The following is a 139,838-nucleotide window of genomic DNA, read 5'->3' as shown; positions in this document are numbered from 1 at the left end:
ACGCCATGTGACCCACAATCGTCCAATCAAATGACAGGAATTTATTTAGGTGTTATATAAAGTACCATATGTCACAACCACTATTATTAAAAGTTACTAGGTAATATCAGGGAGTCAACTCCCTGGTAATATCTCCTTAATTAGAACATTCTATGCTCGATAATTTATTACAGCACCTGCTAGATTACCAGCATACTCAAAATTGTCGAGTTAAGCACCATCAATGTCTTATTCTTTTATTCTTATTCTTTTATTGCCAAATATAAAATACATGAAGAACACGACATACAAAAAACCAACCAACTGAGTGAGCTGGCATGGGACACAAAAGCGAACCTAATCACTGTGACTTATAGCCTGGGTTCCCCACTCACCCAGTTTCACAAGCAATGAATACCATCTTAAAATATAATATACCAAAATTCCAAAGCTAAGTTTAAATCATAAAATAAAAAATATATATAAAAAAGTATATTAAATTATATACATACGCTTAATTATTATCAGGGAACAAATTTATTTTAAGTTTAGCAAGGAATGTAGGGAAATAATCCAATCAGAGAATCTTTCACTTCATCATGGACGTCTTCCCACAGTCGCAGGAATGTGGCACGCCAGGACGGACATAACATGTCAAGTTGTCCTCGCTCGTGTTATGTTAACATCGCTCGTGTTGAGTTTACACATCGCTCATGTTAAGTTGTTTACACATCGCTCGTGTTATGTTGACATCGCTAGTGTTGAGTTTACACATCGCTCGTATTATGTTGACATCGCTCGTGTTCGGTTTACAACGTTGTGTTGAGTTTCCACATCGCTCGTGTTATGTTGACATCGCTCGTGTTGGTTGTTTTACACATCGCGTGTGTTGAGTTTCAACACATTGCACATGTTCAGTTTGTTGAGTTTTTTAATTACACATCGCGCGAGTTGAGTTTCATCGAGCATGTCGAGTTTTTACACATCATACATTTGTTCCTTTCTTACAATAATTTCATACATTTTCACGTATATACATATTACTTCATATTACTTCATATTTGTTATTTCTAGGCTTATTTTGTTACAAATAAATAGGCCTATTCGATTCATTCACACTAATTCTGAAATCTATAGATTATAAATGTCTATATTTAATGTTTCCCTACTCTGTACTCTGTAATTTATAATAAAACATTTGACCTTCAGTCACACACTCACAATGTAATTGTGCTTTCATCTTTTTATTGTGATTTACATTTAAAGATGTATCGTCCCCCAAAACAGAAAACATGAAAATTAATAATCATAACTTCGAATAGACCATTTTGTTTAAAATAATAATCGCTTCCACAGAAAAAGCACCGATAAAATAATGTGTTTACTTAGGCCAAAATGGTTAAATTCAACGAAAAAAAACAGTGGCTGGCAGACTATTTTCTTTTTATTAAATAGGCCTAATGTTTTTGAACACATTTACGGCCGATATCTTGTTGGTTCCCCTCCTGTTGGAATCATCACTTTTCAGTCTGGAGTATGCCCTCTAGCCTTCTGCTTTACCTCACGGGTAAAAACTCGACATAACATGTGCGATGTGTAAAAACTCAACACGTGCGATGTGTAAAAAAACTCGACACGCGCGATATGTAAACCCAAAACGAGGGATGTCAACATAACACAAGCGACGTGCAAACTCAACACGAGTGTTGTAAACACAATACGAGCGATTTCAAATTAACATAGTTATTTCCGTCCTGGCGTCTTATAGTTTACACATACACCTCGAACCACTGTTATGATAACGTACAGGGAACATGCCGTAGACGCTCTTGCTCTTCCTGATTCCGAAAATACGACCTGAAACTGTCGAAGGTAGCAGAATTCATATTGCAGGAAAATTACCGCTAATCGTTTCAACCGACGAACGTTGCGTAAATTAATTTATTTTTCTAATGGCATCGATGACATTATCTTATCATGGAATGCATCAAAGCAGTTTGGATTCCTCTCACCAGCTTACCCTAAGCCAATATGTCACCAAAACGTTGCATCAGTTGCTAATACTAGTCTGATTGCTGTGTCACGACCAGTCGCTGCGCCACGTTTCAATCTGACTAACTTGTCCTAGGAATTTCCAGAAGTGTTTGATGGTGTAATTCGCTCGATGCATGGTGAAGAATTCACAATCAAGATAGCAGATAATGCTAAACAATTCTGTGTTAGCACCCCACGAAAGATACCATATGCATACCCTGGAAGCAGCTTATCTAGCTAGTACTAACCACACCTTGCACAATGACGATCTTGTATTAAGCATAGGCCTATAGTATTGAATTATAACGCACATCACTATTCGTATTGCATTCGTTTTTAGTCGCGTCGGTCGCGTGCAACGCGACTCTACAGCTCACTATGTCGGTCGGTTGGTCGGTCGGTCCGTTGGCAAAACACTAACTTGTATATGGCCTTGTCTTGATATCAGTTTTATCTTTCAAAGTATATTCCATATGGCAAGGACTCGATGTGATTATGTTTTTCACGGTGCGCAATCAAAAATTACGCAGTCTACGCACGATTTAACGGAATCACGTTTGTAATCATATCTTCACAAGCATTAATCACAATTAACTAAAATTTGGTAATCATAAATTTCAGGTCATATTTCATCATAATTATGGCAATACAAGTATGTGCGTAGCGCATATAACGCATGCGTACGCGCGCTTAAAATTTAAAATTTTCAAAATTGTAAAATTTATTTTCGATGAAATTAGAGTACGTTTCAAAATTTTAAGCGTTTACAAAATTGCAATGAGTGCGCAGATTTTTGCACTGCGTGTTAAATGTTAATATGCACTATTTTGCCCGATTTCTGTTTTACAACCTTTCTTTAATAATATAATTATTTGATTCACTTTTCCACTCGAAATTACGTTATTTGAGCACATCAAAAGTGACAGGCAACGCTCGGGTAAATTAAAAAAATTATAAATGTTTTTAAAAATGTTCAACATTTTTAAACATGTTCAGCAATTTCGATCGGTTGGTTAGTCGGTCGGTTAAACCAACTTGAGCACGCGGCTGCAGCCATCTCTATGGCCTTGTTATATTGTATTTTTATGGAGACAATATAAATGAAATGAAATAAAACATTTCATAAAATTGCAACTCTAACGTCATCAACAAAGTTTCCTGCACATCTACAGGTTAAGGTCAATGAGCATTGTTTAGGTATGTAAGTATGTGGTGGTGGGATTGCAGATGTATAAACTATCTATAAACTCAAAACTGATCTCCGGTGTGATGAGTAGGTATTATGTTTGCTCATATTGATTGTTATTATTACTAATCACCAGGATGGCAAAGAACATAAATTATGATAGATGATCCGTTGTCTTCATTGGCAATAATATTAGATCGATGTCTTTTGATTTTTCTAAAAAATGCTATAAGTAGGCCTATGTCAATTTTTTCAATAGAAAGCGAAAGGGTTACTGGCTTCATACTTTGTAGATCCAGATAATGATATAAATAATCATAAGGTTAAGGCATCGTATTGAGTACAGCATTGCCGATGTTGTAATCCCTTGTAGTTCATTGAATTTATAAAAGTCTGCTAATTTCCAGTATAGTATCTATAGTACTGAATATATGTCCTCATCTTTATTGTTTATCTGTAGTAAACCACTAATATTAAACAATGTTTCAGATTTCATTTTAAATTTAGCTTTTATTTACTTCTTTTCACATACAATTTACTTAAGGACAATTTACTTATTTACGACAAATTGTACCTTCTTCCAGAAAATTGTTTTAAAAAAGTTTAATAATTTTGAAAGCAGAAAAATAAGCCTAAATAAGAAAAAAACATGCAAACATTACAACTTGAAAGACAAATGTCCAGGAACAATAAAAGAGTGACCGTTAGGGATTATACAAAATTATACACATGACTTTGGGTATGACACACTTTATTTAAAAAAACAGAGGGAGGATTAGTGTAAATCGGAGCTTGTAATGAAGTTTAACCACATTGCACAAACATCTTAATCGGATTTTTTTCTCCATTAATCTAATGTTCTCCTGTTTAAGATTATTTAATATGATATTTATTAGAGTAATGCAAGAAGATCAACATACATTTGTGACCTGCTCTGGCATAGTGAAACATAACTCGCTGATCTTTATTCAGTGTATTGACCTATAGAAGTACTATGTACGTTAAAAATCACTATCTTGGTGAAAATAGGGTTTTCCCCTTTTTGGAATCTACAACTATTTAAGAATCAAGATCAAGTTTCATTTTGTGTGAATTAAGTTTATAAAAGGGCTAAATAAGTGATTTTATTGAGTACCTTTTTTGTCTTGATTTCATTTTGTTGCAAAAAATGAAATAAAGTGCATGAAACACTGTTAGAAAACTGTGCAGTTTATGAAAATATTTGTATAGCTACCTTTAGAAACATGGTAGAGTCTGAAAATTTAAATATTCATAAGCCATATTCAGTGGGTATTTCAAGTGGTTTTCAATATTTTTGGCTTCTTCAGCGGGAATTAGAGGAGGTAAAAAGCTTCTCTAACGTGATTTTTACACAACAGAAATCCGTTGTCAAGGATACGCCACGTAATGGCTAGCGCGTAGTAGAAATACAGTACTGTAATTGGCTTATCCTTATAATGACCTTTGACCTGTTTACTTTTTACGCGGAGAAGAGAGTGTAAACAATTCAGATTTAAGATAATCGATGGATCTAGTCTAGGGCCTAGGCCTAGGCCAAATACAATGACTAAAAAATAAAAAACATAATGAGAGTAGCAAAAGACCTATGATATTAAATTATTACAGCCAGTGTAGTGACTAGCCTAGGCCTACTAAGTAGCCTTTTGGACTCCAGGCTGGGTCCTTCTAGGCCTACTTGTCCTAGCCTAGGCCCTAGACTAGGGCCTAGTAGGGTAGGCCTAGCAGGTCTAGACTAGACTAGCTAGGGCCTAGGCCTAGGTAGGCTAGCTAGGTAGGTTGCAGGGCAAATAGGCCTAGCTAGGATAGGTAGGCTAGGCCTAAGTGGCACTTTTATTTGCCTACATATCACATAGGCCTACCATATTTATTGTTTTTACATAATAAGTATTGTATTAATTCATGTTATTGTAGGCTATTATTATGCACTTACACCAACATGATTTCATGAACATTACACAATTTTAAGTAAATGCTTAAAACAAACTTAATACATTAGTATGTGCTTAAAACATATCCATTATTTAATTGATTAAAGCAATCGCATAATGTTATTTAAGTTGTATTTGTTATCTAATCAGCAGGCACTACAAAACTAAAATTTAAATTATTTAAGTAACTTTTAAGAACGTACTTAAATCCAGTAGTTCAAGAAATGGTATTTAATGTTATATAACTTAATTTATTGTATACATTTAATTAATTCTTAAAGAATAATACAGTTTTTTTAGTGTAAAAACATTAATTTACCCCCCTTTTTTACCATTTTAAGCAAGTGCTTAAAAGAAACACAAGTATGTACTTAACATAAAAAGTGGATATATTTTTTTGTATGCATTGTCAAAGTAATCAATATCCTACCAAAAAACATTTCATTGTATCATATTTTGTGAATGTGTGATACTTAGAAAGTATACACTATTAGATTAACAAATATTAATTTGTGTTGTTGTTTTATAAAATAACATTGACATTCAATCATGATTTTCTCAAAACTGTTATTTGTATATTTCTTTATACATGCTTCGACTTAACGTACAATATCTCGGGATCCTCTTCATGTTACATATTAAGTTTGGTATCATTGTAAAGGATATAACATTTCCTACCAGATAGAATACAAATCTGAAAAATTTTAATTTTCGACTTATGTTTCACTTTGCCAGAGCAGGTCACATTTAGTTAATTAGGTCAAGTAAGGTCGTTTTCCCACAGCCATAACGAACATTATTGGTTATTTAATCAGATACCGTAGTTAATAAAATAAAAATGTGCGCATGAAAAATAGTTACCGTAACACAATTGCTTCAATTTCCAAATGCAAACATTTGTCCTTCAGGTCAGAAGTTATAAATAATCTTATTTAATTTAACTTATAAAGGATTTAAATCAAAAACACGGTCTAAAATTAAGAATAGATCGGGATATTATATATTTCCCAATGATAAACAGCAAAAGAGCTTTCGAGTAAACATTAACTTCGAATATCATAAAAAGTTTTACAGGAATGAAATGATTTGATAAAGGCTAATTACGGCATTGGAAATGACAATTAATGTTAATCTACAAATAATGTAAAGTTAATCATTTTTTCAAAAAGAGGATTTAGGTATGACCATCATAAAGTGTTACATTAGCCACATGTGTTTTTAGGATTACCCACGTTACAATATTCCCATCTTTTACTGCTATCGGTTGTATAACACCATGCAGTGTTTACATTATCGGGGCTTCGACAGTAGTTGTGATTACCTAATCCAAATGTTGGGTAATTTTCTGGTGTCCTTGTGTGTTTGTGTGGAGACTGCGAGGTCCATTGCTGGCACTTTTTTCCACTCTTTGTGACACTTACAAAGCCTCGATAGTCTTTTGCATGTCCATTCGTATAGCACTCTGGCGATGAGTAAAAAAGAAAGTCATATAGACTCTGATGATTTACCAATGACAATGATCAAAGTTAATTGTGTATACATTTAGATAAACATCATTCGCATATCGGTTAAAAAAAAAATAAGTTAGCAATTTTAATTTTGTATCAGTAGAATTTTTTTTAATGAATTTACCATAATTGAAGAATAGTGTTTACGAATAATAATTTTTACTTTATTTATTACTAAATCAGTGGTGAATGTATTAGAATAAGAAACAGTGTCTTTGCTTAGGCTAATGGTTTGCCAAATATCCGTGTTTTGATTCGATGCTTAGAATCTCAGTCATCAAAATACAGATTATGTTCTGTTCTTCAGATGATCTTTGCAAATAAGCGATTATTTAAATTACTAATATTTACCACAATGATCTCCCGGATTTTCAACATTACAGTATTCCCATGCTGCATTTTGAACATTTGTATAACACCAGGCTCTACTTTTTAGATTTAGTGGGCTCCTACAGAAGTTGTGATCACCTAAACTGGATGCCCTGTATGTAGTTACTGAGGACCAACGCTGGCACTTCTTTCTACTGACTGTTACACTTACTGAGCCCCGATAGTCATATGCATTACGCTTCTTATAACATTCTGTATGACGAAAAGAGTAAACCTTTCAATTAGGAAAGAATTATTACCTCCGCTAGGGAGGTTATGTAGTCGATACCGTGTGTCTGTTTGTTAGCAGCATTACTAACAAATGTATTGCAAGATTTTTACCAAATTGAAAATACAGGTAGATATGTGGTCAAGGACCAGTCCATTACATTTTGGAGGCAAACAGATCCTCAGATTACATAGGTAAACTTTTCTGAATTCTGGATTCAGGATGGATTCAAGTGTAGTTGACATATTATTTAAAAAATATATATATTTATATATAAATCCAAAGGCAAATTACTGAAAAATGACAATGCTGTGGATATCAGTGGCTGGATCTCAATGGAGATACAAAAAAAAGCGAAAAGTTAAATCAAAACGATAAGTAAAAAAGCCAGAAAGTTATCAGAGCTTTCGGGCAACACTATCCCTTCATCAGTGCAAGTGAAGGGATTTTGATAACGTCAAAGTAAAAAAACTGGCAAGTACATATATAAAATATTTACCACAATATGATCCAGCTTTACCAACGTTGCAGTATTCCCACCTTTTTTTGGAATCGGTTGTATAACACCAAGCAGTTTTTGAGTTATCTGGGTTTCGGCAGAATGAGTGATCACCTAATCCGGAAGTTGGGTAATTGTATGGTGTTCTTGTGTGTGATTGTGGATACTGCGAGGTCCATCGTTGACATGTTTTCCCACTTACTGTCTGACTTACGACGCCCCGATAGTCCACTGCATTTGCTTGATTAAAACATTCTGATGAGTAATTGAGGCATCATTTTTTAAGTTTTAAATGATAATCAAGCTTCGAATTGAGGGAAAGTTTAGAACTGATGTATTTGAATGCAATATTGCACTCTACAAAATAAAAACTCTCAACGTCTGACAGGAGAGCCTTCATTGATGTCTAATTACAGTACTAAGCATTTTTAATATTTTGTCATCGCATCATACAGTCACACATTCATTTTTAAAGAAAATTCGCATTGGGACTATGTTGATTGTACACAGAATGATACACAGTCTAATAATATATTTAAAAATCAAAGATGAATGGAACACAATGTCAATGTATTAGTAGCAGTAATGCATGTAAGCCTATTTAAGTAGGCATACTAAATACCATACCATCTCCCGTTCTTCTTTTCCCGTCGCCATCTAAGTAAAAAAAAAATTGTTATAAAATTATTAGTCAAAAAATAATACTTGTTTTATTGTAGGGTGCTTTTTTTAAAACAATATTTCGTGAGCATCAACCATCCATATACATCTTATCATTAAAAGCTCTCTCTTTCCAAAATGAATAAATAAATAAATACGAACACAAATACATTAGTTAAATAGTGAACTGACTGACTTTACCACAATTATAAGAATAAACATTGGTAACACACATAAAATGACATAACATGACATATTTACCACATTGTTCTCAAGGATAACCAGCATTGCAGTATTCCCACCTTTTTAGCGGATTGGTTGTGTAACACCAGGCAGTTTTTTCGTCATCTGGGTTTCGACAGTAGTTGTGATTACCTAATCCAAATGTTGGGTAATTTGCTGGTGTCCTTGTGTGTTTGTGTGGATACTGTGAGGTCCATCGTTGGCATTCACTTCCACTGACTGGTACACTTACATAACCTCGATAGTCCTCTGCATTTCCTTTCCTATAGCATTCTGATGATGAAACAAGAAACATTTTAATGAACGCAGAGTTGCATTTTTGTCGGGCAGCTAATACAAATTGATATACGTTAAGTTACAAAATAATAATGATTTGATTGCGGAGTGTTATTTTTTATTTTGTGAGGGTCAACATCCATATATAAATATGACCAAGTGTGTATTATTCTAGAATTAATTAATAAGTACTGATGACGTACCGCTCCTTCCTACTATTCCTGTTCCTTCACCTAAAAAAACAAAGAGATAATTGAATAAAAGATATAGGTACATATAGCAGGTATATGAAAAACAAAAACAAGCTTAAATTTGCCAAAATGTTTAAGCATTTCTAGTAAACACACTTTTTAAATAAATCGTTAAAAAAAATAAAAGTTTTTTTTATTGTTTCTTTTGCCTATCTAGATATTGAAGTATTCCTTCAAATAACAAACTAATATATTTTGGCATATTTAAGGGTGTCTAGAAAACTCAGATCTGGAAAACTCAGATGTCAGATATATCTGAGTTTTCTAGAATTGACAATGATCAAAAAGGATATATTAAAGGGCGTTTTGCGGGTGAAAATATCAGATTAATTAATGACATTCTATTTTATACCAAAGATGAAGATATTGATAGTGCAATGTTATCACTTGACTTTAGTAAAGCTTTTGATTCTGTGAATAGGGAATTCATGTCCAAAGTATTAAAGAAGTTTAATTTTGGAGATTCTTTTCGTAAATGGGTATCAACAATTTATAATAATACCGAATGTGTAATTGTAAATAATGGATGGATTTCTGAAAGTTTTCAAATGAATAGTGGTATAAGACAGGGTTGTCCTTTGTCAGCGTTATTGTTTATTTTAACTGTAGAAATCATGGCCTGTAATATATAAGAAATGATGTGAATTTTGTAGGCATATCTGTTCCTGACCCGGTGCAAAATGAAGAAATACGCATCGCCCAATTAGCGGACGACACAGTTATCTTTACTGGGAATGAGGATAGTATTGAGATAGGTTTAAATATTGTTACCAACTTTTGTAAAGTATCAGGTATGAGCCTTAACAAAAGAAAAACAAATGCCATGTGGATTGGTAGAAATATGAATAAAATCGAAAAACCATGTAACTTAAATTGGGTTAAAAAACCAATTAAAATTTTAGGAATATATGTAGGTTATAAAAAGGATGAATGTCAAGAACTAAACTGGGCTAATAAATTGTTAAGTTTAGAAAGACTACTCAACACGTGGAAAGGTAGAAACCTTACATATTTTAGAAAAGTTACAATTTTAAAGAGTCTTGGTTTATCTAAACTAATAACGCCTCTATAATTGATGTACCAAATTATGTTGTTTTACAGGTGAATAAACTGACATACGATTTCCTATGGAATGGAAAAGGGGAAAAAATTAAAAGAAAGACATTAATTGGCAAGCTAAAAGATGGAGGTATTAATATGCCGGATTTTGCATTACAGGTCAAAGCGCTCAAGGTTGCATAGGCGAGAAAATTAATATGTAGAAAGCATGTGAGATGGAAGCTATTACCAACATATTATATAAATAAGTTTGGAAATGAAAGATTGTTCTTTAGTATGTCAATATTAACCTGGTAAATTGCATTACTTTGAAAAACATTCCTCCTTTTTATTTAAAAGTGATACAATGTTGTACTGAATTTAACGAAAACTGCTGCCATGAAATCAATACTTATGAAGAAGTTGTTAATCAAAGTTTGTGGGGAAACAAATATATTGTGTACAAAAAAGGTCTTTGTTTTATAAAAATTGGTTTGATTCAGGATTTAAAAAAATATTTGATATAATTAATTTTAACCGTTTGAAAACATCTAATGAAATCCTTGAAACACTACGCAGGGAGTTGTTAACAACTCCCTGCACTACGTAATAAAATAAACTGGCTCATGGAATATGCTTCCTTAGTTGATGCTATTCCAAAAGATTGGATTAATATAATTAAAAATTACAACAAGAACGTGCCTACAAATATAAAAGATGAGTGCATCATAACTAATGACGCCTATATGCTAGAAACAAAACTTATATATTCGTGCTTTATTAAAGAAAAATTTATTTATCCGCATGTAATGGGCAAATGGAATATGGCCTTTAACACTCAGAAAATAAATTGGAGTGACGTTTGGATAAAAAAAGTGAAAAATGAAAAAAACAAAAAATATGCACAACTAAATTACAAGCTGTTGAACAAAATTGTTCCGACTAATCAAAGGCTTCATAAGTGGAATGTGAAAATGAATAATGTATGTGACTTATGTGGGGTAATTGAAGACGAAAAACACATGTTTTTTGAATGCATACGAATTAAAACTTTATGGACAAATAATATAGATAACATTTTTAAAAATATTGACAATGGCAGAAGCTCTTTTAGAGAACTTCTTTTAGGGTCTGATTGTGAATACAAAAATGACTTATATTCAATTGCTGTCTTCTCAATATATAGCATTAAGATTTTAACTGAATTAAACAAACCAGTGTGTAAAAACTCTTGGATTGTATTTAAGTCTATTGTTAAGGATCTGAACAAACTAACGCTCATATAATGTTAAAAGAGTTACCGGTACCTAATAAACTTTTATGAAAATTATATATATCTTGATTGATGTATTTTTTTTTTTTTTTTTTTTTTTAACGTTATTTTATATCTTTGTATATAATCTCTATAAGATGTATATAAATCGTATGAATTAACAGGGTATGAAACAATACGGTATGTATATGTATACATTTAATGTATTTGTGGGTGTCTGTGTACAATGTGAATAAATATAAGAAACCATGAAAACAGGATAATATTGGAAACAATATGTGAAAAACTAAAATTTACAAAAATTACTGATATTTTTTTTTTTGAGCAGAAAAATATAAAGAAAAATGTAGAATATTAACGGAAAACAATATAATTAAAGAAAGAACATATGACAGATATTACAGATATTACTGATTTATTTGTAATGTATTTAATTATGATATGAAAGAATAAAGGTGGTGGTTCACGCCACAAAAGAGAAAGAAAAAAAGAGTTTTCTAGATCTTGAAAACTTAGATATCTTACTGTTCTAGATCTAGAAAACTCAGATATCAAGATCTGAGTTTTCTAGTTCCAGAATAGAACTCGTACGTACCACTGTTTGTGAAGAATGCCACGGCATCAGCACATGCTCAATTCCGACCTATATATGGAGGATGATAATCTGACAATGAAAGTGAATGGATTAATAGATTTTAAGAATGTATAATAATTATATTGCTGTTACAGTAAAAATGAACTGTTTTATTAGACACCGTAGTCCTATGCATTACAATGCATAAGACTATATTGTCTGTTATTATAACCGTGGTGATATCTTGATACTTAAATGTGTGTTTTTGCGCCTATTTTCTAATTAATGCACTTAAATTATTATGTATATTGCAGTTTGAATGTTTAATACTAAATAAATATAAAAATCATTGTAAAAACTGCTATCAAGTGATAATTAGATCTACTATTATGTTTTTTCGTCATTTTTGCCATTGGCGGCCCTTTTGTCTAAAAAAAACCCTTTTCACCTATCTGGATTTTTATAGACTTATAGAAATGCATTGTGGTGAATTTTTTTCAACCTTTTACTAATTCTGAGCATATCTTTCTGGTACTACTTGGTTATTAAAGTAGGCATATTTAATGGCATACGAAAACATGAATATAGTATTGATAGAAACTGAATATCGAATTTATTTTACTCTTACGCCAATCAAGAAATAAACAATAGTAAGCAAACGACAATTTCTATTTTGATCTATTTTATTTAATCATATAATACTACAGAAATATTTAAATAATACGTATCTATACATCAACATATCTACAAAACCAAATGCATGTCAAGTGTACCCTCACCTGCATATATAATTTGTTTACATTTTTTATATTCAGGTTATATGTCAACTTATTTCCTCGATTTTAATACTTTATTATACCACTTGAGAGATAAGATCCAGCTGAGTTAAGTACCATAAATGTCACTACCACTGATATTAAATCTAAAAACTCAACTTCACTCCTTTATTTGAACACACTATGTTCGCATTATTTATTACAGAAGCTGATAGATTACAATCATGCATGTCAAGTACACGCAGAAAAGGACACATACTCAATAACGAACCCAGTAAAGTACCAGCAATGCCACTAAGATCATTACCACTGATATTAAGGCGATGTAATTTCAACCTAACCCGTTTATTTGAACACTCTATGCTCAAATCATTTATCACAGCACCTGATAGATTACAATTATGCATGTCCAGTCTATACATATAGGGACTAAACAATAAAGGAACCATTAAAGTACCATCAATGTCACTAAGTTCATTTCCACTTATATAGAGGTTATTTAATCTCAAATTAACTCCTTTATTACAACACTCTATGCTCATATCATTTATTACAACACCTGATATATTGCAATCATGGATGTCAAGTGTACGCAGCTCAGGAATCACACTCAATAAAGAAAACAGTAAATTACCATCAATGTCACTGAGATTATTACCACTGATATTGAGGTCATCTAATCTCAACTTAAATCCTCTATTAGAACACTCTGTGCTCACATCATTAATTACACCACCTGTTATATTGCAATCATGTATGTCAAGTGTACGCAGACAAAAGCTGATACTCAATAAAGAACACAGTAAAGTACCATCAATGTCGCTAAGATTATTACCACTGATATTGAGATTACATAAATTAAACATAATTCCTCTCTTAAAGTGCTCAATGCTGACATCATTTATTACAGTACCCGAGAGATTACACTCATGCATGTCAAGTACACCTATAAAAGTAATACCCAATAAGGAACTCAGTAAAGTGCCATCAATGTCATTAAGATTATTACCACTGATTTTTAGTCTACTTAATCTAAACGAACACTTTATTCCCAAAACATTTATCACAGCACCAGATAAATTACAATCACGCATGTCAAGTGTACTGATAAAACAACTCATATTACTTAATAATGAACCCAGTAAAGTGCCCAGTAAAGTACCATCAATATCATTAAGATTATTACCACTGATATTGAGGCTATCTAATCTCAACTTAACTCCTTTATCAGAACACGCTATGCTCACATCATTCATTACAACACCTGATAGACTGCAATCATGTATGTCAAGTGTACCCAAATACGGACTCATACTCAATAAAGAACCCAGTAAGGTACCATCAATGTCACTAAAATTATTACCACTGATATTGAGGTTTTTAAATTTTAATTTAACTGCTTTATTCGAACACTCCATGATCACTTCATTTAATATAGCACCTGTTATATTACAATTATGCATGTCAAGTGTACTCATATAAGAAATCATACTCAATAAAGAACCCAGTAAAGTACCATTAATGTCACCCAGATTATTGCCACTGATATTGATGTTATTTTTCTGAACTCACCTCCTCTGATCATAGCATTCATTACATCACCTGATAAATTACAATCATTCATTTCAAAGTCATTAATGTAAGTCTTACTTGGATCATACCAAGTTGAAGAACCTACAATGTGTGCAAAAACCTTTTCTTTACAATCAGACGGTATTGTTTTGAAAAAACTGCACAAATAACTGCTAGATATGTTATGAAATTCTCTCAAAAGCTGTATAAAATGACCATTAATGCTGTCGTCTCGTTTTACATACTGAATAAACATTCTTAATGAATTTGAAATATCTTCCAAATAATGTTGTATTTCTGAAGTTGTTTTGGACATGTGAATAATCAGTGCTTTTTCAACAGTATCCCTATGGCCTTGTTTAACAAATCCCAAGTATCTACCCATAGATCGATATGCTGATAACTCATTAGCAATCCAATGCTTTAAGAATTTAGCAGCATCAGATTCAAGAAACCCAATTGCAAACTCTCTTGTCATTTTGAAATACTCATTTTCTCGTATTTCTTTCCATTCATTTTCATCCAATGGTGCAAGTAATGAGTTCATACCTTCACTTTCACATAGTTTGTATAGATAAAATCCTACCAATGACTCAACTATTAACTTGTGTGGAGGCATGTATATCTTGTCATGGCTAGATTTTGAAATTGGTGCATCTTCAAAAACAAATCCCATTTTCAGGGCCATATCAATCATATTTTGATCACCTGTCATATTTGTTCTGCTTATTGAAAGCTGATTTATCTTTAAGCTATGATACATGCACTTTCCTAACATAATCATGGCATTTACATACTCCACTGGAGCGTCCTCAAATTTTGACAAAAAATTGTGCTGCTGTTGTTGCTTATTATTGAACTGATTTAAAATACTTCGAAATATTTCTTTGAAAAGGTCAGATTTATTATGAGTAAGATTCTGTTTGTCTTCCCATATAATACAAACCGATAGAAGTAACATTGGATTTTTGCACATGGAATTAATTTCTTGATGTTTACTAGTACACACTCTATCAATTTCGAGTTCTTTTTTAAGTGATTTTCCCAAAGCGGGTTTTCCAAAATTCTCAAAATGTTTAGAGATATATTTGTCAATGCTGTGATTGCCAAAACCTTGAACTCTTACATGTACATCGCAAGCATTTATGAATTCATCTATGTTTTCTGTACGCGATGTAAGTATTGCCACACTATTCTTCAGTTGTTCTTTTTTAAAAAGCTGAATAAAACTTTCATTCTTAAATCTTAATTCATCTAAGCCATCTAACAACAACACAATTTTATCATCATGTGTTACAATAAATTTTTTGACTAATTTGGAATCTTCTCCAAGGTCTGTTTTTAAATCAAAATCTTCCATATCGAGTTGCTTTACAATGAGATCCAAGATTCCTTGTCTTTTCTCTAAATCTCTTACATTTAAAAGGAAGACAATTTTACCTTCAAATACATCAAATGATTTATCTGTACCTGCATTAAATGCTATGTGCCTTAATAATGTTGTTTTACCTATACCACCTTCACCATCTATAATGACTTTGCAAGCTGGTGTGGCTTTGATAATAGCCAACACATCTTTTAATGTCATTGACTCACTCTCTTTTTTATTTTCATTTTGTTTGAGTAGGTCCAACTTTGTAAATAGTTCAGAAATGTTGACCTGGTATCTCGGATTCAGTGTTGCTGGTGCAAAATCCTTTGTATTTTTAAGGAATATTTCTTGTCTATCAAGCAGATAAACTTCTATTTTTTCTATAACATAAAGGAACATTATTTAAAAATACTAAAACAAGTATGACACTTTACAAATTCACTAATTGAAACTACAGTAATTGTCTTGACTTTGTCTTACATTGAATCGATTTTTCTAGTGATCCAAGATTTAGACCAGTAAACTGTTGTCATTTTAGGTTACCGCCTAGACGTTTTCTAAATTGTCTGCCCTGTATTTGCGGACAGGAGTAAGAGTGGTAATGATAAGCTGGAAAAAGTGCAAAAAAGAAGTCATAAATAGTATACATACTATGTTTATCACCATGGAGCGTTGTTGCTGGTCTATATGGCATATCTGCAGAGAAAAAGTCAAGTTATATTATATAGTGCATTTTGTAGAACTCCAATACTGGGTTACTCATTTGAGTGTACCGAAAAATGATTTTAAAATAATGTTATAATTTTGAACTTTCACTTGCCATGTGTTCTTATAATATTATTGAAAAACGGTACTTTTAGTATGTCCACAGAGTACAACATATTTCCAGTACCATACTACTAGAATATTATGTGATACAACCTAAAACATGTGAATGTTATGTTCAGTTTAAGGTTTGTAGGTACAGTGAATGTGATACATGTGACGCTGTGTCACGAGATACGCCAAATACTGAGAATAGTGTATAATTGCTATTGTTACTAAAAATGTAAAATAAACATTCAAGTTACTTTGTTTATCTTGATATTGTGGCAAATTTAGAATGGGAAGATTTTCTTATACAATTGTGTTTGTTAGTATTAATAGGAATTACATTATTATCTTACAAAGTCCAAAGTCTACCATAGTAATTTCCCCAAAATTTGTAATATCACAGTATCAGGAATTGCAATTTATTCAAATACAATTTAATTGTATTATTGCATTAACCAAACAAACACAATGTAAATGTTAGGAAATTACAAATAATTTTAAATATAATAATACTTAAAACGGTAGTCCATTCTTACCATGTACGATTTGTCTAAGAATATCGTCAAATACATCTTTTTTGTCCGGTTCATTTGATAAACGTTGGTTCTTCTCCAATGCAAAGACCACATCCCAAATGTTGGTGTGATTATATCTTGCCAGATCATAGTAAGCAATAACCCTCTTTAACGCATCTGGATCAACATTTCGCAACCTCTTAACCGTGAATTTTCGACGTGGTGATATTCTTTTTTCTTCTGTATTTTCAGCTTTATTATCTCTAATATACTGGAGTACAAGCTCTTCTGCTACTTTCAATTCAGATAATTGAGCAATCTCTAATAAAATGTTAACATTACTATGTGTAACTTTCCCGGTGACATGTAGTTCATTGAAAAAATCATTTCCAATGGCATTTGGTTTTGTAAGGTCTCCTATATGTAAAAGATCAAATAGTATGAACTTCAACCACAGCAACCGGTCACCGTCAAAGTATCTACCAAGATCAGACTTCAATTTGGTAAACTCTGGATTAACTTCAGACGCTGCCATTTAAGCGCCTTTTGTTTCTGATGGAAAAGAGAATTAATCATTCAAATTTGTCAGTATCATGGTACAGCTGGATTAGTGTCATTGTTTTAACATGGACCTATATATTATTTATAAAAGTTGGTAATACGTAAATAATCTAAACATTTTATAGCTCGAGTTTAATGTCACGTCATTCTTATTGATAAATATCCAGACATAATTAAACTTAATTATATTTATAGACATCATCTGTATGAGCTTATTAGTCTCTGTTGGTCTCTTGGTAAAGTTCCACAGGATTTCAAGAATGCGTCCATTTTCACTCTGTACAAGAATAAAGGTGATCGTGGTTGCTGTGATAATTATCGCGGCATTTCTCTGCTCAATATCTATATGGAAAAGTATTTGTAAAAGTAGTTCTACAACGTCTGCTGCCTTTAGCGGAAAGGGTATATCTAGAGTCTCAGTGTGGTTTTCGCTCTTGAAGATCTACCATTGATATGATTTTCTCTATTAGACAACTGCAGAAAAAATATGTTGTGCTAAAACAGCAACTCTACCTGTCATTTATCGATCTCTAAGGCTTTTGACCTTAGACTGTCTATTTGAAATCCTAAGGAAAATTGGATGTCCACCTACTCTATTAAATATTATCCGATCTTTCCATCAAGGAATGCAAGCTACTGTAAAGTACAATGGAGCAGTGTCTGACCCATTTGATGTCGAGAATGGGACAAAACAAGGAGATGTTCTTGCCCCTCTTCTTTTTGGGATTTACTTTGCAGTCGTCTTCCAAAGAGCTTTTGAACCTTTGAATCTTATGGAAGGAGTTTATTGCATTGTAGATCTACTGGCAAGCTGTACAATCCGGCCAGACTTAAAGCTAAGACAACAATATTTAAGGTTCTTCTTCGTGATGTTCTTTATGCAGATGATGCCTGTTTCGGCAACCATTCTCCTAATGGTCTACAACTTCTACTTGATATATGTTCATGTGCCTGTGAACACTTTGGTCTCACCATAAGTGTAAAGAAAACTAAGATTTTACCGTTTAAAACAACTGGTCAAAACAATTTTACTGTCAACATTTTTTTACTTGAAAATGTTAGTAAATTTTCTTACCTTGGTTCAGTTATAACTTATAACAACTCTCTTGATTGTGAACTAAACAAATCGGAAGAGCTTCTAGTACTCTCAGTCAGTTGTCTGTACGTGTTTGGGAAAACATAAATATTTGAGTGGCTGTGAAGATCAAAGTGTTTATGGCATGTGTCATTAGTGTCCTCTTGTATGGAGCTGAATCGTGGACAACCTATGCTAGACAAGAAAAGAAACTACATGTATTTCACCTCCGCTGTCTACTGACTATCTTAAATATCAGATGACAAGACAGGGTAACAAACAACAGTATCCTTGATAGATGTGGCATTCCTTCGATGTTTACATTAATTCGACAGCGAAGACTACGATGGCTTGGTCATGTCAGAAGAATGGATGATACAAGAACTCCAAAGGTTATGTTGTACGGTGAGCTAGCAAATTGTAAAAGATCCAAAGGACGTCCAAAGGACGTCCACTTTTGTGTTTCAAAGATGCATGTAAAAGAGACTTAAAGGCAATGGACATCAATGTTAACACCTGGAAAAAATCATGGAAAGACTGTATTAGGCAGGACTTGTACACAGCGAAGAAAGATATCGTATGGAAAATGAAGAGAGGTATCTAAAAAGAAAATCTAGATCAGCTACTGGAACTCACACAGACTCACTGGATAACGGATGAAATTCTCTCCAATGTTGTCTCCATAGTAAATTTTGACTGATATAGTAACTTTACACCGGTATCTAAATGCAGTGATGCAATATTTGTAATTATTATTACAGCTGACAACGGGCGTAACTTCGCTATAAACGTATTCAAAAACTTCAAAACTAAATACAAAGTAATATTAAATGGAACAATTTTTCCAAATTGATGTTTAAAGCTTCTTTTGATTCAATTATTGTTATTAGTAACTTTTTTAGTACTTATTTAGGGAACCTGCATTGGTATTCAAATTCCTTATTATCCTTGCAGATAACAGCAGACATTTGTATAGGTCCAAGCGTATTCAAAAACTTCAAAACTAAATACAAGCATGATGAATTCTGCGACAATTGTTTGATTTCCCAAATTTTGATGTGCAAAGCTTCCTTTAATTCAATTTGTACGGACGACCGAGATAATGTGTATTTTTCAAAGTTTAGAATTGTGAAAAAAACATTTGAAATGATTTTTTCTGAGATTATCCTGCAGTTTTTAAATGTTGAAAATGTAAGAAGACTTGTAAAGGACTAGATATTGATGTACTTGATAAATGTCGACACGTTTCTCCAATATACATTGAATTACATCTTGCACAACATATTTGTAAAAGATGCAGGACAGGGTCAACAACAACTTACTAATTAACTTACTTAAATATAAACAATATTAAAAGTAATTTAATAATTAAGAGAAATTTTCGTAAATGGTGTTTGATTTAAGTAATTTAGTTAGTAAAAAAGACCCTGTACTGCGTCTTTTATAAATATTTTTGTGCCGGACATTTATCAACTAGTATAATTGGAAAACTTTGGACATTCGAGTATGCCAATGGTCACAAAGCACAACTCAATTACATTTTGTTAAATCGAAAATGGATAAACAGCTGCATAAATTGTGAAGCTTACAGCAGCTTTTCAACCGTATCGTCTGATCATCGTATCGTCTCTTGCAACATCAGTCTGAGAGCAAACAAAAAGAAGTCAAAAGCAAATCCCCCTTTTCTATGGAGCGCACTAACATGCAATAAGACTGTCCGAGATAAATACCAAATCAATCTGAGAAACCGTTTTGAAGCACTACAGCATGAGTCGGAAGAAACGAGTACTAATGCATGTTACAACAACTTTGTGAAAGCTCATCAAGAAGCAGCTCAAAATAACATTCCACTAAAGTCACGTGTGCGAAGGAGGGTACCATGGGACTCACCTGCTATTGAAACACAACGAATCAAAGTCAAAGAATCGGCGATCAAAAAACGGGCTACACCGACAGTCAGCAATATTACAAATTACAACAACAAAATTGAATTATGCCGCCTATACGATGCCGAAATGAAAGATTTTGCCAAAAGAAAAATTGACTTAATAAACCATTGCTATGAAAATATGCAATAATTTATTGCATGGCAGAAATAACTGGCAGAAAAAGAACTTGTCAAGCAAAACTTAAAGCTACGAGCCAACAGGATAGGCTAAATAAATGGAAAGGACACTTTCAGAATCTTCTTAGAAAAGCAACAAATGTTTCAATTAAAACAGTACGGTAGTCCAACCCATTCATGAAGGAGAAAACACTAACATTAAAACGGGTCCTTTCGACGAAAATGAACTTAACAAATCCTTGTCAAAAAAAAAATAAAAAATGGAAAATCCCCAGGAATTGATGGAATTCCAACTGAAGCATGGAAAACAAAATGTTTTAACGATGTTCTACTACAGTTCTGTAATAATGTTTATCAATATAGATCCGATTGAGGCGTGGACAAGAGGTTGCATTCTCCCTTTCCCTAAAAAGGGAGATCTCGGAAAAGCAAAAAACTATAGAGGTATCACATTAACATCGATTGCAGCAAACATATACAATCTGGTGCTGTTGAACAGAATTCAACACTGGACTGAACAAATCCTCCGCAAAAACCAAAACGGCTTCCGTCAAAGACGATCAGCATCTGCACAAATTCTAACAGTCAGGAGAATCCTAGAAGGAGTTTGAGACAAAAACATATCAGCCGTGATGCTCTTTGTGGATTTTTCCAAAGCATTTGATTCTGTATTTGAGGCAAAATGAAATTAATCCTTTTAGCATACGGTATTCCACCTAAAATAGTAAATGCCATCATGATATAGTACAACAACGCAAAATCTATGGTCCGGTCACCAGATGGGGACACTGAATTCTTTGAAATTGTAGCTGGCGTGCTGCAAGTCGATACTATCGCTCCATTACTTTTCTTCATCTGCCTGGACTATGTACTTCAAACATCTATAGACCAACTAAATGACCACGGTTTGTTGTTAAAGTCTCGACTCAGCCAGAGACATCCTGCTTCCAACATAACTAATCCAGATTATCCTTACGACTTGGCCATATTCTCAGGCACCGTTGAAGGAGCAACAGTCCTGCTCCATGCATTAGAAGAAGCAGCACTGGAAGTGGGACTAAACATCAATGCAAAGAAAACCGAGTACAGGGCCATTAACTGCCAAGGCCAGATTATCAGCAGCGCCATCGCCTCCACTGAAAATGATGTTAATATCCATAGGCCTATATTGGCAAAGCTTGGTCTGCTTTGAGACGTTTAAATATCATCTGGAAATCCAATCTGAGCAAAACCATAAAGAAGAGCTTCTTCCGAGCCACGGTGGAGTTGTTATTACTGTACGGATCAACAACACGGACACTCACCAAGAAACTCGAAAATACGCTAAGTGGCACTTATACCCGGATGTTAAGGGCTGCATTGAATGTATCTTGGAAAGACCATCTAACAAACCAAGCTAGTACAAATCAGTGAAGTAATCAGAGAATGAAGAGTCAGGTTTGCTGCTGCTTCATAGAGAAGCAAAGATGAGCTGTTATCAGACTTACTTCTCTGGACTCCAGAGGCACTAGAGGCATTGGAAGACCACACACAAACTACATTGACCAGCTCGTCGCAGATACAGGACACACTCAAGAAGAACTTCCACAAGCAATGTTGAATAAAATAAAATGTAGACGTATTACTAATGGAGTCCGAACAAGTTCAACGCGATGACAAATATAGACAAATATACTATTATTTTGTAAACAAAAACTGTATTTTAATTAAGCTACACATGTAAAAAATGTTCTTTTATCATGGGTTTCAGATTAAAAATGTTTTATACACCTAATACATAGCCACGGGCCATAATCTTATTCTTTCGGTTACATTTTTTTTCTAATATTGTAATTATTAGATACTGGAGGGTGAGCTCGCTTCGCTCGCTCCCCCTCTAGGAAGTGTAGACGATGGTTCTCGGAATGATAATGACTCGGGTAAAAAGGTTTTAGAAGGACGTTCTCCTTGTACGTTTTCTGGCGGTTACCATTATTGAAAATGCTTGGTATTCGTAAAACTAAACCTACTCTGTTTCACAGTGTCTTAGATTATTAATAACATTTTAACAATGTGTTAGGTATGCAAATAGAAGGGATCACTTGAATAAAAAATCCAATGGAAAGGCCTAAATTAAAAGGCTAAAATATAAATAAGTAATAAGTACAGTTTTAACTCAGTAATTTAGAAATGGAATTATTCAAACATAAACATTAAATCGTTACAAACAAGTTACAATCGTTACAAATTTTAAAAGACAGAACATTAAAATGACTATACTCCTGTGAAACCGTATATTTACAATAAAAATTATCAATAGCGAACATTATTTATCATCGAATTGGTGGCTGGATGACGTTTTCGGTTGTCGGATTTTCTCGACGTTGGTATGATTAGGGTTTTAACATTAAAAGTGAATCTTGTATACGTACCTAAGTCAGACAAACATAACTTAACTCGTATGTGTATAGTAATAATTAGAAGCCATGATTAGTGTAGATTATTTAGACAATTAGGCCTATCTTTAACTAAACTACAGTTTCTTCTGTAAACTCACAGATAATACACATTAATATGTTAAGCCTATATTGTATGAAAGCACATCACACATCAATAATTTCATTTTATTCGTTTCTTTCATGGTAGATTATATCGAACGATTATTATAATTGTTTGATATCAATCCGCGAATGAAGCTTAATAATATACAATACAATAGGAGTGGCTGATTTATTGATCCGAGAAAAAAAAGCGGGTAGTAATGAAAATAGAGCCAAATCAATTTTTTTAAAAGCTAACGATTTATAGTAGATATTAAAAACATTATTATTGCAATGCAACAGTTAAAAAGATCTTAGTAATAATATGCCCAAATGAACTATTTCAGTAGGCCTACGTTGTATTGTAGTTTATTACCAGGGAGATGTAAAATAAATTTATTTTTACCTCTCCCTGGCCTTATTATTGCCTTTACTTTACGAAATTAGTTCAACCCGAACGTAAAAGTCAGCACATAATCTGAGGTATATTTATAGTTACATTATACGACAGTAGGCCTATTTGACGATATGTCAATTAAAAATGATCATACTTGGTATTCTTCATACAGAAATCGTCATCAGACAAAACTAACAATCTCCGTACCTTTGTGTAGAGTAGTAGGTCTACAACTGGCATTTCACATTGCTATGTATTAAACACAATGTGATACACAGTATGATAGGTTTATTGTATGAAAGCACATCGCATATCAATAATTGTATTGTATTCGCCTCATGGTAGTGAACACGAACACAATCATCCTCCATGTTCAAATCAAGTAAGAACGTGTTTAATATTAATCCGCGAATGAGGCCTACAGAGGTTCTGTATGCTAATAATCAAAACTAAATGTTCATATTTCGCCTAACATTGTACACGGAGGCTATTGTTTTGGCCTTCATAAGTGATAATTCACTCATAAGCATTTAGAAAACAAATTTTCATAAATTAGAATTTAGTAGATCAGTGTCATGAATGTACTAGGCCTAATTTATACTGAAATTTATTCAACATAATATAACAAACTATAGGCTAATTGGAAATTAGCGGTAAAGTAGCAATGAACGTTTTCTCCTGCAACATATTCGGCCTAAACTTATCGTATTTAGAGTTATTCAAAGTAATATTGATTCTGGAAAGCCTGATCCTGTCGCTATTAGTGAATACTAGCAATTTTAAACACACCATATATACTGGGTGATGTGTGTAAGAATGTTCCAGTAAAAATTATGTTAGCCATCACTCCCAACCCATAATCCCTCAGTGGCAGTTTTCATCCCCACTATCTTCTGAACCCCAACTACCACATCCAATCTCCCAACTCCCTCTCCCACCAAATCCTCGGACTTTTTTTAATGTAGTTTAAAACCTTCCCGGTACAATTGCGATCATTTTGATACCCCATATGTATGGAAACAGAAATTTGTATAATGAACAAACATCGAAAGTTGGCCATTTTGACCACATTTTGGCTCCTAGATGGCGGATGATGTTCAAATAGTAGTAGAACACAGTAACAGTAAAGAACGTGTATATGTTCACACAGGAATGGATGTCTGTAATGAGACAATCCAAGAGAACAATACATAGCTGGATATGGTTAAAGTACTTGCTAAATGTGTAAATGAATAGGTGTCATATTGTTTACTGACTAAAATATGTATAGGCCTATCTATATCTTTATTTTCCCAAACGCCTTCCTGAGGATAATTCAAATACTGTAAAACTTTTGTAGTATAATTTTACAATTCGATAGCCTACAACCCCGAGCCCAATCAAAAATGCTATTCAAATGATATCACAAACCACTCTCCCCCCCCCCCCCCTCCTCCTCCCACAAAAACCCCAGGACTCGGGGGAAATTTTGAAATGTAGTTTAAAACCTTCCGGGTACAATTGCGATCATTTTGATACTCCATAATGTGTGGTTACGTGCAGAAACAGAAATTTGTATAACGAACAAACATCAAAAGTGGGGGAAAGTGTGCCATTTTGACCACATTTGGTCCCTAACTTGGATCCTAGATGGCGGATGATGTTGAAATGTAGTACCTTCCCGGTACAATTCCGGTCATTTTGATACCCCATATGTAAGGTTACGTGCAGTAACAAAAATGTGTATAACGAACAAACAAACAGACGTACAAACTCTCTCACTTATAATAATATAGCTTTTTCAGGGTAACACTTTTCTTCCGTGAAACGAACGAGTGGTATGTTTTAACACTACCGTCATTCGCTATATTCAGGGGACACTTTGTTGATTCACATGTGTCCCTTTAATATTCATCCTGTGCTTGGCGTACAGTGATATGCTGTCTTGCCATCTTTGTAGATGTCATCGTGATTAAGGCTCCTTTGTTCTTCTCATTTGCCAGGAATACTTCTCTATCACATGACACAGTCAGGTCCAGTGTGACACTGAAGTCCAGAGAAACCTTCTGGTGACACACTGATTGTTAGATCTGCAATGGATTTGGTCGTAGGTGTTAATTCCCCAGTTGTTGTTGTCGCCCAGGACACTGATATTTTGATTTTGCTGTGTTATCGTAGACCTATCGACTGTACTAACTTGTATCTTCAATCTTCAAGTTGGAATATGGAGGCATCTGAACACCTCGGTTCTTGAACCAAAAGGAAGAGGATGGGAATTAGAATTCAACAGAAAACTTAAACCTAAGATGCTCTCTTGTGGTATTGCGCCAGACAACCTTCTCAAAGGAATCTGCTGCAGTTGCAAGAAAGGCGAAAGGCAAATGCCAAACCATGAGAGATGCAGCTGCATGAAAGCTGGCATGTTATGTGTATCTGCATGTGGTGTGTGCAGTGGACATTGCGAGAATGGAAAGGAGAACACAGATGCAGAAGAACTAATTGACAACGATGAAGAGGAAGCACTATAATTATTAATTTATTTTGTTTTGGTGATAGTTACTGTAAGTTATTATCAGTATTATCTTGACCTTGTATTTGGTGGTCAAGACTTGGTTTAGGGTCATTGTCAAATTTAATTTGACCCATTTATTCTGTGCGTTTTGACAGCATGTACGCCTTAATAAGTCAAAGTTAATGTTTTGGGGATTTTTGTTAATTTAAAAAAAAAACAATCACTAATAATAGCATGTTCATGATAAAATAAATACTTTTGACCTTTGACCTCATTTTTTAAGTTGTTTGTTTTTGTTCCAAGTTTTCTTCCTTTTTTTCTGCATATTTTAACATCAATATATCATTATATGTTGCTGAAATATCAATTATATGCCATTTTATGTAGAAAATTTGACTTTTTGACCTTTGACCTAATTTTTAGTGGTCAAGATTTGATCCAAAGACATGACTTCTATTTTAAGTGTTATTCCTTTTTTTAATTCTGCACATTTTGACACCAATTTTACTTAGATACCATCGAAATATGATTCATACAAGAATTATAGCTATTTGGCAACGGTCAATGAACTTTGACCTCCGATAAAAAATTTTCCCCAGCCCCTATCTTCCCTTCTTTTTTTTTGGTAGTTGTAACTTATACTTTATGCGTGCCTGCACCGGTAGCCAATGGAGCTCCTTTAAAATAGGTGTAATGTGGTCATATTTACAGGTTTTCGTAATTATTCGCGCTGCCGTATTCTGGACTTTTTGTAATTTATCAATAGTTGTAGTCGGCAGACCATAAAGTAAGGCGTTACAATAGTCCATACGAGAGATCACCAGCGACTGTATCAATGATTTCGTGGCATCATATGTTAGATGACGTCGGATATGAGAGATGTTACGTAAGTGCATATAACACTGCCTCGAGATCGATTGTACGTACATGTGAATCCATAGTAAGATGTTTGTCGAATATTACTCCGAGGTCTCTCACAGTCGACGTTGGTTTTAGAACTATGTTTCAGACATTCACGTCCAAATTTATACTGGTCTTATTGTACCGCGACGAAAAGAGTATCACTTCCGTTTTTCCTTCATTTAATTTCAGTATGTTTTGGGTCATCCATACCTTGACATCTGAAACACATTTTTCCATCGAAATTAGAGCAGATTGTATTTCTGACTTGTCATTTGGGCGAAAAGAAACGTACATTTGCGTATCGTCCGCATACAACTGGTAGCCGAGTCCATGTCGCCGAACGATGTCTCCAATGGGCTTTGTGTACATCGAATAAAACTTATACACTTAAACATATTCAGCGTGCCAATTCTCAAGCTTCAATTCACAAAGCTAGTTTTATTCAACAACAAAATGCTCCATCTCCTGTTGGAAATGGGTGGAAGATGGCCGATAATAAACTCGTAATTGACTGGATGGAGAAGCAACCTGCTCTACACAGCATTCTCGAATTGTCATCCTGGTCATGTAAAAAGTCAAAATGCAATGAAGGGGTTGCAAATGAAAAATGCTGTGTATCCTTAGGATTCTCTTGTACAGAATTATGCTCGTGCAAAAACTGTAACAATCTTCTTCATACACAGATGTTTTTGAAATTGATGGAGATGATAGCGATGATGAGGAAGAGGGAGATGAATTTGAGCAGGAAGAACTTTTTAGTGTAGTTTAAGTGTAATTTATGGTTTACAAATGTTCATTTTACTTGGTCTACATGATTTTAATGTAATAGGCCTATAATATGTGAATTTAGGTTAAACTATTTGTAACTTAACTATTTTGTAACGTAACGGATGAACCATGAGAAAGTATAAATAAAGAACCCATGAGATGATAAGTAATATTAAGACACAGGAGTATTATAAGAAACTTTCTACTTTGATGTTTACAATACATTAATATGCCTATAAAATGTAAATTTATATTAAACTATTTTGTAACTTAACTATTTTGTAACGTAACGGATGAACCATGAGAAAGTATAAAATAAAGAACCCATGAGATGATAAGTGATATTAAGACACAGGAGTATTAATAAGAAACTTTCTACTTTGATGCTTACAATACATTAATATGCCTATAAAATGTAAATTTATATTAAACTATTTTGTAACTTAACTATTTTGTAACGTAACGGATGAACCATGAGAAAGTATAAAATAAAGAACCCATGAGATGATAAGCAATATTAAGAAACAGGAGTATTATAAGAAACTTTGCTGTAATAATTTCATTTATTTGTTACTAATTCTATGTTATACATCTACAATGAAAACAATAATGCAACATTTGATTTATTACTAATTGATTATAATTCTATGTTATGCATCCAATGAAAACAAAAAGTTGCAATTATATAGGAGAGATAATATTAATAAATATTTTGTGACAGCATAGTCATGAATTATAAAGATTGAAAATGCATCTTCTTTTCAGTGTGCTTAAATAAATATTAATTAAGGTTTACTAACAGATACATTTCTTACAAGGACTACAATATTAATCTCAAAATTATGATAATAATATTGCATGTTAAATGTGAAAGAAAGATACAGTATAAGTTATTCCAATGGAACGATTGTATTTTATCCAGTACTACTATCACTAACAGAAAATATACCAAATAGAGGGCGCTATTTCTATGTATTTGTTTATGTTGAGAAATTCGATTTTTTTTACACATAAAATTACTCTTATTGCGTAACTTTTGGAAGCGGGATCGGCTGAATTTGTGTTAACCTAATTATTAACTATAAAATGTGTGAATATCTTCCTCCCCCCCGTTAGGAGATCACGAAATTCGTTTTCTAGGCCTCTTTTTGGCTCATGCCCCATAGCCTAGATGTAACATAGACCTGTCCTATTGAAGGTTGAAATTTAATTTTAGTAGCACAGTTGGCCCACAATATTTCAGGATAAATCCATAACATTAGACGACTTAATAAACAAACAAACATGATTTTAATGTCAAGTTATTTCAGCCTACTAGAAGCCCCTCTAGCGCCATCTGGTGTTGAAAGAAGTTTTCGCTTGCCTCGTTTTGGTCTGGATGACATACTGGTATTGGGTACAACATTTTCACCTTCAATTTCACTGTTTTCGTCAAGACCTTGAAATTTCGGAACTGCAATTAGAGACATTAGAGCAATAAATTAAAAAACATAGACTTACTGTCAGACCTGCTTAAGTCTCCTGATAATCACACTCTAGTTTTGGTAAATCTATAGAGAAATTAAGTTAGATACCTTTTGACAACATGGACTGAAAGACCTCGTCACTGTCATCATCACTAGACAGATCCAACCCTTTTGGTCGCCTTCCTTTCATCTTGCGCGTACTACGTCGTTGATTACAATTGGCCGGATCAGCAGTAGCTTCTTTTAGCGGCATATCACCCTCATCTTCAGAATCATCATCTTTTCTTCTCCTTCCTCTACGTGTGCTCTTTTTAACTGTTATCAAATTACAGGTGATGTTATATTTTGTACATAAGTTTTTGTGTATGCCCATATATAGAAATTAGATATTCAGAAATGATCATGCTTGCAATTAGTGGTTTTAAGCAATGTCCACACTATCAAAATAGTTTGACAAAAAACAAGTGTGATGTGCCCAAATATGGTAGTGATATTCCCAAATAATGGTAGTGTTATGACATCATCATGCCCATATATGGGCACATCACATTTTTTTGTCACATAAAGTTTGATAGTGTAGACAGAGTTTTATTCCCTGCGAGGGAACTAGAAGGGTCACCCTCTATAAACATTGTTGAAATAAATAAATAAATAGCATATAGTATTAGTTATGTAACCTCCTTAATTGTCATTTAAAGAAATAATTGATCATTTACCTATGGATTTAGCTGTTCTTCTCAGGTTAGCTGGGCCTGTTGTTTTCTGGCCCTTGCATGTGCCTTTTCTTGCCTTTGAGGATGCTTTGCTTGCTTTAGCTTCAACCTCATCATCCTCCATACCTTTCTCATGACATTTAGTGATCCTTTCTTCAAAATCTTCTAGGAAAACCTACAGAGAATATTTGTAATTAATAACAACTACAACAGGGCTACAGTAGTACTTTCAGGTATACAGAGATTGTGCGAGTACTGCGTTGAAATTAGGACGGTGGAAGGTCTTTAACATAACTCTTTAGTTGGATATGAAAATAAATATCCCAACTGTCTAGCACAATTGCATCCTGGTAAATACATAGCAGTTACCAGAGTCCTACTAAACATCAACTGATGCTGCCCGAGAGGACTTACTAAACCCAATAGCAATTTTTTCACCATACTTTTCTCTTAAATTACCACAAAAAAAAAACACATCATTTTTAGGCAATGGTCAGTGAAGCCAGCCTAGCCCTTGCACCCAAGGACTAGGCAGTATTGGGTTTAGTAGGACTGGTTACTACCACATGATTTCTAAAAGCACTGACAATGAAAGATCTCTTGAGATACTTACTTTTGTCTTTTCTGTGTGCGACTTAAATGTAAAAATGTAAATGGGGGAATAACCTGCTACTGGCCTGAATTGCGGACAACACATACCACAACTTTTTACTTCCCGAAAAAAACTTTCGTGTCGAGTGCTGCCACCCAATGACAGGGCCTGAATGGACCAGTACCCTGGGGTAACCCACTAGTCTTCCGAAAGATGTACTGGGTGCACACCTGCCAGAAGTGTACACTTTATGCACTTACTTTGAGTTCAGGTTTTGTTAACTTCTTAGCTTTTGTCAAGATATTCTGAAAGCAGTTGAAGACCTCGGCATCAGACAGCTTATCAGAGAAACAAGCAAAGTTCTCCACCAGTCGTTTGATGCTCTTCTCGCTATAATTCAGCATGGAAAGGCAATAAGAAAGGTCTCGCACTTGTTCTGGTGTTCTAAAAATAGAAAATACACATGCATCCAACAGTGAGCACAACCTTGCTAATTATAGGATCGATAAACTATTTAAAAGTCTCATTTGAGGCTTATATGGAGTGGAGTTGAAAGAGCAATGAGTTACAACACTGGCACTAGATCAGGATTGAACCCTGGACCTTGAGATTGGAAGGCAAGCACCTTCACAGCTTCACTCAAATAACACTGATTTGTGTTTTTTCTTCAGTTTTGAATGCCAATAACGAAAGATTGTGTATATATGGGCAATTCCATGGTCACTCGCATTACACATTACAGTCATTTTTGTTAGTCTAAGCTTTGTACTTTCTATACTAATTGGATTTTTAAGTCAATGTTTTATATGAACATACTTTAGGTGCAAGTCTTTAATAAAATACTATAAAAAAAATTGTATGTCTTTTACTTCGACAATGGCGCCATTGCGAAATTCTGTCACACGCATTACACAAAAAGGACACAACAAAAATTTGATTAAATTTGATAAGAACGTGTCCTTAAACTAAAAATATATGAATCAAAAGATCTTATATTTTTAATTGCTATACTTTTAAAGTATAAAATAGGATAATAAAAAAATTCAACATTACATAGATTTTAAAAATATTTGACATTTTAACAAAAAAGTCCCGTCACTCGCATTACTGTCACTCGCATTACCGTAAGAAATGAACTTAGTATTTACTAAACAAAGCAGATTTTAGAACGAAGAAAAGTAGACAATAATTAAATAATGCAACATTAAACCACTCAAAGGATGTTATATCAATATTCAAGTAAAAACTTTTATTTCAACTCATTTGGATGAAGTTCTAAAGGACATCATCTATTTTTAACACTAATAGAACATCTTGTTTTTTCATAAACACAGTAACACTTATACGGTCACTAAAAATGAATTAGAAAATTCAAACAGCCATTTTACAAATTATGGAACTCAAAGTGACCACGGTTGTTGACAACAACTGGTGCTTGAACCTTCTTTTTAAGATTTTCTTGTACATAATATATTGTATCTCTTGGAGTGGGCCATCTCCAGTATTTCCCGACTTGTTCCATAACGGACACTTGAAAATCATTTTGTTCCCCAATAGCAATAACTTCCCCAGGGTACAGCTTTCCGTCGTAATCAACTTGGTACCACTCACCAACATGCACTGTTAAATTATACTCCTTAACATGCCTACTTATGACAAAAGCAGACACATTACTTGAAGTTACATCAAAACAATGCATTTTGGCAATTCCATGAATGGCACAGGCATGATAAAAAATGCTACATGTATTAAGAGAAGTATTTCTCTTATCAATTTCTTGTTGCGAAAAATGTTTCACAGAAACATTTTTCATACCAGCAGCAGCAGAAACAAATGATTTGGCATCCGATACAATTGTCTTTCTTGTTCGAACCTGACCCCAGACAAATCGTTTAACTGATCCACCTATTCCATCTACAGGGCCTTTTCCGTGTGATGTTGCAAAATAATTCCACCGTAGGGTTACCTTGTGTTTCGCTTGCAGTGGTTGAATTGCAGCAACAATAAACCGGTTCTTGAACTGTGATGCTGGTCCATCAGACCAAAGTGAAACAAATGTTACTGTTTCTGGTAGTTGCTCTAGCACTTCATCAATGTACGAAACTACGGTTTCTTTAGAATGGACCAGATTATCAGACACTAAAACACGTGAATGGACTTCCTCCCCAAACCATTGGGCTATTGTGAATAGGCTCACCTGTCTCTGGTTCCAGTGAGCACTCTGGATTTCGTCTTGGGAGACACACGTATAGTTCTCAGAAAAATCTATTTGGATTACAGCCTCAAGTGGGGAAGCTTTCATTCTATCATCTTTGCTTGTAGCTGCTTGCTGGCGCTTGACATAGCAATGCTCAATAAATTGTGGAATAAGACTGCAAAAATACTCTGTCAGCTCTTTAACTGTACCTTGCTCAATGACTTTTAGTATTCTTTTATCAGTATTAGACATTCTCCAAACATACCATGAACTTTCATTCTCACAAGCATCTTCATCAAGAATTAACTGATATTTCTGCTTGAATCCTTCAGCATCTTTGCAAGATGAGCACTCATTTAACCAGCATTTTTCGGTTACTGTCTCACACAACAAAGAAGCAGGAAAATCATGGGTATAGGATGGAAATGTTCGACACACCTTGTGCAGTGCATCAACTGCAAAGATGAAATTTTCGTGGTACCTGCAAAGGCATACATTGTGAGGCAGTTTATTTGTGAGATAAACATGCTTGGGTCGTATTTCTGCAAACTTGGATTTTCCAACTTTTATTTCCGGAAACTCGTTACAAAAGAGGGAAAATGTTTCCATTATAGAGCTTGTCAAATGACGGACTTGCATCTTGTTTTTTTTGCCATCGACTCCTTGAACTAAACAGTAATCTTTCATTCCTGGTGCCTGACGGCTGACATCATCCCGCTCATAAAATGTTGTTATTATTTTAATAGTTTCTTCAGGTGTTTCATTTGACCTCCGTCTTTTAGAACTGGTTGGTGTCTCATCGTGTAGCTCGTCGTTAAAAAGTATATGTCGCACACGCTTTCTTCTGCGAGGACTGGATGGCAAACCAGCATCAAGCATTCTTTTTGCCCTGGTAGTGGCTTTAGCAAAAGCCATAGCACTTCTAAAAGGTGATTGCCCGTCTGATGCCAAAGCAGCCTTCTTTGCTCTGAACTTAGCCACACGTTTTCTATTAGCAACTTTAAGAGCATCAATCTTCTGCTTCTTCAAAGCTGGTGGCAAAGCTAGAATTTTCTCTTTTCTTTTACTTTTACTTCTTTTCGAAATTTCATTTTGTTTGTTTCTGTATGAGGTGTATTTTCCCTCGGCTTTCAGTTTTTCTAGGTACTTTCTCTGTCGTTCGGCCATTTCTAAAAGCAGGATGCAAATGTGAATGATATTTTAAAATTATTTTTAAATAATAAGCAATTATATATTTTGTTTTTAAAACTAAAATGCTTTAGACCTGGTGGTGTAAAATATGCCTAGTAAATAATAATATATAAATAATAATATATAAATAAATTATTATAGCCTAGGCCTAGGCCTATGCGGTGTTTTCAAATTATAGAATTTGAAATAATTAACACTAACAATATAAGAAAAAAAAACTTAAAAATTGTTATTAAATATAAATGTATACTTATTCTTACCTTCTTATCTTCACAAAAGATTGTACCAAATTTGTTAAATCTCACCAGATTTAGTGTTTTTTATTTAATGAGCTCTTATAATGATTTGATTTTTCAAATGATTTAACTGCAAAAAGGTCGTTGCTAGGGATTGTGCCCTCAACAAACCTAATGCTATAATTATTATACTGTAGTGCCTCCAAATAAGGGCCAAATCACACATTGTATTATGAAATTAATGTATATACTAATTCTGGGACTAATTCATAACTAATGATAGATTAATTACTATTTTACTTTACAAAAAAAAGAGTTTTAGTAATGTCACTCGCATTACATTGTCCATTTTTGAACGTCACTCGCATTACATGTCACTCGCATTTCACTTTTCAATGTCTCAACAATTTTGTATTTACGGGAATTTTTTATTTTTTTTGGTCAAATTTTAATTGTTCAAAGTAGTATAGCTAAATTATAAAATTTCATTAAAAAAAATTATCATCATGATGGTATAAAAAAAAAAATATCATTTTTTTTGTCACTCGCATTACATACCCGAATATATAACAGAATATACACAGCACTCCTATATGGGATATTCAAGATTTGTAGTTATATCATATTTTCCATACATCTTAAGTGTACTATTACTTAGACATGTTACTTTATAAATATTGCTTTGGTGGGGAAATAATAATCAGTTAACGTAATTACCTATTTTTCACACCTAAAAAAAAAAATATATTCAACATTGAATAAACGTAATTTTTTGGCTACAAAAAGTCATAAATGAATTGAAAAAGTTAAAAACCTAGTTCCCACATATTCAACGAGTAACATAAACACAAATTTTGAGCTGACTAATTAATTTGAATTTTTTTGGTCATGTCCATGTTTGCATGGAATTGCCCATATAGTACTTGCAATTAAAACACAGATATTTATTTAAATAATAAACAAATAATGAAAATTCAAAAAAGACAACAAACCTTGTTGCCCTGAATCGATGACACAGCTTTTCAACTAACGATTCAGATTGTCGTTCCTTCTCAATAAAGTTAAAAAGGTATTTCATGATTGTACGAAATTCTTCTTCAGGCAAACCACAGTCTGGATCAGAGAGTCTACTAATCATGTCAGGCATCACATTATAAACAGCATTTCCCTGTAATAAAAAAATATATGCAGATAGTGTTGTTGCAGTTTCTACGAATACTACTACTGTACTACTAAAAAAAAAAACTTCTAAAAATGCAAAGCAATGTGCCTTTTGCATACAGTGGTAAAAGAGTTCCAAAAATGAAACATTAGCCAAATCATAGAGGGCGTTGTAATTTTTCCATAAATACAGTACATCCAAACATAAAGGAACGTTCACATTATGACAGGTGATTTCCAAGCATACAGTAGTATAAGCCTATGTACATTGTGGGTTTTGTTGTATCTACATTTTTCGTCTTAGTGTGTTTTCTTTTTCTGTGATAATCCCAGAGGCAATTGTTTCTTGTAGCCGAAAGTGTGTATCGTAATACGGCTACATACAAACGACGACATAAAAAAGCCCATAACCTTTAACATAACTCTAGGTAACAATTTTAAACCAATATATTTTTTAATTGGCAAATTACTTTGATGCAGTTAGATTTGTGATTCAATTTTTCAACAAAACTTCTGTACTTACCTTTTTGGAAAGTTCGAAAAAGAAAAGCTTAGAAAGTGCAGCAATGCGTGGCTCTGAGTCTACCATACATGTAGCCATCTCGCTAATCTGACCTTTAACCTTCACCATGTCATTAAGAACGAGATGTGTCAAAACCATCAATGTGTTTTTCCTGACATGAACAGAGTCGTCACGTAGCCTGGCATACAAATTTGCTGTCCACGGTTCAATGAGGTTTGGGAAGCGGAAAGTGAGATCACCGATGGCTATGATTGTGTTTGCACGGATGACTGCCTCGGGCGACTGGGAACGAAACATAATACAGTACAAATAAGATGGCTTACCACTGATAGAGTAAGATAATAAGATAGGATATGAAAAATAAGAAGCGAAGTAACATCATTGGGATCGTAGGTAAATGCCCAGGGGTATACTTTAAACTACTGAGCAGTTGGAAACAAAACTGCTTAATTGATATATTTAACAAAAACACTTTCTTTCTTTTTACACTTGTGTTAAACAGCGCATAGAGGCTACAGGTATTTGTATTTTGCGCTATACAAATTTAAAACTATTAACCCACTTGGTAGTCCTTTTGACCGCTAGAGGAGGGTGCTTGGTCACCCTGCAACAGCAAAGAATGGATGATCGGAGGAACTTCGTGGAGCCACAGCCAATCATGATTAATTTAAGTAGTAGGTATAATATTAGCTATTGTTAACAGCATGTTACATTTTAGTGAGTGAGTGGTCGAGCGGTTAAGACCGTGGAAACGTTACATAGTCATAACTTCATGGATAATCATAATCATAGCATTCGGATAAGGACTATAAACCATAGGTCCAGCGTACACATCTAGGTCATGTGCAATTTAAAAAACCTAAAATAAATAAATAAAATAGTCCACACACACAGCCACTGTGCAATTAGGACTGGACCATCCTTCACTAATGTATGTTTTAGTGAGAAGTTAAATAAATAAAGTACATTGCAGGCCTCCAATGCAAAGAAGAATGTTTACCTTTTCCAAAACAGTAAACAGCAATTGAAGATGAGCATCACAGAACTCAGAGCTAACAAGCATAAACTTAGCGAGAGCAAGGCAGGCTGAAGTACGCAATGAAGAATCCTTGTATTTTGTAGGATTACTGCACACTGCTACCAATAGGGGGCGTACACCAGAAAGCAGATTTGGACCTGGAAGAAAGTAAATGTTGGGAAGATTAGGAAGTCATAAATATAATTATATATAAATTTCCTAACTTATACCCAACTTACAAGTATAGTACAACACAAACATGTAAAAAACTCATTAGAAATAAGGCGCATACATGAAGATACTGCCATTTTACATTTACATATTCTTTAAAGTAATTATAATTTTGTATCTTTACAGTGAAAAATTCCTGATCTTTTCCCATTACAACGCTTTCACACTGCAACCCCTGCACACATTGCAAGATAAAAATTAGTTACGTTTTGTACGTGTGAATCAAGTATAAGATCTATCAATCAGTCAGAAAAGTTATTAAAAAAAAATATTAATTTATATTAATTTAAATGGGTTCGTCAGTTGATAAATTCAGGTTGTCAACCAAACTGTCAAATTCATTAATCACTTAATATTTCATATACAACATTTTAGTAGTTAGCTATGCACAAAATTAGTCCATAAAAAGAGTAATATTTTGTTTGAAACTTAAGATATTTGTTACTATACATTTTGTATACAATACTTTACCTGTTACAGTTTCTGTTTCACAGATATTTCTTATGTATTCAGCCTCTGCATCTTCTGCTGTAGCTCCTGTTAACCCAAGTTCATCTTCAATCGCACCATTGTCATTGCTTTCACTGGCATTCTGCAAAAATAAATGTATATATTTAAACATATTACAACCTTTGGTGTACAATATTGACGGATTTTATTAACAGTTACAATTCAGATGAAATAGTCTAAAGGATGTGTTAATGAATATGAAATGATGAAAAATGTCCTATTAGTTGATTGACTATTACAATAGAATTCGTATTAAGGGGATACCTTTGAGAACCCATAAATAATGAATAGGGGATGTCGTATTAAAACATAAGAAAAAGTGTCCACTTAATAAAGTTTCCCCCTGATTAGGGGTGACCCAAAGGAGGGGTGTTGTATTAATAATACACATTCTTATATACAGTACTTATTGTACAATGCTTCAAAGCGCTTCACATTATTACTCCGGTCATTTTTTGGATCAATATGTATGGAAACATACTTCCATAATGCAGCTAGTAATCAGCGCAAAGCTGTGTCTTGATCTAACCTGGTAATCATTTGTACACCTGGGTGAAGAGCGGCAAACGTAATAAAGTTTCTTGCCTAGGGATACAAGCAATGCGGTGAGCATTGGATTTGAACACAATGCGCCACACGCCCTCAACAAATATTTCATTGTAGTGGAGTTGAAATTGTAATTAATACTACAGGCACCTTGGATTTATTTTTGCCGTCATTGCCATTCTTCTTTTCTTGGACATAGTGTCTTCGTTTCAGCTCCGACGTAACCATCACGTCCAAATGGACAAGCTGCTGCAGCGCCACCTGCCCACAAAATCCAAGAAAACGTGAAAGGACAGCTGCCGGGCAAGATATAGTTGTTTGATCATCTTTAAAAAAAGACAATATTTTTAAAAGTGAATATAGGTGAACATAGTTTTTTGTACATTTTTTTGTTTTTCAAATGTGCAATTCTAGCGATCTCACAACAGTAAACATCGGAAAAAATTCACCTATAGATTATTTTTTTGATTGATTTTAAAAATGACCGTGTGAATAAAGAACAAATCTTTAATAACAGGTTAAATTAAACGTGCAAAAATAATATAATTATAAATAATCGGCACTATGTAGCAGAAACAAGCACTAAAGGTGGGTGAAATTCCACAAAAGATAAGCAATAATGGGGTCATCATCATTTAGTATATTTCTTCCAAAACATTAAAGATGTATTGTCCCTTTGACTAATTCCAAAAAAATAAAAAATAAAAGATTTCAAAAAAAGGTGGGTCATTTTAAAGTATCATAATAGTAATTAACTATCACCAAATATTTGTCGAAAAAAAAAATCATTTAACTGAAATACAGACGTTTTTTTGTTAAAAAAATAACTTTGACTTCCAGTCAAAGTTTTTGATCAAAACATATCCCATAATGAAACGTGCTTGTTTGGCTACTATGTATGCATAATCATAAAACTTCCTCACGATCTGTGTGAAAATACCTTCTCAACTGTGACGAGTTGTAAACAATCCTAATTAGCATATGCATAATGCATACTCATGGTTTGAAATCTTTGTTTACTTTCGCTCGCGACGATTTTCCAGACGAAATGTAATCAAGCTAATTTACCTGTTAATTACGTATACTTGTTGTTTTTGGCTCGAATTTTCGACTTAAAGTGAATAACTTTAATATTACTTTGATATGGCCACTTTAAATTTAGAATATTTTGACCTTCATTTTTTTGTGTTTCAAGGGACAATACAGCTTTAAAAATAAGGTCCTACCTTGTTCAGCAGCAGAATCGGATTCTGTAATCTTCAGTATGTTTGCAGCTAGTTTCTTTAGAATTTCTCCACAAACAACGTCAGGATGTTCAGATAAACGATATATTGTGGTTACGGCCTGATCTGCAAACGGCTGCCAGTAAGAGTCTGTCAAGTTGTCAATTCCTAAGAAAGAAATGGTAATAGTTGGTCGCAGTGATCTGCTTGCAGTCGAGTTGTGTTATGAAAGGGCACAGCAACTCACATAAAATTGGCACTGGTTCAAGGCACTCCTTGGTCATAGTTCTGGTGGTATAACATGTCGCTACCTGAAGTACAGTGTACAGATTTAGTTTGTGTGCCCATAAAACACTTAGTGCATCTTTTGGAAAGTCAAAGGGGTTAGTTATCTTGGTGTTATGGTTCATTTAAGTCCATGTTTATTTACTGCGTCGATCTAAACAAGCCTACAAGTTCAATAATTTTGAAAACCTTGGCAAATGTCACAATGTTCTAAAAGATTGCACAATGTTTGTAAGTTCAAGGGTCCTAAAATCACATGTTTGATGTCACGTTTAGACGTTTATTATAGGTTTTGATATAAAATTCAGACATTCTTTAATCTTTATTATAATGAGTGTTTGTTCATTTCAAATCTTTTCTATTACACACAACTATATAGGGTATTAAAATGACTGAAATGGTCCTGAGAAGCCTTTGAGAACCACCTTAGGCCAGTTATTTTGCTAATACAATAATAAGGCAAGTCATAATAATTTAGTCCTTACCTTGAAATAAAATATCTGATAGTCTTGTGAAGATTGCGTGAGATGAAGGGAATCTAAATGGTTGCTCAGAGGTCATGACCTTTGGCTATATATGAAAATTAAAAATATATCAGCTATATTCAAACACTTATATATCTTGTGTAGTAAACCCAATTTCAACAAGTATTTCCTTCTTACCTTTCCAGAACAACCAAGTTTCAGAAGAGCTGTACATGTGTACCGTGCAAGTGTGAAGTCCGTCTCTGCTCTGGGACCAAGACCCGTGCCAACCAGTACATCGACATTGCTACGTGCAATGTCAACATCAGCTCTTAAAATAGACAGAAAAAAGTATTAAATGGTCACTTGAATATAATAATATACAAATAATGAATGATGCTATAGTGCAGTTATTTTATCATGTGATTCACAATTATCCAATCAAATGACAAGAATTGATCAGATTTTTGTCAAGTAATGAAATCTGGTTGGCCACCACATGAAACAGAGAGGAAATTGCTTAATCAAACTTTATGTCACAAAAAAACGTGATGTAACATAAAGTTTGATAGTGTAGACAGAGCTTAATTCCAGTCACCTACAGTAATTAGCAATTGTTGTATGCTTTAAACAAATAAATTGGATTACCCTGCAGCCATGCCTAGTATAATGATAGCACCGCTGCTCTCCTCCTCTGTGGTGCCTGGTAGCTTCATCGTAAACCTCTCCCACAGTAGCTGCACAACCTGCTTAGATATATCATCACTCTTCACAAACTGTACAACAAGTTCCTCCAATGATGTCAGCTCACCGATGGTGGCACCGACAGTAAGTGCTGTCAGATTGTTGACAATGGCCATGCTGCGAGATCTGAAAGCAATTAAACACAAAAAGTTTTACAAATTGACTTTATGTAAATTGATACAAAAACAGACAAGGCAAAGATGATTTAAATATAATTATTAAATATAAAATATGACGATCTCTTCTGGAGAATTGGGGTGGGTAGTAAAAATTTCAGACGAGGCGAGCTCTGCCTCATGCTGCTGTAAATGCAAATGTGTTTTAATTCCACCTTATTCTTATGCTGTAATAATAATAATTCATATAGTGCATATATCCACTGCAAGTGCTTCAGGTGCTAGCAACCAAATACAGTAGCTGAGTTAGTATCTGATTTCTTTTATTTATCCATTAATATCATATGCCTATTCCATAGGCCTCATGATGTATCTTGTCCAGTGTATCATGGGCTAATTCTGTATTACAGTATCTTGTGTTCACAGGTGATACCTGTATCATTGAAGGTTAAGGTAATGGTAAGGTTAGGGTCTATTCACATAATTATAATGCTGCATCATAGAATATGCCTATGACCAAAATACTTGATAAGCAATGCCTTGAAGAGAAGATGTGAAAAGGAGTACTGAGACCAAGTCATTCATAACAAGCAACTACTATAGTTATGTCTAGGCCCAAATACTCACCTTGCATTTGCTCCTTTTGGGCTGAGATACAGCCTCTTATAAGCTGCTACCACTGCATCTTTTACACCTTGATCTTTAGTCCAAACCAAAGCCATCATTCTACGAACACCTTGCATTGCATTTGATATGCCAAACTCAAACGCTGTAACAAAGAATGCAATGGCTTCCATCACATCCGTGTTAGCCTTGGAGCCTAGCTGTTGGCTAATGATGGGAACAGCATCTTGAAGTTGACTTGCAAATGCGACGCAATCCTAAAAATCAAATAAGTAAATGAATCACATGGTTAAGGGACTCAAGGTGTGAAATGTTTATATCTGTCAGATTTTTTATATCAGGTCATTAATAAGGTGTGTTAACATATTGATTTAATATGTAAATTTTCTCATAACACACATCATCATCATGGTGGTGAACGTGGTTCTTTACACGTACACCTGGATAATGTACTATTCTTATCACCTAGCAAGAATTTACACACACCTATGCTGGGTCCTAAACACCATACAAAACACAGGTGTTGATGCCCTGGTTTGTGTTAAACTCCGGAATTTGTGATGTGAAAAGGCTAATGTAACCCAGAAATAAAAAAACAGTATGAACTATAATCGAAATTCTCTTATCAAAAACTAATACTGACTTGTTGAAAGCTAGCAAACGTTTTGATTGCCAATTTTTATCTTATCATTTTGGTACACAATTGTTTCAAGGATGGTACATGCTTATTTGCTCATTACGAAGAATGGACATATGAATGATATGAAGCTTTGAGGAAAAAATAAATTCTCTTTGTTCATCGTATACAAATTAAATATATTAATATCCTAATTTATATCATAAATATTGTTCTGATTTTGCACCGGAGTGTCAACACCTGTTTTTTATATGTTTCTAAACTCCAGAGTTTTGTTAGATAATGTGAAAGGGGTATAAGATAGAAGGAATAAATTAATTTACTGTTCTACTTACCTTAAAATATTGAACAACGATTTGTTGTTTAGTAAGTTCATTGACATTTGAGTTTTGACTGGACTCACTCTCTGTCTGTGGTTCAGTTACTGCAACAGCACTCTCGGACGTTGTTGCTGCTAGCTTACCTGCAAATTAAAAAAAAATATATTATACAATATATTATTTATCAGTCAAGACAATTAAGCTCTGTCTACACTATCAAACTTTATGTGACAAAAAAATGTGATGTGCCCATATATGAACATGATGATGTCATATCACTACCATATTTAAGCATATCACTACCCTATTTAGGCACATCACACTTTTTTATCACATAAAGTTTTATAGTGTAGACAGAGCCTTAAAGACTACAGTATAATAGCTAAAGGTAATTAAAATCACAGGCCTACAAAGCTAATGGTTTTTTTAAAATTAAATTTAAACATTTATTTTGTAATTGTCGACATTTCTCTCGAAAGCACTCATTTTGTTTTGCATGCCAATTTTCAAAATTTAAGCACTACAGAATACAATTTGTAACTAGATTTAATTCGTCACTATGACGAATTATAGGTTATATGCATTGATTTAAATAAAGATAATTTATTTTTAAAAGATATATTGATTGATTGATTGATTGATTGATTTTCTCAGAATCTTTAATTATTTTAATTTAATAATCTATATACTAAAAAATAAAATTGAACAATACGGATAATACAAAAAAAATCTTATTTCGTTTCCCAAGGTGAGACTCGATCTCGGTACCTTGAGTGTCATAGACACGAGCACAGACCACCGAGCCATACACAACTCACTAAAAGTTGTAGAAAGATTCCTCCGTTTATTTACTGTGCAGTAACGACTTTGGTGCAGATAGATTATTACATACCGCAATGAATTATAATTTTTTACTATGATGACATCTTTAAAAATGTAAAATAATGATGCACTGTCAAACTATATACTTTTAACTTTAAGATATAAACTTTGGAAGGAAGAAAGTTAATGTTAAGTTTGTTATTTTGGCCTAAGAAAATGTCATAATTTGTTTGATTGTCGAAATAATTTTTTTTTAATTTAATATGCAATTAATGATGACTTAATCAACTTTTGTTCTCTTAATTTTATAATAAATAATACATATGATACATACACTTCAAGAAAATGAAATAAAAAATAGGTGTTCCCAAGCACTCTGACAATCTATAATAATTTTAAAATTTAGCATATTTTCACCATTGTGTTTACTTTACATGTGCGTAGCCTGTCACTTTTGACGTGCTTGTAAAACACAATTTCACGTTGAAAAGTGAATAAAATTTGATGATATTAAAGAAAGATTGGAGAACAGAAATCGGAAAAAAATAGTGCACATTAACGTTTAACGCGCAGTGCACGTGCAAAAATCTGCGCACTCATGACAATTTTTTAAACGCTTAAAATTGCCTGAAACGTACTCTAATTTCATCGAAAATCAATTTTGACAATTTTGAAAATTTTAAGCGCGCGTACGCATTCGTTATATGCACTGTTGTATTGCCATATGATGAAATATGACCTGAAATTTAAGAGTACCAAATTTTGTTTAAAAGTGATTCATGATTATGAAGATATGATTACAAACGTGATTTCGTTAAATCGCACGTTTAAGAAATAAATAAATAAAGATTCTGACAGAATCAAGAGGTTATATGCAAGATAATGCATATAACCTAATAAATACTTACCAAGAAAAATTAATTTTAGTAGATTGCATCTTTTTTCTGCATCAGTATCCATATTGTGTGTTTCCAATGCAATATCACTACAAAAAACGTCAATAGGAAAAACTGTAAACATAACACCTATTCAAACTAACATGTTGGAGCGCAATACCGCCTAATGTAATCGAAAAGTATTAAAAATATATAGATTTTAATTAAGAAAATTCATCTACAAAAATGTATTTCAATAAAATAAATCTTGCATATTTCAAAATCAAACATATAAACAGTAGCAGACACTCTGGACTCTCATTTTGCTGTCGCCTAGTACGCCCTCTAGCCTTGGGCGATCAAATCAAAATGGTCAAAACTTACTCCTCATTGTCTGTAGGCTGAGGTATGGAGAACATCGCATGTTCTGGCCAGGTATCCATAGCAACATCCAACAAGTTCAACGCACTTTCGAACTCACTTGATTCCAGTAGTTTTTGAATTTCACTTACAATGCTAAACAGTATGAATAAAATTATATATTGTAATGTATATTTATTTGCAAATGACAAAGAATACAAAAGGTAATGCAATTTTATATTTGGTAGAAATGTACCAAAGAAATTTGATAAGCTTGTTAGCTGTACGGAGATCGAAACAGTAGTCAGGCGTAATAGTGTGCTGAGGCAGCAATCTTTCCTACAAATGCGGCGGAGCAAAGCAGAAACGATAGGGTGTAGATTACAATTAGCCTAGTTTGGTGATAATAATAAACGTATAAGGCGCTTTATGAATGTTGTGACACTTAGTGGGGTTCCAAAGGTGTACTAACTGCATTTTACCTTTACAAATTTAAGGCTGAGAGAAGTCACAGGTACAAAATATTTTGGAGAAGTAGGTGACACAAAATTTATAATTTTATTTATTTAGGTATAAAAAACTTTACATTATAAGTAGCTGTATGGCTAAAAATGTTGTATTCACAAACAAAAGTACAATTTAAATTACAATAGAAAATGCAATAAAAACAAATAAAAAAGGTATAAAAATATCGCTCACTTTGTCTCTATGAACTATTTATTTAGCATATTAACTATTGTGGGGCTTGGTGAGGCTCTAGTGTATTATTTTTGAATTCACTAACATAAAACCATTATTAAAATTCTTTGTTCCAACTGCTGTTTTGTTTTATTGAAGTATTTGTTTTTTTAATAAAAGATTATTTGTTTTACTCATTGAAGTCTTTGTTTTGTTTGCTTCTTGAAAAAAAGCAGTTTTTTTAAGCTCTGTGTACACTATCCAATTTTATGTGACAAAAATTGCACCGTATCTTCACATATTATCTATTACTGAAGTATTATATCATAGGAATATTTGGTACAGCATCACATGTGGTGCCTGTATCATGTAAGGTTAGGTTAAGGGTTAGGTTACTCTAGATACATGTGAAACACATGTGATGTTGTATTACCAAATATTCCTATGATACTTCGGAAATAGAATAGAATTGGCTGAAAAATGTGATGTGCACATATATGGACATGATGTCATATCACTACTATATTAAACATATCACTACCATATTTGGGCACCTCACACTATTTTTGACAAACTAGTTTGATAGTGTTGACAGAGCTATATACCTGTGTATGTCTTTGTTCTCTGGTATTTCAATCTTCTCAATATCTTCACTATCATCATTAGTAGTTTCTTGAATAGCTTTCACAACCTCAGCCTCTATCTCTTCCCAATCATCGACAGTGTTAACTGGAGCTGAGAACAACAATGAAGAAACTATATGTAAGCTTCTGCTTACCTTTTACTGTGCGAGAAATGTGGCGTAATGGATGTCAGACTAGCATGCGAAAGGTACAGTACTTCATGCAAAAATGCTTGCATCCATAGATAAGATTCTTTAATAATATGATTACGTCATGTTTCGGGTGGGATATTTATTTATTTATTACCATATTTACTGAGGGTAGCCTATCCAGTTCCTAATAGAACTGATCATTCAGGGCCCTCGATAAAACATACATACAGTACAACACATAAAATATATATTAAAAGCAACTTGTCATGTATACTCACAATGCAAATGTGTACACTATTCGAAAAGTATAAAATATCTTCTCTAGATAATGGAACTGTTGCTTGTATCCATAGATAAGATACTATAAGATTTTGTCATCTTTCGGATAGGATATAAAGCAATTGGTCAGGTATATGCAGTACAAATGTGTACACTATTCGAAAAGTGTAAAAGAAAGTCTCCAAATCTCCTGTTACAGTTTAAACTGTCATATGTTTTCTATTAAAAAAAAAATCCTACCTGGGATGTCAGGTATGCCCTCTTCTGGCATCATTTCTTCTAGTTTCTTAGACTCCTTATCCAGATTGTCTTCAAGTTCTTTTACAGACAACTGTAACAAAAACAATATGATTTCACAATTCTATTTCCATGCAGTTTTTTCAGTTCAGAGAAATTAATATTTAGAAAAAATTTCAATTTTGTCTCTGATGCAAATACAAAATAAAAAGAAACAAAATTATGTCACAGACCTTGGCAGCAAAGGGGTTGCTGACCATAAGAGCGGTCAATAACTGGACAGCACTCTTTCGGACAACACTTGACTTGTCCTTAAGGCGGCCAATAACAAGTGGTAGCAGATCTCTTTGTCTGGTCAGTGGTATGGCTTGATTGTTGCACATCCGATGCCAAATCTGAAGAGCTTTACTGCGAGTAAATGCATTGACATCGTGGATATGATCCTAAGAATTAAATTTGTGAAGATAAAATAGAGTAGAAAAGAATCCTGAACATTCAACTCTAAGCTACAGTAGGCCAACCTAACCTAGGCCTACAACAGCTCTATGGCCCTAGTGTTAAAACATATATTGCCATATGTTCGTTTCATGAGAAGGTTGTGCCAAGAATTGTGTACAATATAGTACCCCTTCTTTTCCAACTTCCTATTGAATATAAATAAATAATTGTTATTAATAAAATATTTTAGCATATTTTTATAAACTATCTTAAATTCATCCGTCAATTTATTTATTATATGTATCTTTATTTTTTATTTCCTAATTAATTCCTTCCGTTTGTTTTTGTTTACTGTTTGTAAATCACAGGTTTGACCGCTTAGCTGGGAAGCAGCAAAACTGTGAACATGGTTCTGAATTATTCAGAACTGAATGCCAGTGATAATGGCAAAACATCGTGTAGGTGATGTCAACTGCTTTCATTTACAGCAACAAGTCAACCTTGGATATACATGTGTTTGAAATCTAAACAGACAGTTACTAGGGACTCCTGTATGTGAGAGGGCATTCTTTCTAATGTTAATTGTAAATACAATTCATAACCCCTGTTGTTTTTGCATTCAAATGCAAACAAATTTATAGGTGGTTTTTTTCCAAAGTTTTAACTCTCAAACATTTTCATACTAAAATCAGCTAAAAGTGTGTTTGTTTTTCAAACAACAAACCTCTAATTTGTCAAGGAGCTGATCACGTGTATCTTTAGCCTTTTTATCCAATGTATCTCCACTTAGAACTTGCAGAACAATCTCTCCAATCACACCCAGCATACTGTTCCTCATTGTATAAGACTAAAATATACAAAAGTTCAACAATTCAATAACTCTATTACAGATACCACAAGCGTGGCTCTATTTCTCAATGGGAAAACAAGGCTTAACAAATTTGACTTAAAATAAATCTGGTACACAAGCTTGTACCATCGACCCCAAACTTGTGGCATACCTCTCCATCTAAATGGCACAACAGGACACTCATGCTTGGCAGCATAATGGCAGGAATCCTCTCAGCTAGTTCAACCAGAAATGCTGCGCAAGATCTTGTACCACTGTTGTCTCTGGCTAAATCCTTCGGATCCATGCTGCCGATTTCTCTGAAAATATATATTTGAATATTTATTCATGACCGTGTGTTTCTCTTTTTGTGGAGGGTGATAGTATAGAAATGTTCGGGTTTTGTATGATTGACGCCACATTTGTGGTGACATTTTTCTGTGGGGTGGAGTTCTTTGGTGGCAGGAATGCTCCTAACCTCATTTAAACTAACAATCTATTGGTACATTTAGGTTGGTGTTTAATAGCATAAATGTACATACCTGAGTATTTCACTAACAATGTTCTTGACACCAAAATTGGTACAAATGAGGCTTACAGCTTCTGCCAATGGTCCTGATACATGCTCAAAGTGCTGTAGTAACTGTGTAACCTTCAAACTAGCACCTGTATACAAAATACAATGCAAATAGTGAATATTGATTAACAAATTTAAATACTTGTAATGTGTCATGATTTTCCCCGACAGATAAATGAATCTTCCGGTCTAAAATGGTGGAAAGAAAAGGCTAAATGAATTTCGATAAATGTACAGTAAAATTTGCAAACACATATTTTGTGAATTTTATATCTAACTAATTTGCATATTCATAAGGTAATTTGCATATACAGTATTTCAGGTGTAACTATGTTAGCTTGTAGCGTTTGCTAATAGTTAGAAAAGACATGGTAGTATCAATTCTGGCAAATTATGAAACAAAAAATGTTTAATTTAAATTCATTCATTAAATTTTAAACAAAGTATGAATACTTACTCAGGGTATGGTTGTAGCGTTTCACTAGTAGTCCAATCAAATTAAAGATGGCGTCCTTACATGGTTTGTTGCGGCATGTCAAAGGGTTCTCAAGTAATTTGTAACAACAGTTGGCTGCAAGGCTACAATCAAAAATAATTTCAATCAATAACTAATCATACATACTAATATAGCACAGATGACTAAAACTGCAGTTGAATACACAGTTAAATTGAAATAAATGACTATTAATTATTAAAGTTGTAGAGAAATTAGTGCAGTCACTAGCAACTACTGTACACTGGCTAGCCAATATTGCGTGCTTTGTGGGCTATAGTAGTACATAAACAGTAAAATTGAACATCATGCTTACATTTAAGAATGTTCATTATGTTAGTTTTGGTTGGCCATTGAAACTAAGTAACTCAAAGGCAATTGAAACAAAACAAATGAATGCACTATTTGTTATACTAAAAATAAGGAAGAGTCAAAAGGTAGCATATTTAAGAACGTTAATGATTAAGCAGAAATTTGAGTGATTGGTAGAATGATAAAGTTATTCAACAAAGAGTAACACTACATTCTGACATTGACAATTAAATTTTGATATTGTCCTTACTTAACAAACTCCTCTTCTACAATTGGTGGATCCCAGAGACGATATATATCCAATTGAAGTGGTTGAGAAATGACACTGATGAAATTCTCTTTCTCGTTTTCCCAATCAAAACCTACGTTTGCAGCTTTCTTACGACCACCCTTTGCGATTAGAAAATTCAAACACCAAATTAACAAACGCACAAAAATATTGCTATCAAACAAATATTATTTTTATATGAAAATACACATTTAAATTAATAATAGGGAGCCTAACATGTAAAATCCAATTCAGATGAAACTGTTATGTTAACATACTGTTTTGATAGCATAATGAAAATAATGTACAGTATACTGTATATTACACATTCAACACATATTATGTATTTATTATCTAGCGCTGATAAACCTTTTACTTGCATAATTAAAGATGAAGAATTCATTTAATTGTTTGATTTAAACAGTAACAAAATAATTTACTTTAAATATACTATTTTTGTCATTATTTGCACCAATGTAAAGAGTTCTTCCATCTTTTGATAACCTTTGGTCAATGTTTTGACTGTATGTACAATACTAAGGTTTTCCATTATTTATGCACAGATGATTGAATTTGTTTACAAAGTAGGTGGAGCTTGTGCACTGTATGTTGGGAAGTAGAGTCAACATTAGGTTTAAGGTTTAACCCTCTTAAGCTATGTCAAACACTACCGATAGAGTTTGACAAAAAATGTGTGAAATGGCCAAATATGGTAGTGATATGCCCAAATATGGTAGTGATATGACATCATCATGTCCGTATAGGATGGGCATATCACATATTCTGTTACATAAAGTTTGGTAGTGTAGAAAGAGCATAATAATAATTACTTTTTTTGATGCAATACTGGTCGCTGGCCTTGTTAATACTGTCTCAAATGTCTCAGCCATCTGGCTCAGCAAGTACATGTTCATCTTAAGAAAGTTCAAGTGACGCTGTCTCGATACGGAGTCTAGCTGGTCCTCCTCTAAATATGTTGCTAACCCTTGTGTTTCTTGTTTGCACACTGTAAATAGAATTGAATTAGACAGTGAAATTTGACTTTTAATCCTAGATTTTATTGGCTTGGCAGGGTAGTGACAGAGGTTGTGGGTTCGAGTTTTACCCAGCAACCTCTGTACTGATGATAATTTGAAGCTAGGACCTTTAGTTTGTTTCTGACATTCTTGTCAAAAGTGAGATTTAATGATCATCTTTTTATGAAAGAAAACAAGAAAAAACTAACTTTTTAAAAGAAATTCCCAGGCCATCTCCTTCACCTCAGAAGTTACATCTTTAAATTGTCTGGAAAAAAAGCAAACTCCATTTGTAAAGTATAAAATATCTTTTTAAAAGAACAAAAAAGTAAAAAATGTGAATGTGCCCATATATGGACAGAATGATGTCATATCACTACTATATTTGGACACATCACACTTTTTTTGTCTTGAAAACTAGTCTGATAGTGCAGACAGAGCTTTAAATGTTGATAAATCTATTTACAGGTATGTGTATGTAATACCAATAAGATTGAGAGAGTTTATATGCCACAACTCCACAGACCACACAGACAGATGTAATGCGAATAATATTTCAACAACTCAATACTACCGCACAGGAATCGTAGCAATCACGAACCAACACGGCCTGCCCGGAGAGGGCGCACTGGCGTAATTTAAGATAAATAAAATGTCAGTACCTTAAAACACTGTAGAAAATATCAAAGTTGCCAAGCAACATAAGTGGTCCATCATTCCGTAACAATGATTTACAACCTAGAGTCAGAAAAAAGAATAAGTTAAAAAAACACCAATAATTTACATTAATTAATTAAACCATTTGTGAACAGTCAAAACAATTAATTTACATATTCAATTCGGGACTTTACTGTATAGCTTTTCCGTTTAAACATTAAGTTAGTACTCAAGGTATAAATGAAACTAAGCAAAATACTTGAAACTTAAAGCAACAGAGGGCGTGCTATTATAAATAAAGATAACTCGTGGATGCTACAGTATCGTTACAATAAAAAAAAGTTTTTCTATTTTGCCAAGTAACAAATTGAAAAGATTTTCTGTTGAGTCAAAAGGTTTTCCATTCGTTTCCCCACCCAACAGTGATTTACTGTAGTTTGATATTGGGGTGCCCTGTCTCATGTTCAGGCTGTTATTTATTATGTTTGTGTATTAATGAAATATGGCATTTGGTATACAATTACTAAACCAGAATTACTTATTTTTATATACACTGTTACTATTAGTATAAATTCTATAACGAAAAACACAGACACATGCAGTAAAAGGGGTGATTTGAGTGCAATAACTATACAACATCTATTAAACAATCAGATACCATGAATTGAATTATTAAATTTGTTTATAAATAAATGTATCTACCAAATATTTTATCTGTGATTTGCCTGGAAACACAAAGGTCTTCAACCACATACTGATTGGCTCCTGATGCTCTTAGTAAGTCTGATTGATGCAGCGGTATGACAAATTCAAAGCTCATTTTCAGTTTTTGTTATCCTAAAAATAAAGTAAAAACATAGGAAACGTTACGTAAAATGTTACACAATAGAATGCAAGAGAATATTGTATGATTGACTGTTTCTGGAGACCCACTTGATAGTTTGATTTAGTTATTTTGGGAATCCTGTCTCTCTCTATTGTTTGTTATTTTTTTTGTTATAATTATTTGAGACAAAATAAATGAAATGACAATATTTGTATTCTTATAAAATTGTCGAGTGCAATTGTTAGCGCAAATAGGCCTGATTGATAGATACAATGATAGTTAGATATACAATTACAAACTTTGAATTTTGTACATAATTTAATTTATATTAGGGTTTGCTAGGGGCTTCCAACTGTGATGTATGTATAGTTACAGTAGGCTAGCCTACTACTACGGCCCCGTCAAGTGTAGAAGAGTCAGAAAGAAAGGTGGATTTGAATGGTGGTACTGGTAGGTCTATTGTATTGATATACAGTAGGGCCTACAGTAGTAGGATAGGCTAGCCTACAGAATACTAGCTAGCAACAGTGTAGTAAGAATAAGATACTTTTAGTTATTATTAGGTAGGCCTAGGCTATTTATAGATAAAAAGAGGACAAAATTAAAATGTATTGTCCCCAAAAACATGAAAACTTAAGATTAATTAAATCAGATTTTGAAGAGGTCTGTCTGTAGAAAATGAAACAGAAAAAATAATGCTTTCACTTACATTACAAAATAAATGTTTAAATTAAACTAAAAACCTGTTTTGACTGGCAGCCCGTCAATTTATAGTTTTTTCTTCAGGTAAATAATTTATTTTACAATCCATTTTTGGTCAAAGAAAGTGGATAACTATTTATATGTATGAGGTGACATTAAAATGTAAGTACTGGCCTAGGCCTCTAGCTAGGCCTATTCTTCAACAAAAAAAATGTTTCAAGAATCATTTTTTCAGGACAACATAGGTCTACTTCTACTAGGCCTAGGCTAGTAGTAGTAGGGCCTACTGTAGGTAGCCCTAGAGCTAGGAGGGCCTAGCAGCGGATTAGGCCAATTTCGGCCACAGACAATATTACTATCATATCTATGGAACGCCCATAGTGCCATTGATAGGGGAACAATGAGACACGACAATGTAATACAGGATTATCGATTTCATTGCGTTTTACTTTTGTTTTTTGTTTTTACACAGGAAAACACGGACACAGACAAACTTGGCAATTAAATTAATTAATAATGAAAATAAAATACAAACACTTATTTTGTAGCTAGGTGGCATGATGAGATAAGAAACGAAGAATTACGTACTGTAGATACCGATATTTCAGAGTACAAAAAATACAATACGGTTGAAATTAAAATGTATAGTTTTTACAAATAAAAGAAATGAATTGATGAGGCCTAAGTGTTACTAATTGTAATTGTATGTACATTTTTCTATAAATATAAAACGAATTGAAGTACGTAGGGATATATACCAATTGTATTGTGTACAATAAATATAACTTTAAAGGAATAAGAAACGGAAGAACAAAGTGGTTAAGAATACGATTTATTTTATCGGAAGAAACAATTGAAGAAAGTATATAATTATTAAGAATTAATATGTTGTAAGATGTAAATGAAACACTGGTAAATAAATGTTAATAGAAATGCGTGCGTTGTTTTTCGTGTAAAATTTTACCTAATAAAATGAACTTGAAATATTAGTAAAACACAAACTACCCAAGAGGAATTATGCGAAGGCATTGAAGAATTTTTTTTTAGATATGTTTCTGAACAGGCTCGGAATGAATTTCTGACAGTGTGCGTCATGAGAAGGTACATCGAAAACCCCGTCATATGGGTCGTTGATTTGTCCGTAGTCATTGCATTTTGCCGGGGATTCCCCATCATTTCCGTAGTAGCCTATTTATCTTCATTTCCCTACGTCCGAAATATTGGGCCGAATTTCCGTAGTAATTATGCACTTGTCAATTGTATGACCCACTATACGACCCCCGGGAGAGGTGCGTCATGGGTGCGTCATTTACAAATAATTACTGACGCAGTGGTGCGTCAAAAAACCTAGATGGTACGTCACATCAATGAACAAGGTGTGTCAATGTCCGTCACTTTACCACCCACCATATCATAAACAACATGGTCACAGTGCGTCAAAATGGGTGCGTCATGGTCACCTAAAGGTAAGTCACCTTTTTGACGCACGGGTGCGTCATGGTATTCAAAAGTATGACGCACATCGGACAAATGACGCACCTCTCCCGGGGGTCGTATAGTGGGTCATACAATTGACAAGTGCATTACGGATGTTCCGAACTTTGAAATAACAGTGTTTGATTGCTTCTTTCTGCAAATTTCTTTCATATTTTCTTTTCTGGAGTGTGGTTTAAGCAACACTTGTTTGTACAGTTTAGTGGATAAATGAAAATGAATTTTTTAAATTGTTGTTTTACTGACTTAGCATTTATTGAAAAATAATACAATTACGTTTTGCTCAATATATTTATAGCAGCAATTATTAATTGATAATAGGTCTAGTAGTAATTAGTTTGGGGACTTCCTCTGACGTTCGCATTGAACGCAACAAATGTTATCCTTAGTAGCATTTTTATCCGAATTATTACTCATTTTGTTTGTATTTTGACATGTTAAAATATGTTAAATGCATATCGCCGCAAATTATGCACTTGTCAATTGTATGACTCACTATACGACCCCCGGGAGAGGTGCGTCATGGGTGCGTCATTTACAAATAATTACTGACGCAGGGGTGCGTCAAAAAACCTAGATGGTACGTCACATCAATGAACAAGGTGTGTCAATGTCCGTCACTTTACCACCCACCATATCATAAACAACATGGTCACAGTGCGTCAAAATGGGTGCGTCATGGTCACCTAAAGGTAAGTTACCTTTATGACGCACGGGTGCGTCATGGTATTCAAAAGTATGACGCACATCGGACAAATGACGCACCTCTCCCGGGGGGTCGTATAGTGGGTCATACAATTGACAAGTGCATTACTCAATTATTATTTTTATGTTGGGTCTTGATATGTTCATTTTTAATATATGCGTGAATGGCGCGCCATAGAAATCTGTTGTGGCCGAAACTGTCTGTGGCCGAAACGGTCATATGCCCTAGCAGCCTACATCTTTAAAAGGTAAAATACCGTTTCTATTTGTATACAAAGCTGCACACTAGGCCTAGCCTGAGGACTTTAAGTGGTGCGCCATTAGGCTACCTTAGTAGGCGGATGGGAATGGGATGGCCCATTGATTGGTAGATGTAGGCCTAGCCTAGGCTAGGCATAATGATAGAAAACGACTATTCTCATTCAGCTTGCGGCTCGTCAGGTATCGTCCGTCGTCTCGGGCTGAAACACAGCAGCACACACGTACACACACAGCGCATAAGAGCGAGAATAATTGTAATGTTTATTATTTAAATGTATGATGTGGCTAATAAGAAACGATTTCAACATATTGTTAGATATTAGGGGATTATAAACATTATATAGATGTTTTAGTCATCTAGAAATACATACCTTATTCATAAATCGACATAAAAAACACGTATGCCTAGAAACATTTTCTTCTCACAGAGAGCCTACAAGTATCGCCGTTTGTCGTTTTCAAATCTATGCGCCAAATACCAACCAAAGGTGGCGCTATAACTTATGGAACGCCAAATATATGACTGTGGAACGCCATCGCTGCCTTCAGATTCAGCTTTCCATCGAATCGGGAACGTTTCGGCCCAGGGATGAATTCGGCTCGAAATAAAACATATTTCTCTACCTAGTAATAATAGTATTATAAATGTTTACTTGGGCAAGTATAACAAATTTATTCCAAGATTTTTTTTTTAATCGTTACATTCTTCTACTTAAATTTTCCATTTCAGAACAGCTTATATATATATATATATACACTTTTACATTTATTTTGTTTGTTTTTTTTTTTTTTAATTTACCAAAACATTAATAACTTTAGTTTAACTGTAATTTAGATCAGGAAATTTGTTAAAAAAATTACAAAATATATGGAAAAGGTTTTTTTCATAAGAGCATTAATCTGTCTCTCTATTAAGCCCCTTTCTCACAGAGTTGTGTGCCAGGAATATTGCGGGAATATACCATTACCATGCCGGTATGGTTTTCTGTGAGAACGGGTCGTCTTGGCATCATGCCGGCACCATGCCGGGATCGACATGACCTGCTTTAGACCTAGTAATATTCTAGGGATATTCCCCGCAATGCCAGACGGGCATTCTGTGAGAACGTATCGCCGTTATATTCCGGGGTTCCCCGTCGAGGCTTTGACACCTTGCGCGGTCAAGTGTATCACTTTGGCGCCTATTCAATTCAATTAACAATAATAATGTCGAACTGGAGGGATAATGAGATAAGAGAGCTGCTTAAAATAAGGGGACAAGAAGAAATTTGTAGCATAATCTATAGAGAGGCCGCTAGGCTAGGCCATAACATAGCTTTGTTGGTGCCTGATCTTTCGTCGCCTTGTAAATTGTAGGCCTACAGCCTTCTAAGGTGTTTTACAGATTGCTGATGACGGCAAATTAATTGCTATACCTGTATAATATATGCACAATATACTGTACATAGCATGTATTGCATAAATATGCTATAAAGGAAGATAATAATCTGTAACTTAACATTCGCCGCCATATCATCGCTAGACAAAAATAATAACAATAAAGGACGCCCTCAATAATTATTTTGTCAGAGACTTTTTATTGGCCGAATATGCCCGACTCCTTTCTCACAGAAAGCCGGTATATACCGGTTATATTTCCAAATTGGAATATTGATAATAATAAAAAATGTAAATTGTGCGGTACAAATTCGGACGAAGACATCCATCATTTCATCCTTAATTGTCCAGCTTTAAATAATATACGTAATCAGGAATTATTTAATTTATATGTGGATATGTATAGAAATGGCAGCAAAGATATGTTTGATACTTTTTATACTTCTCCTGAAAATGACAAACTTAAATATATTTTGGGATACTCAGATAATTTAATTGATGAAGAGTGTGAAAATACTTTGGATAGTTTTTGTAAAAGATAACTAAAACAAGCATGGCAATTTCGAAATGATTCACTGAGAATTCCATGACTCAATAACTGTGTTATCTACATTGCTACATTAAGTAAATTGAAAAAAAGTTGGGGGGGGGGGGAGGAGTTGGGGGTTTTTCGTAATAAGCTGTGTTTATCAGTTGATTTTATTTTATTTTATACACTTTTACTATATCTTGTTTTGTATTCATTGTGTAAAGTAATGATCTACTGTATGTATCGATGTAAATTGGGGGGGGGGGGGGGGTAGGATAGGGGTATAGTTGCTTTTGCCTTTTTTTACTTTTCTGTTAATTGTTATATTTTATATTCCCTTATCTAATTTCTCAGACAAATTTTGTACTAACTCAATAATAGCAAGTTTTGTGCTGTACCCTTCTCTAAATCCATACTGTTGATGATATAATAAATCAAATTTACTTAAATAACATAAAAGTTGCTTATTTATAATTTTCTCAAATACTTTACTAAATTGTGGCAATACAGATATTGGTCTGTAATTCCCTGGATCTGATGGCAGACCCTTTTTAAATAATGGAAATACCTTTGCTTTTTTTAAGTCATCAGGGAAGATCCCTGTAGATAGTGACAAATTAATTATATACGTAAAGGGTCTAGATATATAATCTGCTGCATATATAATTAATTTAGGATTAATTTGGTCCAAGCCTACAGCTTTATTCTTATCTAAACCCTTTAAGATATCATTTACTTCTTCATCAACAACATAATTGAAAAATAATGAATTCTGGGGTACAGTTGATAAATATATATTATGATTTACATTTGTGTTATCAATACATTTTTCTGCAAGATTTTTTCCAATTGAAACAAAATAATCGTTAAAACCATTAATTATTGCTGTTTGATTAGTTTCTATATTAACATTGCCATCACATGATTTAATTTCTAATTTATTAGGTAATTTCATTTTCTTCTTACCTCTTCCTAAAATATCATTAATAATTTCCCATGTTTTATTTGTATTACCACACTTTTCTTCAAATTGATCTGAGTAATATTTCTGTTTTGCTGTTCTTAAGGTGTTTGTAAGACAATTTCGATATCGTTTATACTTTGCTAACATATCTACATTGTAATTACTTTTTATTACCTTTGAAAATAACCTATGTTTATGCTTAATTGATTTTTTTATACTAGAATTAATCCATGGTTTCTTTAGTTTCTTTCTTGGGTTAACAGTTTTTAAAACTAATGGTGCATGTTTATTACAAACTTCTAGAAATAACCTTTTAAACTCTGTGTAAGCAGAATTTACCTCTTGACTATCAAATACTTCAGACCAATTTACACTCATAAGATCATGTTGGAAGTGTTGGATATTAAACTTGGAAAATTTTCTAAATTTGATTTGATCAGTCTGTTGGAAGTAGTCATTAAAGTTCTCTAACATACAAAAAGTAGCCAAATGGTCTGATATATCTAATTCTATGGTTCCTGAAGTTAAAAATCTAGAATGGATATTTGTATATACATGATCAATTGTTGTTCTTGAACTACTGGTTATTCGTGTATATACATTAATAAGTTGTATAAAGTTTAAGCAAGACAAGCTATTTTTTAGACTTAAAGCATCTGCAGCATTTAAATTACTTGCATTAAAAAAAGAAAGAAAGAAAGAAAGAAAGAAAGCCTTTGTTGTTAAGGTTTTGCACGCTTGACTGAACGCGAGAGCCTAGCGAACATCGCTGAGATAGCGATAATTACTAAGCTAGTAAATTAAACGTTACAATCATAATATGAAATATTAACAACAAATAATAATATTTGCAAGTAAATATATTAGTTTTACAACAAGCCATGAAGTAATACTTCAAATTATGCAATATTAATTCAGTTATTAGTAAAAATAGTACGACTGTTTTAACGATCGTACTCGATAGAATTGTAAATAAATAGCGCCCTCAATAAAAAGCGCAAAGTACCGTACACACATCGTCTGATATCTGTCGAACGTAGTCACTTCACCGAAAACTGACTGTTCAACGATCATTTTCAATATTTATTCTTTCACCGTTTAAGTTTTCGTTTTGACGTAAAAACTGGTTAGAGCTCTACACACCTGGTAAATAAGACTACTTTTTTAACTCTAACGACAATTGATGTGGGTATTTTGGCATATTAAGATGCCTAGCCAGAGAGAGAAACACTGAACTACCTGTACTGTTCATAAAACTTTATTTACATTATCATTTTACTGTATTTCATTGTATTATTTTTGTTGTGTAAATAAATTGCTGATTACAAAAATTACATAATTAATTAGGCCTAGGGCCTACAAATAATACTAATTATGGTTGCGTTAGGCTTACGTCCTTGCGTTGCGTTCTAGTGGGATCCAAGCTTTAAGCGAACGTTTCCACAAAAGTAAAAAAAACTCTATAGATAAGTGTTAATCCAATGAAAAAAATACAATTGCTAATAATTTAAAGAATCATCTCTAAATGAAGCTAAATATATCATAAATAGCGATACAGAAATGGAAATGCTATTATAATTGCAAACCTATAGGCCTACCTTGTATCACAGTAAATTCTCTTTTCTGTTGTCCAATATGCGATGACGTCACATTCTACACTCGCTGTGGTTGATCGTTAATAAACACGATTAATACCTTTGTTTTCATTGCCATATCCTTAAGTAAATTGATCAGTACTATACTAAAACCTGAAGTTTGACAACAAACAAAGTGTGATGTGCTCAGATGACATACTGCAGTCAAGCATACAACAGCATTCAGATATAAAAATATAAAATTAACAAAATAAAAATCAGCTTCAAGTTACCTATTATAATCGTTATTAAAGAAAAGAATACGAACGAATATCGATACCATATCCAGCAGCACCTTGCCCTCAAATGTGCAAATAACCACATGTGCAAATATGGCGCCCTCACATGTGCAAATCTGTAAAAATGTACCCCTAATGTGCAAACATCACGCCGTTAAATGTAAAAACGATCAGGTTTTTGACGTTAAATGTGCAAATGAAATTCTACAAATGTGTAAATCGTTTTCTTTAACAACATTAATTAACAGGAAAATAATAAAGTAGTTTTACCTGCATTTTTTATAAATATATACTGATTTATATGAGCTTTGGTATTATCAAATACTGAATATACCATGCGCTGTTCGAAATTTTCTGCGCAATTTAAATATTGATTCTATTTGCGCAATTGTTCAAATCGCGCATAACAGAAACAGGCCCAGAATAGGCCCATTTGTTTTGAACCATAAACCCGATATAAGCCTATTTGTTGCTATTCATACCTTTATGACGTGAAATGGGTTTTTACTTTACTACGCTAACATGATTGTTGTATCTATAAAGTTGTGCGTATGTTCTTCGTCTGTACAGCATTTAATAGCCTAGGTTCTAGACCGTAAGTAGTAAAGATAAATATTTTGGCACATATGGCGTCTCATACGTATAATACTTGATAAAAATTTATACGCTTAGCAGAATAACATAAAAAAGACAATTACTACAAAGATAATAACTACAGACTTAGGGCAAATTTAACATAATTGCTATATTCCACTTTACAGTTTTAATCAATACCTTCAATTCACCAATTTGCTTCTTTAGCATTACCGTCACACAAACAAGGATAAGCCTACACAAATTAATAATGAATCCAGGAATTTACTTCACCGACTGGGAACTATTTCATAGGTCTGTAATGACGCATGGATTGTCTCACAGAGTTGAGTATAGGGTATTTGTTATATGTACAACATTAAGTATTTCAATCTATTAAAATAAAAGAATAAGGTTTGTGACGTACTGTAAATCTAAAATTTAAAAAATCTGTAAATCTAAAAAAAAATGGTCTGCGGTAAAAACATTCACATTTTTTATGCAAATAAACATACTAACTTACATACCTTACAAATATATTATACTTGACATTTTGCCAAATAAAAATACTGTATAGGGCCTACTCAACGTTACAAAGAACGGCCAGTGTGTGATGATACAACAATCACAATCTAGATTGTATTATGTCTTATGTTGATATTCAATTATTTATATCGTTTACTTCATTGTTAGTGTCATACGAACCTGGCCAAACTCAAATAACTAACGCGTCTTTTAGTAAATTGCATGCACTTAGTATTGGCAGATTAACAACTTCCTGGTATTGGCATAACCACTGCTACCATTAGATTTTTAAACGTAAGTTGCACTTTTCTTTATGAAACATTAACAGCCTACTTTTTGCAGGGTCACGTGTACATACATTATTGTTTTATATTATCATATCAACAAATGAATTATTGAATCAGCAAAATCAGAAATGTTTATCGTAATATCTCTCCTTGCTCCAGTAACAGGCACTCAAATGCATTGGGGGCCACAATAGGGAAGGGCTCGGCGTACGACGGTGGTTAGTTAATATAATCGAACACTTTAAAGGCCAGGTGCGGGCAAAAAATTTCTATTGATCATACATTCCAATAATTATCGATCTATAGTTTCCCCTATGTTTCATAATTTTGGGGATTTTATTTGTGTTACACAAGCTTGTTGAAAATAAGCACGTTCTTATCAGTGGGGGGATAGTTCAAATTACACAGTAAAATCTCTATTCTTTTGTACAAACAGTAAATAGAGAGAGGCATTTTAAAAAGCTATGAAAAATAAACGGTGTGGTAAAAAATGTTATCAGATGACTAAATATAGGTAATATAACTTGAATATTACATTTCTGATATTTTTTATTCAACTTCAGATTTTTATTTTCATGCTATAGCAAACATTATCCACCGTATATCCACCATCTTTTTTCACCGTCTAGGGAGTCACCAGACATGTTATTACATTAGTTTAACTACCTAACTACTGAAAAAAGGTCTTTCTGGTTTTTATGGAAGAATTTTGACAAAGTTTGTATTTGACCATATTAAGGGAAATTAATTGTTTTTCGTCTTGATTTCTGTTACAAATATTTGATTTATGTACAATTAACCAAATATTATATTTAAAATTCATGCCTGTATCTGAGCTTTAAAAGACATAGCAATAAGAATAAAAAGAGCACCCAAAGCATGCAAGAAAACAGAAAAACAGTTTATAAAATTAGGCCTACAAATGAAAACTAAAGATACAATTTATGTTAATGACTGAAAGCAATAAAAAACATTTAAAAGGGAATTTAGTAGGCTTATGGCATGCAGTTGTTCTTCGGATTAAAGATTTTAAATCATACTTATACAAAATATAACAATTAAAATCCCCAAGTATTTATTGATAATTAAAATGCAAATCTAATTCAACATTGACGTGTGTAATCTCCATATTGTCGGCATTTTTAAAAGGTAAATTGTCTGAGTAATTAATTCGCGCAACAAATAGGTATCATTTTGTCAAAATAACCCCATTTCTTTCCTCAGTATTGAGATATTAATAATTATAAGGACTATTTCAAAATGACTAAAACATAATCCCTGGTACGGTTATAACTACAGTGGGAAAGTAAATTATGTTCTCAAAGCAACAATTACCAACTATTTAAATTCTCTCTGTTACGGTTAACTTACTGCAGCTTCCTGAAAAGTTCTAAAAAATCCTACATTACATTTTCTTGTGCATATTATTAGCCAATGTGTCACTAATATCGTACGCTGGAGAATACGCAATCTCAACTGGCTACACAATTATGAATTGGTGGTTCCTCAACACCACAAAATCTGCCCAGTTATATTTGTAATAATTTACCAAATTTTTAAACTGTGATTTGGCATTAATTATTTGTAGGCCTATACAGTTTAGCGATAATAGACGTATTTAAATTGATTGAACCACTAAATTGGATTTGATATAATAGATACAAATAAATACTACCAGGAATACTGTGTGGTATGTAAAATTGTATTAGTATAGTAGTGTAACAGAAGATATACATTCAATATCATTTTCCTGAAAATGAAGTAATAAACAGTTGTACAATACAAATACATAGTGTACACACAGAGTCCATAATTAGGAATGCCTCTATGTTGTGGTGAAATTCCTACATAAATCAGTCAATAGGATCTTTTCCATTGTTAAAGTACGTATGATTGTGTGTTTGCTTTTAATTATATAACACCACTACAGCAACTAACTACAAAAGGTTACTTATTTTTATCGTTCATTTCCCTTTCGGTGTTTAACATTAAAACATATATTAATTACATACCCTACATACTCGAGTGTGGAAAACTTCATCTTACTGTTTTCTATCTAGAATTTATAAAAGAATTCGACTGTAATTAAGGCCTTCTCTTATACGATTAACATTTGATATGTGATAACATTATTTCAATCTCTGATTCTCCGAACACTCTACTGCTCCCTTGTTTTGCCATATCTTTTATATTGCAATATCGTTTGGTGTAACACATTCCCATCTAATTTAAATAAACTTCAAATACTACAAAAGAAAATCATTCGAATAATTTCGAATGTTTCACCTAGAACTAGTACAGATCCTTTATTTCGTTCTCTCAAATTATTAAAATTAACAGATATTAATATTTTCCAACAATGTTTATTTATTTACAAAAGCCAAAATGCTCTTCTTCCATCTCATTTACGCGATATGTTTTCTCCCAATTATGAATTTCACGGCTATTCCACAAGAATCCTCAATAACCTTCATATTCCTAAACATAAAAAGACTTCTTTTCAACATAATATTAGATTTACTGGACCCAAGATATGGAACTCACTTCCTAACAAAATTACAACTTCTGCAAACAAACATAGCTTCGTCTTTAACACTAAACAATATCTAATACAAAAGTAAATTAATTAACTAGTTATATTCTAGGTATCAGTTTTTTATTGTTTTCATATTCCGTTATGGTAATTACTTTATTCCTATATACCATTTACTATTATTTACTAATTTGATTTTAGTTACTTTTTGTTTTGTTCAGGCACTTTCAACACAAGCTTTTGCTTTTTAGAAATTGTGCCTCCTTCATAATATTGTTTTATTCATGTTAAAGATGAGAAAAAAAAAATTGTATTGTTTTAACTATCTTTCTTCTCGTCATGAATTTTGTGTATTATATTATTTATTTTGTATATTATGAAGGAAATAAATGTTATTATGAAATGAAATGAAATGAAAAAGACTTTTGAATGAATTTTGAATGATGTAGTAAACTGTTCAAACTAACTTTAAATTTCATCTAAAATTCATATTCATTTTCAACTTTCTGACAAATCTTTCACTAATTTCATCTATTTTTCATTATCACTATTTTAAATTTAACAGCTTATACAATATAGTATGCGTCCTGTACTGTACTGCACGTAACCTTACATATTGGGCATCAAAATGACCGCAATTTTACCGCCGGGAAGGTTCTAAACTACATTTGAACATCATCCGCCATCTAGGATCGAAGTTAGGGGCCAAAATGTGGTCAAAATGGCCCACTTTTCCCCACTTTCGATGTTTGTTCGTTATACAAGCTTCTGTTTCTGCACGTAACCATAAATATGGGGTATCAAAATGATCGCAATTGTACCGGGAAGGTTTTAAACTACATTTCAAAAAGGGGAGGAGGAATTTGTGGGAGAGGTGGGTTGGGAGATAGGGTGTAAAAGTTGGATTTCAGGGGATAGTGGGGATTTTCCGTAGGCAAGGTGTAGTAGGTTATCAAATTGACCAGAATTGTGGTAGGAAATTGTTGAAGTATTTTAATTATCCCTGGGAAGGTAATGGGAGTTTGGGGTGGGGAAGTAGGCCTATCACCATGACTGAAACTGTACTGGGAATGTACTACATTTGAAAACTGCCACTGAGGGATTATGGGTTGGGAGTGATAACTAACATAATTTGTCTAGAATCGTCTTAAACACATCACCCAGTATCTGGGGTGTGTTGGGAGGGAGGAGGGGAAGCGGAAATACTGGCGTAATGAAGTATATGATTGGAATTGTACTAGGAAAAGTTACTAAATTTGAACTGTCCAGAGGTAGAGTTGTTAAGGTTTGTTAATTGTGGCTGGGATGGTGAGAGGAGAAAGAAGGCTCATGGGGGCCCGCAGATCAAATTTAAATAATATATAATTATCAGCCAATATGACACCTATTCATTTACAATGTTTACAACGTACTTAAACCATAGGCCGATCGTAGCTACCCCTCTCATTTGAAGTTGTATTTGTCCTGGGAAGAGTTTGTTTTCAAAAAATAGTGTGGGGTGTGGTAAGTATAGGGACATACTGGCGTCGGGTGTTATATACTGAGGAGGCTTTAAACTAATTTTGAAACCCGCCCTGGGGCGGGTATAATTGCTAGTATTATATAAATAGACTCGATTATACAATCATCAATCAATATGCATCAATGACAATTTAATTGTAAAAAAAAGATGTTTCATGTTAAAATTATGCCGGTTCTATATTTTGCTGGTACAAGTGTTTTGATCATACAAAAAACAAAATCGAAAGCAACCAATCACTTGATTGCGAATGATGCACAAATCACATTCTAAATTATTGTTCATTTGTATTGTTGCTAAACTGTATTTACATATAAATTGACTTCATTGTTGTAATCTACTCATACGTATCGGACAATCAACTCACGCTATAACTACACCACATTTAAATTGTATGTCCATGTAGCCATTACAGGCGGAAGTACATTTCCATACGTAAGTTTCATAATTTTCCTTTTGATAATTTCCAGAATTATCTATATATAAATTTACGTAAGGGCAAAATTCGGTAAATCGCGCGTTACTTCTAGAATGTTTACTCGGTGGTGAAAGTTGGTTCGTACTTTCGGTACTGATTTAGCCACCATGTTTACTAATTAAATTTAGTTAGATAATTAGTTATTGACGATTAAAACGAATTTAGGTTCAACGATTTGCCCCAAATAGGGGTGTTTTCCGATCGTGGTATACACGTACTGTCTAATGGATGTCCATCTTGAAAATTACCCGCACACAATAATACGAGGATGCTTCGCATTTTCCTATCTCCTTCTACGATAATTGTGTTTAATAGCTGAAAACCGGTTGAACAACTGGAGTACAGCATCATAATGTTGAAGACGGGCCGATTTTCTTTTTAAAAAAATACTATTTTGATAGATTTAATATAAGTTTATACAAATGTATTGATTTGCGATGAATGGAACATTCCTACAAAAGTAGGTAAATTCATGGGCCCTTGGAGAATAAACTTAAATCCTTAAGATATAGTATTGCAATACTATACAATACTGTAAATACGTATTAACCACTTTTGGTCGCCATTTGAATCGCAAATTTCTTACTGTGAGTGTTGGTATTTTCTTTTATAAACAACCTTAAAAAAACCTTGTATAAAACATGGTCCTTTTAACAGTTTGTAAAACGTTTGTAAAAGACGGAAGACCTACGGACCTTTAAAACAAACCAAGAATTTTTATGGACGTTCTGTGTTTGCTGGGAGGATATATTTTAATCTGTACAAAATCAGTTTTATCGTTAAAAGATTTAAAAAGTTTTCTCCATCTCATGTTTTTCTGTCATTTTATTGTTGTACCTTTGTAGCCCTTTTGTTTAGACGAATGAAATGAAATACAGTAATGAATTCACCACTACTAGGCCTATAGACCCTCAGTGACGAAGTGAAATATATAATAATAAATACAATTGTACATTGGCTATGTTATTTATGGAAAGTAATCTTGAATAGATAAATAAAATAAATATTTGTTATTAAAAAGCATAAAGTGATGATAAAAGGTTACTTTGCTGTATTTCCTTATTTGATTATAAATTAATAACTGCAATTACTGTATATTGTTATGATTATCGTAAACTCTTATCATCCGGTTGGTTCAATTTTCTGGTTCTACTGAACTACCGGTATAATTATTGCAATCAATCATTGTTCAGTTCAATTTTATGTTTTACAATTTCCTCCTACAACACCTTTTATTGATATCTGTATACTTTTTTTTATTATCATCAATTGACTTGTTATATATTTTACTGGAATTTGTTTTGTTTACCTCATTTTCTTGAAGGAAGAAATAAATGTTAAGTTTAATTGAATTGAACACCCACATTATACAATGACGTTTTGGCGTTTCATAAATACATTGTTATGGATTGGCGGCCGCTTTCGCTCGCAGCCGCTTTAGTCATAATACTTGGTATTGTATTCTGGAATAACCTCTCCATAATCTTTTTGCTTTTCTTCTTTATATCTGAAGGCTAAGTCTACTCTTTTTATGATGTAAAATTATTAATTTTTATACATAACAAATTTTATTTGTATAGCTTAATTTTATGGGTTCATAAAAGACAACCAATACTAATTTTAGAATCTGCCAGGGTGACATAATATAATCATGAATTTAACATACTAGCCTTGCAATCTCAGGGCCTGGGTACCAGAAATTATCACCAGTTTGTTTGCATAGTTTAATAACCTTATGGTACTGTAGTTTGATTTTTAAAATACCTGCCGTACAATATCAGGGCCTTTGTTCGAGTCTTAGTACCAAGAATTATCACCAGTGTGTTATCGTGTGCTAATTCCTGGTACATAGGCCCCGAGATTGCAAGGCAAATAATTATGTTAAATCACAAAAAAATAAGATGTTCATGATTATATTAATGTCACCCTTTTATGAACCCAGAGTATTAAACTATACGGATAAAATTTGTAGATAAAATCCTGGTCACCATTATTTTATAATCAAATTTAAAACCATGATGCGTGCAGTCTAAAGTTTTACCAAAGATAGTGTACTACACTACTTACTACACTATCTTTGGTTTTACTAACTGTAATCTGTGTAGAGGGCAGCAAACTATAACTTTGATTGGTTTTAGATAAATTAGACCTTCCCATTTTCACCTTATGACCATCGAGTGGAGGGGGCACAGTGGGAGATCAGGGCCATCAGATTCGAGCTGGTGGAAATGAGAGCTCTGTCTACGTGCCTATAGCATGGAAGTAAACACAAAAAGTGTATGATGCAACATACCTAACCTTTGTCCATCATACAAACGCCCTAGACAGATATACTTTGAATTCACACCATTTAGTTGTTGAGAACCGTACACAGTTCAGTATACTCTCCTAGTTTTCCTCTCATATTATCTTTAGTTTTGGGTTAAAGAATGATAACGTTGACAGCATGTATACAAATTATCTTTTCAGAAATGAAGATAGAATTTGAATTGACAACATGGCAACAGGTAACGAACATTAAACGGTGTTTAACACAAAGGATATTTTTAAATGTTCTTTAGATGAACAGTTTTATACAATTTTTTTTAATTAAAGATGTATTGTCTCCCAAAAAACATAAAAAATGAAGATTAATTAAATCAGAATTTGAATATTTAATTTTGTAGTTTTAATAAACTTAATCACTTCCGTAGAAAAAAAAAACCATTTCACTTATAAAATGACAAAATAAATGGTTAAATTCAACCAAAAACCCATTGTCTGGCAACCAATTTGACCCTTTTTGCTTTAAATTACAATTTTTTCAGGTAAATACATTTTTTCCGATCCAATTTTTGGTCAAGGTCAAACTATTATGTTACATTAACTTTTTTAAGAATAATTTTTTTTCAGGGGATAATACATCTTTAATGTATTGACGTTATTTTTTATTTTGTCATCATTTGTTGTCATTGTTTTGCCAGACAAAACTGAATGTGATAAAGAAAAGTTCCAACTTTTAAAAACTCAACTTAGCAAACACTATGATGGTCGATATTTTAGGTGGTTAAAATTCTGCCTGCATGGATACATACCATTAGGAGACCTAACCGATAAAGATGTTACAGCAATGAGTTTATTTAATGAACTTCAACGAACCGGTAAAATCACACCTCATAAAGTTAGTCTTCTGCTGGACGTAGCTAATCTGACAGGTTTCAGTGAAGCTGTAGATCAGATAAACCAGTATATGACAGATAACAAAGTTCAACTTGTTGATGAGGAGACGCTTTCAACATCTCGTAAACAACTATTCAATACCTTAAGACAAATTGGACAAGATGAGTTGAAGAAAGTTATTCATAATTATGATGAACTGAATAAATTTGAATTGACAAATATTTGGGATGCCGTTTTCGTACTAGATAAAGAAAACCTTCTGAGTTCATCTTCAAACATTACTAGGTTTACAGATTGTCTTGGAAAATCTGTACAGGATAGACCAGGTATGTATTTCTTTTTATATCACTTGTAATTTATTGTAAAGTTGGCCCAGGGCTGGCTTAACATTGTATCATTGTAAATTCAGTTTTTCTTTCTTTCTTATTTAAACAGAGGAAATGAGGGGCGTATTTTAACACTACGGCCAACCTCTACTCATGGGACATCCAAAGGGAACGGAGATACGTCGTTTAATGTTCATAATGGTTGATTTTTTCCCCATCACAAAACAAATAATTAATATTAATTTATAATTGTTATTAATACAATAATAAATATCATAATAATTATGATACTTTCTTTGGATTGACGTTTTCATTTGTAAATCAGCTGCTAAAGTTTCACTTCTCAATTTCTTGAGTTCATATCAATTAGTGTTGATTGTGGTATATTTATTTTTTGTTTTTCCGCGAAAACCCTATCAATTGGAAATTTAGTAGTGTCCTCTTAAAAGGAGACAATATGATGGGTCCCGAAGGTGCGCCCTTCGAGGTTCTACTGCAATACGTTACCGTACAAATAATATGCTGCATTTATACTCCAATTATTGGTTATTTACGAAGTAGATACCATTGTAAATTCAGTTTTTCTTATATTAAACAAAGGAAACGCTGACCAGGAAAACGAACAAGGAATACAAAAAAGAGGATAAAATTGGCGGATCCAAAATGAAAAAAAGAACAAATGTATTAATTTGAAATAATATCCAGTTATCAAATTCACTCCAATTAATTCTAGGAATAATCATTTCATTCACTAAGTAAAATCCATTGTAATTTTATGTTTTTTTGTTGACACAGAGGAAGCGCCAACTAGTAGTAACAAAATAATGCGAACAGATGATGTGATGTTACAAACAGGTTAGTTATGATCTAGAATTAGAAAAATTCATCCTATCTACACCTCATTCCAATCATCATCATGTATTGTTTTCAGTGCAGTGGGATATGAAAAGTTTTGTTATTGCAACAAAATTAATCATTTTCAACTAAAGATGCCTAGAATAATGACACTTATATTTTTATACGGGTTTGGAAACTGACAAATCGCGGACTACCGGGCCTGAACATCTATTTTAGGTTTGTGATACATTTATTTTTCGGTCTGCTGCGCTCTCTTGAGTATATATTCAATAAAAGTTTTCTTTTCGCCCTCTATAATCTAATTTTACTAAAATACGTTACAACAATCTATACGAAAAAGTTTGTTATAACCCAGGCTTTGATATAACTAATAAAATTTACTTCAATAACTTTAACTAAATAATTTAACAATTTCTATAATAACACATTTCTATTATACCTTCGATGACATTACCTAGGCATGCTAAAACAAATAATAACAACTACGGTGCTACCTTTTTATATCAACAAAAATGAATGAATGAAGAAAAACAATAATAATAACAAAAATATATAAAGTGTAAGATTCTGTCTACTGAATAACCTTCCTTGTTTTTAGAAAAGATACAAACATATCTGATTAAAATACAAAAGGACAAGTGCAGACAGGCCAGTAGATTTACACCTGAAATAATGCATGGGGTATATACAGTTGACATTTCACAGATGTTTACCGATATGGAACTGCTTAGAGAACGTGAAAACAATAAAGGAAGCGAACCAACAACATTGAAAAAAATGGTAGATATTATCAGTTCCGAACCTGGATGTAAAGCTCTCATAGAAGGAGAGGCAGGTATTGGAAAAACTACCATATTAAGGCATTTATCATACACATGGGCTACACTTAATACTGACTTTGAAGGTAAAATTGTATTTCTTTTATGTGTAAGAGATTTGGAAAAAGGTGAAGATATCTTTGATTTAATTGTAAAGCAACTGAATATGACAGATTTTAATTTAGACACAGATCTCCCAAAAAATTCAATGCTTATCAAGAGATTTATAAGGGAACATGATAATAAAGTTGTGTTGCTACTAGACGGATTAGATGAATTGAGATTCAATAATCAAAGCGTAATCAGTCTTTTCAGAAAAGAATTTTTAAAAGAAAGCATTGTGATACTTACTTCCCGGTCAGAAAACATAGATGAATTTACAAAAGAGTGTGACGTACGTGTAAGAGTTAATGGATTTAATAAAGAAAGCATAGGGAAGTATATTGACAAATACTTTCAGCATTTTGAAAAACCAGAAATGGGAAACTCCCTTAGAAAAGAATTAGATATCATGTATCGGGGTTGGCAACGAAAACATGAGTACGTATATTTAATGTGCAATCATCCAATGTTCCTTCTTTCAATTTGTATTCTATGGGAAGACAAACAAAATCTTCCTGAAGATAAGACTGACCTTTTAAAAGAAATATTTCGTAGTATTTTGAATCAGTTTCACAAACAAGACCCTCGACAAAAGATTTCTAAATTTGAAGAAACTCCAGCAAATTATGTAGATGCTATGCTTTTGTTAGGAAAGTGTATGTATAAAAACTTAAAAGAGAATCAACTTTCAATAAACATGAAAGATTTGAAAGGTACACAATCCACAACAGATATGATTGACATGGCCGTAAAACTCGGATTTGTTTACGAAGAAGCACCAATTTCAAAATCTAATTTTGAAAGAATATTTATGCCTCATCACAAGTTGATAGTTGAGTCATTGGTGGGATTTTATTTGTGCAAATTATGTGAAAGTGAAGGTACCGAGAATGAATGCACGGAAGATGGAAGGCGAATACTTACACCATTAGATGATAATGAATGGGAGGTAATAAGAGAAAGAAGGTATTTAAATTTGGCCAGAAAGTTTGCAATCGGTTTCCTTGGTGATAAAGCGTATGCATTTTTTAATCACTGGATTACAAATAATTTGTCAACATATCGTTCTTTGCCGAGATATTTAGATTGTGTTGAAGAAACACATAAAGATGTTGTGATAAATAAATTAATTAATCACATGGAAAGCAAAGATTTAAAAATAAATAATCATTTGCATGATATATCTACCTCTATAAGAAAGTTCATTGAACACATTAGTCCAGGTGTACGATGTGAAGGGCATTTCATACGTCTTATTATGCAACTTAATTGCATAAAGGATTTTTATACGAATATCATGGATTTCATTAATTCTCGTTTAATGGCAGGGGAATTCAAGGGAAAAGTAATTGCACACATTTTAGCCATAGCACATGTTCCGTGTGACGAAAAAAAGATTATTCGGAATCTATTACACAGTGGCTTTGATGCATTCAATCACTTTATTACAGAATGTTCTCTCAAAGGAGTCCAATTAGCATTAGAATATCTCGATATCTCGAATATTAATCTTCTCAACATTGATGTTACGTCTTCACTTCTTTCTTTATTCATTATGTTTCCTAAGCTGAGGAAGCTTAACATGAGGAATTGTAATCTATCAGGTGATGTAATCGACCACATTGCCGAAGAGTGTTCAAAAAGAAACATACATTTTGATAGATAATTGCACGATCATCATCCACCGATGACTACAGAATGTAGGCCTACGTCTCAATTCATCGCAAAAGTCGCAGCACATAAGTGTCTCAATAGAATTGCATCTGTAAATCTAAAAATGGCATGTAATATTTAATCGACACCTTATAAAAATTGTTTAGTAATAATTTGTTATTACAATTGTGTTTTTTTTAAAGAAATAAAGTTTGTTTTAGAATAGGATATGCATCAGTTTGAGATCAAAGCTTCTATGACTCAAACAGACTGAGCGCGGACCGTCCCCACAATGTTACAAAATAAACACCGTCGTTAACAGCGTGCCTAATATATTGTTTACTGCACGTGCGCAACAACCTTTATAACCTTGTTGGATATGCTTTCGTGGCTCATGGAGGCATGATTAATACTTCGTATTTTTAGCGCTAGCTGCTATGGTGACGAACAAAATTTATGCGACGAATTTAATTATAACTTTTCTGAATTCGATTTAAACGATCTCCCAGAAATATTACTAGATTAATAATATATCACAAGATTGAATACAAATTGATTGGAAATTGTAGTACCCTTTGGGTTTAAAAATGCCAGTGTTCAAAATCTGCCGCGATTGATCTACGCTAATGTTTTTATGACCTTAAAGTAACATTTTATGACTTGTAGTAGACATAGGCCTACATGTGAGACAACAACTATTTGTTATCTCAGCCTACCTGTAAAATTACAAAATCAGCAAGATTACTACGCCCAGACCGTCCAGACTTACTAGTAGCCCCTATGATTTGCCGACATTGATATAGGCTTAGGTAGGCTAATCTTAAGTGTAGTAGCTACAACGTGTAATCATTATATATATACTCACCGTTGTTGTTGTCTACTTCTTGTGGGAATAATAATACAGTAATAGCAAAGAATATATATCACAAGAATGAGTAATCCGCGATTTTTGCATGAGAAATTTGTAACAGAGAGCTCCAGTGAGTGATGCCCGCCCTCATAAGGGCGGATGTATACATACTAAATAAGACTTGATTTAATAGACATGATACATGTCACATTAAATAGAATTATGATGATAGTTTTTGCAATTGTAAACTATTTTATAATACATATTTATTAACAAACTAGTGTTTATTCACTTTTACAGAAAATTATTTACTAACATGCTAAGTTAGTTCACAAAAAAGGCCTAACACAGCAACACCAAAAATCAACGAATATTACTCAGCACGGCCTATTCTTTACCATTGCCGTGTACTACTGTACGCCCGGTAAATTAAGTATTGTTTTTATGATATAAATTAGTATAAAACACATGTTATTAATAGGAGAAAATGTTAAATGTCATTAACATTTATTTGTTTTACCAGAAACAAGTTAAATATAGGAATATTATTAAACTATCCTTCGTGAAAACGCGTAAACACCAACACGCCCGGTCACGCTATCGTAGCGCCCGGTTGATAAATCAAACTGTTTATACGGCAGTTTTTACTAAATAAATTGCATAAAACGAACAATTAAATATTCAAATAGTATTTAACATGATGTTGGCATGTAGTTGATAACAATTTTATCATCGGAAAATACTCCGGTGGTCCAGCATTTGATTATTGAAACCTTCACAAAAAGTTGTATACATCCCAGATACATCCACACTTATGGCGGCGCCCTACCACATGGACAATTGCGGATTACTCATTCTTATGATATATATTCTTTGGTAATAGGCAAGGTACTTTTATGCTTCATTTGTTGCGTCTACTTTTCAAAACGAGCGCTAGAGAGTAGTTGAGTCAGTGGTGACGTATAGCCAGCCAATCCCGGATCAGGGATCAAAGATTTCATTCGATTAGGCCCGATGATTGGATTTGATGTGGATGACATAAACACTAGCCAATCACCATGCACTACACTTTCAATAATTATAATCACATAGATAATTAAGGAGATTTATGAAGAAACCACTGTTATAGCTATATATTAAAAACACGTTTCTTGTACTGCAAACCACAACACACGGTAACAACAGACATGGGCAAATGAATAATTTAATATTCTATAGATTAATGCAATTTTTAATTACAGGAAATGGCAGGCCAATATGATAATTCAAATAAAAAAATTGCATATTTTATTAATATTACCAACTACTTAAGAGCCATTGTCTGTAAGAATCAAAGAAATATCAAAAATAGTGGCAGATTAAAAAAAATGGATTTCTTTCAAATTTTGCACATGGCTATATATGTGTTGAGAGAAATCAAATATTAAGTTTTTTTTTTTTCACACATATATTTCCATGGCAACGGCCAAATTTGTATTTTTGAAAAATGTTGTCCTTTTTTAAGGTTTTTTAAAATGGATATTGGTACTATTTTGATGAACGATATTTTTGTTTTGTTCATTTAATTATAAAAAATAATTAGTGTATGCATAATAACAAATGCATTGTGTACCTGTTTCATATTTTTTTTATATTTTTGATTTCATACTTTGGGAGATACCATTTATTTAAAGAGGGGTGTTTTCACTTTTTTTAAATTGTTAAATGCAACTAAACTTTACTTCACCATAACGCCCAAAGTGGTGTATTTTTTTAGCTGATTTATTACAAATAGGTAGTTCTAATGTTTAATAATTGATTTCTAAAATAAAATACTGGGGTAATTTAAAAATCTACAAGCAGTGTTGCGAGAAACATAGGCATTTTTATAAAAAAAAAAACCATTGTATATTAGTAAAAACATTTTATTTTCTTTGATTATCTGATTTGAAACTCATTGGTCAGAAAAATTCTTAATGTGTTATATAGTTCTAGTTGTGTTGTGAGAAAAAAAACCCAATATTTTTAATAATAGCTTCTGTAATTCCCAGTTTTAATGTCATTTTATAGGTTATATCTTCTGGAAATTAGAATAAATTATCAGATCGTTGTGAATTTTAATCTTTGCAACAGATTACTCCTCTCTTATTTTGAAGCTCCTCTTTCATTTGTTTACTTCTTTTATTTGCTAACCTAAGCCGATCCCACATGCCCATCCACCACCACTTTCGACTAATGCATGCATTCAACACCCACACTGCCGCTACCATCGCTCCAACCAACTACTACTACTGGCTGCCTCAACTTGGCTTGTCTAGTTTGTATTTCGAGGTATGTTGTTCTTTTCATTCAGTCATTCGATTGTTTTGTTTTGTAAGTAGTTGTATTATTAACAATATAAATACTTGGGACACTAGGCTAGCTAGGCCTAGAATAACTATTTTAGAACAGACAGGGATGATATAAAGCTTTTCACTCTCTCTTCTTTGATTTTTTTTTTACATTAAAACATAAATCTTATAAACAATGATTTTCTTCTAATATATGATTAAATTAATATACAGTGTATAAAATCAAATGTCCAGTTTATCTCATACTCGTATGCTTGATTAATCAATGAAACACAAAACAAAAACTAGACCCCTATTAAACCAGTTCCTATTTCATAAATATCTTGATATATTTCATCTGTAGTAAATGTGAATGTGTATACAGTGAGCATACTGTCATATCACATTATTTATTACATGTGTGATTTGTAAATGTGTAAATTAATGTATTATTAAGAAAGAAAAAATATTAAATGCATTATTAATAATCTACTTTGCAGTATAATGAAGTAACAATTGTAATGTTCTGTATGATCGAATCGCGCTGATATTGTATTTGTTTATTGTTTTATTTTATCTGTGTATAGTTATGCCTTGTATATACAGTAGTTTTTAGAATATGTTTATGTAATTATTGTTGATAATTAATAATGTTAATTATTATAAATGTTGTTAGTAAAATAACTTTTTCTTGAGGAAAAAATTTATAATAAAGTTTTTTTTTAAAGTTATCTTTTCTTAGTATTTGTGTAATGTCTACAGTATCTAAAAATAAACCTGCAGAGACCATGTAAATCTGATCAGGGGCAGGTCCAGTGGGAAGGGTAGCACTAGGTCACGAGTTCCACCCTTTGTCACCCAAAATCACTTTTAGTCTAAATATAAACTTACAATAGATCACACAAGTTCTTGAATCTTAATGGGGGCATATGCTCTCCAATGTCAGTCAGTAGCAAACCCATAAAACAAACTACTACGACTTAATATAGTAATCCAACGCGCATCGTGTACCCACAAGTATTGAACAAACTCAACATAATGTATATAAATAAATTAACATTAACTCGTAAAATACTAAGCTTATGTATCACTATTGTTTGGGTATAGCACTACATTTGACATGATTTTTTTTTTTTTACATTTGTGGACGAAATGTTCTTTGTTTTACATTAGTGGGCGTTATCACAATTGTTGGCGATGATCCTTTTCACATGTGGGCGCTCTTAATTACATTTGAGGTTTTTTTCACATTAGTGGTGGGTGATGCGATTTCACATTTAGTGGTTGTTTTCACATTAGTGGTGGGTGATGCGATTTCACATTTAGTGGTTGTTTTCACATTAGTGGTGGGTGATGCGATTTCACATTTAGTGGTTGTTTTCACATTAGTGGTGGGTGATGCGATTTCACATTTAGTGGTTGTTTTCACATTAGTGATGGGTGATGCGATTTCACATTCAGTGGTTGTTTTCACATTAGTGGTGGGTGATGCGATTTCACATTAATTTAGTGGTTGTTTTCACATTAGTGGTGGGTGATGCGATTTCACATTTAGTGGTTGTTTTCACATTAGTGGTGGGTGATGCGATTTCACATTTAGTGGTTGTTTTCACATTAGTGGTGGGTGATGCGATTTCACATTTAGTGGTTGTTTTCACATTAGTGATGGGTGATGCGATTTCACATTTAGTGGTTGTTTTCACATTTGTGGGCGTTTTCACATTTGTGGTTGATTCACATTTGTGGGCGTTTTCACATTTGTGGTTGATTCACATTTGCGGTCGTAGGTTTCAACAATGCTTCGCATTTACCTATCTCCTCCTACGATAATAGTTTTTAATAGCTGAAAACCGGTTAGTTTGAAAAGCTCGATTACAGCATCATAGTGTTGAAGACAGGCCGTTTTTTTTTAAATATACTATTTTGATAGATTTAATATACGTTTATACAAATGTATTGATTTGCGATAAATGCAACATTCCAATCTCTCTGTCTCCCAGAGACAAGTAGGTAAATTTATAAGTCCTTGGTTTAACACAAGTAGGTAAATTTATGGGCCCTTGGAAAATAAACTTAAAACCTTAAGATATAGTATAATAACCATTTTTTGTCGGCATTTGAATCGAAAATGTCTTACTGTGAGTGTGGGTACTGTTAGATATAATATAAACATATATACAAATAAACTTTATTACTGTGACTGTTAGATATATAAACACATACTATACAGAATAAACTTTATTGCTGACAGTTGCTTCTCAACGTTTGTATTAATTAATAATTATAAAAAAGAGTAGTGGTGTGTCGTTACATGTACTTTACTATTTCAATCGACTATGACAGGGACAGTTTTAATATTAAATATTATTTTAATACTTTGTTAAAACATTTGCGATTTAAAAATCACAAATGTTTTACTGTATTTAGTGGTTTATTATTTATAGGCCCATAAAACATGAAACAATTATATTTCGTTGGTGGATAAAGAATATATTTAAAAACTGTTCCGCTTTGTATACATCCTCTTCCCCACCCCTCAACCCAAATTTAACATACAAAACACGAATTGTTTAAATTCAAAATCAAATTCAAATCAAAAATTTGGACTCATTTTGTGACAAGTTTCTCTTTCGGAAGTGATTCCCAGGGAGCTAATTTTAGTTGACTACATAAATCATCGTGTCTATTTATTCTTTTCTGTAAACGACAATGTATTAAAGTCCTGCGGTTCGTACATAAAAAAAACATTTTTTTAACGCTGAAACCAAAGATTGTATAGCTGAAACTACTGTGTATTCGAGAACCATCTGTGGGCACGCTCGCTTACCTTCTAGTTGTAGCAATGATATTTTATATAGCCGAAGCCTGGATGTCAAACTGCAGTGTAATCGCAGTTCAAAATGTGATTCTCCATGGAGAGGGAACCAACAAGATGGCGGCTGCAATCGACCAATCAGATATGCCCTACGCAATACGCACTACTATTAATACGCCTGTGTTGAGCATATCTGCTTGAGAACGATAAGCAACGCAGAGTGTTAAGCGTATAACGCGACCGCATTCTTTATATGATCCTCTCGTATACAAAAATGCTAGATTAGGCCTACCAAGAAATTATTAATTCCATTGCGATTAACAATATATTTAATTTATAAAAACTTCACTGTGCTTTGGCAAGAATATGTTTTGTAATTGATGTGGTCTTAATGTAGGCCTATTATTATTATATTATTATTTTTTATATTAAATAATGTTTCTGAACACATTTACGGCCGCCACAAACTCACTGGATAACCGATGAAATTCTCTCCAATGTTGTCTCCATAGTCAATTTTGACTGAAGGATGCCTGATTGATTGATTTCATGTTGACTTGGAATTATTACATTATCAGCAATTTATAATAGCCTACTATAATATTATTTATTTTAATCAAAACACCTTTTGTTTTGCGTTCCATCTTCCTAATGTGATTACTGTATTTTGTATAACATTCAATGAGTTAGGCCTACTGTATTATAATAGTGAGTATTATGAATAAAATTTAATTCCGGATAAGATTGCCTGATGAGTAGGCCTACTGTATATTCCTACGTTGAGAGATAATTAATAATATAATACGGGTGTCACGAAACCTAAGACTACGAAAGCTAAGACCCCCTAAGACCTAAGATCACGAAAGCTAAGACCCAAGAACTAAGATTACAAATTCTAAGATATCCTACAGCTTCAAAAACAATACTTGTTTATCCATACATAATTTTAAACATAGTAGGTTACATTTATTAACATAAATATAATTAAATACTACCGCAAAACATAGATAAACTCACGTTATTTTTGCCCGTTGAGTAAAATAATGTATATTTTTTTCTTTACAACAAACAAACAAACTTGACGGGTTATTTGTTGGTATATATTTACTCCATTGTGTGGTTCAGAGGATGTTTTTCTTTCGCACCTGCCTTTCTTGTATTTTGACTCCAAATTTGTTAACTAAATTTATCCTGAATACCACACTTTAAAATTAGGACTTATAAGTACTTTCAGAAGGAGAAACACATAAAAACAAATAAATAAATCCTTTAAATTGATGATTTTACAGACGTGTTTCTTTGTATACTGTAACTCCTCATGCTCAATGTTTTTGTTTCTATGGAGCGCCAAAAGAGCAACAATAATAGTACAAGTATAAAAACAGAAAGAAAACGAAACAAAACACTTATTATCATGATTTTTAAATTAAATTTTATTTGCGAGTATTTATTTCTTCGTACTAGCATGATTATACTATTATCATTACAATTTTAATTGTTGCACATCCGATGCCAAATCTGAAGAGCTTTACTGCGAGTGAATGCGTGAACATCGTGAATATGATCCTAAGAATTAAATTTGTGAAGATAAAATAGAGTAGAAAAGAATCCTGAACATTCAACTCTAAGCTCCAGTAGGCCAACCTAACCTAGGCCTACAACAGCTCTATGGCCCTAGTGTTAAAACATATATTGCCATATGTTCGTTTCATGAGAAGGTTGTGCCCAGAATTGTGTACAATATAGTACCCCTTCTTTTCCAACTTCCTATTGAATATATTTAATAATTGTTATTAAATGAAATATTTTAGCATATTTTTATAAACTTTCTTAAATTCATCCGTCAATTTATTTATTATATATATCTTTATTTTTTATTTCCTAATTAATTGCTTCCGTTTGTTTTTGTTTACTGTTTGTAAATCACAGGTTTGCCCGCTTAGCTGGGAAGCAGCAAAACTGTGGACATGGTTCTGAATTATTCAGAACTGAATGCCAGTGATAATGGCCAAAACATCGTGTAGGTGATGTAAACTGCTTTCATTTAAAGCAACAAGTCAACCTTGGATATACCTGTGTTTGAAATCTAAACAGACAGTTACTAGGAACTCCTGTATGTGAGAGAAGACATTCTTTCTAATGTTAATTGTACATACAATTCATAACCCCTGTTGTTTTTGCATTCAAATGCAAACAAATTTATAGGTGGGTTTTTCCAAAGTTTTAACTCTCAAACATTTTCATACTAAAATCAGCTAAAAGTGTGTTTGTTTTTCAAACAACAAACCTCTAATTTGTCAAGGCGCTGATCACGAGTATCTTTAGCCTTTTTATCCAATGTATCTCCACTTAGAACTTGCAGAACAATCTCTCCAATCACACCCAGCATACTGTTCCTCATTGTATAAGACTAAAATATACAAAAGTTCAACAATTCAATAACTCTATTACAGATACCACAAGCGTGGCTCTATTTCTCAATGGGAAATCTAGGCTTAACTAATTTGACTTAAAGTAAATCTGATACACAAGCTTGTACCATCGACACCAAATTTGTGGCATACCTCCCCATCTAAATGGCACAACAGGACACTCATGCTTGGCAGCATAATGGCAGGGATCCTCTCAGCAAGTTCAACCAGAAATGCTGCGCAAGATCTTGTACCACTGTTGTCTCTGGCTAAATCCTTCGGATCCATGCTGCCGATTTCTCTGAAAATATATATTTGAATATTTATTCATGACCGTGTGTTTCTCTTTTTGTGGAGGGTGATAGTACAGAAATGTTCAGGTTTTGTATGATTGAGGCCAACATTTGTGGTGACATTTTTCTGTGGGGTGGAATTCTTTGGTGCCAGGAATGCTCCTAACCTCATTTAAACTAACAATCTATTGGTACATTTAGGCCGGTGTTAAATAGCATAAATGTACATACCTGAATATTTCACTAACAATGTTCTTGACACCAAAATTGGTACAAATGAGGCTTACAGCTTCTGCCAATGGTCCTGATACATGCTCAAAGTGCTGTAGTAACTGTGTAACCTTCAAACTAGCACCTGTATACAAAATACAATGCAAATATTGAATATTGATTAACAAATTTAAATACTTGTAATGTCTCTCATGATTTTCCCCGACAGATAAATGAATCTTCCGGTCTAAAATGGTGGAAAGAAAAGGCTAAATGAATTTCGATAAATGTACAGTAAAATTTGCAAACACATATTTTGTGAATTTTATATCTAACTAATTTGAATATTCATAAGGTAATTATATACAGTATTTCAGGTGTAACCATGTTAGCTTGTAGCGTTTGCTAATAGTTAGAAAAGACATGGTAGTATCAATTCTGGCAAATTATGAAACAAGAAATATTTAATTTAAATTCATTCATTAAATTTTAAATAAGGTATGAATACTTACTGAGGGTATGGTTGTAGCGTTTCACTAGTAGTCCAATCAAATTAAAGATGGCGTCCTTACATGGTTTGTTGCGGCATGTCAAAGGGTTCTCAAGTAATTTGTAACAACAGTTGGCTACAAGGCTACAATCAAAAATAATTTCAATCAATAACTAATCATACATACTAATATAGCACAGATGACTAAAACTGCAGTTGAATACACAGTTAAATTGAAATAAATGTCTATTAATTAGTTGTAGAGAAATTAGTGCAGTCATTAGCAACTACTGTACACTGGCTAGCCAATATTGCGTGCTTTGTGGGCTATAGTAGCACATAAACAGTAAAATTGAACATCATGCTTACATTTAAGAATGTTCATTATGTTAGTTTTGGTTGGCCATTGAAACTAAGTAACTCAAAGGAAATTGAAACAAAACAAATGAATGCACTATTTGTTATACTAAAAATAAGGAAGAGTCAAAAGGTAGCATATTTAAGAACGTTAATGATTAAGCAGAAATTTGAGTGATTGGTAGAATGATAAAGTTATTCAACAAAGAGTAACACTACATTCTGACATTGACAATTAAATTTTGATATTGTCCTTACTTAACAAACTCCTCTTCTACAATTGGTGGATCCCAGAGACGATATATATCCAATTGAAGTGGTTGAGAAATGACACTGATGAAATTCTCTTTCTCGTTTTCCCAATCAAAACCTACGTTTGCAGCTTTCTTACGACCACCCTTTGCGATTAGAAAATTCAAACACCAAATTAACAAACAACGCACAAAAATATTGCTATCAAACAAATATTATTTTTATATGAAAATACACATTTAAATTAATAATAGGGAGCCTAACATGTAAAATCCAATTCAGATGAAACTGTTATGTTAACATACTGTTTTGATAGCATAATGAAAATAATGTACAGTATACTGTATATATATTACACATTCAACACATATTATGTATTTATTATCTAGCACTGATAAACCTTTTACTTGCATAATTAAAGATGAAGAATTCATTTAATTGTTTGATTTAAACAGCAAAAAAATAATTTACTTTAAATATACTATTTTTGTCATTATTTGCACCAATGTAAAGAGTTCTTCCATCTTTTGATAACCTTTGGTCAATGTTTTGACTGTATGTACAATACTAATGTTTTCCATTATTTATGCACAGATGATTGAATTTGTTTACAAAGTAGGTGGAGCTTGTGCACTGCATGTTGGGATGTAGAGTCAACATTAGGTTTAAGGTTTAACCCTCTTAAGCTATGTCAAACACTACCGATAGAGTTTGACAAAAAATGTGTGAAATGGCTAAATATGGTAGTGATATGCCCAAATATGGTAGTGATATGAAATCATCATGTCCGTATAGGATGGGCATATCACATATTCTGTTACATAAAGTTTGGTAGAAAGAGCTTAATAATAATTACTTTTTTTGATGCAATACTGGTCGCTGGCCTTGTTAATACGGTCTCAAATGTCTCAGCCATCTGGCTCAGCAAGTACATGTTCATCTTAAGAAAGTTCAAGTGACGCTGTCTCGATACGGAGTCTAGCTGGTCCTCCTCTAAATATGTTGCTAACCCTTGTGTTTCTTGTTTGCACACTGTAAATAGAATTGAATTAGACAGTGAAATTTTACTTTTAATCCTAGATTTTATTGGCTTGGCAGGCTAGTGACAGAGGTTGTGGGTTCGAGTTTTACCCAGGAACCTCTGTACTGATGATAATTTGAAGCTAGGACCTTTAGTTTGTTTCTGACATTCTTGTCAAAAGTGAGATTTAATGATCATCTTTTTATGAAAGAAAACAAGAAAAAACTAACTTTTTAAAAGAAATTCCCAGGCCATCTCCTTCACCTCAGAAGTTACATCTTTAAATTGCCTGGAAAAAAAGCAAACTCCATTTGTAAAGTATAAAATATCTTTTTAAAAGAACAAAAAAGTAAAAAATGTGAATGTGCCCATATATGGACATAATGTCATATCACTACTATATTTGGAGTCGGACACATACAGTAATTATAACTACCATATTTGGGCACATCACACTTTTTTTGTCTTGAAAACTAGTTTGATAGTGCAGACAGAGCTTTAAATGTTGATAAATTTATTTACAGGTATGTGTATGTAATACCAATAAGATTGAGAGAGTTTATATGCCGCAACTCCACAGACCACACAGACAGATGTAATGCGAATAATATTTCAACAACTCAATACTACCGCACAGGAATCGTAGCAATCACGAACCAACATCGCCTGCCCGGAGAAGACGCACTGGCGTAATTTAAGATAAATAAAATGTCAGTACCTTAAAACACTGTAAAATATATCAAAGGTTTCAAGTAGCATAAGTGGTCCATCATTCCGTAACAATGATTTACAACCTAGAATAAGAAAAAGAAAAAAGAATAAGTAAAAAAACACCAATAATTTATATTAATTAAGTCTAATTAAAGCATTTGTGACAGTCAATGGACGTATTTGATTCAGGACTTTACTGTATAGCTTTTCCGTTTAAACATTAAGTTAGTACTCCACGAATAAATGAATCTAAGCGAAATACTTGAAACATACAGCAAGCAACATAGGGCGTGCTACCGTATCTATTATTTCGGCCTATAAGATAAAGATAACTTGTGGATTCTACAGTATCGTTACCATAAAAAAAAATTAAAATTCTATTTTGCCAAGTTACAAATTGAAACTTAGATTTTCTGTTTGAGTAAAAAGGTTTTCCATTCATTTCCCCACCCAACAGTGATTTACACAGTAGTTCAATAATTGGGGTGCCCTGTTTCATGATTTGCCTGTTATTTATTATGTTTGTGTATTTTAATATTGTTTTGTTTATTGTTTTTTATTGAAATGAAATATGGCATTTGGTATACAATTACTAAACCGGAATTACTTATTTTTATATACTGTTAGTATAAATTCTATAACGAAAAACACAGACACATGCAGTTAAGGGGTGATTTAAGGGCATGGCAATAACTATACAACATCTATTAAACAATCAGATACCATGAATTGAATTATTAAATTTGTTTATAAATAAATGTATCTACCAAATACTTTATCTGCAATTTGCCTGGAAACACAAAGGTCTTCAACCACATACTGATTGGCTCCTGATGCTCTTAGTAAGTCTGATTGATGCAGCGGTATGACAAATTCAAAGCTCATTTTCAGTTTTTGTTATTCTAAAAATAAAGTAAAAACACAGGAAACGTTATGTACAATGTTACAGTTACACAGTAGAATGTCAGAATATTGTACTATAATATTTGTATTCTCAGAAAATTTTTTGTACAATTGGTTAGCGCAAATAGGCCGGATTGATTGATACAATGATAGTTAGACAATTACAAGCTTTGAATTTTGGACATAATTTAATCAATATTAGGGTTTGCTAGGGGCTTACAACTGTGATATGTATAGTTACAGTAGGCTAGCCTACTACTACGCCAAAAGTAGAGGAGCCAGAAAGAAAGGTGGATTTGAATGGTGGTACTGGTAGGTCTATTGTATTGATATACAGTAGGGCCTAGTAGGATAGGCCTACAGGATACTAGCTAGCAACAGTGTATAGTAAGAATTAAGATACTTTTAGTTATTATTAGGTAGGCCTATTATAGATAAAAAGAATACAACATTCAAATGTTTTTAATTAATATTTAAGTTTAAAAGGTCCGTAGAAAAAGAAACAGAAAAAATAATACTTTCACTTACAAAATGACAAAATAATAATAAATTAAACAAAAAAAACTGTATTGACTGGCAGCCAGCCAATTTTTGCTTTAATTTACAGTTTTTTTTCAGGTAAATAAATTTAGAGCCTATATGAGGCCGGCTATGATGTACAGTATGAGGCGACATTAAAATGGCATATAGACCTAGGCCTAGTAAGTACGGTAGCCGATCACTCCGGCCGCGCTTCACTCCGGCCGCGCTTCACTCCGGCCGCGCTTCACTCCGGCCGCCGTATCAGTTTAGCGCGATGGTATGCACTCCGGCCGCTATTCAATTCGACTTCCTGTGCAAAGGGGCCGTTAGTATGGAGCGCCCATATCTACGTTTTCTATACTGTTCAGTGTTACTGTTAGTTATAACAAATTCTTGGTGAATTTAAATGGAACTAGTTGAATATTTATTAGCAACAATTTTACTTTTTTCATTAACAATAACATTCAAAGAAGTTGGAACTGCTTTTTCTTTCAAACTAAACTTAACTTAATTAAATTCCATAATAAAATAATAATCAAATACCCGTCTAATTAATGCTTGAATAACACTATTTAATTTCTTTCTATGTACATTTATTTTTATAGCTTTACATTTATTAACATTAAAAATTTGTTAAAACCCTTATTTTTATAACACATATCTTGCCAGTACCCATACTTACTAATTATAGTTAATAACAATATGTAAAATATTAATTTATTTATTTCAAATAATCAATTATTATTGATGTTTGTTATAGTTAATAACAATATTTACAATATTAATTCATTTCAAATAATCAAATATCCGTGTAATTAATGTTACCTGGAATTGTATCAAGAATTAATATATTATTTTTGTACAGTCCAATTTACAATGATTTTATATTTTAATTTATATATGATAACAATAATATGACATATAGGGTACATTGCAATAAATTACATTAATTAATCACATTACAATTATACTAGCCTATTACATTTAATTGGATACAACACATAAATTATTTTGTTTTAGCATTAGACCTAATTTAAAACACTTGCGATGTTGTTGTGATCCTGAAAGAGAAAAAATATACGCTGTGGCTAAAGATACGGTACCGTATTCTAACTTCTGTTTACTAAAGGTACGGTAAAATTGCATTACGTCATAATCAGCCAATGGGGTGCTGGTATGTGTGTGACGTCATCGTATAAGGACTTTTGATTTTTTTTCATATCGCGTCTGTTGTATGTAGAGAATTCCTGTCGGCGGCGCCAGGCTGCATGGGTGTGTGTGCGCTGATGAGGGTTTTATTTTTATTCCAAATGGCCTTTAGGCCTATATTTTTTATTAAACTTTGTTTACAATGGTGACCATAAACAACAAGCAAGTGCGGACAATAAAGGGGCCCTCAAATACTATGATTTTTAGACAGTAGCCCCAGGTCTGAGTCACAGAAATCAGCGCACACATGCAGCTGGCCCCAGCCTGGCATCGCTTTCCCTACACAAACAAACTCATATAATGAGGTTATAGTACGTAGTAAGTAGGCCTAGGCCTCTTTTGAAACGGTTTTTTTGTATTCTAGAATTAAAATCAACATGTTTTGGCTTTTCAATAATAATAATAACAGACGTAGGCTACATTTAGTTTTTGTCACACACGACGGCGATAATACCGATAAATGAAGCATAAAGAAAATGCGGTTGATCACTGTTTTCGCGTATATGAAAAAATCCAAAGTCCAGCACCCCATTGGCTGGTTATGACGTAATGCACGTCGAAAAATATACTATATGATTACAAATATTTATTTTGATTCTCTACAAAAAAACGTCTCTCGGTTGTAAAAGACTCATTGGGCGCTCCATAGCTGCGGCCGGAATGAATCGCGGCCGGAGTGAATCGCGGCCGGAGTGATCTGTATTCGTAAGTACTAGGCCTAGCCTATTATGCATAGGCTAGCCTTCTAGGCCTAGCCTATTCTTCAACAAAAAATGTTTTAAGAATTATTTTTTCAGGGGGACAACATAGGCCTAGCCTAGCTAGTAGTAGTAGAGGCTAGGCCTACCTAGCTACTAGTAGTAGCCTACAAATTACAATACATTTTTTAAGTAAGGTAAAATTCCGTTTCTATTTGTGTACAAAGCTTCACACTAGACTTAGGTGGCGCGCCCTCGATTTAGGCTAGCTTAGGCGGCTGGGAATGGGATGGCCCATTTGATTAATAGATGTAGGCCTAGGCTAGGCATAAAATGATAGGCTAGAACGACGATTCTTCTCGGAGTCTGGCGGCTCGTCAGGTATCGTTCGTCGTCGGGCTGAAACACAGCACAGCTATCATAATTATACTAATAGAGCAGGAATAAGTTTGAATGTTTAAATGTATGATGTGGCTAATAAGAAATGATTTCAACATATTGTTAGACATTAAGGGGATTATAAACATTATATAGATGCTTTAGTCATCTTCAAATACATACCTTATTCATAAATCGACATAAAAAACACGTAGGCCTAGAAACATTACTTCTTCTCACGTCACAGAGAGCCTACAAAATATCGTCGTTTGTCGTTTTCAAATCTATGCGCCAAATACCAACCAAAGGTGGCGCTATAACTTATGGAACGCCAAATATATGACTGTGGAACGCCATCGCTGCCTTCAGATTCAGCTTTTCGTCGAATCGGTAACGTTTCGGCCAGGGATGAATTCCCATCCCATTTAATAAAATGTATTTGCTCCTATAAAATGGATCAGTCAGTCAATATGAAAACCTATATAGAAAGGCAATTATGTTGTTCTGCATGTAGATATTATTGAGATACACTGCATTCTCCTTGTGGTTCTCACCACTTTTAAATAAAACATATTTCTCTACCTAGTAATAATAGTATTATAAATGTTTACTTGGGCAAGTATAACAAGTTTATTCCAAGTTTTTTTTTAATCGTTACATTCTTCTACTTAAATTGTCCATTTCATAACAGCTCATTTATTGTCATTTATTTTCTCTTAAAACATCAATTTAAATACTGTACACACATTCAAATAGTAATGCTATTGAAGAAACACATTTTTAGGACAATTACAGTAGGCCTATACTGCCGTTTTGAGAAAAGGGCTTATCTACAAAAGGCTACTTTTGAGTAATTGACCAAAACGTGTTTTTGTTTTTCATTACAAAAGTTCATGTAGTATTTTATTTTCAAATGAATATAAATTTCAAAAGAACATTATTAAAAAATATCTGACATAATTTTCAATTATTATTTTTTTTTATTTTGGGGGTTCAAATTTCAGATATAGCCTTTTCTCAAATTATTTGTACTTAAAAATAGCGGGAACTACTTGGAAAACAGGGCACTTTTGCAGTTATTTTGTTTGATTTTTGATGAAAATTTACCAAAACATTTAGTAACTTTAGTTAAAATAAATTATAACTGTAGGCCTAATTTTTAGATCAGGTAATTTGTAAAAAAATTACAAAATTTATGAAAAAGGCTTTTCTCCTAAGAGCATTAATCTGCCTCATTATATATTCATCATACTGTTATCTTATGTATAATAATGTCCAACATAAGCAAACACCACGTGATTACAAACAATGCAGTCGGTCACGTCTAAATGTCATATTCATTCAAAGATTATTTTATTTAGTTATCTACCGAATCACAATTGAAAAAAGCCTGTTTTTATATTTTTTCTAGAATTCAATCATCTTCATTGAAGCTTAACTTGTGTACAATAATGTTTTGGTTTTAAAATATATCATCTCGATGTCACAATTAAAAATCATCGCAGAACAAAAAACGTTAATGGTAACAATTATGTTATTGTCTGCTTTAAACATAACAATGACTGATTTCAATAATGTGTAGGCCTACATTAATCATGCATTCATTCTTTATACATTTTAAAATCACAAAATATATAATATAGCCTGTAATATAGATAAAGTAACTATAGATATATATGAGACATATCATCAGGTAGTGAAGATAGTGAAATAAAAAACGCATCATATCAAACATTTCAAATTCATTCTTCATGCTTCATTTTTCACACTACCCTTTACATTAATAATTAATTGTTACCAGTTTGCTGTAACTCATTCTCATTCTCATTCTTTCTTTGAGATCCAAGAAACATTTATTATATATGGCCTTTGGCCCAAATAATATACAATGTAATACATGTTAAATAAATATTAGTTGAGTGCGTTTAAAAATTCTGTTCTACGTTTAAATGAAAAAAATAAATATTTTCCAAGTTTAACAATAAGATCAGTATTTGTGGCAGACATAAGATAAATATATTTTAATTTAGTTGGGTTGTTTGTAAAAGGAAAACATATATTTAGTTCTAATATGGACGTGTAAATACTTTTACTTATATTTTTATTTGTAACATTGGTATATATATTGTTATTATTGACGTTGTTATTCCTATTATTAACGTCGGGGTTTATGTTATCGTTATCTATACCATTTGTTTGACCATTATTAGTTGTATTGTCAATATTTTCTTTTTCCTGATTTTCGTTATTATTAACGGTTTACCAACCTTCTTCTACAAAATATTAGGCGAAACGTGAGTTAAATTTACCCAGCCTAAATCTTTGATTGAGTTTCTTGATTAGACCATGGATTAAAGAATAGAAGGATATGCATCGACGGTGACATCAAACGATTTTACAACGCGCTTGCCTATACTAAAGCACTGCTGCCAATCAAACAAACACGTTCATTGAACTCCGTGTCTCTAACCGCGGCCCTCTGTAAAACGCTGCGAATCAACTGTTACATTTTTTTAGACCAAAACGTAACCATGTAGAAATCGTATGCGCAGTCTGAATGTTCTATTGACATGTCTGCGTCGATGATTAATTGATAACAAACATATATTGCTGAATAATTCTGTTTTAGTTTCATCACAATCGGACTACGAAAAGTTCACTTTCTTACGACTGGTAATTTTAGGTAGTTGGTAATATTAATAAAATATGCCATTTTTATATTTGAATTATCATTATTTGCCTGCCATCTTCTGTCATTAAAAATTGCGTTAATCTATAGAATATTAAATTATGCATTTGACCATGTATGTTGTTAGCGTGGCCGGTGTTCAGACATACAACAATCGTGTTTTTTAATATATGGCTAAGCAGTGGTTTCTTCATAAATCTCCTTAATTATCGATGTGATTATATTTAAACTGTAGTGCCTGGTGATTGGCTAGTGGTTATGTCATCCACATCACATCCAATCACCGGGCCTAATTGAATGAAAACAGCGATCCCTGATCCGGGATTGGCTGGCTATGTATAGTTGCGATTCGTTACCTAGCGGTCGTTTTGAAAAGTACACGCAGGGCAAACTTGATCACGAACAAACGAAGTAGGCCTACCTATTATTATTATTCACACAAGAAGTAAGACAACGGTGAGTATTTAAGATTAGCCTAGGCCTACCTAGGCAGTATCAATGTCGGCAAATCATAGGGTTTACTAGCCCAGTTTAGCCTAGTTAGTACAAGGCCTGGGCCTAGCTAGGCTAGCATTCTTGCTGATTTTGTAATTTTACAACAAATGAGACAACTAATAGTTATTGTCTCAGATGTAGGGCTACTACAGGTCATAAAATGCTACTTTAATCATCATAAAAAAATCATTAGCGTAGATCAATCGCGGCAGAAACCAACATAGTCAATAGTTGACCATCTACAAACATCATGCCACCAAAGAACGCGCGAAAGAAGCGTAGTAGCCAACAAGGTTAAATGTCGTTGCACATGTGCAGTAAACAATATATTAGGCACGCGACCGTTTCGTTGTTACCATGCGGTTAATTAAACTGTAACATTGTGGGCGGTCCGCGGTCTGTCGGCGAGAGTCAAGGAACCCTTGATCTCACGTCGATGCATATCCTTCTATTCTTTAATCCATGATTAGACCTACTATAATTATATTACTTGCTTTAAATCGTTTTTAAAACAATTTTTAGGTAGTTTAGTCGATGCTATATTATTATTTTCAATTCAATGCATATCATTCTTTATAAACTTGAATTATTAGAAAACATTTTGCGCATAACATTACTATTTTTTGTGCTAACTAATATTATTATGCCTATAACATGGTAATATTTTAGTCGATAGCTAAAAATTAACCAAATTAGCCAAGTATGCAGCATTCAATTATGATTTGACACTAAAAGGTTATACATGAAGATTGTGTAGAGGTCGGAAGCCGTGGCTTGTCAAACAGACGAAAACTTAAATACTTTTCAAGATGTGTTTTGCGTGAATAAAAGTAAAATGAACAGAATAAATTAAAAACTAAACGAAACGGCATTGGTATGTAGCTATACCATATTGAATGCCCGTTTCAAAACAATTGTACCCTAGTAATGTAGTTTTTATCTGTAATTTTGTTTATAATAATCTGAATGTTATGCCTTTCGGATGTGTTTTCTACTAATTTTGTTTGTGTTTTGTGATTTGTTTTTTTTTTTTTTTTTTTTTTTTATTTCATCATATAATACATTACAAAGGAAAAACATAATCAAATAAAAAATTAAAATAAAAAGCAACAAACAAACAACAACAAAGATATCCATCTAACAAATTAAATAAAGGTTCATAAAAATTATTCTACTCTCTAACCATTTCATATTTGATTTATAAATTCTTCTAATTTTATCCATTTTCTATTAAAAATACTGTCCTCAAAATTCTGATGATAAATAAATTGTTCTGTTTCATAAAACCTTTTTAACTCGTTCATAACCATTTTGATAGTTGGCTTACATTTAACTAGTTTACATTTATAAATAAATGATTTTACAATTAGAATAATTGCATTAATGGCTTTTAAATTAAAAAACTGATGCGCATCTTGGTATCCGAAAATTATGCTCTCTTTACTAAAAGTAAATTGCACTCCAGTTTTTTCTGAAATTTTTTCCTGGAGGAGGTTCCATATCCTTTTTACTATTGGACAATTACAGAACAAATGCTGAATGGTTTCAATTTTACCATCTCCAAATGAGCACATTGAAGTTTCTTTTATATTCATTTTAAATAATTGTTCATTTGTTGCAATTATTCTATTTACAATTTTATATTGAAAATATATTAAAGCAATATTCATTGTACACGTATGTGGAGCTAGGTAGATTGTTTTCCATTGTTCGTTATTGAATACAAATTTATTTTCTGCCCATTTCTTTTGTGCTTTCCATGATTTAAACATTGAGTTATTTAAAACATCATAAAAAATACGACATCCCTTTCTTTGTTGAAAGAGTACTTTTATATGAAATGGAATATCTGGCAAAACTGTTTTTTTAATTTCACATATCATTAAATTGTTAAATTTTTCCCTAAGAAGCCTTTTTAATCCTATTAATTTTATATAATTTATCTTAATACCATAGGTATCTTCGACTTCTTTTTTATTCATAAATTGCCCATTGCTGTTAAACAAATCATTAACAAACAAAATACCTGCTTTTTCCCAATTTCCATATCTTATACATTCGTTGCCTATTCTTATTACTTCATTATTCCAAATTTGCATTCGTAATAGCTCGTCAACAGACTTTGGATAATGAATAGAAATAAAATTACTCCATGCATCTATTACCTCTTTCCAGAAGAGAATTTTAACATTATCTCTAATGCTGGACAGACGTTTACAATTCGTTTCAAGTTGCATAGAGTTAGACAAATTTGTTATGTACTTAAATAGCTTAAATATTGGGTTGTCTTCGGATTTATTGTTGAAAATTCTACGCAACCAAGTTATTTTTAATGACATAAAAAAAAAGTTTAAATCTACCATTCTTAATCCACCATGTAAGTAATCACTTTTCATCTGATGCCGGTTTATTTTATCAGGTTTGTTTTGCCAAATAAAACGAAAAAATAAATTATTAAGACGTACTACGTATTCATTTGATGGGTTCGGTAAGGACATGATCATATGAATGAGTTTTGGTAACAAGAGTGATTTAATAATAGTTATTTTACCAATAACTGTCAAGTTTCTTTTAGACCATTGGTTTATCATACGCTCTATCGTTAAAAACACTCTTTCATAGTTTACATTAATCATTTGAACTGCATCTAATGAAAAGTCAATACCTAAAATTGAAAATATGGCATTGCCTATCCAGTTTATCTTTTTTCTTGTTTTTAACCTTACATTGCTACCTCTCTTACTACCTATCCATACAACTTTTGTTTTTTCTTCATTTATTCTTAAACCGGAAATACTCTCGTATGTATCCAGTGTATCGAGTGTTGCATGCAGTGATGCTTCAGACCCATCAAGTATAATGGTAGTGTCGTCTGCATATTGAGATATTGTATATTCCTCATCTCTAATTTTAACTCCCTTAATTAGTTTGTTTTGCTTTATTAAATTATTCAATATTTCTGCACAAATTACAAAAATACAAAAATATATGTTCACTAAGACATATAATGTCATTCATTAGTCTAATATTTTCGCCAATAAATCTATCTGGCATAAAACCGTTTTGCTCTCTACTTATAATATGACTTAATACATTCTTTATTCGATTAGCTATACACCCAGACGCTAACTTATAGGTGATGCTTAATAGTGATATAGGTCGCCAATTTTTTAGAAGGTCCCTTGGTTTATTCGGTTTAGGTATAAGCGTTATGATTCCAATTTGTTGAGATTGAGATAGTTTTCCGTTCTTATACACCCAATCGAGCATTCTAACTAAATAACCACTAATATTAATCCAGAAAAATTTAAAGAATTCGGCGGAGAAACCATCTTGTCCGGGACTTTTATTGTTTTTCATATTTTTAAGAACTTGTAATATTTCATCAATTGTTAATGGCCCCTCAATTTCCTCCTTTTGTTTTTGTGATAATTTTGTCATACTATTTTTTTCAAATATTGTTTTCATAGTTACAAGATCAATTTTAACGTCTTTGTTTTTGTACAATTTGTTATAATAATTTTCTACATTCTTTATAATTTGTTTATTATCAGTTATATCCTGACCCATTTCCCTCCTAATTTTATTCAAACTTTTATTTACAATCTTTTTATTCTCCAAATTAAGGAAGAAAGAAGATGGTTTTTCCCCTTGTTCCACCAACTGAGCTCGCGATCTCAGCATGATCCCTTCAATTTTAACCATACGTAATTGTTGTAATTCAATCTTTATGGAATTTAGCTCTTCAATATTGTTGTCCATTTCTGGACCAATTTGAAGTTCATCCATCTTTCTTTCAATTACATTAATTTTATCTTCTAATTCTTTTTCTCGCTTTTCATTTTCTTTTTTTAACCTTGAGGAGAACGAAATAGTTTTGCCTCTTATTCCTAAGAGCAATATTTCAAAAAATAATGCATCATTAATAGAAAGGGACAAATCTGAGACTGGGATATCCTTAATTGTGTCTCTTTTGTATGGCGACGCAGCATATAGTTCTGTAATTGTTTGAATTTCTTTTTTAACTATTTTAACATATTCCTCATTTCTTAACAAGCTATTATTGAACTTCCAATAGGTGATTCTATCTTTTTTCGTTTGTGTTAATACCTTTAAGCTAACCAAAGAGTGATCTGTACGATATCCTGGGTCTATTTTACATGTGTCTATTATTGAGAGTAATTCCTCTGATATCAAAAAGAAGTCGAGCCGTGCTTGTTTTAGTGGTTTGTGTTGTCGCCATGTAAACCTTTTTATGTCAGGGTGTATTGTTCTCCATGCGTCTATTAAATCATTTTCTGACATAAGTTTAAGTACAATTTTTCTTGCTTTTGGGTTATTTGTATTAACATAGTTCTTGTTATCTATATCAGGATTTAATGTTAAGTTCCAATCGCCACACAAAATGTTATGAGCGTTTTCAAACGTATTCATGACTTGAATAATTTCCGTATAAAAATCTGGACTGTCCGTGTTAGGACCATATATATTAATCAGTGTTGATCGTTTAGAATCAAATGTAAAATCTAACGCCAAGTAATTTCCGGACGGATCACTCTTTGTATTATACACTATACTATCAAATAAATCATTAAAAAGAATTGCTACTCCCCTTGAATTGGAAGTACCATTACAAAAATAACATTTATCTCCCCAAATTGATTTAACATGTGCTTCTACTTGTTTTGTAAAATGAACATCCTGTAAACACAAAATGTCTGGTTTTTTAGCTTTCAAGTAGTTAAGTACATCTACCCGTTTCTTTTTTTTACCAAGGCCTCGGCAATTCATAGACATAATATTAATATCCCTTAGCATCATTAGTTATTAATTAGTTTTACAGTACTGCGACGATAAACACATCGCTCTATCAATTGCAACACATGATCTCGGTAAGTTCTTTTGGTACCAACCAGCCAATCAAAAGCCGGATTTACGCACTGTATAAACACACATACCAAGTGTAGGAGGTATCGCTCTATCAATTGCGACAAATGAATGCTGTAAGTTCTTTTGTTACCCAACATCCAATTAAAAACCAGCATTACGTAGATTATAAAATAGACCAACCAATAGGTGTAGGCCGTATCCCTCTATCAAATCTTTTGTTACCCGATTTGTTGTCTTGTTTTGTCCTGCATATTATGCTTGGTCCTCCAAACTGTGGCCTGGCATGTTTGTTACATTCTTAATATGTTTTTTATTTGAAATAAAGGATGACATTCAATTCAAAACTTCAAGCTTATACTTCACCACACAATTAATGTCAGTTAATGGTTTATAATTTACATTATTTATACAAAGGAAGAGTAAAATAACATTATTGTAATTTCACTCTTCCCTGTGTATACTCTGAATCACAAGACAAATATTTTCGTATAACGTAATTAATGTCCTAATTACGCCTAATAATATTGTTTTGTTAAAAACTAAAATTTGTTGACATTCATGTTCTTTTATAACGGCACCATTCTATCTGCGCCATTTAATGTACCGAATGAGCACACTGTCAGACGCATATGTCTCATGGACCGTCATCTTTTTCTCGCTAGCCCCATCAATAACTACCATACCCTCACTTAAGAAAGCGAATGGTAGTTGTAGCAGTTTGCTACCGAGGTCTTTCTGCAGATCTGCACGGAGAGTGCTGAGAGTTCCAGCTAGATTTACGGACAGTAAACCAATCTTTTTCAGTGACTTTTCAGAAGTGCATATCATGACGTGCATACTGGCTCGATCTTCCACATCTGAAAACAAGACAACAATTGATAAGTGTGATGAAGCTGTAGGTAGTTGCCTTCCAATTTCAAAGTCCGGAGTTTAATCCTGGCCTAGTGCCAGTGTAACATCGACTCAATTGTTTAAGCTTCAATTCAGACGTCGGAAGCACTATATAATTTAGTTTATATGTTTATATTAGATCATCCTACTTAATTATTATTCAATATGTTTTACATAGATCTCACAGTTATCACATGGATGTTTATTGTTTTTTAAGGTAAGTATATTTGTTTTCATCTTAGATGAAAATAAACTACTTATAAATGAGGCGTCTGAAATCGTTTAACAATGGTGATTAGGCATATTGATTCTCTACTATGAAATACTGCTTTTCCTCAGAAAGTTGATAAATCAGATGTTTGCCCCTCTCTGATGTTATGTATCGAAAACAGATTTGCGAGTTGTTCCACCTGATAACTGTGTATTTTAAAATATAATACATAATAACATATTATAAGTTTGTTTTACTACTCGTTTTTCAATATACATCAAAGTTTGAGGGCAAAAAGCATTCTAAATGGAGGAGATTATGTATAACCTACCGGTACAAAAGACATAAAACGAGTAATTATGATGAGGTTAGAAAAAACAGGAAGGACGGAAGACTAACTTAAAAATAATAATTAGAATTATAAATTTACAAATTACAATCACAATATTAAGACTAGACTAAAGCCAATCAAGACAGACATACTAAAGAGCCTACAATGCTAAGTACCTTGTTCAGTTTCGCCGTCAGCAAAGCCTGGTGGTAAGGCTCTCACCAATATTTCTGGTGTTCTACATGGCGTGTTAAAACCTGGAGACTTGCTACGACTGAAAGATGGCCGAGACTGGTCTATAGACAACTGCAAATCATCCATTGAAATTCTACAAGAACACAGTAATCATTGTTTGATCTTTTTTTTTAATTTGTTGATGTTTAGTATTAGTTAATACAATAGTAATTTTGTTCTGATGAAACCAGGCTTAAATATCTCTTGAGTATATAAAAGATTGGAGACAATTTTCAAAAGCCGACGAGCAGTCTTAAAGTAACAAGTAAACTGAGATTGTATTTCTTTTAAAATTCACCCGTTTATTTTTGGCGTTGCTGTTCTATTGTTAGTCAACAACATTAAGACACAAAAATAAATATATATATTTTTTTTCCGGTGAAATCTTATGTAGAAGAATTTTACAGTAGGCGGAGGTATGCACTCTCGGAGTGGCGTTCTAGTATTTATTTAGCAAAGGATGATAAGTACTCACAATGGTTGAGATCCACCACTGGTATTGAGAACAGTCAGTGAAGTCTCTTCCTCACAATTATCTGCAAAGCTTGATATTTTAACTGGTGAGATATTATCGGTCAGCGACATTTTCTCTACTTTAGAAACGTTGTATTCTAAAAATAAAAACATAGAACATATTAATAGGCCTACACAGTTTCATAAAAAATCAAAACTCATACACAGTATAATTATATTCACAAAAATAAATAATAAGTAATATTAAAATATTTATTAAGTAATATATATTCACAATAAATAAAAAGTTGATAACTAGAATTTAATTCGTCACTTTTTACGAAATAGGTGATCTTTGTGATAGAAGGTATTTTCTGGACATTTAATCTATAAAAAAAATCTGCTTGAAACGCAAGATGCACGTTCGTAAAAAAAGAGTGGAGAAACATTATCAACCTAAAAGTACACTAGAGTTTGAGTCTCTGCTCAAATTCGACCTAACTAATGTATATTCAAATTGATAAGATTGGGAAAACAGCATTGCTTACTAATTTTCAGAATTGAGGTCTTTTCTGACTGAAGAGATTTTTCAACAGTGGAATTTACTTCATTGCGCCGATGGTGTTACACGAAAACTCTATAATTTTGTTCTGGCTGTTTTACTTTAGATTTCTAGTTATTTCGTGTGTATTTTATTGAGATCCAGTCACTTATAACCACAGCATTGTCATTTTTCAGTTATTTGCCTTTCAATTCTGAATTAATATGTAAACTTTATTATATTTTATATAAAAACTGAATAATACTTACTAGTGGTATGGCAAACCTTGAACCAGGAAGCCAACAAGATGAACATCATTAAAATGCTTATGACTACAATCAATACAATGGCCCATATTGGAAAACCTGATGACTCACTCTTAAACGAAAAAAAAAATTAATTAATACAAACAAAAATATATATATATATATATATAAATCCAAAGGCAAATTACTGAAAAAAATGACAATGCTGTGGGTATCAGTGGCTGGATCTCAATGGAGATACAAAAATAAAAAGCGAAAAGCTAAATCAAAACGATAAAGTAAACAGCCAGAAAATATTAATATTAAATATATATAAACACAACAGGCAAAGAACATTAATTCTAAACCGCCCGGTGATATACTGAAATTTAATTAATTAATTTGAAACGATAATGATGAGAAAATCTGTGAGAATGAGAAAAAGTCGCCCCAACCGAGACTCGAACTCGGACCGCCTGCTTGATATGCAGATGTCCTAACCATTAGACCACTGGGGCTTCCATGGTATTGTTCGAACTCGATTGGATAGCGACTCTTTATATATATATATATATATATATATATATTGAAATTGTATTTATTTAATTTAAATATGTATTGTCCCTTTGACTAATTCCAAAACATTTTTTACAAAATATATTTCGAAAAAAAGTGGGGTCATGTTAAAGTTTTCGATCAAAACATATCTCATAATGTAACGCGCTTGTTTGGCTACTCTGTATGCATAATCATAAACTTCCTCGCGATATGTGTGAGAACTACTTCTCAACCGTCACGAATTGTAAACAGTCCTAATTAGCATCATGCATACTCGTGGTTTGAAATCTTTGTTTACTTTCGCTCGTGACGATTTTCCAGACGAAATGTAATCAAATTAATTTACCTGTTAATTACGTAAACTTGTTGTTTTTGGCTCGAATTTTCGACTTAAAGTGAATAACTTTAATATTACTTTGATATGGCCAATTTAATTTTAGAATATTTTTTTTTTCATTTTTTGTGTTTCAAGGGACAATACATCTTTAAAATTATTGATTCTCGTTATTTTTTTTTTTTTTTAAATAATTGAGGTTCCTGCAATAAAATACAATATTTTCCATATCTTGAAAACGAAAAAAAAAAACACATTTTGATTGAGAACATCAAAGCATAATTAGAACTCCGACATTTGACCCGCTATTATATAAAGAATGTAAACTTATCTCTGAATCTTATGCTATTTCACCACATTTGAAAAAAATGTATAAATAGAAACAAAGACAACACATTAAAAAATAAACTTACTATATTTTCAGGTGCATAAGGTTCACCATCAAGCATCATATAACGTATATCTGCTTCCAGAACCTGTCCATCAAAGGTTAATGATATGCGACCTGCAGTAAGGTCACGATAAATGGCTTCCATTGTGTTTGCAGTATCTCCAGCCATTATAAAATCAAAGATAATAGAACCTGAAATGATAGATATTTTGAATAAATAATTGAGTTGTGTACTTATTTATTATGTACTTCAGTTGATAACATAATTGTCTTCGCGTTATTACTATTGTTGTTTTAAATAATTACTAAAAAAAGCTTTCATCTGTGTCAACAATTAGATTATTCGATGAGCTGAAAAGTTTTGTGCTATATAATAAAATAATATAAACTTGAACATTAAACACCACAAGAATGTTATTTACACTAAAGCTCTGTCTACATTACCACACATTATGACATCATATCACTACCATATTTGGGCTTATCACTACCATATTTGGGTACATCACACCTTGTTTGTCAAACTAGTTTGATAGTGTAGACAGAGCTATACACAGTGTACAACACTTTCCTCCCAGACTCTGGATTAGGTTACAGCAATTGCCACACAAATTGCTTAAAAGAAGATTTTAAAAGTAAAGAAATCCCAAGTTGAAATGTTTCTAAATTGTTTACACTTACCTTCACTGATTTCTACTGAAGTAATAGTGACGTCAGGGTATGAAACAGTAAAGTTATTAATAAAGTTGATTGCAAGATAGTCTTCTTTTCCTGTGACAACTGTTGCATAGTCTCCGTAAAACCTCAAGCCTACTTTGACTGGACTTTCTTTATGTTTATTAACATTGCTTACATCAAATGGATCTAACTTTGTAGACCGGTGATAGTCTCTGCTTGGGACGGTAACCAACTCAATTTCTAAGACATATTGGAAACCATTAGCACTGATGGATAAGTCATGGAAACTGCCTTTTGCTGATATTAGATTGAGTTTAGTAGTCATCTGGCCTTGTAAACTACCACGGTAATTATCTGGCATGTATAAACTTATGGTAGCTATCCAAGTATAACCCTGAAAAATAAGAAACTTCCTTGATGGAGGTTATTTTATTTTTGGAGCTTGATATTAAGCTCTGGCTACACTATCAAAATAGTTTGACATATTTATATGGGCACATCACATTTTTTTGTCACAAAAAGTTTGATAGTGTAGACAAAATAAACAATGGCATGTGGTTATTATTGAAAAATCGTCTCAGCTGAAGTATAGGTGGATTTCAATTGAAGAGCGAACTTTAATCAAAACAGGGAAGCATTCATCAAGGAAATCCTAAAACTAGAACATTGTGTTTAGCAAAAATAAAAATTTACCTTGATATCAAGATTTTCTGCAATGTCCATTGTAAAATCTTCAATTAGATTAAACTGAATGTCAAATCTTTCAAAAACCTTGAGTGGACTAGTAGGTTGATCAGCGATTGAAATATGGAATGCACTCTCACTGACAGAAAACACTGTTGAGTTGGTACTTTCTAGCATGGATGTGTTTGGATAAACAATGCTGAATTCCAAGAAGTTTCCACTTTCAGGCTTGGTAATGGTGAGATCAGTGAAGTTGGCCCAGCCATGTAATATCTCTACTGTGTTGTTGCTAACCAACTTTGCAGCAGATACTCCCGAGTTATGAAGACTTGCCTGCATTTTCCATGGGTGAGAAGAATGCCCAAGATTGGCTACAATTTCACCCTAAAATATGAATATAAAAGCTTTTCTTAGCTTTGGTAGTCACTAGTGACACTAAATAGTTTTGGTAGTCACATGTTAAACTATAACTTTGGTAGTCACTAGTGGCACTAAATAGCATTCATAGTAACTACTGGTGTAGCACTAGCTTTGGTAGTCACTAGTAGCACTAGCGTTGGTAGTCACTAGTGGTACTGTCTTTGGTAGTCACTATGAGTGGCAGTATTGCTTTTAATAGTCTCTAGAGGCACTATTGCTTTTAGTAGTTATTAGAAACAATAGGTTTGGTAGTTGTACACGTATACTCATAGAGCTTGGAAATTCATAGATGATCTCTACTCCTAGCTCACTGGCCATTGCCTCCTCCTCTTCAGTCTGCTTCTCAGCATACCTGATTTAAATTATGTTTATTTTTATATTTATGTTTATTATGTACAAAATACGGGTATAAACGTTAGATCGGGTAAAAATGAGTCACACATGCTGGGAATACAATTAAAGTATTTGATAGGATACATGTTAAAATGACGCAATTGCTGACTCATAAATGGATCGACAAATTCAAATTTGTTATTAACCTCAAAAGAAAGGCAGTCATCAGTCCTCTACTTTGCTAATTTCTTGTTGTATGTAAGATATCGAATTTAAATGCTTCAAAATGGACTAACGTTTCGTTGCCTGTACTTGGACCTCCTGTTTCATTTGTTGCTCTCACGCCCCCTGTTGGGTCTACAGCTGGTGGAGAAGGATCGGTCATAGCTAATGATGTAACCTCAACTTCAAGGCTCTCTGACAAAGTATCAGTCTGTGCTGCGTTAACTAATTCTGTTTGAAGGTTAACAAGGTCATCATATTGAAGGATTGAATTACCTGTAATGAAGAAAATAACATTCTTGTTGTTGGCTATACAAAAAATGTTGATTAAAAAAAATATCTTCAACAATAATGTTGAATTACTTAGTTAATTTTTATGTAAATCTTTATTTACCTAAACTATCTGAACTGTTTAATGATTCACTTGGTGATTCCCCAATCTCCATTACAACTTTAATTTCGTTGGATCTTTTTCGACGTTTGCCTTCTCTAATGACACTAACAACTCGAATCTGAGAATCATCGATTCCAAGCAAACTGGCAAGATTGTTAACAAGATCTTCTTCGTAGAAGTCATCAACATCAACAGGAGCCACACCAACATCAACCATTACAACTGGTGTGGTGATAATGTCAATTGGATCACTACCGCGTATGAGTATCCAAAGAATCTGCCAATCGCGATCAAAATAGTTCTCGCCATAAATGTTGGAGTCAGGAGTTGGCATGAACTGATCGTCTGGTCCGTTTGGATTTTCTGGAACCCATATGAACGTATCTCCATACAGCTGCCCGTTATTTGGCATGACATAGCGACCTTGGTGGTACACATCTAAACGTTGAGGATTGGCATACCATATGCCGACAACTATTTTCTGATCTGGAGTTGTGTTCAGAAAACGTAATCTTAACTTTTCAGGATTTGTTGAACTCATATACATCTCATAAGTCTCTCCAATTGCAACGATAGACATAAATGTGCTGATGCGCTCTTGACATGTGTACCCATGACACCAGCCGTGATCTTGAGGTCCATTGATCAAATCAACGTAACCATTAGACAAAATAGCGATAGGTGAAAGACGTCGTACTTCTGTGTCTGGGTCAAGACTTTCAATTATCAACATAGCATATTCGTAGTCATAGCATTCAAAAGCCTGCCAAGAGTCATGCCATATGCAGTCTTCTGTACCAATAATACCTTAAAGAAAAAGAGCAAATTATATACAAATAAAATCTACACAGAATAGTAACTCTCTAAATCAGGAGGCCAATAAAACACTAACATGCTGTTGAAATGCATTCTGAAAACAAGTGTTCAAAATCTATTATAGAAAAGATTTTTTTCAACTAAATCTAAATCTTGTTTTTGGACAATTTCTTGTTTTCATGGATTCTAAGCTATAATTCTTCCTAAAGTCAAGATAGTTAAGAAGTGCTTAAGAGAAAGGTTGTCATTATTAATTAACCAGTTATTTTTCATAATGAATGACTTTGTATTTGATGAAAGACTATGCCACAAGTTATTTGGAAACCTGGTTTAAGCAAAACAACCTTGAGTTAAAATACCGTTAAGATGATATATTTGCTAATTTGACGATACTTGACAGTTTACACTAAAACCTAAATCAACCAACCTTTATATGGACATTTTTTATCATATGGAATTCTACTACCATCGATGTCAGTAACCATAGCTTTTGGAATCCTGTAGTCACCAACTCCATGTCTCGGATCTCCATCCCATTCGTATGCAGAATCTGGAATTACGTAACCTGGTTGTGATCGTCCTAGAAGTCCGCCATCTTCATCTCTGATCATTGCTTTCTTAAATCCATCACAGTCCATGTCCACACAATCCGAAGGATCTACTTTACTAATTATATAATTAAATAAAAAAATAATTCCAAAGTAAGTTGATCAATTATAACACATACTATTCCCGTGGCCTTGCACCGCAGTATACGTTAAACTACTACAATCATGTTTAGATCCAAGCAACACTGTTTACAGCTTGACAAGATTTTTATAACAATCTTGCAGTAAGGATGAGTTTTAGTCTGTATGTTGTATAAGAAAAAACATGGTCATCAAATTAATTCAAGTAACACATTTCCTTGGGTTATATTCATTTTGTATATATTTTTTTCGTGTTCAACTCAAGAATCTTCAGCAATATGAGAGATTCACACTTTCAAAAGCAGGTGGCAGAAAAAATATACTGTAAGTGGTGAATACTTACGATAGAGGAGGTCTATGTATGTAAACCTTGTTCTCGTCTCTGACTGTTAACATCTTTGTTCCTGCTACAAACATCGGGTGGATAACATCTTCATTTGCCGGGTTGGTCATAATAGCGTAATGGTCTTTATTACAGACGGTACCAAAATAGGAGAAGGTGACATCTGTTGATACAGAAAGATGCACCATCTCAAAAAATAAATTGTTTACCTTTTTGAATAGTCAAATATGTTCATTTTAGGTTATTATTATACAAACAAAGCCAAAAGCACCTTAATTGGTCCTAACAGTGAACAAGGGCTTCTCTCGTCCAGTGCCCACCTTGACCAGAGGAAAGGCATGGGCCAATAAGTCTGAGGTAGATACTAGATGCAGGGGCAGCCATATTATTATTATTATGATTTCAACAGAGAATTAATAAAAAATAGATTTGATAAAACAGTACTACCGGAAAACCTCCATTTTCTTAAGATGGTGAATATATTTTTTATGTTTATCAAAGTAGAGAGGCTTATTTCATGCATATCGTTTTCCAATGCACTTAAGCACTGTCTACACTATCAAATTAATTTGACAAAACAAGTGTGATGTGCTTAAATAATTATGGTAGTGATATGGCATCATCGTGTTCATTATAGGCACATCACATTTGTTTATAACATAACGTTTGGTAGTGTAGACAGAGCTTTAGAGTATTAGTTTGATATATCTAAGATTAAGGAATGGAAACAGTGCCAATTCCAGATTTTGTGAGGAAGCTCATTACATGCTAATACTGTACCTTGCAAAATCTAACAATAGTCGGGTATGTTCTGTATAGAATAAAACAAATTGGGTTTAGGTTTATCCAAGTAAGTAAAGTTCTTTCACGCTTATACATACCCTGCAATCTTGTGCTTCCAGCAATAGCTGGGTAATCCCTGAGATCATGGAATGGGAATGGAAACCTCGGAGCCAGATTTCCACTAGACATGAAATTTGCCCACACGAATCCAGTATTGCCTTGATCTGGGCCACGAGGTGCACGCCATGCAAAACTTTGGCGTGCATTCTCGGGCTTATTCTGAACAAAATAAAATCAATAAGCGTTAAGATTGATTAAACAATTGACAGAGCTTTAAAAAATCAATATTACTTCTGTTTTACAGTAAAGGAATAGAGAAACAACGAGTACAGATCAAAGAAAACAACCGTGATCAGCAGACTGCCAATGGTATGATATAAATAGTAACTGTCAAAATAATGGAAAGATTTATATTAGACACTGCGCATTTTTAAATATGCACCTCTATCATTAAACGTGATTGTCAGTTAAACGGATAAAGTCAGTGGAAAGGTGCTAAAAGAGTGCAATGAGCAACTCTCGCAAGTGTTTTCGTTGTTGTTCAACTGGTCACTGCGTACATTTGAAATTCCTAGAATCTGGAAAAAATCCTTAATTCACCCCCTGCCAAAGAATAATAAACCTGAAGCTCTCAATGACTATAGGCCCATTGCCATAACTGCTGTACCTATGAAATGTTTCAAAAAATTAATTAAGAATGAGATTTTAAGTGAGACTGAGAGTCTTTTGGATCCCTGTCAATTTGCCTACCGTTCCAAAAGGGGTGTAGAAGATGCAGTTAAAACTTTATTACATAAAATACTTGGTCATGTTGACAGGCCAAATTCGTATGCCAGAGTTTTATTCTTAGATTTTTCATCCGCTTTTAACACTTTGCAACCTCATATTTTAATGGAGAAAATGAATGTCTTGGGTATAAATCCAGCTACTATTTTATGGATCAATAATTTTTTAAAAGATAGGGAACAATTCGTCTGTTTTAATGATAATACTTCAGAAAAACTTATGTGCAATACTGGTGCACCACAAGGTTGTGTTTTATCTCCTATTTTATTTTCTTTATATACTAATGATTTTAAATGTTCAGATGATCTAGTTTTAACCAAATGCTTTACTGTGAAATACGCTGATGACACCGGTCTAGTTGGCCTGATAAAAACATAATGACCCTAAGTCATATTTTGATAATGTCAGTTATTTTTCTACTTGTTGTTCTAATAACTATCTAAAATTAAATGTTAACAAGACTAAAGAAATGATCATTGATTTTAGAAAAGGTAACAAAACACATGCTAAGCTATGTATATTAAACGATGAAGTGGAAGTTGTTAGTAACTTTAAGTATCTAGGCACAGTAATCGATGATAAACTTAATTGGAAGGAAAACACTAAGTTAGTTACCACAAATTGTTATAAACGACTGTACTTTTTGAGAAGATTGAAGAAATTTCATGTGTGCAATAGGATCTTGACTCTATTTTATGAATCTGTTATTTTATCTGTTTTAACTTTTAATGCAATAGTTTGGTTCAACAATTTACACCAGCAATGCATGAAAAAAGTACAAAGAATAAGTAAATCTGCCAAAAAGATAATAGGAAACGATATTAAGAAATCAGATGAAGTTGTTAACAACGCACTTACAAATAAGCTTAAAGTTATTATGTCAGATGTTAGCCACCCCCTTAACCAGTACATTACGTTAAGCCGGTCTGGGCGCATTACATATCCTCGCTGGAACACTGAACGCCTACGTAGATCCTTACTCCCATCTGCTATGAGGCATTTTAATTTAAGGTGGAAACGATAACTGCAATAAGTATTTTAAATCTGTATTTTTAACTCTTTTTGTACTTTTTGTGTCCTCTTTTAACTTTTTTATATAACATCTTGTTCTCTGTTGTATGTGGTTTTATTCTTTTTTACTGTTAGTGCGACAATGTTTTTAGACAATTTTAATGTGTGTACTTTCAGCCAAAGTTTCAAGCCATTTATGAGTTTGACAATAAAGTTTATTAAATTGAATGGAATTGAATTGATTGTACTCGACCTCTATATCCATGGTTTAACAAAGAATCATGATATTAAGTAGGAACCCTTGCAATGTTATTGACCAACTAACATACCTGAAACTCATCACAATCAAAGAACGGACTTGTACCAATTATAAAAGATGACTCCATTCTCACATACTTATCAACAGCTTTATGACTAAGAGAAGATGGACCAAAGACAAATGGCATCACCCCAATATTGTTATCAGCAAGAATAAATCCAGTCATTACAACGGAACTTGACAATTGGAAATAAACTCCATAATCCCAATTCTTCCAGATGAAGAAATTAGCGATCTTTGTACAGCCCCTCTGACCATCCTCGTTCATAAGATGGATACCGTGCAAAGAAGTGTGTCCTTCGTTGTTATTCCACTGACTTTCAACGTCACAGATCTCACCACTAATGTGGTAAAGCACCCTCTCAGAACCTGCCACAGTGTTGTTTTGTAGGATGACATCTCTGGAGCTCTCAATTTCAATACCTGCTGGCCATGATATATCCTCCTCAGCATTGTAGCGGTCTTGATATGTACCCGGAAAGACAGTCAGTGTCACTAGATTATGCAGTATTTTATGGTCTCTCCCCCATGCAATAATACCTGCAATTCAAAGAATTATCAATATGCAAATGTCATAATGTATTAAACTTATGATACAAATATTATCATTATAGTTTAAAAAAATATAAAAATAAATCTTCTTTTGTTTTACCTGCTCCAACGGTGTGGTGAATAACATTATCCTGAATTGTTAGTCCTGAAGTACCGAACACTCCAATAGCAGGACTGAAGCCATTATGAAATGTACATTCTCGTACAAACGAAGGGCTTTCTACAGTAACTTCTCCAATATCCAAGAAAGCAACCGAATAACGTGGGTCGTAAAAATCTGTCCAGCCTTCTTGTCCAGAATGTTTAAACTCAACATTAGAGATTTTTGCATAACCTTTAAGTATAGTAGCAGTATAATTATTTAGATAGCATTTAAAGAATCGGAATGTATGACAGGATAGTAAACTTCATTTTATGTAATGACCAAATGGAATGTTAAAAATAGTTTTTTGATATTATTATTTTGTTTTGTTGGTAAACTAAACCGATGCTTACTAAATTTAGTGGTAGCTTAATATAGTTGTGCAGTTTAGACTATTTTGTTTTGCGTAGCAGCAATCACTTGTACTTTGCAATTATTTCTAGTTTCTTGTATAGTGTGATAGCTCTTTTTTAAAAAAAGACTGCAACCTCAATATATTATTTAAATATTATATGTTTATAATTTTTACCTTTGTATTCTATACCATATTGGTTATATTTTCCAATCAGAACTCTAGCTCCAAATGACTCTTCAAACAAATTAGTGTAGTCAGCACCAATAATTTGAATGTTTCTTGTTAGAAGGCCTACTTCAGCAGATTCTGTGTATGTCAGAGATTCATCTTCAAGAGTAACCGTTTCAGCTGGAATAGTGTGTAATGCAGTTAAAATAATCTGTTTCCTATTCTTCTATATGTTTAATACAATAACATAAACCTCTCTCGATTGTTCAAAAAGTGTATTCTTTGTGCCCAGCCAAAGGTTATCCAGTTTTTGATAAATGAAATGTAATATAATAGGGGAAACATTTATTCGGGGAAGAATTAATTAAGTTAGTTGCAAATGTTTCGAATTCTAAATTCACTATCATTATCTCTTTACACAATCCTGGTCTTAAAGCAAAACTCTACTACCGTACTACACACTCGATAATAGTAGTCGACAAATTTGTCTAGGTCTCAATTTTCGAGGACATGGCTCGTTTGCAGCTTATATTGTTTATCTTCAAAGAAACTAACTTTGGTGCTACTATTGTGAGCACTACGGGTGTACAAGTAACATTTAGCATACCAAAACAATTTCAAGCATTTTAAGTTTTACAGGGAATATGATCAAAGTGAAGGTGGAAACAGCCATTTAAATGAATTCAATGACTAATTAATATCTTGACATTTTAACAGTATTTAATATAATAACAAATAAGACAACAAGACAAAAGTATACACACTCCAATATTGATAATGATAAGCAAATCTAGTTATTTAAAAATAAATACCTATGTGTTTATACTTGGCTGTGTCATTGATTCGTACAGTATGTTCATCAATGATTTCAATTATCATGAACGTTTCAGTTTCCCAAGCCTCATACGATGTTGATGCCACCACAATCTCATCTCCTACTTGCCAAGTTACATTTTCTTTGAGATAGATGATGTCATCGCCAGCGATGAGAGAACTGCTCAATTGTGTCCATGTGATATTGGGAGAAATACCATGCATCTCCAAACGACCGAATACACCTACATTAATGAAACACATCGTTTTATAGTGTTCTCTATAATTAGCTGCAGAATATTATTCTTATTCTTCGAAGTCTTGCAGACTATCCATATATATAGTTAGCAAAGTTTTAAACATTGAACTATTCCTGTTTGTTTGTTTTTACTTTCATAATTTTACTAATATTATTTCAAAACTCTAAAGTTGTTTTACCATGTAGAAATGTTACTAATTCCTTTATTCTTATAGCATTTTTGTACTGTAGGTTATTTTCTGGAGAATACAATGAAACACAATGGTATGGCCATATGGACCAAAATGTATAGAATATTGCTCATGTGGATTGTGAAAGAAAAGTATGTATGTTTATCATTACTTTTCTCTGTGCTTTGTTATTCATTCATTACTTATTTTATTTCATTTCTTTGATTCAACAGAAATTACAATTACAGGATGGCTTAGATATATGGAAATATTAATAAAATAAAATAAAAAAGCTTAAAATGGTTAGATAATTACATTCCAATATTGCAACAATAGAAATTAAATAATATAATACATAATACATATTGGAATAAACGTCAGATGATTAAACAGGTTACAAATTTACCCCATATTTATTGAACCAGGTTTGATTTTAAAAGACTTACCCAAAACTTTAGCTCCCAAATTTGGTCCGTTTTGTAGAGGAATGTCTTCGGTAAAATGGTTTCCATTCAAGAACATTTTTAATTGGTGTTGAAATGGTGATTTCTCCCATCCAATAATCAAGACTCCATCACCATATATAACGATATAAGTTGCGTTTATATAATTGTCTCTAGTATCTTCAATCTCTAGGGTGCCATAAATATAGAGTCGATTCATCCTCGGCAGAGCAACATCAGCAACAACCCACTTTCCTACAAACAATAATAATATATTAGAAAGTTTAGTTTCGGACGAGCTATGACTTCTGTGTAAATTAGGCATAATAATAATAATAATAATAATAATAATAATAATAATAATAATAATACATATTGTCCAAGTTGTGGTCCAGCGTCTATAAATACCTAAAAAATGTCCAAATGTACGTACGTGTCTGTGGTAACATAAACTCCAAGGTTGTCACCTGGGACTAGAATCAACAAATTTGGTTCTGACTACTTGTAAATGGCAAACAAAACTAAATGTATGCAAGTAGTACATCCATGACGTAATAAGTCATATTCTTTCAAAATCAAAAGGTCTCTAATATCACAGGAGACTCCAAGCCATGGCTATATCACAGCACTATCTAACTGGTGTATGTGTTATGAACAACCATGATGTCTTGAATCATAAATCAGAAAGTAAAACTTAAAAACAAAATTGCTTTCCTAAAGATATGTTTGTGTCTTCTACATACCAGACAGGATCATGACATCATCACCGTCTTTTGGCAGTACAAATGATTCATTATCATTACCACCCCATCCATCCTCCACTCCTTCCCAAGCCTCAGTCGTGGACCATAGAAGCACAGAAGCGTTATCTGGTCTGCCTTCTGCAGGAGGTTCAGGAACAGGTGGAATACAGTCGAGGTAATAGCATCTATAAACTTGTAGGTTAATTGATAGTTTGTCTCCTTCAGTTGAGTATATGTCTTTTCCAGATACTATTGAATAGAAAAAGTGGTAATGAAAAATGATTGGGTTTTTAACTCTGATATTTTCACACGGCATAGGACCTACACTGTTAATTTAAACATATAACATTGGTTGAACTTCCGATTTATGGCACGTTTTCATATACACGCATAGAGAACCTCACAAAAAGAATGTATTTTCGTATAGTAGCTTCAATTAGGACAGTTAGTTAAATCCAGAGCGAAGAGTGAATTTACAGTGTAATTTCACTCTTCCCTGGTTAAATCCTAGTTTAAAGTACACATTCTCGTGCGCTTGTGTGTTTTTCTCCCAAAGAATTTAAACAAATTACCTTCACACTATGGACACCTAGTTACAACTTTTTACAATTTGTTACTTTTTGTAGATGCGAAAAAGGTAGTAAACAACGACTACAGTACATCAGTTCTACCTCAGTAGTCACAGAGGTACAAAAATGTTCAAAATAGGGAGGTTTCGCAACCTTACGAATACGATAACGAATACGTCACACATTTGTGAAAGCTGATCCCCATTTCAAATTCGTAAAGCGGATTCGTGTTGACGAATATCACCAGTCATATTCGTAACTACAAAACGAGTATAGTTTTTGATCTATTTTGCACATTTTGCATTTGAATCAGGAATTATTCATGATTATAATATAATTATAGATTTATTGAAAGTAATTTACTAAAAGTAATTTACTAAAATGCCAGGTAAATTTTGATAAATAACAGTTTTTAAAGTCCTCACTGGCTTTGATGTTACGCTAGGCCTAGGCAGCCATGAAACATGCGCTTCGTTCAAATTTACCGCAATCATATTTTGGACGGCGCCCTCAATATTTCGTTGCCATTCAAAACAGATTTTTACTGTCTTGCGAAAACGAATACGTGTGCGTGACGTATCCGTTTTCGTTATCGTATTCGTAGCGTTGCGAAACCTCCCTAATATAGAATCTCTTATTTTATTTTAGTTTTAAATAAATTTACTTTGTTTTCAGGGAAATGTAAATTATATTACAGTTTATGTATTCTCTAAATATTTATACTTTAAGCCTAGTCTAGTCAAAAAAATGTGATGTGCCAAAATATGGTAGTGATATTTCATTTCATTTCATTTCATAATAACATTTATTTCCTTCATAATATACAAAATAAATAATATAATACACAAAATTCATGACGAGAACAAAGATAGTTAAAACAATACAATTTTTTTTTCTCATCTTTAACATGAATAAAACAATATTATGAAGGAGGCACAATTTCTAAAAAGCAAAAGCTTGTGTTGAAAGTGCCTGAACAAAACAAAAAGTAACTAAAATCAAATTAGTAAATAATAGTAAATGGTATATAGGAATAAAGTAATTACCATGACGGAATATGAAAACAATAAAAAACTGATACCTAGAATATAACTAGTTAATTAATTTACTTTTGTATTAGATATTGTTTAGTGTTAAAGACGAAGCTATGTTTGTTTGCAGAAGTTGTAATTTTGTTAGGAAGTGAGTTCCATATCTTGGGTCCAGTAAATCTAATATTATGTTGAAAAGAAGTCTTTTTATGTTTAGGAATATGAAGGTTATTGAGGATTCTTGTGGAATAGCCGTGAAATTCATAATTGGGAGAAAACATATCGCGTAAATGAGATGGAAGAAGAGCATTTTGGCTTTTGTAAATAAATAAACATTGTTGGAAAATATTAATATCTGTTAATTTTAATAATTTGAGAGAACGAAATAAAGGATCTGTACTAGTTCTAGGTGAAACATTCGAAATTATTCGAATGATTTTCTTTTGTAGTATTTGAAGTTTATTTAAATTAGATGGGAATGTGTTACACCAAACGATATTGCAATATAAAAGATATGGCAAAACAAGGGAGCAGTAGAGTGTTCGGAGAATATGATGTGGAAGAAAAGATGCCAGTCTACAAATTATACCAATATTTTTTGAGATTTTGTTTTCTGTCTCAATAACATGGGGTTTCCATGTCAGACGACTATCAATGGATACACCCAAAAATTTTGCATGATTGACCATGGGGAGAACAGAACCATTTAGTTTAATTTGCAATGGACCTAATTTAATCGGCATCGTACTACTTCTAAACAAAACATAGCTGCACTAAAAATGACATCATCGTGTCCATCAAGGGGCACATCCCATTTTTTGTCACAAAAAGTTTGATTGCTTTTACTCTTTCAAAACATATTCAACCTTCTGTCAACTATTGTCGAAGTTTAGTAATGTCTCAGGTCTAATTTATATTGTCACCACTAAAGAGACTTTCTTCATCAGTACATGTATGGATGTATAGTTGAGAATACGAACGATATTAGACAAAACCAAGTTCTGCTTTGATTTTACGACCATCCGGGAACATACTTTTACAAACGGCATTGAAATACAAATTAATTAGAAATTATCACACCACACGCCAAAGACTAAGAATGCTAATAATCTACACAAGCTTAAAACAAAATGTACATTATAGCTTCTATGAATAACACAGTTAATTAATTTGGCGTTACTGCAGTAATTAATTAGTAAGTAATGTCAGTTCACTTGTTTCTAGTTTTTTATACGATATCGATAGAATTGTTAAAAATGTGAAAAAAAATAATTATACAGATTACTTACCTAAGTAGTAAAGGTTGTTGTTATCATCATTAAAATAATAATCACCGTAGTTGTTCTCGTAAGTCACCATTTGTTGTGTACTGGCTGTAACGTAACCGATCGTTGCAAACACATCAGGACTCTGTGTAAAGTTATGATTAATAATAACATAGTCACCATCGTTAAAATTATAGAAATCCGCTTTATACGTAATGTTGGTCACGTGGTCAACATCTTCAAAAATGAAGTTGTATGTGTCTCCCTCTATTAATGTTATCATCCAACCTTTGAGATGCGTTAGTCGTTTTGCACGGTAGAGTATACTGCTTGTGCCATGTTGATTAGTAAATAAGGCATTTTTATAGCGAAGAGAAGATGGAAAAGCGGCATTAAATGCCATACGGTGAAGTTTTACTGTATCGTCACAAGCAGCACCATCAACAAAACCTAAGCTGTAGGCGTCATCTTTAGCACAATGAGCTGGTGGGAGGTTCGGATTGTTAGGTAAAACATTCTGATTGGCCTTGTTTGATCCTGTTAGAGTGCCATCCAAATCTTCAAACCAATGCTCATGTTGCCATAGAAACGCAGCTTTGTTTGGAGATTCTGTAAACTCAAGATTTTTTACTCGTGTGTGGAATCCACCCTGGTTACTCAAACACATGGAACAGGAATGCAAAGTTGCACAACGGTTATCTTTAAAATTGATGAAGTGAACACCATCAATGGTCAGGCCAGAGTTGTGGGGAGCACGGATACCAGCTAATGTGCATTCAGATTGTTTTGAAATGCCACTGTATCCAATGATTGTGGAATCCTTGACAAGAGCTCCATCATTATCAAATGGAATACCTGCTTCAATTTTTTGATATTCAATTCCTGCTTTATCAGCATCGGAAATTAAAAAATCATGAAACTGGACACTGCCGACGGCAATGCACTCAGCCCCTCTTTCTACCTTCCAAGCAGTTAGACTGTAAAACTTTGCCTGAGTTGGTGTGTTGGAGTTGCACTGTCCACCTTTAATTGGATGATATTCTGGGGAAACCCAGAGGCCGTACCAGCCTTGGGAATGAGCAGTGTTGTTTTTGAATTCACCCATAACCATTTTACGAGGACACATTGATGTTGTATATGAAGGACCACCTGGATTTTCAGGCATATTGTACCAGAACCCAAAATGTGAGCCACCGGCAGCTGCATTATGTCGCACAGTATTGTTAGGATTTGTTATCCAGAATGCTGCAGGTGTTACGTCAACGCTTAGCAGACTAGAGCTACTCTTGACAAAGATTCCGAGATTGAATTGGATAGTGTTTTCCATTTCATTACCATCCTCCATAAAATATGCATGTCCCATGATATCGAATACAACGTTGTGTTCTACTAATAAGTTGTCCACAGAGTGGATTGTAACAGCCCGATTAAAAGTATGATGGATTCCGCATCCACGAACGTATGAACCACTAACATCACCATTGAAATGAAAGTGTATTGGGTAACGTCCGAGACGGAATGCCTGTCCTGCATTAGTGACCTCGACATACTCAATGCGACCTTTTACAAGTTCTTGATCTCTATATTTTCCAAATAGCATTATCTGTGAACCAAATTGTTCACTCCCAATCTCCTCGCCATAACGGCCTTGAAAGCATGTTTGTGTTGCAAATTGATCTATAAAAAAAATAAATAATATGATTTACACATAAAATGTGTGTTCTCTTTTTGAATTTTCTTCAAATATCATAAAACATGAACATGATGTTTGTTTATTGATTCAAAGTTTACGAAAAACGAATCGTCTTTGCATGCTTGAATGTTCTTTGTCCATTCATCTTGTACTGATCCACGAACGACAACGTTATGGGTCAAAAGACCAACTTCAGCTTTAGTTGATAAAAACACGCCATTTAGAATTTGCTCAATTGAGATGTGCTCGAATTTAAGTGCAGGTTCAACTTCAAGTGTCAGTCCATCAGACGATACATCTAACATAAATCAAAAAGTACCTATCCATTAAAACCTATTCCTACTTTCATTCATTCTGCTTTTATTTAAAATTTCTCTTTGCAGTATATATAAAATAAAACTGAATTGCGAGAGATTTACATATAAAATTGGTACAAGCTTTCAAACATCAACATTTACAACATTAAAAAGTTAAAAAGTTTAAAAAAGAAATATTTTTAAAAAGGAGATATTACACATGGAAGAAACTGATGAAAGTACTTATTACTTATTATTATTATTATTGTTGTGTTTATTTTGGTTTATTAATTAGTCTACACAGTGCTGGGAAACATGAGTTGTTGAATCTTTTAGTATTGCCATATATTTCACTTTGCTTCTTAGCATTTCTAAGTATCCTGCCACACGTTTCGCCTCTCAATGCGTTAGGGACGATTTTGTTAAGATTTTTAGCAAAATCAAGAAGAATATCTTCTCTTCTTTGATCTAAAAATTTAAGATTAAGTAGTTTAATTGCTTGATCATAGGATGCATATTTTTGTCCGAGAATTATTCTACATGCGCGTTTCTGTATAGATTCAAGCTCCATGGATTGTGCTATGGTTAAGGCAGAGTGCCATACCGGACACGCATATTCAGTTACAGGTCTTATGTGGCTAATATACATTTGACGCATTACTGAGCATTACAATGAATAGCTAAAGCCATGACCACGTTACTTACATACCTACAATTCGCACCATCTCAATTTCCCGCTGGCTATGCCGATGTCCAGTAGACGCAATTGCTATATGGTCACCGATGTTCCATGTGACGGATTGTTCCAATACAATGGTAGTGCTTCCAGCTGCAGCAGACTCTGCCAGATGTGTCCATGTAACAGGAACTGGAATACCTGTACAAAAAAATCCAAGAAATAGATGGAGAAGAACTGAACATTTCACAAGAAGAAAGGGTGATATGGAAAAGTGAAATACAAATAAAAGATGGTGTATGGAGCGACATCATGGAACATAAAAATAACTAAAGAAAGAATTTAGAAGAAGATGAAAAAATGAAGTAATGGGGATGAGGTGGCAACATGGAACGATTAGTGGCAGCATACCAGAGGGAAATTTGATAAAACAGGCATGTCACATTTTCAAAATGCATTACAGGAGGGTATTTGTACTGGAGATTTAAGAATCTCAAGCAGTACTTATGATATCAGATTTATGAATATTTTGCATAGACTTTATAAAATGACATTTACAAGCTTAATTTACAAGTTAAATACAGAAGGAATGAAATGTAGTTACCATGAAGATCAAGTGTTCCATTTCTTACAGCAAGAGTCTTGGCACCAAAAAGAGGAAGTTCCTGTGAACGCTGGTGACCATGCATCATAATGGTTGCTTTGTGCTGGAATGGTTCTTCTTCCGTGCCAACTTGCAACAATCCTCCATCAGTGATGAGAATGTTTTCTGCATGTAACTCTAAATCCTTTTCATCGAAAATTAATTTACCTCCTAAGCAAAAAAAGTATCACAATCACCGTGTTTAGGATGCTGCGTGCATTGAGATTTATTCGGCAACTGTTAAGCCGATTTTCCACTAGGCGAATTTGTTCGCGCGAATCGAACGCGCCAGCTTGTACGCATGTGTATTCATGTTTACATATTCCAAATCCTTCTCTACGCATGCGTATTAGCTGACGCCTTCGATTCGCACGAACAAATTCGCCTAGTGGAAAATCGGCTTTATTATCATACCGAATTTTATCGATTTCCTTGGATTATGTTCTGTACAGACATACCTTTCTGTAGGTGTACGGTGCTAGCGAAATAATGAATATAGATTTGACGACAGATGATCGATGACTAAGACAAATTGCATAATTCACACAGCTCAAATGTCATCGCAAATTGAAAGCCCAGTATTATTAATTATTGTTTTGTTTTTAGTCGCGTGGACGCGACTCAATAGTTTACTATGTCGGTCGGTCGGTCTGTCGGTCTGTCTGTCGGTCCGGTATCACTATGCGTTTTATCGCTTTTCTGTACTTTTTGAACTGTTTTGATGTACAGAAAAGTTTTAAAGTACATTACTTTTTGAAAGTTCATTTTTTTTCTGAGAGCACGCGACTTATGGCTGTTGGCCTTGTTTATAATGTTCCCATTGGAACTTTAAGGGCTTAGTTGAAATGAATGACAAGATGGAGAAAAAAACAAAAACACACACAACCAAAACTAAATTAACCATTGCATTGTAAATAACATTACCTTGAATTAAAAGCATTGCTAGTATAGGTGTATCGATATCCAACAGAAGTGTTTGTCCGGCAGGTACTAAAACAAATTGACCTGCAATTGGAGGGTGTTTTCCTTCCCAAGACCAAATGGATGACCATACATCTATGTAAAAGTAGTCAGCATTTTTCTGTTAAAGATAAAAACATCCATGTATCTGTATGCCCACACCTACTAAATGATGATTAAATAGCAGGCCTATACAAATAACGTGAGTTGCAATGGAACTGAGTTGAAATAGTAAATTCAGAATTACAAATTGTCATATATATGCTCAAATGTTCTGAATTCTTCCATGTTACTTACACATGTACAGATCAATTTGTTAACAAACAGACTGCGCATTTCGTGTTGGGAAATAAAGTTAAGGTTTATTTGCCCACAAACTTCGTATTATTAAAGTTTTGCTAGAGTTTATTCGGAAGTAGTTGTACCATATCCATCACAGTATTATGCATTGTGTCACTGTGGATGGACCAGGCGTTATTTGTAAATAATTAATTGATAGATAATGTACTATACCAGTATTGAAAATCTCAATAATAATATAGATCAAGAGACCTTATCTATTCTTGATTATTTATGTTACATGAAGGTAAATGTGTTACATAGCTTGATTATTACCTGTGTGGCAATGTTGTCATCATCATCTGTCACAACTCTGACATGAGTCTTGATGGAACCTTGATGAGCTTCTGTTGTACATTCTATCACGGTAGTCGATTCAGAAGAAATGATGCATTCAGAACCATCAATAGTCACCACATTGCCAGAAGACCTTCAATGATATATTATAATGTTTAATTAATATTTACAATTAATAACAACCCAACGAGCAATGGAAAAAATGCTATAAATCATACAAAAAGACAACATACCAAAACAAGAAAAATTAACTAAGTTAAGAAATTTTAGAAAAAAAGAAGACGACAAGAAAGAAGGTGAAGAGCATTTTGAACTAGTCAATACCTTAGGAGAAGAGGAAATGGAAACTCCTCGAAGAGTGTTAAATAGAGGAGTGTTAAATCTAGCATTGAATGACATTACTTATGATTATGAACATGAAGACCCTACTTTTCTATATTGTTTGTAAAAATGGTCTAATACCTAAATCTAGTACCAGTAATAGTTAAATCAGTTCCTCCACCCGTTCCCCCTCTTGTTGGTTTTACTGAGTTTATAGTAGCTGTTAGTGAACTCTTGTAAGTGAATGCGTTTGACAAGGTGGCAATCAATCCACTGTCCACAGAAAGAACAATGTCACATATAACTGTTGATGAAGCTGTCAAAAAATGGAGACATTTTAGAAAATAGGCAAAAAACAATAGGTAAAAAACAAGAGCTACAACTCTTCCTTTTCAAACATTTTGATGGATATATGTGGGGATGCTGGAGGAAGGAGGTAGTACTTATGCATTATGAATATAACATTTTACCAATATCAAACAATTTACCAATTCCATCATTGACCGGTATTAGGCACTGGACAAAAGTATATGTCCCCGTTGTGACATCACATGGGTTACCACATACTGTTACCTTCGTTCTATCTTCATCAAAACTAAAACCAGTTAGGTTTAGTGTTTTTGTGCCAGCAAAACTTCCTGTAATACGATAAAAAAAAATATCAAAATCCATTTATCTTTAAGAGAAGTGACAATGCAAATTTCTTTTGAGTTTCTTTTTCTTCAACATAAAAAGAGCTTACTTAAGTAATTGAGTGGCTATGCTTCCTAGATTAAATCAACATCAGGTGATGTTTTCTAGATATGATATCTCGAACTTTTGGGCATCATAACATAATTAACTTCATGTAGAAGAACTTTTTCAGCAATATTTAAGAAGGTTTTGTATTAAACTTCCAAAATGTGCTTACCATCAATGGGAAAACTAGACGCAACTGAGAGAATGTACTCAAATGTTTCAACTGATGAAGCTTTCCCCAGGTTGAATACATCAGCTTCTACGGTATACACACCAGCGCTGTGTGAAGGAACCTGACAGACAATCTTTGTCGCTGTCACGCTGCCTACCACAGTACACTCTTTGCCATCAATGTTTACTTTAACGTCTGCTGCCGATGATCCAAAATTGACTCCACGTATTGTGATACTGTCGCCATAATTTCCAGATGATGGAGAAACTGATGTTATCGTTGGAGTTGCCGAAGATTTGAACTGAAAAGCCTTAGTAGGGAACTCTTCTCCATTTGATGTAACAAGAATGTTTGTAGTGGCAGCTGAGTGAGAGTTTGTGATACATGTGACCATTGAAATGTTAACAAATATAATTTAACAAACATCACCATCTATTACTACAGATGTGTCATCAGTATGGAATCCGCTTCCTTCGATTGTCACCATAGTTCCACCTTTAGTACTTCCCTGTTGTGGAATAATAGTATTGATAACAGCATCTCCCCATACAGCATCAAAATTGACTAAGTTTGCATTTCCATATCTCTTTCGATGTACCATGATTGCCAGTTCACCTACTGGAACATAGCCAACCTCACACTCAATCTCTTCACTATTTACAGCAACCACAGCACAATCAACATTTCCGAACGTTACTGTGATGTCACTGATGACATCACCAAAGTCAGATCCATTTACATAGATGGTGGTTAAGGCACCACTAATAGTATCTTGAAAAAGGTCTTGAACTTGCATTGTCAGATGTTGCTGGTAGATGAAACTGAAAGGCTGACCACCGATGTTGATGGATGACTGTTGGTTTAATTCGATAGCAACATCAAATACATGACCAGATACATCATGAGAAGTGGTGGCACAAATTATGTGAGTGTAGTTAAATGATTGAATGAGACAGGACTCTGGTCCAAGAGATACAATCAATTCATCAACAGATGAGGCAGCGAACCCATTTCCCTCAATTGTAAGAACTGTACCACCAGCCAGAGAACCTTCAGATGGATCAACAGAGGTTATACTAGGCACTAAGATATAACTTCTTGCTGCTAGCGTATCAATAACATTTATAGCGTAACCTTGATTTTTCACATTAACTGATATCTCGTGATAATAACCAACTAGTAGTGTGTTATTGGTTGCAATAGTGCATTCAATAAGAGTTTTATTACTGAAAGTGACACTACATACGTGATCATTCCCAATCATGACCACATTCTCACAAGACACATTACTGAAACCAGATCCTCTGATGGTTATAGTCTGCTCAGCGGAGCCAATCACTGGTTCAATGACGTCAATAGTAGCTGTACTGCAATCCCAGAATGCAAAAGAGAACAATGAGGTGTAGCTTATGTCTGGCATTGCTGAATAACAACCAGATATGCTGTCATCATCTCCTGGAAAAGAACTGCTATCAGTTGGAGTATTACTCTGAGCACTGACATCATGTTTGGCGGCAATTCCATTTAATTTTACAGATACTGGATAAGCCACAGATCCAAATGGAGCTACTTGGATGATTCCGGTTAAATAGAATTTGTCTTCCTCTGGGACATCATAATTTACAGGATCACTTGAGTAATAATAATCTCCTTCATTGTAGAATGTGTGAGAATAAGTACCTGTTTATTTTAAAAAAAACAGTGTTCCAGTTAATTATTACAAAAGTGGTATAATAGTGTTGTGCTGTATTGAGGATTTAACATTGAATAAAAGAAACATTATTGCTGTGAGGTTTACACTTTCTTTATAATGTTTATAGATATAGCAAAAATAAGAACCATATTCTAAATTTTCTGTTTTGTTAATTTATTTGAATAGGATGTAGCTTAATGAATCACAACCTCCTTACCACTCTTGGATCTTGACCCTGCATAGAACCCTTCACCATCATATACTACAGAATCTGAATCTGCAGTTTGTTGAACCGTATAACCTACAGAGTCAACAAGAGCAGGTGTTGACCATTGCCACATCACTGTATCACCTGCCATTATTTTTAACACCTGTGGATCCCACTTATAACCAACTCCATAGTCTGTAACAGAAAAAAAGATAGACATAGATAAACACTTTTAAGTCATGGTGTTTAAAGTCATGGAGTCTTAGAAGACAATTTATATTAGAAATGACCTAAGCTAAGATGACAAGAGCATTCTCCAAATGACAAGCACTGGTTTGATTTTAACTTCTGTTTTTTACTTCAGTAAGCACTGCTTGACTTTAACAACATTGATAAATACCAGCCTAGTTTATTGGACAATCTTATTTTCAGAATACATTTTATGTTCAAAGGAAATAATTTGGGAGTTATCATTGTCTATTGGATATCTTTTTATTTTGGATTACAATACCGTTTTATTTATTTTCGAGCGCCTATAATAAATCAGGTTTAACTTTTCCAGGTTCAATTACTGAATCTCCTCCAAGAAATGAATTCCTATTGTGGGAAAATATATTGTGGGCGTTCAAGGTGTAGATATTGTATTGTGTCTTGTGTGGGCCTACCATGTCTGAAACTTACGTCCAAGATCTAAATTAACAAAGCCTGATCTATACTACACTTTAATGATAGTTTGTTTCTCTTTGATTAGGTCAGTGGGACTATGTTACAAAGACACTTCTTGTATCAACATACATTCATGCTTTCCTTGATTGGTTACAGTATGTACAACTCCTGAGCTCCTGGATGTACATTTAATAAGGTCATCATTCAAATGTGTGATGTCACAGGTCACACGACCAAATAATACATCAACCAAAGAGGTATTAGTACCGAAACCAGAACCGATAATGGATACCGTTGTACCACCTTGTAGAGAACCATGATCAGGATAGATGCCATTTATTTCAAGATCATATGAAAACTGTGCTTGGGATCTGAAAATAATAAAAGTATAATAATAGTAACAATAAAAACAACAATAACAACAATAATAACAATAACAACAGCAGCAACAACAGCAGCAACAACAGCAACAATAGAAACAACAACAACAGCAACAACAGCAACAACAGAAACAACAACAGCAACAACAACAACAATAACAACAGCAACAACAACAACAGCAACAACAGCAACAATAGAAACAACAACAACAGCAACAACAGAAATAACAACAGAAACAACAACAACAGCAACAACAGCAATAACAACAGAAACAACAACAACAGCAGCAACAGCAACAATAGAAACAACAGCAATAACAACAGAAACAACAACAACAGCAACAACAGCAATAACAACAGCAACAATAGAAACAACAACAACAGCAGCAACAGCAACAACAGCAACAACAGCAACAACAGCAGCAACAACAGCAACAATAGAAACAACAACAACAGCAGCAACAGCAACAACAGCAACAACAGCAATAACAACAGCAACAACAACAACAGCAGCAACAGCAACAATAGAAACAACAACAACAGCAACAACAGCAATAACAACAGCAACAACAACAACAGCAGCAACAGCAACAATAGAAACAACAACAACAGCAACAACAGAAATAACAACAGCAACAACAACAACAGCAGCAACAGCAACAATAGAAACAACAACAACAGCAACAACAGCAATAACAACAGCAACAACAACAGCAACAACAACAACAATAGAAACAACAACAACAGCAACAACAGCAATAACAACAGCAACAACAACAACAGCAGCAACAGCAACAATAGAAACAACAACAACAGCAGCAACAACAACAGCAACAACAACAACAATAGAAACAACAACAACAGCAACAACAGCAATAACAACAGCAACAACAACAACAGCAGCAACAGCAACAATAGAAACAACAACAACAGCAACAACAGCAATAACAACAGCAACAACAACAACAGCAATAACAACAGCAACAACAACAACAACAGCAACAGCAACAATAGAAACAACAACAACAGCAGCAATAACAACAGCAACAACAACAACAATAGAAACAACAACAACAGCAACAACAGCAATAACAACAGCAACAACAACAACAACAGCAACAACAGCAATAACAACAGCAACAACAACAACAACAGCAACAACAGCAATAACAACAGCAATAACAACAACAACAGCAACAACAGCAATAACAACAGCAACAACAACAACAACAGCAACAGCAACAATAGAAACAACAACAACAGCAACAACAGCAATAACAACAGCAACAACAACAACAGCAGCAACAGCAACAATAGAAACAACAACAACAGCAACAACAGCAATAACAACAGCAACAACAACAGCAACAACAACAACAATAGAAACAACAGCAACAGCAACAACAGCAATAACAACAGCAACAACAGAAACAACAACAACAGCAACAACAGCAATAACAACAGCAACAACAGAAACAACAACAACAGCAACAGCAACAATAGAAACAACAACAGCAGCAACAGCAACAATAGAAACAACAACAACAACAGCAGCAACAACAGAAACAACAACAACAGCAACAGCAACAACAGAAACAACAACAACAGCAACAACAACAACAACAGAAACAACAACAACAGCAACAGCAACAACAGCTGCAACAGTAGCAATAGCAGCAGCCACAACAGCAACAACAGAAACAACAACAACAGCAACAGCTGCAACAGTAGCAACAGCAGCAGCCACAGCAGCAACAATAGAAACAACAACAACAGCAGCAACAGCAACAACAGAAACAACAACAACAGCAGCAACAGCTGCAACAGTAGCAATAGCAGCAGCCACAACAACGACGACGACAACAAAAAAACAATAATAATAATAAAAATAGTAATAATATTCATTTAGGTTAGTCACTTTTTATCTATTTATTACCTCCGCCAAGGAGGTTATGTTTTCACCCCTGTATGTTTGTGTGTGTTTGTGTGTGTGTCTGTGAACAGCCTGGAGGCCACAGTTTTTATCCGATTCTAACCAAATTTGGACACAATGATCTATGCCCAAAAAGCTCGGACGAGTTCGAATTTGAGGGGGAAAGGTCATAGGTCAAGGTCACAACTAACAAAAAACTATTTTACTGTCTAGAGACCACAGTTTTGATCCGATTCTCACCAAACTTAGCCACAATGATCAATGACACATCATATAATTGTGGTTACATTTTGAAGGGTCAGGGTCAAAGATCAAGGTCCACCAAAAAAAAAAAAATAAAAAATAAAAAAATAATTAAAAAAAAAAACCCCTCAGTGGGGCTTGAACCAGCGACCTCAACTGTGAGAGGCTGGATACATAACCATTACACCACACTGTCATCCACAACTTTGTAGTGTGCAGTTAACATATTTACACTTAGAACTAATAAAAAAAAATGTTTAAAAAAAATATTCAGGGGGCATTTTATGTAGAGGAATTTTACAGTAGGCGGAGGTTTGTACTCTCGGAGTACCCTCTAGTTTTACAAATGTTTTAATCCTGTGAGGTAATCTTTTAGTTCACTATGTTTAGGCCTACATTTAAATTGATATATTATAAAAACATCATAACAATCTCTAGTTTGAAACATACCCAACGTGTGCATAACCTTTCCCTGGGACCGATACCATCACGTCATAGATTCCAGGTTCGTTTCCAGGAACAGTACATTGGATTTCGGTGTCACTAAACGATATCACAGTACATTCCAATTCGTTGATATAAACCATTGGCTTTTTGGTTCCGAAGATTGTGCTGAGTATAACAATGGTGCCTCCTCCTATTAAAACATACAATAACAAATCAGAGGTTTGAAAACACATCTAATAGTTCTCCTGCATCAATACTTAAGTGTAGTTCTGTATACAACATTAATAATAAAGGATAGTGGGAAAATTTAATATTTCCAAAGAGTGGTTTGAGAACAAAATTATCTTGCTCGAGGCTTAGTGACCACGTATAGGAGAGGAGAGGAGTGTCAAATTCAATATACCTATACCTAATACAAAGTGCCGTTAGGTGGCAACGAACGTAAAATACAGCAGTTCTCAGCAAACCATAATGATAGTAACTAATTACAGTAGAAAGTACAAACCTAGAACACTACTTGAAGTTGGTGAAATACTAGATACTGTTGGCGTTAAAGCTGGATTTTGAGTAAACGCATTGTCAATACTAGATGATAGTTTATCGACTTCAATAGATACATTCAGCGAATTTAACGATCTTTTTTGTCTAGACTCATTCTTAAAAACAACAGAAAAAATCATAACATTCATAATTAACGACTCAACTATTATCTTTCAGTGGTTCGTGAGAAAGGTATCTGAACTTAATTATTTCAAACCAATGCTCATATAGGCCCAATGAAATCTGCAATAGATGTTTAAAAAAAAAATGTCTACAATATTCACAAAATGATTGTATTGTTTAATTGTGCACTGGCATAAATTATTATTAAAAGAAAAAGACCTATTTTTAAAAAGTTTCTTTCGTTTTTATTGAATTATTATTGTGTTTTTCCTGTCAATTTTAAATTTAAAAATTTCGGATGGAGTTGCGGAAATGTTTTTTTATTCCAAATATTTATTGAGTTACTTTAATGGTCAATATGAAAAATAAAACACCAAATTGAAAATAATTGATATCTTTGCTAACCTGGACTTCTAATGTACAATGAATAATATTAAAACTTGATTGAGTGGCGACACATCGTGTACTACCAAAGGCAATGTTGTTCTCTTCTGGAATATTACTAAAACCTTGACCATAAATAGTTACTTCAGTTCCTCCTGTAAAATTATTAAATAAAGAAACTTACCAAGTTGAGACTGCCATGTTAATATACTGGCTAAAAACCGTACAAAATGACAATGGATAGTAATTAATAATATAGTAATAATAAATATGATGGTATTTAAAAACAATCTGGCCCCATATTTCTTGGCTTGGCGAGAGCTCAACCGGTAATATCTTTAAAAACCTACACCACACCGTTGCAACTCTATAGGTATGGTCTATCTTATTACAATTGACAAGTTTGTCTTATTATATTATAACAATACAAATAAATGTATCAGGAAGTATGGAAAATAAATGATTTAAAATATATAATAATGATAATTATTATAAATTCTGCAGCTACACACAATAAAATTAATTATACATACATACACTTATTTTAGTATATTCTCGATTTTTTTTTTTACGTGTGTCTTATTTAATGTTTTTTTTCTCTCTCGGTTGATTCTCAAGAGATGTAACTTAAAATTAAAAATACTGACTTGTTAACAATTTCTCTACCTGATTCGCTGCCTGACACTGGCTCAATTCTGTTAATATTGATAGTGTAGTTAAAAGTTACGTCAGCTGAGAAATAAAAGGAAATAGACTGTTAACAGTACACAATGATGTAAACTAAAATAGGTATTGAAAACATTGAGAGTTTACATAACAAAATAAAACAATAGTATAAATTAAAAGTCTATTTTTTAGTACACAAGTTAACTGTTTTTTTTTTGTCTTGATGTCCTCTATGTTAAAGGAACATTTATTTGGTATAATGTAATAATATTCTTGACTATATAAAGTAAATTTTGTCAAATTTAGCTTAAAATTTATAACATTTTTAAAATATCAATACTCACTACTGCTGCCTTCAGAATATCCATAAGGTACAACAACAACTCTGACTTCATAAATTCCCGCCTTTCCGTTTTGGACATCGCAGACTATCTGAGTCTCAATACAGGATTGCACTTCACATGCTATATCACCAATGGTAACAATATTCTCAAAGCAATCGACACTGAAACCAGTACCATTGATGGTGATTGACGTCTGTTCAGCTTCGGAACCTTCAGAAGAAATAACAAAAACTATGATATATATTTTATTTTAACCTAGACTCATTCTTGAAACTTGGTTAAAATTTAGGCATGGTAAAGTTATGACTGTTCTGTGGTGTATTGCATGTCTCAATCAATACTGCCTATAATAATCAATCTTATTACTTATTGTTTTACTTTATTTGTGTGGGTGCCTGCTGTGATATCATCACCACATTTCTGCTGTGCATCCGTATTCTCTTCCACAAACATACAACTTTGTAAAACCTTGAGAATTAAACTAGTAAAACTATACTACTAAGACCGAACTTATTCTAGTCTAGTTTCCCTAAAAATAGTTTGATATTACTAAAATATTCCGTTCTTTCTTTGGACCAATCAAGACTTTTATTATCGTTTATATAAAATGTCTAGGCCATACTAGCATTTAAAATTTTAACTAGATCTCAGTTACCTTCAGTCTGGGAAAATTATATTAATTAAAATACAGGTATTAAAGTAGGCTTTCATGTCAATTTTTTACTGAAAGAACTTGTTGTTCTAGAATTATTATGTTGACTTTCGAAATGGAACTATTGCAGCAAATCGTGGTTACACATACCACACAAAGTTTTCAGTTAGTTTTAGTTAATTAATTTCAGTTCCGAAAAAGTTTAACTCAACACAAGTCAACAATGTCGATATATTTTGTGCAACTGCGCTTTACTTTGAGTTCCAATCAGTTGTGTTCTGTTACTCGGAACGCTCACGGTCTAGACAAAACCCACCATATAGTATCATTATACCTGAATGTATATCTATGTTTGTTATTTCAGCAGTGTAATCCTCATTATAATCAAAGGTACAATTATCCGTTGCACAACTGGAGATAACTTCATTAATATAGACTTCAACCTGAAATATAAATACAAACAATATGCAAATTAATTTATTATTAATGGTTTCTGCCAGTCTTGTCAAAGACAACAAAGATGCTAGCGGGGAGACCGGTCTCTACAATTTGGTATTTCAACTGAACTACTTACTTGGGGTGATGAATGTGGGGTTCGTAGGTAGTCACCCGGAATAGGTGCAAGAAGGAGTGCGCCATCAGCGTCTGTGGTAACTGTAATAGATACATCATCGCCTACTAAACTTGTACCATTAACCTGCAAAAATTAAATGATTTTTTAAAATTTGTTTTAGTCTTTAATTTGTGACCAAATACAGCTTACTATAAAAGGTGAGTAAAAAGAAAATGACCTAAACATGACAGTTCATACACAGTGACTAAGAACAAATTGTTCTATATACAAACAAGGGAAATATTCTCATGGTTTGTTTTAAATACAAATACAATAATAAGTAATGCATAAATACCTCTATAGGTTCATGATTACCCCCAATGTCAGTCCATTCAATGGTCCATATAGCAGATGAGCATGTTGATGTCTTTTCTACAGCCACCACTCCAGTGGCAAAATACCCTTCAAGCAGGTCTTTCATTTGTTTGGCTGAATATGTTGCATGTACAGCTATAGTATTGAAAAAATTAAATAAATGAACAGTGTTATAATAGGTAGGTGTATTGAAAAGCCTAAAACTCAAATAAGGGAGATGCAAAAAGATTAGTAAGGTTCTTAATTGAGTATTTTAACTGAACTTGTAGATGAAAAGAATGCAGGATAAAACAGGACAACCAATCTTTCTGACGGTTATTGATTATAAAAGTACTATATTACTGTAACTTGAAATATAAGGAAACGTATATGGATGTGTGGTGGATAATTAGAAAAGATGTTCCATACATCAATATCAAGGCGATACCCATATTGCTGTAAAGGAGAGTTGACAGAGATTTTTATGGTTGTACTCCATATCTTTTAAGAGTGACATACAGTATCTCCACCTCTAAGATGATGTTAGGGTGAGAGTCAAAGACCAAATTGATTAACATCCTACCAAAGTTTTTACCATTCCATTCCATCATAAAACTACCAGATATTGGTTTTGAGGCTGCTATCAACCTATGTATAGAAATTGTCGTCCCTTTCCGCCAATAACTGTTGCTATATACGACATAATCACTCTCGCCTTCAACTGATCCATTTGTGATGGTTGCAGCTTTAACTTGGAGAAGAGGGAACCCATAAGCACAGTTTGCCGTTAGGGTGATGTTAAAGTTGTTATAGTATTTGACAACAGATATGTCGGTAACAAACATATTGTTTGGTCGAGCAGCTGAACGAGTGGGTATATCTGAAAACAATTATTCAAAATTATTTAAAAGACATAAACATCAGCAGTGTCATTTAATTTTCTAGACGGAACATCCCCTTTCAAAAAGGTGGAAGAAAGGTTATATTCGCCTACACTCTGTTCTATTCCCATCTCTATAAATTATTGCCTTACATGTTATTGTGCTCGACCCAATATTCAAATTATCAATGTAGAAGTCACCGCCATCTTGGTAGAGTGTAATGACCTCAACATCAAATGGAGATCTGGGACTACTGTCATAAATAAGGTCATCATCTTGCAGTATATAGTTGTATATGTCGAAGCAAGTATAACGCCACCTGGAAGAAAGAAAATGCGATTTAACAATACTATATAAAGAGCAGTCTGGTAGAGTTAGCATAAAAGTCAGATTTAAATAATACCAAACCGACAACAAAGTAATCGCAATATATTTTTATAAACATCTGTAACTACAAATTATAATGTTGTTTATACTGTAATAGTGCATAATAACTTTATCTAATATTCATTTGTGGCACAAAATACTGCTATCCAAGATTTAAAAAGCTGAAAATAATATCTTGATACCATGTCTACTTCCAGAGATATCACAGGCTAAAGCTTTGGCTGTTGCAATCAGTGTTTTGAGAAAAAAAGCCTGCTAAATTAAGTAATAGATAATGACAAATACAAAAAAAAAATAAACAGGGCGTTTAAGTTTACGCCTTAGCAATAGAGTATTCTAATTTTTGTATTTCAATGGAACTTCTTCGCACCACTGTTTCTATTATTATGCAAATTTTTCATTAAAAACCACCCACTGAAACACTTTCAATTTAAGCATAAAACAGTAAAAAAGTTTTATGAAAATCATAGATATCTTAAACCATTTTTTATACCAACACAAAATGTTAACATTTATGCGTTTATATGTTATTTATGTGTATTTGATGAATGTCACAAAATACAAACATTAACAGACAACACAAAAAATACCAGCTTCTGTCGCCGATTGGGCGTTTTTATAATAGACTCTATAATAGCTCACTATGTCGGTCGGTGGGCCGGTTGGTCGGTCGGTAAACACTAACTCAAATTTGCGCACGCGACTGCAGTCATGTACAGTATATGGCCTTGTTAAAAATAAAAACCTGCAAAATAATATTATCACCTGTTAGTTTCATACAATTCAGATATTGTGTAAATTGTATCGCTTCGTTGATCTCCATCCTCATAATGTTTCCAGTGAATTGTGAACATTACATCTTGTGACAGTGCTCCTCTATAATCTAAACATACCTGTAATTTAAATAACAAGAATTTCTTAAAACCTATTTACGTTTGACCCTGGTGGACAGGTACAGCATGGGTCTATGCTTCGTCGCGCCGCAAAAAATGTATTGCTTTTAACACAGCCATTTTAACCAAATAAACGTTTTATTTCGTTAAACAATTAAATTAGAAGTTATGTTAAATGTTATTTAAAGTTTCAAAAATTCCACTTTCAAGTTTAATTTGAACTGTATATTATTTAAGGTTATATGTACATTATTTCTATTCGTTCTCCGTAAACGGGAAAATGCAAACTTTATCGTCCTCAAAAAGACAGAATTTCACGCTAAGCTCGGCCCACTTTGTTGAAGCTCATGCATACATTAGTCATGAGCACCGTCCTGTTACTTCCCGTCCTAGTGTCTTTAATTAGACAGATTTCAGACCTGTTTGTTTCAGAATAAACGTCTCAGACCTGTCAGAGTCTTTAAGAAACCAACGTTTCAGAACGGAGGCCACTGCCACAGGTCACTTAAGGCTATTAAAATGTATGTATGCCAACATGGTGGCATGGCATGATATTTTAATGTTTTGTGGATATTAATTTAAAACAAAAATTAACCTTTCCATTAATTTTAGCATCGATTACATCAACAGTCTCTCCATTAGATGACTTAGTTTTTCCTGATTTGTAAACAGCACTGGGATTCTTCAGAGAAGCCCGTCCACAGTACGGTTCCATGTCTAACACTCGTATGCCAGATTCGTACTCATTTGCAGTACCCTCGTAATCGTTGATATACATTCCAGTCAACCCTGAACGTTTACATTTGATAGAGAACATCTCTATTAGAGCTTCTTCGAAATCCTCAGCAGTAGATGAACTTGATAGTGCTGTACTTTCAACACTGTCAAGTATTACAGAGAAACTGTCAATGGTATCCATGCCTCCTTCAACTGCAGTGGAGCTGTTGACTTGAAAGTCATCTGAAGAACCAACAACTTGTTCAACATTTCCTGTACACAAAATAATTCAATACACATAACATGTTTCGTAGTAACGTGGATAATGGTTCCTTCATTCTGTTCATGCACAGAAGCATATAAGCATGCGCACAATGATTGGATTAAATATAATCTATCTATATAATTATATGCTTAATGCTACTAAATTTTTCACGAAATTTTACGTGTCTCCTCCAAAACCACTGAACGGCGGTACGTGCACAGTTGGCAAAAATCAACATACACAAACAAAACGATTCCAAATGGTTTGATTGTTGAACATGAAAACAACTTCGTTTTGTCCACTTTTTTATTTTATCTATAGTATAGGACCTATGTATAAAATAATTAATACACCACGATCGAAAAATACCCAAAATAATACAGTTTGGCATTTTATACTTCGTTATCATCTAATTCACACTCAAAAGTAAAGTCTAAAGTTCCATATCCAGATTGCTTTTATAGCTTACATATATTTCAAAATGAAGGGATAGTGTATAAAAAAATCAATGGCCGTAAATAATTTTATTCTTGATACAATTTGTTTTTATTTTAAAAATTTGTCAAAGTATTTTTATCAGAGTGCGCTTTTGTTATATTAAAGCAGAAAAAGACCATGCGTAGCAAAGATTACTGCTAGTACAATACGATAAATGCGAATATAATATAGTTGAATATTAGAAAAAAAAATAAAATTTAAACACAGCTTGATAGCTTTGTAGTCTAGTAAAATCATGAAATCATACATGTAATATTATCGGGGTGGATCTTTCTTTGTCGTTTGGCAATTTCCCACTTGCTATTAAAGTTATGAATAAAGAACTTTCAGTGAACAGTAATTGTATTCTTCCCTGTTTAAATCAAGTTAAAATAAAATCGATGGTCTGGGTGTAAAAACAAAGTTTGTATTCAGAAAACATGTTAATAATTGTCTTTTTTTTAAATACATACATTCTTACCTGAACTTGGTGGAAAATGAATCACAAACACATTTCCAGTCCACTGTATTGTTTTGTTGACAGACACAGGATATGCAACGCTCTGCAGGTTATTAATAGCATCTTGTACTTCATTGGCAGTGGCATTAGCTGATAATGAACCTAATTCAGATTGTAGTCACAAGAAAGTGAGAGCGGTTCAATCAACTGTTAGCTGGGGCAGTGGGATGAATCAAATAATTTTGCTAGTAACATTATTTTGGTCAATTTGAATTATATTATTGTTGGGCAATCTCGTAAAGATTAATAATTAAGCAATGAGAGTGTGTCATGTTTATAAAAAACTGTACTGGTGGCTATGGCCCTGTTTTTAGAGTAAATATTCATCAGATAAGAGGCAGAAACATAAAAGAATTTATATATTGAATTGCAGGAAGTCATGTAAGCCTATGTGGACATTTTGCCTAAACAAAGCGTATTACCTGTGGTTTCATCCATAAATGTAATGTTGAACGTTCCTTCAAGATATTCGCATACTCGTACATACTCGTTTGAACAATTTGGAATCAACAGTGTATTATCTGTGATTTCATCCATAGATGCATTGTTAAACGTTCCATCAAGATCTTCACATACTCGTACATACTCGTTTGAACAATTTGCAATCAACAGTATCTCCTAAACTTCATCTTCTTCTCTGTTAATACTTAAAACCTTTAGAATTAAAAACATTTTAATTCAACTAAAATAACTAAAACGAATTAACTGAAGAAGTTTTCTCAGAAAAGTCAAATTGTTTGAGTAACGTGTAACAAGTGACATAAACCACCTACTTTGTTTAGACCGTATTTGTATTTATGTTATTATTCTGTGTCTTTACATATGTCTTTAAAACTTGCACTGATGAAGGGCTGGTGTTGCTCGAAAGCTCTGCTAACTTTTCTGTTTTAATTTATCGTTTTTGATTTAGATTTTTTTTTTGTATCTCCATTGAGATTCTGCCACTGATACTCACAGCATTATTATATATATATATTAATCAAATTAATTAATTAAATTTCAGTATATCACCGGGCGGTTTAGAATTAATGTTCTTTGCCTACTGTGTTTATATATATAAAAGTATCTCTTCGGAGATCCCGCCTCGTGAATAAAAATACTGTAAGATGAGGGCGTATCAATTTGATCTCTGTTGCGCGTGTGTACAACTGAGGACTAGTGCTGTTCCGCCGTACCACGCCGAGAATGTTTATATATATATTATTTAATCCACATCTAAATATTTTTTGATAGTCCTGTAGTTATTGTCTTCTTTGTATTAGTCCAGCAGTCGGCGTTTTGATTTTCGTCTCAAAACTACAGTGTTTTCGAGCTCAGGTATTAAAAACACACGCTAGAACCTAGACTAGTATTATGTTAATATTATTTAGTCGTAATTGTACAGAACAAATTTCTGGTTATATGAATAGGTATGTTCTAGCCGTTCCAGTAGATATCTTTCGCAAACGGACACTGAAATTAAATTAGGTTGTCTGTTTAATCTAGAAAAGAGATGGGTGTAAACAATGATCAAACATTGGCGATATAAACGCAAAGGCTACTATTCCTAAGCGGGTGTCACGAAAGCTCAGACCACGAAAGCTCAGACCCCCTAAGACCTAAGATCACGAAAGCTAAGACCCAACACCTAAGATTACAAATACTAAGATATACTACAGCTTAAAAACAATACTTGTTTATCCATACATAATTTTAAACACAGTAGGTTTCATTTATTACCATAAATATAATTTAATACTACCGCAAAACATAGATAAACTCACATTATTTTCGCCTGTTGAGTAAATGTATATTTTTTCTTTACAACAAACAAACTTGACGGGTTGTTTGTTGGTATATATTTACTCCATTGTGTTGCTTCAGAGGATGTTTTTCTTACGCACCTGCCTTTCTTGTATTTTGACTCCAAATTTGTTGACTAACTTTATCCTGAACACCACACTTTAAAATTAGGACTTATAAGTACTTTCAGAAGGAGAAACACATAATAACAAATAAATAAATCCTTTAAATTGATGATTTTACAGATGTGTTTCTTTGTATACTGTAATGACAATGTAACTCCTCGAGCTCCCCATGCTCAATGTTTTTGTTTCTATGGAGCGCCAAAAGAGCAACAATAATAGTACAAGTATAAAAACAGAAAGAAAACGAAACAAAAAAACTTATCATGATTTTTAAATTAAAATTTATTTGCCAGTATTTATTTCTTCGTACTTGCATGATTATACTATTATCATTACAATTTTAATTTTACATTGTTCCATCCACACTGTAGATGGACTCCACAGAGTTTTCAGCCCTCTATATAATTTTTGCTCTTTTGACGTTCCATAGAAACAAAAACATTGAACATGGCCCATGGGGTAGGCCTACTGTACTGTAGGCTAGTCATTTTGTGTGCGAGAAAAACGTCTGTAAAATCATCAATTTAAAAATGTATTTGTTACTTTTTATGTGATTCTTTTTCATGAAAGTGCCAATTCTAAGGTGTGGTATTCAGAATAAATGTTGGGAGTTAAAATACAAGGCAGGTGCGAAAGATAAATATTTGTAATCTTAGGTGTTGGGTCTTAGCTTTCGTGATCTTAGGTCTTAGGGGGTCTGAGCTTTCGTGGTCTGAGCTTTCGTGACACCCATTTCTAAGCATGTCACTTGGGCGAGTCAGGTGCGCAAATGCAAAAGAAAATACTGATCTTCTTGTGATGAGAGGCATAATAAAAGTGAAAGTAAAAGAAAGTGAATAAACTACAGTAGAACACCAGACAATCAATTTGCAGAGGACAGTTTTAAGAGAAAGGAATGAGAAGCAATACATAATAAGGATACACTTTGTTGGGTCGCCTTTAATTGGGTTCTTCTGTCTTATTGTGGTATGAATCATTCACCTGCAGTTGGTTCTTGTTTGATGATGTAATTGATATTGTTTGTTTTTCATTAACTGCTCCACTATAATCAGCATTACTAATCGGCAGATCGTACAACATCAATCCAACATTAACGTAGTGACTTCCGCGATGTTGATGGTGATAGGCTTCGATATAGTAATGGGTTCCACCAGTCAGTTTCAGTGGGTTAGATATTTGTTCTTTGGGTCTTGTGTAGAAACTTTTTGTTGCCCGTGAATTAAATGCAATTTTCATCTGAAAAAACAGAAAGTATTATTTCTATTCACTACAGTGACAGTGTGAATTAGTACATTATGGTAAAACTGCTACACAGCTAAGAATATACTAGGTATTCCCGTTCAGACTAAGTCAAGCAATGCAATTGGACCTAAGGTGTACAGTGTTTAACCAGAAGACGGCAGCGACCTCATACCACCGAAACAGCTGCAGCTATAAAGTTATGGTATCCCTGCATTAACTGCTTGGCCATTAATTTGCTCATTGTAATACGGCAATGCATTTTTATAAAACATTTCACATTTACATGATGTTTATGTTACTTACTTTATCTTCTGGATTCTCTGTCATACTAAAGTACAATTGTGATTCGTCATCACTGTAAATCATGAATTTAAAAATTCCGTCGTATGGTGCCACAAAAAAGCCCCTATATCTGGACGAGTAGTAATCGGTCTCCCCAAAAGTGGGATTGTCTGGAGATTGGAACTCGTCACGCACCTCAATGTAGTAATCACTGTCTAAGGTGTTCCAGCTTCTAGCATCTGAGAAGTCACTGAAAACAAACGAGAAATTGGTAAATTTATGCATTATCATGATTGCGATTTTAGTTTTCATCTTGTATTATATAGTTAAAAAGGAAGTTGATGTACAAAGAATATTACAGGCGACACTAGTGATAATGTACACGAATAAATTATCTTTTACCTGTTAACTTTGTTTTTCCATACTTCTCGATAAATTCCACGGTTGCCAGGAACGGTTGTTTGATTGCTAGGCTGTTCTCCAGTGACGCATTCAATAGCATTATCTTTAACGCTGACTAACTCACATTTGACTCCACCAACATCAACCGCAACGTTTTCTATCTTGGTTCCAAAGTATTTACCAACAATGGTGATATGGGTACCTCCTCTGTAGCTGCCGTAGTTTGGTGTTACTCCTTTAATATCTGTAATAGAAACATTGTTGTAATTTATATGTAATGTATTTGTATGTAATTCATTATTTATTATCTTCTTGTTAATAAGGTATGCTAATCAAAACTTTTTAGGTTGCCTACAGTACAAAGAAGACACTAAAATATACTGTGGGACCTATGCCTATTATTTCACCGAGGTCGTAAACTAACAATGACTAATTAATATAGATAACACATATACACTCTATTGATTGATTGAAAGATCTTCACATGATTCTTGTACTTGGTTATATCATGCCGGTATGTTTGACACATTACTTGTAAAATGACGTTAACACAATCAAATTGACGTCACAACTTACTTATGACAAACCAATAATACCATCTCCAACTTTATTAATTTTTGTTTACCTATTTCCTTAATAATGTTAATCTGTTTGTGTTTTTAGCTTCATTTGCTTTACTGTTTTTACTATAGCTACTTTGTGATTTTGCTTTAATTTATTTATACTGCTTTGTAGTAGTATTGAGCTTTAAATTAGTGAAACTTTCAAAGTCAAGTCTTTATATATCATGATCTTACCAGCGTGTAGTTGAAACAAATAAAGCTCTCCTTTAAAGCTAACAGAATACGCCCCTGACTCAGTGTATGAACGACCATACCCAGATGACACAAGGAACGTAATGTTCTTCGAATCTGAAAAAAAAAAATGTGCAAGAATTTTCTACATTTTGAGATTTCACAAACAAGGCCTTAGTACAATTGAAAACGAATATCGATAATTGATAAACTCAGTGGCTGATAAAAGCAATGAATCTATATAACAAATTATGCTTAATTCTGACATAGGTGAGCACAATGGAAACACTTCAGAACAAATATCCGCCTTGGATACCTACCTCATCTATTTCAGATGATGTACCGCGAAACGTAGATTTAATATAGTTCTCACTATTACGATATTTTTCCATATTTCTATCTAGAAGATATTATATTGACTGGTATATCTTTATTCAAAAAAATGAAACAACAAACTTACAAAATATCCATAAAATATAGCAGCATATATAGAGACGCATGCGTCCCAAGCTGAATTGCATTTCATGATAACATTAAAACAAGTGATACCAATTAAAAAAGGGAACGAAGGGCGCAACTCACAAGTTAAATTCGTCAATTAAGTTAATCAAATAAGGTAGAGGACTGTTACTATGACGCACAGTATTACAATTGACATTGCGAATCCTATCGGCATTGCGGGTGTTGTATTTGTGCACAACATTACCCCTGGAAGGAAGAAGTGAGAACAATTTAGAATGATGGTTCAAGATGGATTTAGCAAAGGCAATACATAGGTCCCGACGCCTGTGAATCAGACCATCCAGGCGCAACGTGACCAAAGCATCGTCATAACCAGTATAATTCCTACCCAAAACAAATCTACAGGCACGTTTCTGGACCCGTTCGATTGCCATTGCCATTTTAGTTTTTTTGTTTATTTTCGGACCGCGCGTGTGAAGGTACAGTAGTTAGCAAAATAACAATTATACTACAGATTCTATCTAGGCAATTAGTTCATCCATTGTTGAATGAAGCCCTCCTCATAACATTTCCATTTCTGTCTAATTCTTGCTGTCCTAGTCCATGCAGCCGTTCCAATGTATGTTGTTAGATCATCTCTCCACCTTCTTTTTGTCTTCCTCTTTTCCTCTTTCCTAC

At 33.3% G+C, this 139,838-nt stretch overlaps 7 protein-coding genes and 1 non-coding gene across 8 annotated transcripts; all 8 read right to left on the bottom strand.

Moving 5' to 3' along the window:
* Positions 1-6,350: 6,350 nt before the first annotated feature.
* On the bottom strand, positions 6,351-9,385 carry LOC140044263 (plasminogen-like). Its single transcript, XM_072088741.1, has 7 exons — positions 9,370-9,385; positions 9,136-9,165; positions 8,696-8,929; positions 8,381-8,410; positions 7,754-8,008; positions 7,008-7,238; positions 6,351-6,610 (listed from the first exon to the last, which is right to left on the bottom strand). Exons 1-7 carry the CDS (start codon positions 9,383-9,385, stop codon positions 6,351-6,353), a joined length of 1,056 nt encoding a protein of 351 aa, XP_071944842.1.
* An 18,943-nt stretch (positions 9,386-28,328) lies between these two features.
* Positions 28,329-52,128, bottom strand: LOC140045155 (condensin complex subunit 1-like). The gene is made up of 29 exons (XM_072089923.1): positions 52,011-52,128; positions 51,314-51,389; positions 50,861-50,919; positions 50,466-50,641; positions 49,618-49,757; positions 49,020-49,141; positions 48,528-48,651; positions 48,158-48,305; positions 47,881-48,003; positions 46,952-47,161; positions 46,722-46,812; positions 46,033-46,162; positions 44,774-44,905; positions 44,423-44,499; positions 42,708-42,835; positions 41,739-41,992; positions 40,900-41,121; positions 40,450-40,582; positions 40,273-40,357; positions 39,506-39,670; positions 38,430-38,605; positions 37,695-37,815; positions 36,975-37,150; positions 35,975-36,256; positions 35,283-35,458; positions 30,927-31,110; positions 30,078-30,249; positions 29,470-29,676; positions 28,329-29,348 (listed from the first exon to the last, which is right to left on the bottom strand). Exons 1-29 carry the CDS (start codon positions 52,126-52,128, stop codon positions 29,197-29,199), a joined length of 4,359 nt encoding a protein of 1,452 aa, XP_071946024.1. The 3' UTR covers positions 28,329-29,196.
* On the bottom strand, positions 32,051-34,639 carry LOC140043342 (uncharacterized). The gene is made up of 3 exons (XM_072087844.1): positions 34,631-34,639; positions 34,315-34,322; positions 32,051-33,935 (listed from the first exon to the last, which is right to left on the bottom strand). The coding sequence occupies exons 1-3, from the start codon at positions 34,637-34,639 to the stop codon at positions 32,051-32,053; spliced, it is 1,902 nt and encodes a 633-aa protein (XP_071943945.1).
* A 28,160-nt stretch (positions 52,129-80,288) lies between the features above and the next one.
* Positions 80,289-88,558, bottom strand: LOC140043808 (condensin complex subunit 1-like). The gene is made up of 10 exons (XM_072088279.1): positions 88,483-88,558; positions 85,357-85,491; positions 84,597-84,672; positions 84,109-84,167; positions 83,714-83,889; positions 82,864-83,003; positions 82,271-82,392; positions 81,780-81,903; positions 81,409-81,556; positions 80,289-81,254 (listed from the first exon to the last, which is right to left on the bottom strand). Exons 2-10 carry the CDS (start codon positions 85,472-85,474, stop codon positions 81,096-81,098), a joined length of 1,122 nt encoding a protein of 373 aa, XP_071944380.1. The 5' UTR covers positions 85,475-85,491; positions 88,483-88,558; the 3' UTR covers positions 80,289-81,095.
* Positions 88,559-96,620: 8,062 nt separating this feature from the next.
* LOC140043807 (uncharacterized) lies at positions 96,621-100,709 on the bottom strand. Its single transcript, XM_072088278.1, has 5 exons — positions 100,585-100,709; positions 99,304-99,412; positions 98,516-98,651; positions 97,983-98,134; positions 96,621-97,230 (listed from the first exon to the last, which is right to left on the bottom strand). Exons 1-5 carry the CDS (start codon positions 100,705-100,707, stop codon positions 96,956-96,958), a joined length of 795 nt encoding a protein of 264 aa, XP_071944379.1. The 5' UTR covers positions 100,708-100,709; the 3' UTR covers positions 96,621-96,955.
* On the bottom strand, positions 99,726-99,797 carry Trnad-auc (transfer RNA aspartic acid (anticodon AUC)). The gene has a single exon. It is a non-coding gene; the product is annotated as a tRNA-Asp (tRNA).
* A 2,576-nt stretch (positions 100,710-103,285) lies between the features above and the next one.
* On the bottom strand, positions 103,286-121,139 carry LOC140044262 (fibrocystin-L-like). The gene is made up of 19 exons (XM_072088740.1): positions 120,746-121,139; positions 120,324-120,473; positions 119,977-120,151; positions 119,494-119,647; positions 118,843-118,999; positions 117,880-118,089; positions 117,309-117,476; positions 116,412-116,601; positions 114,635-116,298; positions 111,746-112,066; positions 111,006-111,257; positions 110,130-110,375; positions 109,324-109,476; positions 108,753-108,986; positions 108,111-108,640; positions 106,023-106,197; positions 105,142-105,304; positions 104,537-104,775; positions 103,286-104,100 (listed from the first exon to the last, which is right to left on the bottom strand). Exons 1-19 carry the CDS (start codon positions 121,137-121,139, stop codon positions 103,286-103,288), a joined length of 6,390 nt encoding a protein of 2,129 aa, XP_071944841.1.
* A 21-nt stretch (positions 121,140-121,160) lies between these two features.
* On the bottom strand, positions 121,161-139,090 carry LOC140044261 (fibrocystin-L-like). Its single transcript, XM_072088739.1, has 22 exons — positions 139,015-139,090; positions 138,702-138,815; positions 137,905-138,148; positions 137,524-137,752; positions 136,960-137,214; positions 134,494-134,656; positions 134,033-134,173; positions 132,688-133,082; positions 131,965-132,092; positions 130,965-131,131; positions 130,515-130,811; positions 129,933-130,087; positions 129,599-129,721; positions 129,359-129,467; positions 128,373-128,582; positions 128,029-128,094; positions 127,384-127,517; positions 126,821-126,971; positions 126,319-126,505; positions 123,442-123,683; positions 122,656-122,841; positions 121,161-122,425 (listed from the first exon to the last, which is right to left on the bottom strand). The coding sequence occupies exons 1-22, from the start codon at positions 139,088-139,090 to the stop codon at positions 121,161-121,163; spliced, it is 5,037 nt and encodes a 1,678-aa protein (XP_071944840.1).
* Positions 139,091-139,838: the final 748 nt, after the last annotated feature.

This window comes from Antedon mediterranea, chromosome 3 (genome assembly GCF_964355755.1).
Source record: "Antedon mediterranea chromosome 3, ecAntMedi1.1, whole genome shotgun sequence".
NCBI classification, from domain to species: Eukaryota; Metazoa; Echinodermata; class Crinoidea; order Comatulida; family Antedonidae; genus Antedon; species Antedon mediterranea.
Note: the sequence above shows the minus strand (reverse complement) of the source record. Positions and strands in the feature narration are given on the sequence as shown.

Excerpts from the sequence above, each read along its gene's own strand:
- LOC140043807 (XM_072088278.1), bottom strand. The coding sequence starts at position 100,707 with ATGGAAGCCATTTATCGTGACCTTACTGCAGGTCGCATATCATTAACC. Across the intron at positions 99,413-100,584 it reads CTTATGCACCTGAAAATATA|AGTGAGTCATCAGGTTTTCC; the intron begins GTAAGTTTATTT and ends TTTTCGTTTAAG. Across the intron at positions 98,652-99,303 it reads CAAGGTTTGCCATACCACTA|AATACAACGTTTCTAAAGTA; the intron begins GTAAGTATTATT and ends TTTTATTTTTAG.
- LOC140044262 (XM_072088740.1), bottom strand. The coding sequence starts at position 121,139 with ATGGTCACATGTATCACAAACTCTCACTCAGCTGCCACTACAAACATT. Across the intron at positions 111,258-111,745 it reads TGATGTCATGATCCTGTCTG|GAAAGTGGGTTGTTGCTGAT; the intron begins GTATGTAGAAGA and ends TATTGTTTGTAG. Across the intron at positions 104,776-105,141 it reads ATACATAGACCTCCTCTATC|TAAAGTAGATCCTTCGGATT; the intron begins GTAAGTATTCAC and ends TTATATAATTAG.
- LOC140044261 (XM_072088739.1), bottom strand. The coding sequence starts at position 139,090 with ATGGAAAAATATCGTAATAGTGAGAACTATATTAAATCTACGTTTCGC. Across the intron at positions 134,657-136,959 it reads CAAACAAGAACCAACTGCAG|TATGTACGAGTATGTGAAGA; the intron begins GTGAATGATTCA and ends TGTTCAAACGAG. Across the intron at positions 129,468-129,598 it reads CCCCACATTCATCACCCCAA|GTTGAAGTCTATATTAATGA; the intron begins GTAAGTAGTTCA and ends TTTATATTTCAG.
- LOC140043808 (XM_072088279.1), bottom strand. The coding sequence starts at position 85,474 with ATGAGCTTTGAATTTGTCATACCGCTGCATCAATCAGACTTACTAAGA. Across the intron at positions 84,168-84,596 it reads ATATTTTACAGTGTTTTAAG|GCAATTTAAAGATGTAACTT; the intron begins GTACTGACATTT and ends CTTTTTTTCCAG. Across the intron at positions 81,557-81,779 it reads ATTGTTAGTGAAATATTCAG|AGAAATCGGCAGCATGGATC; the intron begins GTATGTACATTT and ends ATATATTTTCAG.
- LOC140044263 (XM_072088741.1), bottom strand. Across the intron at positions 8,411-8,695 it reads GTGGGAATACTGCAATGCTG|ATGGCGACGGGAAAAGAAGA; the intron begins GTTATCCTTGAG and ends TTTTTTACTTAG. Across the intron at positions 6,611-7,007 it reads AAATCCGGGAGATCATTGTG|AGTGCTATACGAATGGACAT; the intron begins GTAAATATTAGT and ends ACTCATCGCCAG.
- LOC140045155 (XM_072089923.1), bottom strand. The coding sequence starts at position 52,128 with ATGAGCTTTGAATTTGTCATACCGCTGCATCAATCAGACTTACTAAGA. Across the intron at positions 48,306-48,527 it reads ATTGTTAGTGAAATACTCAG|AGAAATCGGCAGCATGGATC; the intron begins GTATGTACATTT and ends ATATATTTTCAG. Across the intron at positions 38,606-39,505 it reads CGATTCTGCTGCTGAACAAG|ATGATCAAACAACTATATCT; the intron begins GTAGGACCTTAT and ends CTTTTTTTAAAG.